Source organism: Syngnathus acus, chromosome 16 (genome assembly GCF_901709675.1).
Source record: "Syngnathus acus chromosome 16, fSynAcu1.2, whole genome shotgun sequence".
Taxonomy (NCBI): domain Eukaryota; kingdom Metazoa; phylum Chordata; class Actinopteri; order Syngnathiformes; family Syngnathidae; genus Syngnathus; species Syngnathus acus.
The window spans coordinates 5,592,984-5,736,084 of NC_051101.1; the positions used below are offsets into that span (position 1 = coordinate 5,592,984).

At 40.6% G+C, this 143,101-nt stretch overlaps 9 protein-coding genes across 18 annotated transcripts; 6 read left to right on the forward strand and 3 right to left on the reverse strand.

Annotated features, from left to right (window-relative positions):
- Window positions 1–18,901: 18,901 nt before the first annotated feature.
- On the reverse strand, window positions 18,902–25,222 carry prdm13 (PR domain containing 13). The gene is made up of 4 exons (XM_037274697.1): window positions 24,882–25,222; window positions 23,630–23,761; window positions 23,413–23,533; window positions 18,902–21,278 (listed from the first exon to the last, which is right to left on the reverse strand). Exons 1-4 carry the CDS (start codon window positions 25,047–25,049, stop codon window positions 19,798–19,800), a joined length of 1,902 nt encoding a protein of 633 aa, XP_037130592.1. The 5' UTR covers window positions 25,050–25,222; the 3' UTR covers window positions 18,902–19,797.
- A 7,005-nt stretch (window positions 25,223–32,227) lies between these two features.
- Window positions 32,228–35,109, reverse strand: tstd3 (thiosulfate sulfurtransferase like domain containing 3). Its single transcript, XM_037274104.1, has 4 exons — window positions 34,852–35,109; window positions 34,547–34,720; window positions 33,731–33,890; window positions 32,228–32,932 (listed from the first exon to the last, which is right to left on the reverse strand). The coding sequence occupies exons 1-4, from the start codon at window positions 34,985–34,987 to the stop codon at window positions 32,875–32,877; spliced, it is 528 nt and encodes a 175-aa protein (XP_037129999.1). The 5' UTR covers window positions 34,988–35,109; the 3' UTR covers window positions 32,228–32,874.
- Window positions 35,110–35,494: 385 nt separating this feature from the next.
- Window positions 35,495–53,957, forward strand: usp45 (ubiquitin specific peptidase 45). 4 transcript variants are annotated; one of them, XM_037273903.1, is made up of 18 exons: window positions 35,495–35,766; window positions 36,575–36,685; window positions 36,954–37,123; window positions 37,648–37,748; window positions 37,942–38,042; window positions 44,232–44,383; window positions 45,528–45,623; window positions 45,805–45,935; window positions 49,062–49,149; window positions 51,043–51,124; window positions 51,445–51,536; window positions 51,645–51,701; window positions 51,823–51,942; window positions 52,057–52,724; window positions 52,834–52,933; window positions 53,048–53,134; window positions 53,335–53,479; window positions 53,724–53,957. In XM_037273903.1, exons 2-18 carry the CDS (start codon window positions 36,583–36,585, stop codon window positions 53,852–53,854), a joined length of 2,424 nt encoding a protein of 807 aa, XP_037129798.1. In that variant the 5' UTR covers window positions 35,495–35,766; window positions 36,575–36,582; the 3' UTR covers window positions 53,855–53,957. The 4 variants fall into 4 exon arrangements, with proteins under 4 accessions (XP_037129798.1, XP_037129799.1, XP_037129800.1 ...); XM_037273904.1 differs by having other exon boundaries at window positions 53,338–53,479; XM_037273905.1 differs by having other exon boundaries at window positions 52,057–52,699; window positions 52,836–52,933.
- A 3,535-nt stretch (window positions 53,958–57,492) lies between these two features.
- Window positions 57,493–64,402, forward strand: pnisr (PNN-interacting serine/arginine-rich protein). Of its 4 annotated transcripts, none has more exons than XM_037273530.1 (12): window positions 57,494–57,598; window positions 58,044–58,137; window positions 58,231–58,404; window positions 59,501–59,742; window positions 60,056–60,218; window positions 60,536–60,726; window positions 60,815–60,952; window positions 61,027–61,126; window positions 61,663–61,716; window positions 62,213–62,407; window positions 62,501–63,569; window positions 64,015–64,402. In XM_037273530.1, exons 2-12 carry the CDS (start codon window positions 58,050–58,052, stop codon window positions 64,046–64,048), a joined length of 2,448 nt encoding a protein of 815 aa, XP_037129425.1. In that variant the 5' UTR covers window positions 57,494–57,598; window positions 58,044–58,049; the 3' UTR covers window positions 64,049–64,402. The 4 variants fall into 4 exon arrangements, with proteins under 4 accessions (XP_037129428.1, XP_037129425.1, XP_037129426.1 ...); XM_037273531.1 differs by having other exon boundaries at window positions 57,520–57,598; window positions 58,048–58,137; XM_037273532.1 differs by lacking the exon at window positions 57,494–57,598 and having other exon boundaries at window positions 58,030–58,137.
- An 840-nt stretch (window positions 64,403–65,242) lies between these two features.
- Window positions 65,243–69,744, forward strand: coq3 (coenzyme Q3 methyltransferase). Its single transcript, XM_037273932.1, has 6 exons — window positions 65,243–65,591; window positions 65,802–65,939; window positions 66,629–66,728; window positions 67,690–67,956; window positions 68,222–68,381; window positions 68,938–69,744. The coding sequence occupies exons 1-6, from the start codon at window positions 65,398–65,400 to the stop codon at window positions 69,111–69,113; spliced, it is 1,035 nt and encodes a 344-aa protein (XP_037129827.1). The 5' UTR covers window positions 65,243–65,397; the 3' UTR covers window positions 69,114–69,744.
- Window positions 69,745–69,969: 225 nt separating this feature from the next.
- Window positions 69,970–81,668, forward strand: faxcb (failed axon connections homolog, metaxin like GST domain containing b). 2 transcript variants are annotated; one of them, XM_037273931.1, is made up of 7 exons: window positions 69,970–70,744; window positions 72,248–72,369; window positions 74,443–74,578; window positions 74,756–74,952; window positions 78,193–78,410; window positions 78,973–79,089; window positions 79,212–81,668. In XM_037273931.1, exons 1-7 carry the CDS (start codon window positions 70,703–70,705, stop codon window positions 79,532–79,534), a joined length of 1,155 nt encoding a protein of 384 aa, XP_037129826.1. In that variant the 5' UTR covers window positions 69,970–70,702; the 3' UTR covers window positions 79,535–81,668. The 2 variants fall into 2 exon arrangements, with proteins under 2 accessions (XP_037129826.1, XP_037129825.1); XM_037273930.1 differs by lacking the exon at window positions 69,970–70,744 and having other exon boundaries at window positions 71,868–72,369.
- A 7,942-nt stretch (window positions 81,669–89,610) lies between these two features.
- LOC119135836 lies at window positions 89,611–92,445 on the forward strand. The gene is made up of 5 exons (XM_037273788.1): window positions 89,611–90,599; window positions 90,699–90,817; window positions 90,921–90,969; window positions 91,427–91,521; window positions 91,602–92,445. Exons 1-5 carry the CDS (start codon window positions 90,561–90,563, stop codon window positions 92,281–92,283), a joined length of 984 nt encoding a protein of 327 aa, XP_037129683.1. The 5' UTR covers window positions 89,611–90,560; the 3' UTR covers window positions 92,284–92,445.
- Window positions 92,446–93,139: 694 nt separating this feature from the next.
- fbxl4 (F-box and leucine-rich repeat protein 4) lies at window positions 93,140–103,234 on the forward strand. 3 transcript variants are annotated; one of them, XM_037273611.1, is made up of 9 exons: window positions 93,140–93,472; window positions 94,395–95,042; window positions 95,308–95,635; window positions 95,912–96,156; window positions 96,375–96,588; window positions 97,948–98,019; window positions 99,553–99,677; window positions 99,801–99,988; window positions 100,198–103,234. In XM_037273611.1, the coding sequence occupies exons 2-9, from the start codon at window positions 94,546–94,548 to the stop codon at window positions 100,359–100,361; spliced, it is 1,833 nt and encodes a 610-aa protein (XP_037129506.1). In that variant the 5' UTR covers window positions 93,140–93,472; window positions 94,395–94,545; the 3' UTR covers window positions 100,362–103,234. The 3 variants fall into 3 exon arrangements, with proteins under 3 accessions (XP_037129506.1, XP_037129508.1, XP_037129507.1); XM_037273613.1 differs by having other exon boundaries at window positions 94,599–95,042; XM_037273612.1 differs by lacking the exon at window positions 93,140–93,472 and adding an exon at window positions 93,479–93,640.
- A 3,862-nt stretch (window positions 103,235–107,096) lies between these two features.
- Window positions 107,097–110,873, reverse strand: pou3f2b (POU class 3 homeobox 2b). Its single transcript, XM_037273614.1, is given in 2 exon segments — window positions 107,097–110,425; window positions 110,427–110,873. Coding segments are annotated over 2 exon segments (1,551 nt in total). The 5' UTR covers window positions 110,736–110,873; the 3' UTR covers window positions 107,097–109,183.
- Between the last annotated feature and the right edge of the window lie 32,228 nt (window positions 110,874–143,101).

A 143,101-nucleotide genomic window follows, 5' to 3' on the forward strand; every position in this document is an offset into this window, starting at 1 on the left:
TTCAGATTTGGTGTTATTTTGTGTTTTTTTATTTCTATTTTACGAATGTCACAATACAATACTAGTGCAAACTTTTGAATTGGCTAATCTATTAATTGTTTATGACACTTTACATATTTTATCTTTGATAACGGAATATCTAATCTTATCTAATGTAATGTAGTTTGCAAGAATGTTTCCACTTCAGCAAGTAGCTCGCAGATTTGTCACTGATAAGATGAACGATGATCAATTCGCATTGATCCAGATAAGCATGCAAACAATTTAATTAGAGCCTTATCCAAGCAGAGGCTGGATATGATGCACACTATGCAAGCACTAGAAAAGACAAGCCGTTGTCCCTGCGCCCTGTCGGCATTCATCCCATCAACGTCAACGGATCGCAGCATCCTCACTGAGAAAACGAGTTAGCAGAGAGGAAACGAGGAAAAAACATGCACCACTAAGCCCACCAAACCCCAGGCTCTGCTTTTTTTAACCCACGCCTCCGCCTCTGCCCCGTCTGCTCGCTACACCCCCCCCTCCGCGCCACACACACGCACACTCACCGCCGCCACCCTTGCAACCCAAGGCCATGCACCCTGCCCGTGCATGACAGCTCGCAACATCCCCTGCCACAAATGTTTTCCCCGAGCATCCACTTCCGTGACCCTATCAGCAGATCGAAGCTCCCCACAACCCCTGATGGAGGGCTCCTCTCACTTTTTTGAACGTGTCAACAGTTTCTGGCTCGTTGGCCAGACACTTCATCCTGGCTATGTACAGTATACGCCTGTGTGTGCGTACACGTGCAGGCGTGGCTTTTTTATCCTTGAACATATTTGTCTTGGTGGTTTTGTCATCTTTTTCTACATAAATCATGAAAAGAAACGACCATGTCATTCTTCCATAACTTAATCAGGAGTTACACACAAGAGAGCGCTGCTGCAGCAAAGACCTCCCTGATCATGTTAATGAGGTCCCCTGGCGATATAGTCATTGAAGTATAATTGACTTGTTCGTCTCTTATCTTCCTAATAGACACTCTGACCCAGAACACGTTTATTTTGCTATGAGAAATGTCAAAAAGGATTGGAAGTTTCTTCCGTGTGCCCATTAAAACTGAAGGCATGCCACCCTGTCTCCAGCCAGCCGGGGCAGCCATTGGCTCCCTGTCTCATTATGCAGATGCCAAATGTAAATAAATGATTTGCAGATCACTGCTGCCCCCACCATGTGCCTTTTTCCCAAACTGTGGTCTTTTCTCCAAAAATGGGAAAGGAGGACAAACAGGAGGGAAGTGGGGGAGGCAAAGGGGAAAGCACGAAAGTCCATAAAGCACTATGAGGATGCGTCTCTTTGGAACAAATAAGTGACACAAAGGTAGTAATTTAAGTAAGACATATCCCTAACTTGAAAACCTGGTGAAGCGCATTGATGTTGTTACTGTTGCGTATGTCTCCTGGCTTTCAGGACCCATCACAGTCAAAGAGAGCTGTGCGTAATGCGGCGGGACCATGAGGCAAGCTGCATAAGTGGGTGCCGGGCAAGGACAAACCAGCGACTGTGGTCACATGCTTGTGGATATGAGAGGAAACATCTGGGCAAATCAGTGGGCCTACCATCGTTTCATGTCCACCACGTCTTTTTGGCTGCTTTGAATAGTCTACAAAAGCGCCTTTTATTCTATAAGGAGAAACAAACTCATTGCTTTTTCCCTCTTCTTTGACAGGGTACAATGTCTTACCTTCTCAATGCCATGTTCATATAAACTCTAGTAGAATGTTGAGATAGTTTTTTTTCTTTGTTGAATGGTTATCTCTAAATGACATTCTGTAGAGCGCTTTGTAAAGAGCAAAATAACCCGAGTTATGTAATTCAAAGATCCATCTCCAAACATTTTCATCATCTTCCTCAATAGAAGCAATGTGTTCAATTTAAACAATACAATACAATGCATCTTTATTTACACTACCGCTCTAAAGCATGCGGTCGCTTAGAAATGTTCTTATTTTTACAGTAAAATCGCAATTCTTTTCAATGAGGAGCACATTAAAATAATCAGGAATACACTCTATACATTGTTAATGTGGTAAATGACTATTCTAGCTGCAAACGTCTGGTCTTTAATGAAAAAGGCCCATTTCCAGCAAACCGTCCCTCCAGATTGTGTTTCCTCAAATTTGCTTCATAAGAACGGAGATACAGTCCTAATCTTTTTAACAGTGTAAGAAATAAGACAAAAATGATCAATATTTGTCAGTAATACCTCTTGCACGATTCTCATTCACACAATGAAAACTCCCCCGGTGCACTTGCCAATTTGGTGGGAAAAAGAAGAGACTACTTAAAACCATGTCTAACCATGGCGCAGGTGGGGTACCATAGTTTTGATGGTTTTGATCAAGGCAAAAGCAGACCGATTCGGTGCTTTGCACATGTGTGGAGGAAGTGAAAATAGGGTGGGACGATCCCTCTGAATTATTGTAGGAGTCAATAAATTGATAGAATTATCATCATCATCCTCTTAAAAATATTTTAATAGCACCCCTGCCCTCCACTCACTACACAGCATGTGTGGTCCACTAGATCATCCACAAAGCAATATCTCGCAGTTTTAAATAAGATTAGATAAGCGAGTCAATTTCTGGTTACACAATGTGTTTCCACAATGATTTTAATGGGAATGAGGGGAGCCACTTTGATTGGCTGGGAGTTGACTTCTTCCATCCCGCAATGACACGATTGCCCCCATACGCCCATTTCAACTTTCAGTCTAAAAGAGAAAAAACTCCACGACTGCTCACAGTTAGACTTGAGCTGGGCACAAAAATAAGGCCCGTGCTTCCATCCTTCTACCATTTTGTGAGTTTCCTGATATCCACTGATCCACTTTTTCGAAGAGATTTTCAAAATAACTGTTCGGTGCTTAACAAGAAAAGCATATCCACCCATAATAAACACAGTTTTAGTCACGCACTAAAAACTGCATTCTTCTGGAGTGGACTTGAGTGTCTTGTGTACAACATTTTTAAGTACCTATGTCGCTGCCTACTTGTTGTGCACGATGATAATGCTCCATTTCGAAGATGAACAATTAAAAGTGTTGCAATTAATGGAAAAAAGATAAGAGAGACCTGGTGAAAAGCAAGATGAAGAAAACTGGAACAATAGTGAAGTGTTATTGGGAAAAAAACACATTACATCGCCCTGAATATCCACTTCAGAAGCATGGTCACAGGATTCAAATGTTTTATATCATCAACATATAATATGCAAATGTATATTCTGTCTATACTAATCGAGTTTGAGAGGTCTGTTTTAATCTCTCTGTAAATGTGGATGGATTTTACCATGCTTTAATGAGGTATTCATGCCAAGGCCACAATGGTCATTATGTACATCTTCTTTTTAAATAACTCAAAATGAAACATTTAGCTTCTTTTTTTGGAATAACAAATCATCCCTATAATCAAATTTACACCCAATGACAGAAGGTAGGGAGGACTTTCAATATCGTCTACAAGCGCATTGCATGCTTAATGCATGGTTCGATTCCTTTGCATTGGCACTTTGTCCCATATATTGATACTCGTAGTTTATTAGCACAACTGTTTGGACCTTCTGCAAGTGTAAAGTTTTTTTTTGTGCGTGGTGTTAGTGTGTTTTCATTTGTGTATGAAAAGATAACTACGACATGACTATGGGGCAGCACGTGTCCTTGAGCGTGTGCGTGTGTGTTTGTGTGTGAGCGACAGCACGTGTTGAACATGTGCTGACGTTCTCAGAGGAACAGCAGGGCTCTAATAAGGACTAGTCCTGGATGGCAGCTGGTAAAATCTGTCCTCCGAATAGGTGTCCATTATTCATGCACAAAGGAATGCAAATTAGTCCCTGTGCCGAGTGGACACTGAGAACAAATTCACATGGCACACATTCACTCTGAAACATACATTGAGAGTTGCACCACAATGCAACTTCCTTCAATCAAAAGAAAAAACAATGCGCACTAATGATGTGACCCACCCGCACAGCTGTTTATTGCGTGAGTGCAAATGTGAGCAAGAGTGTTTGTGCGCGTGCGTGTGCACTTAGTTTTGTGATTCGCATGCTCCTTCACCAAGGCTAATTTTCGGATTTGTTACATTATGTTCTGTTCCCGACTGTACATAATGGAAGGTTAAAGCAGTTGTTCTTGCTTACTTGAGCATCTTTTTTTTTACTCCTCTGTCAGCATGTTACAGGTTACAGCTCGGTGACCTTTTTTCCAACTGCACTGTGGTCCCCTTGGAACAATCCTATTGTGACATCTTTCTTTTTCTTTTTATAAGTTAAGGCCTTTTCTTTGAATGTAGTGCATTATGTGCAGCATCAAGTCTAAAAGAACACATCTATAAAAACACAAGTAGTTCTAGGCTCAAAGTTCAAAACACATTACATTTCAGGAGTGTAAACACATATATTTCTCTTTTTTCTTTTTTTCCTTTTCATTCTGTATAGTCTTTCAGGTAGTGGGGTCTGATAACTTATCTGGTGTGTGTCCCTTGTTCCCCTGCTGGGGTATCTGAGGATGTGGCCTCCTCCGTGGGTGTTTGTTTGGCTCTTGTGTTGGAGTACATTCTGTAAGACTGCGTCTGAGGTGGCGACGATTCCTTCTCAGGACCCCGCCTGAGTCTAACTCCACCTCATACGATCTGTGGCTCACTTGCTGAACCACCTTCCCTGCTCTCCAGTTCTTGTCTGTGAGGATTGACAATGCAACAAAAGAAAAAAAAGATTCATTCAGAAGAATCGACTCTTTAGGAGTGTCGTATTTTATAGCAAGTCAATGTGTCATTGTTTAGGACTGCATCCAAAATGTTGTGGTATTCCTATTGTAAATCGCATGCTGTATCTCACTGCAATAGTTGAATAGTTACCTTCTTGAATGGAATGGAGTGATTGGGTCAAGAGTATGCAAACGTTTCGTCAGTCTACAAATGAGAGAAAATAAGCTCTTGAGAGCATTCACTACAGTATGTGTATGTGCAAATTTAGGAGGCGAACTAGGAACTCATCCATACAAAATAGCTGCATGTAACTAAGAGGATTTTTTATTGTATGGGGCCACTTATTGCATATTCATCACGCAATAACTATAAAATAATAATGGTTGAAGAGCCCCTCCAAAGCATTCACATCCTACAAGGTCAATTCTAGATGAAGTAATTCTATTCTATGCACCTGTACAGTTGGAACCAATATTTGGTATGTGACACATTTTACACAATCTTTTTTAGTAAAAATAAATCAATACTTAGATGCTTAATAAATATGCAATGAATATGTCATTGAAATACAACTTCTTAGTTTGAATTTATTTCTCAGCAAAGTGCAGGGACCTCTTTCGTATGAAAACAATATTTTGCAAAGCTATGATAACTGGGCAGATTTCCATCTCAACAAATGTTTGTTCTTCGTTGCTGAAATGTACCCAGTGCTGTAAGAACACGTTTTGTTTTCATACAAGAGAGGTCCTTGCATTTTGCTGTTGCCATTCTGAATATCTGAATGCCCATCTCCACTGGAGATGAATGTGTCATTGTGGCCCATAAGAGTGACCTTCCAAGACTATGGCCTTTACATCAGGATTTGGTTTTCTTTTGGCAAGTCTCATAGACAAAACCAAAGACTTGTTTGTTCTTCGTTGCTGAAATGTACCCAGTGCTATAAGAACACGTAATGTTTTCATACAAGAGAGGTCCCTGCATTTTGCTGTTGCCCTTCTGAATATCTGAATGCCCATCTCCATGGGAGATGGATGTGTCATTGTGGCCCATAAGAGTGACCTTCCAAGACTATGGCCTTTACATTAGGATTTGGGTTTCTTTTGGCAAGTCTCATAGACAAAACCAAAGACTTGGAAAGATCGTAAAGGGCGAATACGAGAAATCCACTCATTTTCAAGAATTAATCAAGAGTTCCTGATAGTGACATGGAATGACGTGATTCCTGGGCAAACCTGGTTGTGAAATTTATGTATTTCGTTTCAAGTATCATTCTGCTACAGTTGAAGCCATCAGCATTCTTGGCAGACATACAGTTGTGCTCAGTTTATGTACCCGTACGGTATGTAAATTTGTGAGCACCACTGAGAAGAATTTAGTGCTGAATTGCTAAGATTCTAACATTGAACCATTTGCACCTTCGAAGTGGTCCAGGTAGTTTTGGCATGGCTAAAAACTCGCCCAATGGCTCAGTGGCATGAGTCGACCGTCCCCCACTACTGAGCGCCACCGTTTCATCTGTGGCTACATCGTTTATTAATAAAACACTGGCCCATTTATACCATCAACGTGCTGATAACCCGAAAAACTGTATTATCCCTAATGTGTGGAGAGAGCGGATGGTGAATTGAATGGCTCAACTGTGAATTGCCCGGACACTAGCAGCTGTAAGCAAATAGCTCCTTGCGGCCTTGTGACAGGCATGAGCACATCCGGTATGTATTGTTTTCTTTGACAGGTGAAGGTTGAGCACGGCGTTTTTCCAGGACACACTCACGCCATCCTACAACTGGAAACTGGGCTCTATTTTTTATGATTATAGAGCCATATTTTATATAAGATGTTTAATTGATTCAAATTTGGAACGCCTGTTAACAATGCATGTATCTGTGATGTGTCAAATTTACAAGATATTTTAAGTACTGTAATTTCTGGACTAAAAGCCGCTATGTTTTGCACAAGCTCTGAACCCTGCATCCTATAGTCCAGTGCGGGTTTATCTATGAATTTTTCATGATTTGTATCATATTGTAAGAGGATTTGTTTTGGTAATACAGGTTAATAGAAATGAGGACATTCCATTTAAAACACCTGCGGCTTCTAGTCCAGTGTGTCTTATATATGAACAAAACAAGATGTTCTCCTAATTTTAGCTGGTGAGGCTTATATTCAGATGCGGCTTATAGTCTGAAATCACGGTATATTCTGTATGTCACCGATCTGAAGGATGGCACTTTCATTTCTATGTGTCAGTAGACCATTTTTTATTGTTGTATTTTGGAGCATGGTGCCATATAGAAAAATTCTACTCTGAGGGAATAGCATGAATAGATACCCTGTCAGATGCAGTAGAGGTGACCCGATGCAGATCAAAGAGTGCCAGCTGTTTTCTCAATCGGAGGAAATAAGAGGCTTGTGAGGGGGTTGGACTGAAGAGGAAGATTGAGATGACACGTTGGATATCTAGGAGTGTCACTTTGTGTAATAGGTGAGTGGCGGGTATTCATCTGCCCTGAGAGAGCAAGGCAGAATACTCTACATGGACTTCAATGAGACTTCAGTAATTACTTATTACTGCACATATGGATGAGATTGCCGACGAGAGGACTTGAAATGTGCGTGGCTCTTCCTCCATCTGAAATCCACCTCCAGCGTGACTTCAAGAACATCCTCACAATGCTCCAAGACAAAAGTCTCATTACATGTAATTATGGACTACCGACATGACCCCACCTTCCCATTTCTGCTGCAGCTCGCTATCTACTTTTATCCCTTCATTCAACAGGAGTATCAGCCTGTGAGAGGGAAGTAGGGATAAAATTGGGTATGGGGATGAGGAAGGGGCTATTACCTGAGGGCTGACACTGAACATGGCCGCTGACGCTTTACTGCACTTCCATTCATGTGGAGTGGCTCACTTGTGGGCACCAATTATAGACCAAATGATCCAAACTGGGCCTTATGATGAGGTACTATAGCTCCCCCATTCTTCTTTCATTGTCTTCTCAATATTCTATTATATGATAGCTGACAGAGCAAGGCTCCCAGCTAATAATACTGTAGTATGTGTTTGTGCATAAAGATTTGTGAAATAAGCCCCTAAATTAAAATTTGTATTTTACATTGAGATTTGGACATGAATGAAATGGTGCCATTTCCAGAAGACGAAATGCTTTATTTGCTCTATATCTATTGCAGATCTATTGCAGAAAATTGTGGCTTCTTCATTTGTAAACGTTGACGGCACTGACACAGTATAGTCTTGCTTTAGGTTGCGTCAAAACAAAGATGTTTCATTTTGAGAAGAATCCAGTTCATGTGTGATATTTCTTGTTGTAATTAAATTGCTAAGCGCAGTCTTGAGTCATGAATACAAATGCACAATTAGGGTTACACTGGCATACACAGTTACAGGTATAGGAGAGATGTATAGAAGAGACGTGAATGGCTGTAAAGTGACCCAGATCAATGTATTTTTAAGAACACATCAATTTTCACACTACTGGTAATTAATGTTTACCAATTGGTGGCTCAAATTCAATTGAAGTGGTTGTTGTACCTCCAAGTCTTTGCGTACTTGGCTATTTGAAACCTTGCAGCACCCAGCCACAGGACATGTAGTTTATGTTTTCTTGCAATTACTCTTACTATGAAATGAGGCACGTCACATCTCCCCCAAACATGTGAATCCCACAGTTGTGAAGGCATCTTCCTTTCTTCAAAATTTGTTCTTAACCTTTGCCCTAGCCTTAACCTTAACTCTAACAACTTTACAACATTTGAGATTTTAGTTATGCAATCCATAGCACCACTGGCATTTTATCTTCGTTATCTATCCCTTGGCCCTTACTTATTGTTTCAGAAAGAGAATACATGAACTGTCTCACAATAATGGTAAAACTTTAGATTTGATAATATTCCAGAGGATCACAATCTCAAATGTATTATCCCATATGTCACTGCTATAGCAAACCATTACATCATGAAATGTGAAGTCTTGGCCATTGCCGTCTTTCTGAACAGACAACATGATTCCCCACCATGTTCCGTCAGAGTAAGCGGGGGTAACCCATGCAGGCACGGGGAGAACATGCAAACTCCACACAGGAAGGCCAGAGCCTAACCCTGCATCTTAAAACTGTGAGGCGGGTATGTTAACCAGTGCCCTACCATGCCATGCCACCTATCACTATTATTATTATTAGTAGTAGTAGTAGTAGTAGCAGTAGTAGTAGTAGTGGTGGTAGTAGTAGTAGTAGTGGTAGTAGTAGTATTTCATTTACAGGGGGCTACCAACAATTATGATCACGCGTGTGAAGATTATGTATCTGTGCACGCTTGCCCTTCTCTCTTCTCAACAGGAGCTCGCCAGCGTGGAGCTGGTGCAACAGGCAGGGCTGACATCCACAGACTGAAAGGACAAAGGCGCCTTCCTTGGCCCCTTTTCAATATGTCACAGTGGGAACAGCATAATCAAGCCCATGTCACTACCAGCTGCTCCATCAGGACCACATTAAAATAAACAACATGCTAGGTAGGATCTGGGATAATAATAGGGGAGACAAGTGGCTTCAGAAGAAAGCAATAGACCTCTCGTGTCTGCTGCCAAAGTGCACGAGAACTGCTTGAGCCAGTAAGTGAGTCTGGAAAGGTTATGATGAACTCTTTGTGGAGTGAGAGTACTTGGACGCATTCAAGAAAATAAAAATAAAAAGTCCAAGAGCATGGCTGTTAGTAAAAACAGGCACTTTACACTTTTCACACTCACACATGCCTTTGGAGGAAACAGTGTTCTAACCAGTAGGTTGAATATAAGGGTCACTGTACTAACTCTAACACACTAAGCACCATGAATACAAGCACTTTGGTGGTATGGCTCAGGTGGTAGAGTGACTGTTATTTGTTATAATAATATGTGCTAAACAATAAACTAAACTAAACTAAACTAAACTGTCTCTAACCTAAGGGTTGAGGGTCGGATCAGGAGCCCTTGTGACCATGACAAGTGTCCTTGAGCAAGGTACTGAACCCCCAGGTCTCCCGAATGCCAAATCAACAGAAGGTGAACAAGGAGACGATCTATGAAGGTGGAAAAGTGCTCTGCAAGTAAAAGCCCATTTAATAATTTTTCCCTAAATCTCTGTAGTCCTCTAAAAAAATGTTTAGGTTTAAGGATTCATCTCTGACAACGAACCAGTGCTACCTCCACTGGGAAGACAGTTCTTCCATTTTTTGTAAGGTCAGTAATACATCTCATGTCATGCCAATATGTCATGTTACTCTCTCTATACATTTTCAATATGACCGAAAAGGAATAACTAATCCGCAATAATGCAGGGGGCTTCCCCACCATGTTCCATATACTATAATGAATTACATTAAATGTAGGGTGTGTAATGAGTATATGACTCGCTATTCATTCAGTTTGAAGTGTCCTCTCACTAGCTACGAATTCTTCTCATCTCCAGTACCTGTGAATTACACAAAATGATGCATTCACCATTTATTTTATCAGTCCACTGTAGTCGCCAGTAATCCCATTATAACATGTCTTTTAGTACAATAGCCAGATATGTTCTGAATAAAGGCAGCCTTTCTTTGCCTTGTCAAAGGTAGGCTGTCTTTCAAATTACTTCTTCAGAAGTTAAAAGGCCTTCTGCCTAATCAGTCTATTATACCAGGCTAATAGATGACCAGTAATTGCAACTAATAACTTATTACTCATCTGCACAAATATTCTAATGGCTTGTATTTAGAAGCCAATTTTTTTCAATGGACAAAGTGGAAAAGGGGGTAGACGATTCTATTCACTCGGAGGGTAGACTGCAACACAAAGAAATACTCCCACAAAAGAAGCTTGGAAAGCAACCTGTAGAATGTTTTTTCTTCTCTTTGCTGGATTAATATCTAACCGTATTCACAAGGATGTGAAATCTCAGTCTTCATCGAGAAAGATGCTGCAGGCTTTGGCTTTGTTTGGTCCTGGGACCCCTTTCTGAGAGTGAGACAGCTCACAGAATGACACTTAATGTCCTTCTGACAGCCTGCAAGGGCCCAGACACAGATCACAGTCGAGGCCACAAAGTTGGACACATCGATTTTGATTTTCAGCTGCAACACCAACATATTGTCATGACAAGTTAGTCGGGTATAAAATGCACATTTAAGTATTTTGTTATGTTTTTTTCATCCAATGTTGTTGCATTGAGCTTCATTATCCCATGATGATTCTAAAATCTAAACTGTGTAAGAATCCAAATATTTCCTGTCGTTACAGATCAGACCAGCACAATGGTCAGAATTTTTTGGGGGGATATTTCTCTACAAAATTCAATAAAAATCTAACGTTTGTGGTCATGCTTTGCTATCTCACTCAGGTTGCGGCCAGGACTCATCTTCTGCTGAAGCCATTTAGTTGTTGATTAACTTCTGCCTTATGGGATGTCGTCCTGCTTGCTTTTTTTTTTTGCATGATTTTTTTCAAACTTCAGTTGTCAGACAGATGGTAAGATTTCTTTTTTTCATCTATATGGCGAAACGTACAGCAACCTGAAGTCAGGAAGCAGCAAAAGCCACGATATCCTTTTTTCCAGAATTCACAGCAAGGGATGAGGTTTTGATAGTGATGTGCTCCGTCTTGCTTTGCTCCACGGCTGTGTAGCATTTCTTTCAAACAACTCAACTTGGGTTCGATCTGTGCACACGAGTGCCACTGTAGAACATCCTGGTTCTCAACTTTGTAGCAATATTATTTTCTATGGTGTTCTCCAATAGTTTCCTTTCTTGTTTAATGTTGTACCTGATTGTAAATTCGCTGACAGAGATGTTATTGTGTAGGATTTTTCTTTGCCTCATTGAGCATCCTGAGCTGTGCTTTTGCAGTCATTTTTGCAAGATGGCTACTCCTAAAGAGACTAGCTAGTGCAAGTGAAGGAAATAACTCCAAGAATAGACTAACGTGAACAGTGTGACTTGCTGATCCAGAGAGAGTTGGTAGGGAAAGATAATAATCTGATAATCCACAGTTTTATTGTTCAAATTTGAGTCAAAAGCACAAAAGAAATTGTACTCTATAATCTGGTAATCTGTTGTGCAGTTAACATTTGACTCTATATTCTTCTGTAGCCCAAAACCTGTGCACCATTTATTTGAAGTTGCAGGTTTACCGCATATCATAGTGCACAGTGCAACAATATGCTTTGAACTAAATCGACTCTTGGGAGGATACATCATTAACAAATATGTTTATTGACCAGAGTGCATTGAAGACTCAATGGACAGAATACAAAAGGGGTAGTTAAAGGGGCAGGACTCACAAAAACCCACTGGGAGTATACAGCCCCTGCTGATCAATGACCTCATCAAGAGTCAGTCTCGCTTTAGAAGGCGGCAAGACCAAAGCGCAATGGGGCCTTTGCAGCCCCACAGATAACAAACCAACACCAGACACCCAATAAAGAGACTTCCACTTCATTTAAAAGCAATTAATATTCTTGGCTGGCTGGCATGATCGCTTTGGTGTGGCAGGTCTGTACACGCCCCCTGCACTGTAATGGAGTTGACTGGTTAACTTTTGAGTCTGTGGCCAATGTTGGCTGCCTGGGTGAGAGCGCCGATGCGCAGTGGGACGCAGTGTTTAGATCATAGTGAATGGGCCTGTCTCACAGCCCACTGCACCCCAAAAGAACCTCCTCTTCTCCATCTTTCTCAATGCATGTCTTGTTCTTTCTGTCTCCCTCTTTCTGGGTATCCGTCCTCTTATTCTTCTCCACGTTTTCTCCCAGCGTCTATCGTGGCTTTTGTTTCCTTTTTTTCTTTTTTCTCCTGCCTTTCTTGAGTTTTGTTTTTTTAACTTCTCATCTTCAGTCAATATCAATCAGTCTTCAATAAGAGCAAGGGTTTAAATAGTCGGCCTTTGTAGTGTTTGGTAATGATTGTCACCTCAAGATTAAAAAATAGGTTGCGTTTGTAAGCACATTCACTCTGCCAAACATCAACGAGGCTACTAAGAGATATGACTAGATGGATGATCTTATATCGATTTATATGTTTCAGTAATAAAAAGTCTACACACCCCTGCTCACTATTTTATTTTCACCTTTTACATCAACCATTATGTTAACAAAATCAATTGAAACACAAACTGGAAATATTTTATTGAAATAAAATCTGATGCCTTTTCTTATCACTGACCATTCATAAATAGTAGAAAGTGTAAAGATGTTGATTAATTTTGATAAATGATCAATTTTAAGATGTTACAGCAGAATTTCTTGGCATCAGTCGGGTGTTGTCAGAAAGGCACAAACTAATTTTCAAGGCATTGGAACAACATAGAATGCAGTGAAGATAATCAGCATCATGTAGACAAAATTACTGAAAAGTTCCAATCCTAAACTGACACAACAGACTAGGCTAAAAAAATTAATGGTTAAATGGGTTGATTTTTATTTGATTATTAGCTTGATCATGGGCGGCTGGATGGATGGATGGATGGATGGATGGATGGATGGATGGATGGATGGATGGATGGATGGATGGATGGATGGATGGATGGATGGATGGATGGATGGATGAGACTGGAGAGACTGATAAATGGGAAAAAGACGTGGCAACTTGTTTGTGCAATTACAATCGAGAGTGCGGTGAGCAGTGTGTGTGACACCTATTAGGTCAGTCTGCGAACAGAAAGCTAGCATCGTATGAATTAAAAGCAAGGAATAGCCTACTTAATACATTCAAAAAATAAAGACTCCTATTGATATACATTGAGGAACTACTGAATAGTGTTCCCCATAGAAAAAAGCCCTCATCATTCTAAAAGCTTCTTTAACTTGCAATAAATGTCACGTTAAGTGGTTTATTAACCTTAGGAGTCTAAGTGAAATGAGGCATATGATTTAGACAGCTGTTATATTTTCTATCATGGAGTAGCAAAATAATAAAATGATTACGTGTCTGTTGTGTTTTTTTTATGAATATACCTTTATGTGTCTATTTAAACAAGGTAACCTGTATACAAACGTGAATAATTGTTAGTCCTTCTGGATAGTTAAGAGAGGATGGCCGTCAGAGACCTTGTTCAGCAAGCTGAATGATAATGGCAAGTGCATTAGCAGTCACTCGCTTTGTTTAGTAGGCTGAAGGTAATAGAAAAATCAATAGACCACAGCATGTATAACTTTTACAATTGACACAGCTCAATGATAAAAATCTTGGCAGAGGAATGTGTTTATTCAGCTCAAGTATTAATAGAAATCTTCGCAGCAACCTAACATATGCAGAATAATGAATCTAAATGTCTCAGAAAGAGACATTCTTTCGAAATGTCAACAAGTTGACAAGCTAAATGTTTTTTTCATTAAGGTTCAATAATAGCTTGTAGCTGCCCGTGGGTCTCAATACAATCCAACTTCTCGAATGCCAATTAGTCAATGGCAGCTACTAGACCTCCCACTTTCACAGTCCTGGAGCATAAAGACCAGACCATCTTCCATCAAATGGTGGAAAATTGGAAAATAACTTCTTTGCACGCGTACATGCATCAGCCACATTAGTACAAAGATACTACAATGCAACTGTATTGAGCTATTATTCTTGTGGTTGTACTTTACAGTGGTTTAGAATTGGATCATGTTGACAGGCTACATATGTTTAGCCACTCTAATAGTAGGAGAACAAAAGTAGTGGTAATTGTAGTTGTTGTTTCTGTTGCTGATGTTGTGTTACTGTCATATAGTTAATCCCCTCCTCCACAAAAAAAAACTCTGTTTAATGCCTATTCTTAAATTAGTAGTTTACCCAGCGTCGTGTCGGATTTTCTTTCCTAATTGTCCCCATTTTTATGGGCAATGACTCTGTGCTGAACATACACTAAGGTACAATACAGTACAATATGGCATATTACAGTACAGTACAGTACAGTATTCAGAGGTTGCCACACATTACAAAGGTTATTGTAAACATTGCAAACTGGCTGGCTGACTGTCATTTACACCTTAACTTCTCCAAAATTGTTCATATGTTTTCTCTGAAACAAATAAATCACAAATAGATTAAGAGTCATCTCATGAAGCTCAATTAAACATAATTTAAAGAAATAATTAATTGACAACCAAATTTGTCAACAATAATACCTGTTGGGGTTTTAGTCATATATATTATTGTTTTTAACAATCGTGTTTGCATCGTGTCTGTATTAGTCATTGTCTTTTGCTTTCCTGTCAAATTATTATAGTTTTTGTTGACTTATATTTGGCATGCTCCTTATGACAGAGGGACAACCAATGGAAATTAGCAGAAGTGGGGATCGTCCTCTGTCACTGAATTTTTCATCCCTATTTCAATCTCACCCAGTTGGTCCGAGTCAGCCAATCGCTGTCGAGAATAGACTTACCAGGATGTCACACCCAGGTGCCACACGTGACATGTTGCCAAATAAAAATAATAATAATACAATTAAAACAGAGGTGTATACATTTTGGTCCCACAGACCACAATGACATGTATTGTTTTTCTATCACCAATCACATCGATGTGCTTGTGTGTGTCTGTTGTTTTGATTTAAAAAGATGTAATTCATTTTTGGCTGTGTGCAGTGTTGTGCAGCGCCTGTGTGTGATGTCGAAATTATATTTTCAACACCGATTGACTCTCAGTGATGAGGGGCAGGCTAGCCCCATGTGGGTTAGAAACTCAGGGATGGACGGACAATGCCCACCTCAGGAAATTGGTCTTTTGACTATAACTGGGTGCAGTTACGCTCTATTTTGAAATGTTCATTAATGTCCCTAAACAACAAAAAAAGAGAAAGAAAGAAGACACTTGAGTCACAATGAAATGGATGAGCCTATGTTTCATGTTGAGCATATGAGCTTCTTCTTAGAATGACAGTATGGCCACTGTTTGGTTTTTCGATGTTCATGGGGAGTCTAATGTAGCCGCACTGTTAAAGTTGCTGATTTTAACAAATCAGTCTGCTAATGTTGAGATTTGAATTGTAGATGTTTGTAAGTTGGACATGAATGGACTCCTGAGCACTCAGACCTGACTGCTTTGTATGAGGGATCCGAACAATAGATATTATAGTTTTCACAAACCTGGGCAGATGAAAATTCATCCCTCATTATTCATGACATCAAACAGACAGGGCTGGGGCCCAGAGCGGCCTCATTTGCAGTTGAATGTGGGAAGGCTGCAGAGACAGTGGCCTGTTTAGCATGTGTATGTGTTGCAGAGGTGGTGGAGGGATGGAGGAGGAGTGAGTACCAGTGGGCCACAGCTGGTGTGTCACAGTCCCAACCTTCTACCTGCTGCTATCACAACTGACACACTGAGGCCAAATCGGGGACTTATCCCGCTGAAGTTGTGGTCCATCCATCAACTGCTTCTGCTCGCTTATCAATCTAAGCCTAACTTGTCATCTCGTTTTCTCCTTCCGCGGCCTGATTCCTGCTCCTGTGCTTAATAATCTTCCTTGCAAAAAAGAAAAAGAACTTTCAGGCCAACTAAAAAAAAAAAAAAAAAAGAATTCTCTGACCTTTTGAAGCAGAGCAGGCACAATTCCAAAGGCAGCAAATGTTAGTTGATGCACTGATTCAAATGCACAGCTGTCAATTTTCCTGTCTACTGATGTCCTTCTCTTTGCCTCCCTCCAGTTAGTTGTGCATGCATGTCAACTTCCATCACTTTGCCCTCATGGTGCCTTCTCTGTTTTTCCACATCCGCAAGTATTTCTTCCCCCCTGTGCAACTTTTGGAAACCAGCAGTGTGTTTACCCTACCTGGTTTACCTGCTCCAGGAGAACAGGCTGCCAGCAGCGGCAAAATCAGTCCTCGTTACTCTGTCAGGCACTTTTGATGTTGTGTGGATGTCATGTCGTTTGTTCCATATCTTTCAAGAATTGTCTGACCAGTTGTGCGTGATGACTCTACCTGTGTTTATGTCCAAAAATACCTGCAGCATAGCCAGTCACTCAGTATCATTGGCCTGGTGAAGAGATAGGCATCCACTGTCTCGATGTCAGAGATGCTTCATCACACAGTGGAATAGCCAGTTGTGGGCAGTGTGCAAACTTGAAATGCACTCTGAAGGTTTTTATTTTTTTGTACATTTACTTTAATCACTCTTGCCAATCACTACTCTTGGTTTTGTTTAGAACAATTTGTTCGTTTTGAAACTTAAAATTGCAAACATTTGGCCCAAGACCAAATTGAACATTACTGCTTTCATGTATAATTGCTGACAACATTTATCTACGAAAACAGCATATGTATGTTAAATGTTAGTGTAAGTGTCCGCAGGTATGGCATACCCAAAACAACATTGTCTGACCATGATAGTGAGTCTGTTGTTCAGGAAAAATGTACAGTGGTTAGCACATTTCATCATCAAGTAATGGTTGAAGAGACATTTTATTGTTAATTCCAAAACTAAATGTGGCAATACCAAAACTTTGTTTTCTGTCAAAACATGTGTCACTGCAGTCAGAATTAGCCGCCAAAAAAAAACCTGAAGCCAGTATTTATTTGAAGGATGACTGACATTACTGGAGATACGATTGCTACATCAAAGGATACAAATTTGTTCTCCAGTGCTGGAGATGGAAATTTTAAATTGTCATGTTCTGCCATATTTTAGGGGGAAAAAAAAAAGTTTCTTTCCACTGAGGCACCAAAAAAAAAAAATTCTCCCATACGGATTAAACCCTGGATCTCCTTCAGCCTTAAAGTACGTTATAGTTGAAATGCATTGGAGAAAAATAAATTCAAGCCAAGAAAAAATTGCTGACAACATATTCAACACATAAAACAACGTAAAATATTTATATTTAGGTTCCTGGTTTAGGTTCAGCTACAATGACAAAAAATCTTCATTCACTTCTCTGAAATGGGCAGTGCTAGCTGGTTGTGCTACCTGCTATGCAAGCATCGTGGTGTTTTTTGTTTTGTGTTTTGTTTTTTCCACATTTTGAATCATACTCAAGCTCAGGCAGCCAATGATGCCTGTGTCACACATCCTTTATCATAACATCATCTTCGTAACTCTGTATCCTTGTCAGACTCACATCACTTTACATTACATCATGCAGGCCTGCATGGTGAAGTCAGACAAGAGTCACAAAGAGCAATCACTGCATATAGCCGTAGCAGAGTCAAAAGATGCAGAGTGTTTTGCAAAAGCACCCGTATTGCCGGCATCTTTGATTGGTCAAGCAGAAAAATATTATTCATGTTAAACTCAAATATTACATTGATCTGATGTTTGCGTTTTAATTAGAGTTTAGGTTTCTGCTAGACCAAAATGTATAGAATTCCTCAACCTAAAATTATGTTTTGCTATTGTATTTAGGCCTAATGAATAGAGTGAAATGTGTACATCAGTCATTATTGATCGAATTTGGCTCAAATCTCCACAAGAATGGAATAAAACAATGAACTATTTTATGTTCCTAATCAGTTCTATCAAGACTTAAATTAAAAATAAATTACCCCCCGCCCCCATCCATCTGTTGTTTTGACTTGTCTCCTGCCATTATTACCATGGCAATGCTGGAACGACGACTACCTGTCTATTGCCTCGAAATTGAAGACAAATGGTTCCAGAATATACACCAAGGTCACACTTTTGTGGCATGTAGGAATGCTGTGCACCTGCATTGGCAAGTGCATTCACAGCATCATTGCAAGATGTTTTCTTTATTTGTGAGGGGAAACAAAGAAGGCTGATGGCTAATCATAAACAAGTGAAATGAAAGCAGCGCTAAACATTAAATGGCTTCACTTGCATCTTGTATTTTTATTATGTGAAAATGAAAGCACCAAATAAAATGCATAAAAATATAAAAGCGACAATGTCAGTCACTCTATTTGATCAATTAACCAACTGAATGATAGTAATAATTGGGTTGAGTAGTGTAGTAGTAGTAGTAGAGTAATGGTAGTAGGAGTATTGACCAATTAATATAATTTATTAACACTACGTATTATTATTATTATTATTATTAATATTATTATTGATTTAGGAAGGTTTAAACTGTCTAAAAATCATATTCACATTTGGGGGAATTTTATATGCATGGATGAGTTCAGTCATTATGAACTATTTTTGCAACTATACAAGGTCTTAATTGCTCATATGAAGTCGTATGATTGAAATACACAATTTTTTGTATGATTTATTTAAGAAAGACAGCCACATTTAAGACAAGGATATAATATTGTCCTCATTGACAAAATGAGGTATTAACACGCTTGTACAACACTGTAATGTGAAATATCATAGTTTACATAGATCTATACATTTTTTTTCTGAAATAATTCCATAAATAAAAACAGCTGTTTGCTTCTTTAAGAACAGCGTGCCTCGAGAAAGTGCAAATTTAAGTATGTGTATTCATTAGAGAGGTGCAAGGAGCTGGATATCGAATGAAGTAAAGGAAATAGGTTTAATTGTCATAATAATCACCAGGCAGCGGTTTGGTTGCAATTAAATGTTTTCCTTAAAGTGCAGTTGAGGTCGCTGTAAAGGAAATGTTATTGGGAATAGTAGGCCAATATGCCCGTTTTACCATTCACTTGTAAAAGAATTCTAACAAATTTGGCATTTTTCCAGTTTTGTTGAAATGCAGTGGCTCTTGTTTAAAAGCAGGCCTTTTTTGAAGCAAGATGTATTTAAAAAAAGACCCTCTTTTATCAAAAAAGATTACAAAAAAAGACAAGCTAAAGTCATGACATATTTAAAACAGTTTGTTGAATTTAGAAAGCCGAACACTGGAACAACCTTGACTGCATTTTGCATTTCAAAACACCAAGTTTCATTTGTAGAGTCTATGACATGACTTGATTATTTATGGTGTTGTATTATTACGAGAAACGTCCCTTTGACAATAAAAATATCAATAAATTGGAATCAAACTGGCTGTCAGTCCAAAGTGTGAAGGATTGGGATATAAATAAAATGTTGGAGGAGTGGAGGGCAGGATTCAAAGCCAGATTTACTAATGTTCATATTTTTTCTTTCATTGTCTTTTATTGTTGTTTTGAGTTGAGTCTCAGTCGTTATTCTTGCTGGATTCAGGCTCACTTTGGTCGTCAGTAAAGCAGACGTCCACGTCGCTGTCATTGTCGCTCTTCAGCTCGGCGTCGTCGAACAGGCCCGCCTTGTCTTCCAGCTTCTTGGCGCTCTGACCGGGATGTCTGGACTTGACGTGTCTCTCCAAATCTCTCCTCCGGACTAGAACTTTGCCACAGAAGTCGCACCTGTAGGGGGTGTTGCCCTCCGCATGGAGCCGAATATGCTTGTTCAGGTTGCTGGGGTCACCGAAGGGCCTGAAGCACACTTTGCACTTGAGCGGCTTGTAGCCGGTGTGAGTCCTCATATGGATTTTCAGGCCATATTTCCTGGAGTACAGTTTGCCACAGTACAGACATAAGTGTCCCTTTTTTGGTTTGCCGGAGTTGGAGTTGCTGGTGCTGCCTGCGGGCAAGGGGTCCAGTCTGGTCCGGTTCTTCTCATTGGCAATTTCAGACAGCTGTTGCGTGTGCATAGCTATCTCCCGATCAATGTTGGTGATTGTGCCCTGCATGTCTTGACTGAGAGAAGGTGCGCCAAAGTAGGGCATGGACTCTGGGTACTTGAGGAGATTGCTGAAGTGGAATTTAAGAGGGTAATATGGCGAACTGTACAGAAACTCTCCGTTGTAAACAGTGAAGGGCATCAGGGGGATATTACAGTCTCCACCGTAAGTCTTGACGCCGTCGAAGTTGGGCAGAGAGAACCTTTCGAAGTGGAGTCCCGGGTGCATATGCGGGTACCGGGAGGGGGACAGCCCGGCATGCACTCGGCTTTCAACGTGTTTGAAAGCCGACGTTTCCTCTATATGAGGGAGCAACGGGAAGCCTCTGATGGCGTTGGAACATGGCACCATACTTGGAGCGTCACCTATACCTGGGGCACACTTTGCTGCGGGATTCCCGCTTCCATTTAACGTCTCGCCAACCATGTTTCGCATCGGTTTCATGTTCCCGATGACTTTGCCGAAGGCACCCATCTTGGAGCTGGCATCCTCTCGATGCGCGTCAACCACTGGGACCTTCGCGACGCCTGTTGGCTTGAATGCGGAGCGGACACCCGGGTGGAAGCCCATAGAACTCAGCATCGAAGATGCTACGCCAAGGCCGAGCATGTGTCCTTGGTTCCGCGATGAAGTGACGCTCATGTCCAGGGCTCTGTCCTGCTCCTCTGAGCTACTCTTTTTCACCAGTCCGGCCTTGCCCAAGAAAGGCGAGGTCAGTGACCTCCTGCTGGAGTCGGAGATGGAGGAGATGCTCTGAGAGCTCCTGGGTGAGCAAGAGGTGTTGGGGATGTCTCCAGACTTTGGAGATCTGCTGAAGTTCTCCGTGCCTCTGGCTTGCTCGCTGTTCACGAACCCGCGCCCATTGCTCAGCGCGCAGTGGAAGTGCACATGGGCTTTGAGTGTGTTGGGGTATTTAAAGATTCTCCAGCAGTACCAACAGATGTAGCGCTCTTCACCTGCACAAAAGAACAAAAAAGACTAATAAACATCAATTGTGATGAAAATGGTAAAATAATAATCATAGTAATAGCAATAATAATAATAATAATAATAATAAAAACGTCTGGTGACGCTCGTGTCATTGATTGCAGTCATTACACATAAGACACTGGTAAATGTTTCCAAGTCTGAGAACCTGTGTGTATGCATCATTCCAAATGTCCAAATAATTGATTTGAAACAAATAAGAATTATGATTGTTTTATGAGCTATGATGAGTCAAATTATTAGTGTATTATGAGATATGATAATAATCTACGATAACACAATTTACAAATTTAATCTACATGACTACAGCAACATACTACTACTACTACTATTAGTAGTAATAATGATAATAATAATAATAATAATAATAATAATAATACACAATCAGCATATAAAAGGGATTAATTTATTCTTAATGTTTAGTGTGGTTGTTGCTCATTCAGAACTGAATTGCATCAAAAAAATCTAAAAGTTGTGTTATCTTATTTAGCTGAACTGGAAAGTTCAAAATAGTCAAAACAGCTCCCAATGTACTGCAGTGAAGTTTTACAATACATTCAAAATAATAAACATAATTATTGAATGTCACTCCCAATCTCCAGTACATGCCAGAACAAAAAAAATATAACGGGACTCAAGAAATAATTAATTTCATTAGTATAGCATTATTACTCTAATATATATTTCCCTTGAAAGGAATTTTTAACAAGTCAGATCCGATCGGGTTTTGGGTGATGCAAAGGGTGACAGCCAGGGCGAGTCATCTTTTTAATGACTCCCAGGCGAGTATTCAGAAGTTGATATAGATGTAATGATTTTGTAATCCTCACCCGGGCCATTGTTAACGGACCCCATCAAAAGAGCAAACGCCCAGCCCAATCTGGCGATGCATTGAAGGTTCTACTTTTCCTTTCTGGGCTCTTTCCCGTGGAAGTGACAGCAGCTGTGGCTTGAAATCGCAAGTCTGTAGAAACAATGACGCTGGCCCATCTGTTGACGCCTAATAATGGGAGCCAGCGTATGTCCACGAGCGAATACACGCGGTGTGCTGGGCCCGAGAATCAGGGCAATATACACCCCACATAAAAGTTAGCATTCATTAGCTCACAATACCTTAACGCACCCACCTAATTTACCGTGAAGCACTTGTTTTTTGAATTTATTTGCTTTTGAATAAATGAATATTAATGGCACCGTGACATTCGTTAACCCCCAACTGAATAACCAGCCTCTTCTTTTTTGAAGCTGCAGAGACATGGACAGTTTTTTTTGTTTTGTTTTTTGTATGTGATGAAGGTTTTCATTTTTTAATTTCCGAAATTCAAACACGGCAATCATGGTGTTATTTTTTTGTAATTGTACTCGCTTGCGGTGTTGATCGGATTTATTTGATCGGCTACAAAAATATATATAACCCATTGTCTGTTAATGCAATTTGTTTGCAGTGGGTTCTTGATAATCTTTTGATTTATTTTTGAACGGATTAACTCCAAATGAGCTGGTGTTTTGTTGAGATCACAGGGATTTAGAATAATCCCTTAATACAAAGCACCATACAAAAATGTGAATGCAAGAAAGAAGGTGCCTTTTAGTAGACAAATTGGCACGCATACATTTGAAATGCTAAACTATATATCGTTCCATTTCATTTTAGAATTGATTTTTACAGGAGGGTGCTCACATATTTGGTTTATTTAAAGGTTATTTATTTTTTCTAACAAGGGTATCTTGTTTTTTAATAAAGCGGTGGTTGTATAATTACAAAATTTGTCAAGTAAATGTAATGCAAATACGCAAATGTGATGGATTTCAAACGAAATAACTTCACCAAAATAGACATTTAAATCAATATTTTAAAAAGACTGCCTCGGGAAAATTACGATATTTAATTGATTACCATCCCAGATTAAAGCGCTGGAAAGATTGATATTGGCTGCCTTTAACAGTGCAGTGACGGGCCCTCTACTGTCGATAGACATTACTGAACTTTAATTTGCCCGATATTTTGACAATTGTGAGACGGATTTTCTTCTTCCTGTTATGAATTGTCCTTTATGTATACAATCCAAACTTGTGAGGAAATTTAAAACGAGTTTTGCCTACCTTTCTCGTCGTGCGTAGGGGTGGCCGTCGTGGGCATGTCGTACCATTGGGCCAAAGCGTTTGAATACCAAACACTGAGCTCTTCTCCTGCAGGAATTTCTCTCATCACGCGGTAAAATATCTTAGAATATTAGGAAAACAAACGGGAGTGTCAAAAGTTTTATGAAAAATAAATAAATAACGGAAGTGATAAAGAACACGTGGATTTAATATTTACCTGTCCACCAGGTAGGTCAGACACAGCCTCTAGATTTTGTTCTTGCGTGTTTCTGGCGGCTCGGATGTATCCGATCCAGTCTGACACGGGACAGCCGGACTCATCCAAACACTCTTCACGCACCAAACGGATCTGCTCAAAACAAGAAATTAGCCGATTACATTTAAATATCAATTAGCCTACATTTATCCCATGCGTTTTGTATACTTTTAAACTGATATCCATTTCGATTCCTCCCACTAAGTGTGAATATGGCAACCAAGAGGTGCTGCGCTCACGCATGACCAAAACACGGTTAATGCGTCTTTATCCGCTCCGCTGATAATTTACTAAAGTGAATGACATACAGGCCTAATTGAGTTGATATGGGGAACAAATTTGAGGAGTGTCAGAGCGTTTTTAAACTGTTCAAGGACATTAAAGATTCAAGCGTAACATTTGACACGGAGATTGCACCTGATGAACGCCCTCAGCCCGGGGCCACGCATTTAGATGCATCAATCACCACCACTGACAGCCTCAACAATAACTGGCTCAGCCTCTAGATGCATGTATAGTGGCAAATTGGTAACTATTGTTTCTCAATAAATAAGACTGACAATTTAACTTTTTTGTTCAAATATAATATAAAATAAAGTCCGAGAATGATTTCACAATTGGACCCCTCTAGAAAACGTATTTTTTAATCTTTTTTTTTTTTTTTTCATCCAAGCTCTGATGACATTTTGGCTGTGGCCATATTTCATTAAAATTAAGCAACTCATCGAGATAACAGGCCCGCCAGGCAGAGAAATGTGAGGCTGCTGAGGGCATGAAAGCCGCACACAGCAGGCCAGCTCGCCCATTAGAACGGTTAAGTAGACGCCCAGACTGACAAGTTGGCCACTGATTGGGCTCAATTATTTCCTGGCTGACAGGCCGAACCGATTAATAAGAGAAATCGATCTTGACAGTGTTCTTTTAAAAATTTCCAAATCCAGTTCTTTTATTTCAACAGTAAAATAAATCAAGTATTTGCAGATATTTCTCCTATAATTTAAAAATTGACTTGACAAACAAATCTAAAAGGTTATTATTTTCTTTCTGAAGGAATTCCGATGTGTAATATAGACTAATTTCTAAAAAAGAATGACCACGGGTTTCATGAGCGAGTCAAAGCTGCACGTGGATATTTTTTTTCAAAAGTTACAAATAAGATATATCGTACTATAAATGAAATTAAATGAAAAAGTTCATCCAGTTTTGAAGTTACCTTTTTCTTTGGCCCAACTTCTTTGCGGTCCGACAGGTACTTCCCCAATTTAAAGATGCCAGGGACCGGACCTATTCGGAGCCCGGCCGGGATTCCACAGTCTGAAACCACACTGACGGTGGTGGACGCCCGGGTGGCTTGCATGGCGTGGGGTGAGATCAGAACCATGAAGGCTGATGGAAGCCGATTGAGAGAGTGCAGGGAAGAAGGTTGAAGGAGGAAGAGGAGAGAAAGAGAACCGGCCAATATCCGCTCTCAAAGTGAAGGGGTGGCGTTACGCACCCCGCTTTTCTAGTGATGGGTGTAGGAAAGGTAACCCCCTCCGCCTCCAACCCTCTGACCACCCCCTCCCCAGCCCGGGATGCTAGTGTGGCTCAGATGGGAAGAGAGTGGTCCTGAGTTTGCGGGGCCGTGTGCGCGGGCGCGCGCGCGTGCGTGTGAGTGTGAGAGCGCCGGGCAAATCCAGCAGCTGTGAGGACAGTGCAACGCACCGGCCTGCATGGTCACATGGAGACTTTCCCTCGCCTCGCCGAATAATGAATTGCTCCAAACTGGTCAGGAGACACAAAGGGCCAGGCGACCTTCCCATCCCCAAAATCCAATTTGTCAAGGGCAGAGAAAAGAGGATGCATAATCAAAGGTCCAGAGCAACCATTAATCCTCAGCATGTGGTTTTGTCTTCCAGACAGTTCCGATATTTTAACTGACAAATCCACTGTATAATTTGACCATAAATCCTCATCCCTTCCCATTCTCTCCATTCAAGGCAGGTTTTAGGAATCAATGGCTACTTTAAATCTACTCTGCCAGCATTCTTTAGGCTTTTTATAAACTTCAAAGCGGGGTATTCTTCTCCTCCTTTGTGTCCTCATTTAGACAAAAGGATCGGGGAAGTTTAGAGGACTTGTTAACTTCTATTGACTCTCGGCGTGTGCCGGCTTGAGATCAGGCAGGTATACTGAAAGGGAAGCACCAGCAGCAGGAGAAGTTGGGGGAATAAAAAGGTCAAACTCAGACAACATCTTTCTAATTCTCGCCTACACAAATTATCATATTGTATTTTCTGTTTGAGACGCACTCTATATTTTGCGGCACGTGTCTCCCTTGTAATGAGCTTCAGAAAACGTTATGTATGACGAATATATTTTTGGGTGACATTATTCCGGTAAAAATCATATTCATGTTAGTTCCTTAGTCACTGATACAATGTAAATAAAATAAAACGCAAAGCACGTGTTGCGTTATTTTCATGCATTGCGTTTTGCGCAAAGAGGAGAAAATACATTTTGTAAAGGAAAAAAACAAGAGTGCATCAATGTTTTCCTGCTGACAAATATTATTTATTCAACGTAAGATACTTACCCATAATAACATAATAATAAAAGCCATAAAGGAAGCGCGTGGAAAAATGAGGCGCCAACATGTGGTTCGGCAGTAGTTTTTTTTTTTTTTTTTACTGACATGGGTCCTTTGATAATGCAGTGATGAGTCCAAACAAATGAAGAGAACAAGGACCTGTGGGCGAGCCATTCAGGTCTTGGACATGTTAACATTTGACCTGTCCACTCCGACAAGTGTCGTCAATTCTGGCGCACGGCCAGCAAGATTTTAATACAAAATTAAGTGTCATACAACGCCTAGCAATAATTACATTTTTAATCAAATGCGTTTAATTGAAATGGTAATCACTGGAATGTTATCACTTTGGAGATGATAGGAGATCAAACAAACAATGCACATCAATTTCGGTGCATGCGTGGGTGAAAGTGAAGGCCTCCTGTTAGGTATTGCGCCTCCCTCCTGCGCGCACCGTCAACTCAAAGACACGCGAACAATTTCATCAATATACGGAATGTTAGTGCCTGACTGTGTAGGGGAGGGGCGGGGGGGGGGGGGGTATTTATTAACGCATCGCTTTTTTTTTTTTTTTCTCCCGCCGGTTCCCATCCGCGCCGTGTGCTGTTGTAAAGCATGTTACATCCCCATCTCTAAATTCAGCCCTGCATTGTTCAAGGGAGGACTTTTCTGACTAAAAGTCACTCTGTTGTGCACAGAAGCCAACAAGAAAAGTCACAGGCTAACTGCATGTGTCAAGCATGAAAGCAGGCTTGGAAGCAATTGAGATGGAAAATTAAATTAATTTAAATGGTTTGACTAGCGGTATTGTCTCTTCCCTTTTTTCCACAAGAAAAAGAAACATTAATTACATGGTCGGATCTTTATTCTACGACAGTATTGTGGAGTCAATCAAGAGTGGCAACTTTGTAAAGCTATTTAATTACGACCTGGGAAGAACTGAATTATTTGAAGTGGAGAGGAAGGTTTTATGGGCGCCTAAGCTTGACTCTTGCCAGTCTTTTTTGGATGTTTTACTATAAGCGGTGGGGCTCTGATTTAACTGGTTGGCCATTATGAGCCATGAATATAGAGGAACAACCTGTCTGCAAAGCAAGGCTAGAGCAATACCCCACCAGGGATCTCCATTCATGCTCGCTGACTATACTTGAGCGGTGCCAAGGGTTCACCACCACCTCTCCTGGACTGGTTTCAATGGCCCACTATTTAAGACCCCTGTGAGCTCACAAGAAAACACATTTTTTATGTCGACCCATAAAACTTTGTTTGGCTCTATTCAACACGGCCCAATCATTGTCTCACTTTGCAGTGTGGCCTATTTCTGAAAGATTCCCACGTTTTAGAAGTGGCTTTGAGGGGGGGAAAAATGAAAGAAATTAATTATTTCTCTTCATGGAAGTGGACATCTCCGCATACATCAGTCACACCTCTTTCAGCAGACAGCATCTTAACTGATTTGAGCCACGCGGGGACAAAGACAAAAAAAAACTTGTAATTTTTTTTGTGCACCGGTTGTGTTTCCTTGCTGAGAGTACAAGGGAAAAAAGCAAGCTGCACCAAGGACCGGCCATCTCGTTAATGCGGGTGGGATATTAGCGACCCCCGTGAATAGTAATTGAGCTTGTATGGGACTCCCACCAGGTGACATCATTGCGATTCTAATCCAGATTCATATTGCAAAGCATATTAGAGTCATATCACAGGCTGTTCGTGTGTGGGTTATATTCAAAAGTTTTGGCAATCCAGTCTCTAAAAACTTTCCGCGCTGGGACTTTTTCAGTCCCATTTTCCGGGTTCAAACTCACTTTGTCTCGCATGAGGAGATTCGGACAAAGGCGTGTGAAGTCTTGTGAATTGATGTGTTTCGCTGTACCTTATAAATTCATACCTTTTCTCACTCGAGTGCCTCAGAAAGAAAGTGTCACTCAGGCCGATTCTCTCTGGTGTCCGACGCATTTAGCGGCACATCCATTTAAGCCGTTCATTCCCCAGCAAATGTATGCAGGCAGGGCCGCGCATGAATAGAGCAGCGTGTCAGCCGACTCTAATTGGGATTTAGCCACCAAAGCATATGCACAAAAGTGACTGAAGATCACCAGTTTCTAAGAGAGTCACAACTTTTGCCTCCTTGATGAATACACAGTTCCTTCCCGCTTCTCAGGGTAAAAACTGCATTTTTGCCGCGGGATGAAGGTTAGTGACCCAGTTGAATGTGCGGCGTGTTTCTGCAAAGCAAAAGTCTATGCAAAACAACTAATGGCAAAGAGCATGTTTCTAACATGCAACCCACTGGCCTATATAGTCTTGAAAAGGACCCGATGTTTTATGGCTTTTATCTCACAAATTTCATAGTTGTTTGTTAAATGTCCTCATGGTGGACTACGGATTGCCCGTTACTTAACGCGGAAATGGCCACAATTAAAAAAAGTCACATCAACTTGCATTTTAAAAAATAAAATAAATTAATAGAATAAGATAAACATATAATAGAAATTCTAGGATTTTAATTTGCCAACAAAAAATAATTGCAAGTTTATTTTGTAATTTGTATGTTACTTCATTGCTATATCTTCATTATTTTTTAAATGTCACAATTAAATTGAACCGAAATGTAACAGCAATCCTCTTGCCAATAAGGAACATTACATAATTTTTGAAAAAAAAAAAAAAGTCTGTATCGTGTTTTTTTTTTAAATTAGCAAAATTTTAAACTGTAATTTGAGGTGACCCAAACACAATGATTCAAGAGGGATTTCGTTTTCGCTTTGATGGAAATATATGATTTATTCAATGTTCTATTTTAACCCTGATCTATTGCAGCGCCGGCATTTTGTGAGGCACCATGGAGAGCTCCGCTGTCAGCGCTCACGCACACGAACGATAAACAGTGCCCGCCCGCTCGCTCACGCACACACTGACGCTGTTAATTAAATACATGATGAATTTCATCCTTTCCACCATTTAATGCTATTGTATCTGATTTCCTTAAGTCAAGTCTACGTATAAGAATATATACAGTCACTTCAGATTGGATCCACATTAGTAAATCGTTTTAACAAAATGTGATCTAATGACATGACCATCGTACTGCACGTCATTATGAGGGCGATTGACATTTCTACAGTCGAACTAATTGTCCCCTCCAAGCATGAGTATATATGCAAACACTTACATTTTTCTAATTAAAAGGGCCATCCATTTGCTTTAACCTTTCATTTGTTTCTTAAATGTCTACATGGTAACTCTCGCATCTGTGTTAAATGTGTTAGGTTTGTCCCATATGGAATAATGCGTACTTTAAATGCAGTTTTCTTCACTCTCCTTCAATGTGGATGGACCCATTAAAACCAAAAACAATACTGAGACTCCATGTGCCAGACAGAAACAATTCACAATGACACCCTGATTTCATTAATTTAAACTCATGCATTTGTGTAGCATTTTTAAAATTGGAAATGACGATCATGTGTTGCCTTCCTTCAGCTTCTCTGGGATTGGTATGCTTCATTTCTCTGCTACAAGCCCCTGAAGTAGGACACTGAGCATGTTTGGCATCTGCTGGCCAAATTCGATCGCTCTCAATCAGTAGCAGGAAGAAAAGGTGTGGAAGTGGATGGAATGAGGACAGGAAACGGCTGTATGCTGTCATTCAGTTGTAAGGACAAAATTTGACCGATGGAATCTTTGGCCCTACAGAAAGTGTCAGGTTAACTGCCATACTCTTTCTCAGTTGTACTATTTTCTTTATACTTGCTTTAGCTCAGTAGATTATGAGCAAAATAAAAATGTATTTAAGATTTGAGGATGGATCGAGCTATCCGTCTGTCCATCCATCTGTCCATATGTACATCGGAAAATGGGCTTAACATGACTCCTGATAAGTTTATTTCTACCAAAATGGTGGTGCACGTCACTTAAATGCTCTAAAAATTAGGTCATCATTGCAAGGCAGAGGTATATTTAACTCTCAAGGGTCAACGCCATAGCAAAGGCCATTCATGGTCATCTGCTCAAGGGCAAAGGTCATTACCCAGACATGGGGTTTGGTCACCATGGAGGTGTCAAGGTTTAAGGGTGAGAGACCAAGTGACCCTCTTGGGATTTCTTGCTGTCTGTCATCGAAGGCATCGTTGTTTTTCCAATGGTCACCCTCTACCGTGTAATCCTTGCCTTTTCATAATGAAGAGAAAACGGTTTTCATAAAAGAAGCATGTTATAATTGTTAAACAGCCTGGCCTCGAAAGGAGATATGTAGATGTATGCCAGCACATTTAATAAGTGTCTATTCTTGCATATGTTTTCCAAGAATTATTCTGGTCAGGGTCATGGCTGAGATGGAGCTCATCCAAGTTAATTTTGGATGAAAGGCATACGACCTCCTGTATTGGTTGACAATTAATCACAGAGCATTCAGAGATTAGCGACAACTTACATTCATTTTGTCACCCATGGAAAGAGCAAGAAATGAACATCCACTTGTGAAGGTCAGCTTTGTGAACTATGACCCAATTAGTCCTTTCTAATTGTATGCACTGACTGCATAAAGATAGAAGGGAGCACAGAGAGCTACTTTGGTGCTGATTGACGTGGTTTGCTACCATTTTGATTCACACTTCTGAAATGACAAATTTGCTCAAATTGCCTTTAATGATGTTATTATTCATATTTAGTATTCTATCAATGTCAAGAAACAGACTTGTTTATGATTTTTTTACAGTAATTATTAACCATCATTTGACAAGGTAAGAAATAGATAAATATTCACATGCAAGACTTTGTATCTATAAATCTATGCAAATGTTTTACGTCATACAGGCCTACAAATAAGAACGACATGGCAACGTTATACAGTCACCCTTCAAGCAATTGATCTTGGAACACAAACAGTGGAGCTCCACATGTAGACAGAAATGAAATTGTACCTATAGGCACGCATCCCTGATCCTTGTGAAGATTGACTAATATTTCTGCTGAGGAGTTGTGATATTTTCTGTTTCTGTGTATGTATGTGGGTTGAATAATTATAATCCATCCCTTCATCCATCAACAATGAGGGTTCACCTGCAGGTTCACGCTACCTTTGAGGATGCACAACGGCAGTCGACAGACATGAAGACCAAGCGCTGGCCAGTCAGAGGAGGGAGTGTAGATGCAGAACTGACATGATCTGCTCTGATGGGACGAGGGACTTTAATTGAATGCCAAGCAGAAGCTGGAGGGTGACCTGATGAGGGCGGTGGAGGGACAAAGAGCCCTGGCAAGATTTGACACAAATGAGTACTTATTAGTCTGGTCTGTTTTTGGCAGATTAAAATCAAGAGTATGCAGAAATGCAGAAAAAATAAAATGGAATTAACTACCACTGAGGGGAAACAAGCCGGCAGAAGATGGGGGTGGGCGTTGTAGTCTGAATTTTACAGTTGACATGGCACGGTGATATAAGGGGAGAAAATAGTGGTCGGGTCTGCTCAGTGGGGCTATCTATTGTTACCTAAAGCATCACTTAATCAGAAATTATACAGCACGCAATCCTCACAGGCATCCTTTGCAGGCAGCAATTAGTCATGGCAGCGTTAGGCCCCCAAGATTGATATCTATGAATTGGACCATTGCCAGTATGTACACTCAATGTCACAAAGCAAAAGCTATGCCATTGTCACACTTGTTTGAGAGCAGGAGAGCTTAATTGCATCAAACCTTTAGCAAAGGTTTATCGCCTTATCGGCTACAGTTAATCAGCAAACAATCTTTGACTTTTTGGGAGGGAAAAAAAACCTGGACATAAAAACAAAAGACAAAAAGTGTGAGTCTATAATGTTGCATGTGGACAATCAGATGTCAGTGTGTGTCACGTGGCATCTTTTTCAACATTTGCTGGGAATTGATTTCTTACATGAAATCAATTATGACATTCAGTGATAGTTTTATCTATTGACTTTGCACTTTCTGTCACATTTAATTCTTCAGAAAACAAGGACCTTGGTCAAACATTTGCTGAGACAGGTCAAACAGGAGGATTTATGGATATTCCATGGAGGCTTGGTGGTAGTGACCATTAAACCTGAAACATAAATAGACTCATTCCGGTTTGCAGAGCGCGTAATCTGGGGTCACACCATTTATTTTTTAATAAACTCAATCAAATATATATACACGACTGAAAAGAAAAAAACTCCTTGGTAAATCAAAACTTTAATAATTTTGAGCAATTCTGAGTTCTACAGCATCTGTTTACAAAATTTGAAGATAAACTTGACCGTAGAATTGTTCACAGTATTTAATATAACATTCATTGCATAGTACATCATTGGGAAATAGCTTGCATTTATTCAAGTCAAGGGTAATGATATTGGCATTGTTTGCATGTCATCTATCAGTACTTAATAATTAACAGTATTAAATATTACCGGTAAGTGTATGGTTAGTCAATAATGATAGATCAAACAAAATTCATAAATATTTCAAGTATAATGTGTTTAGACAATAAATCAAAATCTCAAAAGAGTCAATAATTTACATACTGTATGTAATAAGAGTGTAAAATCTTTTTACACTCTTATTCCCTACAGTATGTAAATTACAGATAAATTGCAGCATTAAGACAACAACAAAAAAAGTGTGAGTCTGTGCAAACCCTTCAGTTTAGATGTTCATTTTTTGCCCAGTCTTGCCATCCACCCGGGTAATGCTGAACTCTGAAAGAATGAGGAAAAAGTGGCGGGTTATAGATGCATGACCTACTAACTTGAGCAGACTGTTGCATTTTTCATTTGAATGCAGCCTCTTTCGGTTTTCATTTGTTTGTGAAGCAGTCTACTCATCTGGAAGTGAAATGCTATAGGGTTAAGATCTGGCGATTGACTTCGCCCATCGAGGATCTTCCACTTTTCCCCCAAGAGGAAGTGAATATTCTCTCAATTAGTTTGGTACATCCTTTTGTCCTGTAAATTGCTAGGTAAAAAAGTGTTTTGTAGATTTCAGAAGTCATGTGACCATCATGTGTTACGCCATCAATAAAGATTTTGAAAGAAGCATACGTGCCCATATCACAAGATGCAAAAAGAATCGGAAGGCCATATTGGATTTTGCAGTGAAGTACAAAGATGACTTTTATGAACTAATGAGACCAATACGAACCTCTACCAAGGTGATGGAGAGACCAAAGTCTGCAGAGAAAAATAATCTGTTTATGATCCAAAACAGACAAGTTCATCTGTGAAGCATGTTGGAGGTACTAATTGCATGCCTTGGGCTTCCAAGGATGCTTTTGAAAAGGACTTATTGGTCCTAATTGATGATGTAACTCATTATGGTAGCAGCAGAATGAATCATGGAGTCTACAAGAACATTTTTTTCTGTCACATTACAGAAACAAAAGCACATATTCTTTCTTTCTCAATAATCACCAAAAACAAAGGAAATGACCTTGTAGTCCTTTTAGAAGGAATTTTAGAAGTTTTGCCAAAACCTATGACCATACGAAGGAGTCTTACTCTTTGTATCCGAGTTCAGAGGCCATTTCTAATGCATTCTTGCTCCTGATGCCTGCCAGGCAGGTGAACACAATGTTGTCCACCTTCTGGGGCATCTCACCGCCGTACTTCTCATTGAACTCCTCTGGATCGAGCTGTAGAGCCGTGCTCACCTGGCCCACTGCAAAGACATCAATCCACAGATGACCCCATCGGTATTTAACAGCTGGAGTATTGAGACCTTCAGTATTGGGTTGTGAACATACTATGGGTAAGTCACGGACAGGAGGCAAAAAAAATACAGTGAGTCAGTTTCCGACGGCCCCGACATATGACATTTTGAGGTTCCGAATGGCACACAATAAACTGGATTGCTGGGTCGGACACAAAGGCACGCTCAGTTAATGCCACATTTATTGTTTTTCTACTGAATATTTTAGATTTATGGCCAAGATGTTTTTTAATACTTGTAATCACTGCAATTATAACCTTATTACTGCATCGCTCTTATGCACTATCCTTTTTCACATTGCATTTACGTAGCAGGGTATAGAAACAGGGGTCAAAATGTGGGTGGTTTTTGTTTATTCGATTAGGTCTTGCAACAAGTCACTCCCATAATTTGACAATAGGATACAGTCATGAAATGAAAATGTTCCATTCACGTTATCTTATAGATTTAAGACTAAAATTTGACTTCTTTTGTAAGCATATGTACAGTAAATTGTCGATGGAAGGGGGCGCCATACTCCTCGACAGAGGCGTCACATGGGCGAAGCTCGGCTCTGGTCCACGCTTCTGTCATAATATTTCCAATTATGGAATATCAACACTTACAGGGAACGTTTAAAGAGCCAGGGATGGAGCCGTATTCTCGAAGCTCCCATGGCTCTCTGACATCGATAACAGCAGCCTCACCGCCGACCAAGAGCTTCTTCAACTGCTCGTAGGTCACATCCGTGATCTGTGGCACCGAACCGAATCTTCGGCAACCGAGCCACAAGGCTGAAGCTGAAGGACAACAAAACAATTTACCATATATTGGTATGCATGAGACAAAATTGTTAGTTTTTGTTACATACTAGTACAGGTACAGGTAAAAACTGAGTGAACTGGTAACAACGCAAAACAGAAAAACTCACTTGTGTAAAGACGTGTGTTGACTGGTTCTGGTAGGAGGGTTCGGCTGCTCGAAACAAAGGCACTATGAAGAAAGTTACTGTCCCCCAATAGTCGGCGGGCGACTATAGAACTTCTTAAACATACTCGGAAAGCCATGTGCAAAAAGTAGCGTCTGGAAGAAGACAAATTCTTCTTAACACAAATTATAAATATACCGCAATCTGTCAAGTGCGCAATACAAACAGCTAACTGAGCATGCGCACTTGCGCAATATGAGGAGTTGACGGGTCCCGCAAAGGACCAAAACAGGGCAAGAGGGTTTTACGCAATGTAAAAAAAAAAAAAAGGTCATTGTTTACTTCTATGACAAATCATACATTTAATTTGGTGCGCACTAAAATGCCACATGGTGTGTTATTGACTTGTCTTAAATCACAGAAATATATATATTTATAATAGTACGAGAGCAGCCACCCTGCAATCTTATAGCTGTTGCTGGTAAATTGGAATTACCTGATTTGTTTTGTCTTTGTATTAAATGCATACCAAATTTATTACTTGTTTGATTCATTTTTCCGCTCAACCCTAGTTTAATGTTAGAACGTCATTGAGCGTTTTGGTAGTAGCCGTTTCCTGATGTACCTGAATGCAACACTACAGATTGCTTCCGACTGCGTCACATGTTTATATTGCTAGTGCATGCTACAAGCTCTAGTTAACCCGAGCAGAGGATGTGTCCTGTGTAATTGTTATTTCATGGGTCCATCTTTAATTCGCTATACACTCGTTTCCAAGCGTATACGCAGTAAAGTAAACAGTTCTGTTCATTGTATTGTTAGTGGTGAAAGCCTGTAGCTAACGTTTGCTAGCCAGTGAGCGTTAGCATCACTGGTTTTAGCCAACACTGTCAATCACTGGATCGAAAAAATAAAGAGGTGAGTTACTTGTTAATTTCGTTTTAATGAGTTCTGAATGTCACGAGGAAGGTGTCACTGAGTACATCTATGGCAAGAAAATTGGTTGTTACAAGTTTAATTCCAATCTGTCTTAATGATCATGCCCTAACAATGTATTATTTCAACGGAGAATACATTAAATGTTATCTTGTTATCAACTGTTATCATGGATTATTTAACCAGAACGATTATTGAATTAGTTTGTCTTGATAATGTTGAATTTTACATTTAATTACATGACAGTTATAGGTTTATGATTTGAAATATATTAACTCCCAAAACGAAGAACACACATTATGACTAAGGAGAGATAACATTCTCATAGGGATGGGCTTGGACGAGTCAGAGTATACCGAATGAGGTGTATACATGCAGCATTTTTAATCCGATCAGGCTTTTATTCCACATAAATATGTCCATGTAAATGTAGCCAATGTGTTACTGTCACATTGAATGCAAATGAGATTATTTGAATGGACACTGAATTGCATTTAATCATATTGGTAAAATCCATTAGAATTGCATTGTTCATGGAGATATTTATAATGTACAGTTGGAGGTGGGATTCAAACCAAGAACCCCATGGTGAATAGGTATGTGCTCCTACCAAGTAAGCTGTAGACAGGTCAAAAGATTACATAAACCAATGTTCAATTGAGGGGGGCACAAATCACCCTGACTTGAAATACTCGATAAATTTAATCACCTAGTCCTAATGACAAGGGGAAAGAACAAGTTAAGGGACATTGGTTGCTTTGTGTCATAACGTCAAAGTCTTAACCTGCAGAGCTCCAAATGCGTCTTAAGGAGCCCCTGTCCTCGACACCCGCCAACATGACGAAGCGGACAAATAAACCACGAAAACCTCGTGATGACGAATCATCAGATGAAGTCAGTGGTAAGTTATTGGAGTCGACCAGTTCAACACAATGTTTTTTTTTTGTGTATATTTGTAATAACTGATCATCACAGATCGCTTATACCGAATAAATTCTGTTTCTATCATACAAATGTACTCATCACATCAAGTCAACTAAAAAATATATCAAAGATAATATTTGATGTCAGATAATTTTATACGATTTTTTGTAGCTGTTTAAACCGATGATGATGATGATGATGATGATTTGCAAAGTTTATTTTAACGTTCTATGTTTCTTAAACAGGGTTGACTTGCCAGCATGTGACAAAGGCTGTGGACTTAAGCTCAGTGAAGAAATCTGTGTTGTGCAGCTTGTGGTTGGTGTGTTCAGAGTGCCTGAAGGAAAGAACCATGATCAACAGTGAACCAGCAGCATTTCAAGACATCTTAGTTTGCCTCAAATGTGGTTTCCAAGTAAGAATTTCTTCAGACACCCATTGGAGAATTTAAGGTTTTGGCTAACGGCAGCCCACCTGGAGTTTGCCGAAAGGAAACAGAATGACTCTAAGATCATGAATTACCAAATGTTCTGGTCGGATGAGACAAAGATTAACTGTAAGACGTTAGTTAATGCTCGATGACATGTTAGGTCATAAGACCAAAACCATGCCTCATAGTGACACATGATTTTCAGCAGCAGGAATTGGGAGACCTGTCAGGAAGGGGGGTAAGGTGAATGTAGCAGTGTACAGAGACATCCTGGATGAAAACTTTTGACCTGAGCCTGGAGTGACCCTCATCACACAGCCAAGATATTAAAGTAGTGGCTTCAGGACACCTCTGGGAATGTTCTTGAGTTCCTCACCCATACTTGAATCCGAATTTGAAAATGGCTTCACGGTGGAGATTGACAGTTGCTGCAAAGAAATAATGAAAGCAAAGCTTCCTATGTGCATGGATGTGTTGTTTCTGTAATATGTTTTTCATATTTCTTGCAGGCCTGTAACCACTCAGGGATTGAACATGCTGTCAAGCACCACCAAGCTTTTTATCCAGAGTCTCATTGTATCACCATAAGCCTGAGCACTTGGAAAGCCTGGTGAGAAAGCTTCCCAATTCAGACAAAATGTACACGCAGGATCGAAATCAACCAGCATGACAAAATATGCAAATTGTGATATTGAAAATATGTGCCAAACTTCATTGTCACGGTCAATGCATGTCATGGTTTTGAGCATTATTGACTTACAGAAGCTCACTGAGAGATGTTCCTGCCTGACTACTCCCTGCAGGTGTTTTGAATGTAATGAGGAGCTCTCCACTCATTGTAACAAAAAAGCCTTGGCACAGACGCTGGATTTTTTGCAGAAGCACTCTGTCAAGGCAACGTCAGGTAGGGTGTTTGTCTCCCAACTCCTAGAACTAATTACCATTTCATCAATGCGAAACTCATCAAAATTAAATGTATTCATGTACACCATGTAAATATGGCACCAATCCAAGAAATTAAGCACAAGGACCTTTTAACAATGACAAACTATATTCATAATCAAGTACAGTTATTATTAATCAACATTGTTTTGACATTGCCATTGGGAAGTATCATGATGCGTAACAGATTCCCGGGGTTGATGAACAACAATAATAAATAATCCTAATACCATTATTGTGTCAAAAATTTTCAACGTTATTTAAAATAGACCGAATTTGGTTTAGAGAGGTTTTAAAACGTTTTAAATGTGTCAGATTCAGGTGGCCTCATGAAAGTGCACTTCAGTATACCTGCTCCCCCTGCTGGTAAAGATTGTTAGCAATCCTCAATTTCACCTACATACTCACTGCTTAGGAGCAACCATTGTCAGTCTCGGTTCAAAACGGTTGTTTATAATAATAATTATAATAATTCAATTCAAGTTTATTTATATAGCCCTAAATCACAATCAAGTCTCAAAGGGCTTCACATGTACCAAACTGACAATTGTTCTCAAACATCCCCTGATCTTAATTCAGATTTATATAGCCCTGGACATTAAAAAAAAAGATGCTGTACAGCGAATACATTATTCACGTGCTCACACTCACTTTGGTGGTGGTAAACTATAAGGACTGCGGCCTTCCCTGTCTACCACCACACTTCACACTCAGGCATACATCAGTGTGAGTGGCACTAGAAGCAAGGTGGGCAAAGTGTCTTTCCCAAGGACATGACATATGACTCGGAGCGGGATTTGAACTGCCGACCCTCTGGTCACTGAATGCCCCCTGCTTTACCACCTGAGCAACGGCCGCTATAAAACGTATGTCGATATAAACCTTTTCAAATTGTAATATCACATTCACTGTACATTCTACTCAAAAAGTCAAACACTGAGGGCATCATTCTTGCTCTTGCATAGGAAATCTTGCTCCTATCATCCTCTCGATGGCTGTGATGGTGGCTATGTGCAACAACCAAGACCAACCGTGATAGTTTCTCTTGATTTTCCCCATTCCTATGTCACTTCACTTGTCAGTCCACATTTTGGACAAATGCTAGTCATGAGCCCATTGTCACAAGTGTGTAAAGACCCGAATAAATCACCTAGTATCTACTATCAATTTTTTTTGTCCTAAAGCAATAATATCACATCAGAATTGTAAAATGTTTTGGACTACAAATAACAGCCATAAAAATAAAATATTTACAGCTGGCCCCTGAATAGAATTTATTTTTTTTATTATTGACACCCATTAAAATGCATTGATGGAGATTTGTATTATTTTGTTTAAACCCAAAGTATTATTTGGTATGATGGCTTGTGGTCTCACTAGTTTCAACTTAAGCCCCCTGAACGTCCATTTGTCCATTTACCAGTGTCCGTAGACTAACCAGCCATGCACATCCAGGCTGGTCTTGAGTCACTCTCTCAGCCACAGCTGAAGAGTTGTAGTATTGAACAGTCCTCCACTCTCTCTGTACATTGTGCATGACTGCACGCATTAACGAAATTAGGCGCTTGAGTGATGCTTCCCGGCTGGGTTCCCTGAAGAACGTGAGCAGCTGTGAAAGGTTGGGCCTCTGCTCCGTTATCCATTGTCTTTCCCACTCGGTCGCTTGTCCCTTGTTCTGTTCTGCCACCTCTGGGCCCGTGTGCAGCACTAGTGGGAGTCACAGTCCGGATCAAGTTCGAGAAATTGTATCACCCTCCACAGCTGGAGTGCACAAACTCTCATCTAGAGACCATGTTGAGAAGAACTTTCATTTAAAGCAAACAGTTGTTTGTAAGCTATGCCTACCGTTTCAAACTGAGTTTGCATTGTGAATCCCAAACTGAATAGCCATGTACTCTTTCCCAAAGGGCGTGCAGGCTCTGAAAATCACAGTGTAATCAAATTTGTTTGTCAAGAACATAATTAACCCAAGGTAAAATGTGTATCTATTTTGTGCTATTCAGTTAAGGCACTAAAGAGCACCATTTTTTTTTTTTTTTTTTTTTTTTTTTAGAATAAACCGCACAGTGGAGACAAGTAGGGCTGCAAGCTCTTTAGATGTTTGGCTAATGGGCAAGTTTAATTTCTTTGACAAAACCTAAAATCTAAAAATAATTTCCTGTATTGGTTTGGATCCTATTATGATCCTCCAGTATGTTGGCAAACTTTTCATCACTAGAGCTTTACGGTTAACTTAGCAAGTTTGGCATATATAGTTAAAGGACGTTTATGGATCTTTGGTAACCCACCTACAGTATATGTTTGAACTACTAACTATTAACTGATTGGATTAGCCTACCGACTGTTTAGACTATAAATTACCAGTCACCTTTCCTACCATCCAATTGTACCACACCCGTTGTCCAAATGGCTATAGAAATAGACAGCCATTATTGTATAAAATAGACTGTTATTTGTTGAGGAGCTTGTAAAATTCCTTTTTAGTCTGAAGGCCAGTTTTTTTTAGAGAGAGATGTTGTGCTTCTGCCATACTCCCCAAATCACAAAGGAGCCCTAGCATGGGTGTTTTCACAACCCACAATAATTTGTTACAACAGCTCATTGAAAACTAAAAGTCGATTAACTATGCTCTCTCACCATCAAGGTCTTTGGCTCAAGTACCAGAATCCCACTAAAAGGACTGTTTACCTCAGGGACTTAGATTCTCTCCCACAATGGAGATGGGTTGCCTTTGTGAAATAATTGAAAGGATTCTAAATCGACACACAATCTTTCCCACCATAATCCCATAATTTATTGTCATGATATCTATGATACTGAATAATTACTCTCCTCATAACTGTGTACATGGTATTTTATTTGTGTGTTTTCTTTTTTTTTTTTTTAATTATTATACTTCGTCAGTCTTTTGTGTGGGTTTTTCCCTATTTGGTCTATTGTACCCTTCAGGACATGTAGACTATTACTCAGTCAGTTATGTGTTTTTTTTACTTTTACAGCCCAGTAGGAAAACATGATCGCCAACATGTATGTGTAAACAGTTTAAATTAGATTTTTGTCAGAAAGATGCCTGACAATGATTCCTTTGAATCTCACAGCTTCGTCGATAGCTGTCCCAAAATTCGGTTGCAATTCTCGTAGTTGAAGAAGAGCAGTTAATCGTTGTTACATAGGTCTCCTCTGCATTTTTCAGCCTGTGACACCGGTTGCTACTTTCCACAAAATGGAGGAACAAATGCTTAACAAATCCAATGATGGCCTATGTGCGCCAGCCCTGGGAAGCCCTTTCAATCTTACCGGTGATCGACAAACTGGTGTCCAGCTAGCTACTCGCTCCATTGACAATAGCTGGGGAATGGATGAATACAAATACCTGAGCAATTTAACTATCACAAAAGAATGTGAGGAGTAATTATTTCTTCCTCAATATGGTGGTAGGTGTCAAGGTTTTCAGGTATTCAAATTCTGTTTTCTGGTGGCAGTTATTTTGACCCATGATGGACTTTTGATAAGTGTGCCATGGACTGATGTATTAGTTTGAGTGACTTTTGGCGAAAGCTTCTACCACTAAAAGGTAGGAAATGAAATGTGCACCAAGCTTTTGTCCTTAACTTGTCGAGACGAGTCAGTGGCCAGCAAAATGCTTGTTCCCTGGTGGGGCTTTCATGGAGGTAATCAAGGGTGATCCTGTCTTAATTCCCACCACTGCGCATGAAAGTAGGCCAGTGTGTGCACTTTTTTTGGTTGTTTTTTGTCTGTCTGTATGATTACTGCCATGCAGTCTCCCAAATGAGCCATACAAATCTAATCTCACTTAGATTATTTCATAAATCCATGGTAATTCTTCTTTTTGTACAATTCAGCGTAAGCAAAATCACATGTCTTAGCATTCATTTGACCAAGCTCTGCACTTAGTATATTGGCATGTGTATGTGTCTGTAAATAAAATGTCACTGAGCTCGCCTGGCCTCAGATGGCAAGGAAGCAAGCTTTTTATGCCCTGTAGTCACAACAAATTAGTGAATTAATAAGACATTTGGTGTTGCTCGTCCTTCCTCATGACTGCTTGCTCTGCATGAAGGGAGCTGCCTTTGCTCTGCTCCACTGAAAGCAAACATGGAAGCCTAAAACTGACTGGCCAAACGTTTAGATGGTCATATTAGGAATCATAGGAATAGCCTCTCAACGTTATTTTTCATTTGCTCTTAGTTTGATGAATTGTTTGCAGTAATTGAGAAATACAGTATGCTGTTATTTTGGATGCTTGATCAGTGTGGGAGGGAGTGAAAATATTGTTGCTCCTCCATTGCAGTGAAAAAAAAAAGGCATTTACTCTCGACAGGAATGTGGAGTATGTCTTTGTGAGATTAAATCATTTTGTCTGGAATAATATTTGCATGGTTACAGGTCATTGTGTTATTTATTTGATCCCCTGTCATAAACAATTTGTTTGTCTTTGTGTGACAGCAAGTAGGGAGTGCAGGAGGTGTTGGTGTACATGCGTGCGTGCATACATACGATGAGTCTGAGTTCCGTGGTGCTTTTCTCCACCCTGGGGAAAGCCTCCACTCGATCTGTTACTGTTGCCCATACTCGTTGGCTGTGCAAGAAGGGCCAGGTGGTGGTGCTTAGTGCAGCACAGTCAAGCGTGGACATAGCGCATGCTGACATTTGCCATCGTTGATTGCTGCAGGGAGAGGAAAAATCTGCTTTTCCATATGCTTGTGCTCATTGCAACCCTTCCCTCCACCCACTACACCCCTCAACTGTCCTCCGCTGCCCCCCACTCCCTCATACACACACCCTCCCCACCCAGTCTCAACCAGATGGCTCCGTGAACATTGTTTACCTTGGGTGATGGTCCCAGATGCAGAGTGTGTCCATAGGCATCCCCATTCCGCCCAGTTAGTTTCCTTGTCCCTCTCCTCCCTCTCAGCTAGTGCCAGTCGGATCTCTCTGACTCAAGCTGCATCAGGGCTGTTGACACTGTGTCCTTCATCCCCACACACACCATAGCAGATGTGTGTAATTCCACATCTGCTTAAGTATGAATTTTGATTTTATTTTATTATTTTTTTAAGTTTAGCTTTTGCTTTTTCACTTATGTCTTATGTTATTTCGTCATTGTGTGACTTGTCACAGTTGTGCTCCAGTTGCAACATTAATTTACCTTTAAGGGACATTAGTTTCTGATTCTGAAAGAGATACAAATATTTTTCCTCTATTGTTCAATTGTCATCTAAATTTCAACTATTCATATATTTTCAGTGTCAAATGCAGTCCGGAAAAGCACTTTATTTTCTCATCCAAGTCTTCAGTTTCCCTACTTCCACATTGTGTGTTCTGACATATGGGCGTTCCCTTATGGCTTCATGGAATAGCTGGAAACCCCAGATGTTGCCAGCACAGGCCAGATGTAATTAGCAATACTCAATGGAGTGCTGCAACAGAGTGCCATCACAACAAGATGGACCTCTATACTCCCAAAAACTATGGGGTGGGCCATGAAAGTCAGTTAACAATTTCCACTTAATTTCAGGCCACGTCATTTGAGCAGCAATAATGTGAGATAATCATGAGATGGCCAAAACTTGAAAACTACAGCACAATGTGATATTCTCTTATACTTATGATCATTGAATGTGAATTGCCCATGGAGTTCCATACTATCGTGAATTATGGCCTTTCCCTTAAACTGATTCCCTGGAAATAGCAAGCTCATCACTAATTTGTTTTGGATTGCTTTTTCAATCAAGTGTTGAATTGGTCAGTGCTTAAAATGTAATATGTTCGAGGATAAGGTCATATATGAGAGTAACGTAAATACTAACGCACACTTTTTTGCTCTAAAAAATAATAATAATCCAAAATCGAAGGGAGGTGTTACCAATATGCTGTTTTTCTTCCATTTATTTTTCTTCCAGAATTGTAGTAGATTTGACCCAAAATCCGGGTAAAATATTTAACTTATCTTCAGGGTTAAATGGATCTTGCTGGAGCAAATGAACTACTGTTTGGATGGTCCAGCGTTTGGGTTGAAAAAAATATGACTCACCTGTTTTTGTCCGTGTGTGCAAGAAAGGAAGAACTTAGTCAAGTTTGAAATTCACATGTTAATCCAGCCAATAAATCATGTCACTTGGTGTTCTAGCGACATCCCCCAAAATCCAGAAACTGAGAGAGGAACGCTCTGATTATAATGAACCCTCAAGAGGTAAAAGCTCTGTCATCAACAGTGCCTTGGTTCCTGTCAAAGGCATCAATAACCTCGGCAACACCTGCTTCTTCAATGCTGTTATGCAGGTTGGTACATTTCTAATCGGCTTAGAGAAAAAAACATCAATGTCCTTCATGTCTACAATCTACTATCTGCTCGGGTTGAGAAAAGATTTACTTGAAGAGGTCAAAATCAAATGTATTCGAGCAACACAAAGCAAAGCTTGAAATGATATGCCGTGTTGCAGCTTTAGTCATCAGGGACTGTCCAATGTTTATATACTATGCTGTACCTATATCTCGCTACAAATCACACAAACCATTTTTTTGCCATAATAATTATCACGAAATCACAAAATCAGCTTGGCTACCGTGTGAGGAAAACAGTGGTAGTTGTTAGTGATATTGAAACACAGCTTGATGCATGTTTGTTTGATCTTGTGTTGTCATGACCTGCTTTCTTCTTATGTTCGCACGATACGTGTAAACACATACTCTTACAATGACTTTTTATATAAGCAGGCCAGCTTTTGAGGTCACTTCGAAATACATTCAATGCAGTGACAACTGCAACGCAAACTTGGACATGTTTACCTGCCCACACATACAATTCAACCATCAACCCTCCCCAGTCTCTCTCTGGTTGTGTCATGGTCACTGCAAACTGACATGCCTCCTGAACAATAAACCTGTTTTTTTTCCACCATTTTGTTAATCACCCCTAGGACCTTCCTCTTTGATTGAAATTCGAGTGAGTGTGAATGCTATTCCCTCTCTCGCACACTCTTTTTCTTTTGTATTGTCTCCTTGAAAACTGCAATCTTTTTGGTGAAAACATGTAATTGTTAAGAGGATGAGCCGTGTCTGCATTCACAATGCCTGCTCCATTGTGCCTTTTCCATAGCAACTGTGTTCTTTGCCAAGATGTGACCAAACAAATCTTTTGAAAGCAAAGATGAGATGCTTCTCTCTTATGGGACTACTCTTAATCAAGACGCATTCTTCATTTTAAAGCAACACATGATAAAATGACCACGAATCCTTCTAAATTGGTCCAACATTCCACATGGATATTTTAAATGACTACAGAATTGCAACAAGCCATGAATGTTTTAACGAATGTCCAGAAGATTTGCAACAAGCCAAGAATGCTTTAACAAATATCCAGTTGGATATTATCCTGTGATTGCAACGTCAATGATAAGAAATGTGAAAATTCTTGTTTTTGCAGAATCTGTCCCAAACGCATATGCTCATTGACCTCATCCAGGAAGTGAAGGAGAAAGGGTACAAACTAAGGATCTGCCCACCAGTTGAGAGCAATCTGGTACTGCTACCATTTTCTCTTCATGACTGAATTTCTTTATTTAAATCATACTTTGCTTCAAATGTTTGTAAATAACAAATATTTATTTATTTTGTTGGTATATTTCATAGCCTATGTGGATATTTCTAACCAGCACTCGCCTGAGACCAATAGATTTTTGTTACTTTGTGACTTTTTGCAGGCTCCATTAGTAGCAATGCTGCCCAGTCCTGAGCCCCTGACTGCAGCCATGCTTCTCTTCCTTCAGTGCATGAAAGAGCCAGGAAAAGGTCCAGTGAATCCCAAGATCCTTTTTAATCAGCTTTGCCAAAAGTAAGGCACAATTATCATTATTATTTTCATTATTATTACTATCATTTATCAGTCTCCTACTTTTCTACGTGCTCTTTCTAAAGCTTAACGATCACAATATAAATCTGTCTTAGGCTTGCATGGCTTACTTATTTTGATGATACTATAGTAGACCTCCACATACTTATAGTTTAGCACCCATGGGTTGGCGTATGAGTTTTTGTCTTTTTCCAATATTTTTATTCCGTCATTTATTGTTTTAGATGTTGTGCTAATGTGGTCTGGGCTTTGTTCTTGTTTAATCATGGTACATTGCAGGAGTTTGGTATTGCACTATTGTGCAGGTGGGTGACCGGGATGTTTGATGCTGGGTGACTAGGTACATCTCTGGTGCGGCTTTGACATTTATTCTGGTACCTAACTTTCATCGAGCAGGCGCTTGTGCATTTGTTCTTTGCGCAAATGCATGCACGCGTGTGTGTGCACGCAACCTCACCTGGTACCATTTCAGCCCACAGCACTCACGCAGCCCGTGTGTATTCAGATTGCAATCAAATGTAACTAATCTTACGTTGGGCTAATCTATTCCACTCCCATGCATTTGAAATGAAAGGTATTGTGTTAAGCCTCAACCCTCATTTCGTAAGCGCCATATTTTTGCGCACAATTAGCAATACTGTAAATTTAAACAAGTATTGAATGAAGTACAACTATAACAAAGGTATGATTATTCTCAATTGTAATTGGGTTTTAAATAAAAGGTTCAACTTTTGTTTGAGGTGTAGTTAATCGCTGTAGATCTTATCAATGGCTTGTCCTGCTCCTTGTATATAATGCACAAGCTATCCAATAAAACGTCACCAAGAACCATTTATTTTCACCAGTTTTTTTTTCTTGGATGATTTCAAATTTTAGGATAACCAATATACTAGTTCTGTTGGAAGAAAAAAAAAAAGGCTTTGTTTTTTTCTCCTTTATGTGTTTATTTTTTGTAAATGTCAACAGACCTGCATCTTTACAAGATATTATTTAGAATCCTTTATGGGCCTTACATCCCTGATGGAAACAGCCAAGAGCAACAATGAATGAATTCTCTCTATTGCTATACACGCACACACACACTTGCTTGCACGCACACAAGATATAAACAACATCAGACTGGATGGGCATGTTTGTCTGCGCAGGAAGCAAGATATCTATCAGTTTTGCTAAGAAAGATATTCACAGTCGCTTGAAATAAATAGCGGCTTGTTTGCTTTTGCTAAATTTAGAGGAATGATATACATTGTCTTGTTGAGTCTTTTTAATTGAGCTCTCGTTTTTGGTAATATAGTCATATTTCTATCTGTGAATGAAAAAAAAACTGTAAAACCTGCAAATACACACAATATACAATAAAATACAATACAGTATAGCTGGATAGAATCTTTTCAGCCTTCAGGTTTAGAGTTTGGGGAATGTGGCAGCGAGCCAGTGTTGGACCTGAGCAGAGATTCAACGCCTCAGCCTTTGGACTGTGAGGCAAACACATGAATAACATGCAACAATCTGCTGCCCACTAAAACCTATTCAATGAAAGCTTTTTTTTTTTTTAGGTCCAGAGGAGAAACAGAATTACTCCTGCAATAAATCTGACATTTTTAACTTATTTAGAAAGTTACTTTATTAATCTTGTAAGGGAAACAAATCATATTATATATTATGCATCCCTGGGTGGCAGATTATACTTGATAACTAAAATTATACTTGGTCATTAGAAGGTTAAATCTCTACAGGCTGACGGCCACTACTTTGAGCAGCTCTTGTAAATTGTAAAGGTAACTTGTATTAATCTCTTTAAGTCTGAATAAAATATTTGCAGGTTTTCCTTTTACTGACGTGTATATACATTATTTTGGCTGATTATGTAGTAGTGCAAAACAAAAAGCTGTTTGTTACTCATGAATAGTACACTATTAAATGTACTATATCTGAAAATCTAGCTTTTTTTTTTTTTTTTTTTTTTTGCATATTTCGGTGACCATATTGTGATGGAGTGTTTATGTCCTCATGTGAGTTAGTGTAGGAATAGTTCTAATTATTTGCCTTGTTTACGGGTGCATGTTGCTCAAACGTGTGTGTTCAGGGTAGGAGCTTGTGTGGCCTTGTGTCTGGTAGTAACTCATCCGGCTATAAATTGTGTTAGCTCCGCAGCTGTTTGTGATGGCCAGATTGAGAGCAACGCTACAGGGCCCTTCTGCTTCCCTCCACTGGGACAAGCTTGCAGACCTTCTCTTTCCCACAAATTCAAACCAATTGTTAACTTTTCTTTTTCAATTTGTCCATTTTCTTTTTCTTTTTTTTTCCCCGTCTCCTTGTGTGATTCTGATATTCTTCTTTTACTCTGGTCTGCCCGCACTCCCAGAAGGACAGATCACACAAGAAGAGGGCATTTCATTAAACGGTGTTCGTATTGAGGTCTTGCAAATAAATGACATGTGTCCTCCACAAATTTCACCCCTCCACCCATCTCTTTTGAATCCATGGATAAAGACCAAATATTGTCGCCGTATTTTACGGTGGGGCCATTTGACTAAGGGCAACGCTAGATCTTCTGCCAGTGACCTATGTGAAGCACTGGTTGTTGGCCTTCAAATAAAGCATCTCACCATAAGGTCTTTTTGTTGTATATGCATTAGGGACTACCATAGTGTACCATAAATATTGAACACATGGACTGTTGCTCTCTTCAACCACAAGTGTTGCTTCTGACTTTGTGCTGTGCATATATGTAATACCAGCTTGTCCTGTGGTTATGTGGCTATTTTGGCCCAACAGGTTGATGTGGCTGTGTTTTTTGCTGCCCATATGCCCCTGACATCTGTCCTCACATCTGTTCAATGTGGACAGCCAGGGGACGGATGCAAAAAGAGCCCTTCCAAATAGGCGTTAATGCTCAGGTTATACGACTGTCCGACAAGGGGGGGGAAAAAGTTAACATGGAGCCAACATGATTTTTGCTAAGAGAACGTGTACATTATGAATAACTGCTGATTAGTCTGTCAATATTACAAAATGTATAAAAATGATTACAGCATCTTATTTTGTTTATTTTATTTTATTTCATGTTTTCTTTTTTCTCTTTTTTTTTTTTCTTTCTTTAACTAGGGCATCACGCTTTAAAGGGTATCAACAACAGGACAGCCAGGAACTCCTTCACTATTTGCTGGACTCCATAAGAGTAGAGGAAACTAAAGTGAGTATGAGCCTTTATACTTTTTCTTCCTTTGATAGAGAAAAAATAAAATATACATATTTGTTTATCAAAGAAAGAAAAGCTGATTTTTGTTATCACACTTTACAGTATTGGTACAATACAGATTTAATCTGATGTTTTGCTTTGTGTACTCCTGTGCTCATGTGCGTGTGTATGCCTGCGAGGCTACGACGCTTTGCCACCTCCAACCCTTCACAGAGCAATTAGCAGACCCAAAGCCGCTTTTTAGAAGACTGAGATGTTCCCTGTTGCCCCACCAGTGGCTACGTGAACCTAGCAGGGGAAGTTAGCGGGTGTGTTTAGTGGTCAGCCCCAGGCCCCACTGTCTCGGCTCCCATTCAATCTTGTGAACATTTGCAGTTGTGCCACTTCAGGGACTTGCAAGTGGCAGAACCAAAATCATTGTGCGAACTTGGGAAACCCACAGCTGCTGAATGAACTCCGGGGCTGCCCCATTGTGCTTGAGGGTCACCCATCACCCCCACCCTACATACACACACACTCATCAGCCATTTTCCAATTTAATCAAGGACGCATAGAGGATGAGGTTCAGCCTTTATTCAATGTAATCAAATGCATTTAATCAACCAGGCGTGTTCACCAATACAGTGGCATAATAGCTACGCTTCTGCGTTTGAAATGAAAAAATAAAGCACATATTTTGGAGTCAAATCTTATGCTCAAAGAACATCAAAAATCAACAAACATTCTTCCACAAATTTGTAATTGGTTTCTGGTCATTTATACAGATACTATTTTTACATTTCAATTATTTGAGTCATACATTGCAATTAAATCTTCATGCATACCACAATTTGTGTACCGTAATTTTCGGACTATAAGTCGCACCGGAGTATAAGTCGCACCAGCCATAAAATGCCCAAAAAAGTGAAAAAAACCATATATATGTATATAAATCGCTCCTGAGTATAAGTCGCACCCCCACCCAAACTATGAAAAAAAAACGCGACTTATAGTCCGAAAATTACGGTAGTTGAGCATGAGAAGGAGATGGGTGTGACCATCCTTTGAATCCTTTCAGAGGCCCTAAGTGTTTGTGTTCATTGGCTATTAGTATCAGGGAGCTAAATATGCTAATCTGGCCCCAGTCAATTATCAGCAATTAACTGAGATGGTAGTTATTACTCTCTCAGGGCATGGACTGTCCTTCTTCACCCCATCTTAATTTTTGTTTCCACTCCTACACCCTTTTGCCAGGAACCCTTCCTACCCCCTCAGAGCCCCCCTTTCCTTACCCACGTGGGAGCATGCATGCTGTTACTTTGGAGGGGAAGGGTGGGGGTTGCTGGTAATTAATTAGGAGAGCTTCAACCTCGTCTCACTTTACTGACTGAGTGGGACGGGGAGACTGGCTGGACTAGGATTAACAAGGTTTTTTGACCTAAATAGCCAGTCCAGTGCGTGGGTCCCGGGACAATGGGGGCGACTGGTCTCAAATATAGACACAGACCATGGCCAATTATGTATTGATTGGTACTTTACTGTGGCTGCGCCTCTTCGCGGCTCTCTTACCAACAACTCACTGACCATGTCATCTTTAATCAGAAGACCCCTCTGAAGAGACCCCCCCCCCCCCCCCCCCCACACACACACACACGTGAAAAGAAAAAAAACATCTTAACAGTTTCAGACAAGGGCAATAATTATTTTACTAATGATGCTTATAATAAATAAAACTGTCAAGGAGAGCTTATGCAGGGAAGTTGAAATTTTTGTAATGGACGTATGTAATTAAAAGAAGGTAAAGATATACAAAAGGACTCTCGCATGGTAGCTAAATTGCAACATATCTAATTCAAATTCTCCAAGGAATCTCATGTGAAATCACATTTGATTTTATTTGTTTTCCAGAGGGTGAAGGAAGGAATCCTCAGGGCTTTCAACAATCCCACTGAGAAAACAGCAAATGAGGAAACCAGGCGCCAAGTCAAAGGTTCATTATACTGACATGGCTAAGAAACATAGTGCCATCTACTGGCCGTTTAAGGAAATGCTATTACTAAATAGAAACAGGATGGCTTCACTGTAAATAGAGGGATTTACAAATCAAAACTTGCAAGCTGCAGTAGCAGATCATGTTGATCACAGCTCTGTAAGGACTACCTCCTGACTGACAAAATGTGAGACAAGTAGCACGGTTAAGTGGGACAATGTGGGAGAGACATTAAAGGGGTGAACTGCATTGTCTTGTTGAATGTGGATTTCATGTTGCAATCATATAGTATTTAAATATTGACTTCCTCTTCCCACCAGCATATGGAAAGGAAGGTGTAAAGATGAACTTTGTTGACCGCATCTTTGTTGGAGAGCTGACCAACACCATTATGTGTGAAGAGTGTGAACATGTAAGTGTGGCTGGGTGAACGTGATGTGTATAAACCAATCAAGAATTGACATAATCAGAAGAGAGTCTTTGCTCCTAGTGTAACTTTACACACTGATTTGTCTTTCAGATTTCAACGGTTAAGGAAGCGTTCATCGACATCTCTTTACCCATCATAGAGGAACGGGTAAGATGCTTAATCTTTTTTAGACGTATTGATTTTATTAATGGAAGATTCTTAATTATGCTTACAAATGAAGATGTTTATTAACATTTTATGGTGATGATGGGTTACACTGTTGCCACAGACATCAAAACCTTCTAACAGTGTCAAGCCAGTGAAAGGAAGTCGGGAACAGGAAACGAACGCTTCTGTCCTTTCCACTACAAACTCAGCCAACAGAAACACCAGGAAACTAAGTGGACAGGTGGGTCACTGCTATTAATATTTTCTTGACACATTGACATCCAAATAGAACGATAGGATTTTGAACTGCATTGTTGTCAATGCAAATGCAAACATTTTTGTTTTTTCCCTCCAGAAATATCATGGTCGGAGGTCTTCCAGTTTTATGGATGGAAAGGGGGCAGGCTGCAGCGTGGAACAACCCGAAGAAGAGGGAATTGCAGGGGGATCGGCCCGCTGGGTCTCTACTCACAAGGTGGCCACTTGTGGAAGCCTCTCAGATGACAGTGAGAGAGGTGCCGGTCCACAGGACAGCAGTAATGATGCCGACAGTGAGGCATCGGAGAGCGAGTGGGCCCCGCATACCTCCTGCTCCAGTCATGTCCAATCTCACCCAACACCCACTGTCAATTCTTTCGCTGTATCTGTTTCTACCTCATCATCATCCCCTTCCAAGCAAGGGGACACTGTAGAGTCGCTTGTAAGCAGTTTGTCAAAAGTCAGCCTCGGCCTTAGTTCAGGGGAGAGCTCGCCCCCTTTGCGATGCTCTCCGGAAGAACCAGAGGAAAAAAAGTCCCGAGAGAAGCTCCACCAACCTTACCACCAGGGGGCATTTCAGGCACTCTCCCAAAGTTACAATCCCGGCTCCAAGGAATGTTCCATCCAGTCATGCCTCCACCAGTTTACCTCAGTGGAGCTGCTAATGGGCAACAACAAGCTGCTTTGTGAGAGCTGCACTGAACGCAGACAAAAGCAGATGCGCAAGAACAGCTCAGCTGGTGAGCAAAAATCACAGCAAGTCACTGTTTACCTGCACAGGATTCTAAAATGGTTTCTTTGCTATCAGGCAAATAGGCCGATTGCATCTGTTAGCTTAAATTCTAACCTTGTTTTGTTTTGTTGTTGCTGTTGTAGATAAAAAGGTGGAAAAGGTCTATACCAGTGCAAGAAAACAAATGCTCATTTCCTCACTCCCTCCTGTCATCACTTTGCATTTGAAACGCTTCCACCAGGTTTGTCATTGTTTTTATAGTTGATTTCTCTCACAAACCTTATTGTACAGTTGTGAATGTTTTAAAATTGTGGTCTGAGAGTCAATCATCCTCACTGCTGTTTTCTTTTCAAAGGCTGGAATGAATCTACGAAAGGTGAACCGCCATGTGGATTTTCCTTTAATCTTAGATCTGGCACCATTTTGCTCAGCATCATGCAAGGTATGTATCTCGACATTAGGTACATCTCTCCTGCACTCATCTCTCATCTCCATTATTTTTGCTTTTTCTCCATGTCTGTATTTTTTAAATAATATTCTTTGGGTGTAACTGTGGTTTAGGGCTATTTGGCTTTTTTGTCTTTTTTTTTCTACTTTTCTTTCTTATTTTTCTCACTGCTAATTGTATTTCCTCAACTTTAGCAGAACCTGGTGCATGGCGACCGTGTCTTGTACAGCCTGTATGGGATTGTAGAGCATAGTGGCTCTATGCGTGGTGGTCACTACACTGCATATGTAAAAGTCCGCGCTCCCCAAAAAAAATCTGAACATCACCGGAAGTTGTCAGGTCAGAGTTCGGCAGTGTCGTTGTCATACGGATTGATTGATTGATTGATTGATTGATTGATTGATTGATTGATTGGTTGAAAACACGACAAGATAAAAATAAACATTTAGAAGAAAGAAAAAGTTCAATGCATGTCATAGTTCAATGCAGTTTACAAATAGGGACAAATTAAGAAACCTATGATTTGAGAGAACCTTTTGACCGTGTCACAGCCTACTGTTTAAAACTCTATCCTGTGTTTCAGGTGCAAAGGACTATAGCAGCAGTTCCCAGGGCCAGTGGTTTTACATCAGTGATACCACGGTCCAAATGGTACCAGAGTCCAGAGTTCTTCTCTCTCAGGCATATCTGCTCTTCTATGAGGAAATGATGTGAACAAATTTCATGCAGGACATAAATTTGACTAGTATAATGTGTTCATCTCTTCTCAAGGATTGGAAAAGGGAAAAGATTATACTCATTTTCCATCTGCTCTAGATGAAAAAACGTGTTTTGCTCACTGATAGTTTGGGTGACTCCAACAGCGTTCATAACACAGGCTGTCAGTTGGTAATTTAGGAAATATTGCTATCAAATATTATCATTTGAAAAAATATAGTCATTTAATCATAATACCTGAGATAATCTAGTCATTTAATCATAATACCTGAGATAATAGTGAAAGTTCACATTATGGTACTGTTTGACTTGCAACACAGAAAATAAAAGGGATTGGTAAAACTGTTGTAGAAAAGTGGTACAATCCATTTCTGCCCTTTGCGTAAGAATATAATGTATCAAAACATCACATTTGCCATTATGTCAGAACCGAAAATAAAAGTACATATATTTAATTAAAATATATGTATACATTTGTCTATTTAAGGCAGTCGTGTTGTTGCACACGTAAAATACTGTATCATTTTAACTCGATTGCATTCATTGCACAGTATTTGATCTCTACTGTAGTAGCAAGTGGTCAGACACTTGAAATGTCTACACCGTTACTATTGGTCAGGTTTAATTGAATCATAGGAATGAGATGCTTTAAGAATTCGAGCCTTACTACCAGTAAAACAAAAAATATTAGTATAATACACATGGAGTCAATACTCCATACTAGGTGCGTGCAACAGGGAGACATAGAAAACGTGCAGGACAACGGCCCTCGAGGACCGTAGTTGCCTACCCACTCTCGAAATAATATATTGCTTATTCTTTGATCATTGAATTTGACGATTTTAAATAAGGTGGTGGTTTTTGGGTGGTTGATTAAACATTTGCCAAAAGGGTGTTAGTTATCATGTACAGTACAGTAAAATAAAGTGGTTCAGAGCTTTTGATTTAAAATGATCACAAATTCAGTGCCTATGCTTATTGTTATGAAATGTGCATGGTGAAAAGGAAGAGATGCAAAACTAAATGCTCTGATGGATATGTGACATTTATGTATATTATAGTTTGTAACAGTCTGATAAATACACTTGTCCCCAGTATATATTTATTTAAATAAAAAAACAATGCAAGGTCATGGTGCTTAAGGCATGCAGGGTTTTACCGTGATCAAATACTTGTTTGTATGACATTTCATCTTGAAATAATGAACATTTGCTATGCATTGATACCGTGACATCCTAAACTACATTAAATGTATGTATCAAATCTTCCAATCATGTCTGTGTTTTAGACACAACATCCTGAGTAAAACGCAGAGCGTAATGGAAATTTTATTTTATCTTGGCACTTGGGATTGTTGTCTTTCTGGGTTTTTTTTTCCTCTGAAATTGTGTCAACAAACGCTCTGTCGGTCTGTGTCCCATGGTGCCACATTTGAGCTTTCTTGCCTGCTGATGTGGCCTGACAGGTGCAAAGCAGAGCTGCTCCGGAACATGTCGAGAGCTGGTGAAGAGGAGGTGGGTGTGGAATCAGGAAAAGGGCAACGTCCACAAACATTGCCATGTGCATCCTCTTGTTACTACAAGCTGTGACACACAAGTCAAGCTGCTGCAACGCTAGAACAGGTTGTCAAGCTGCCACCAATGAAAAAGCAAATATTTTCTGAAATGTTTGGCTATTTTTAAAATACGGGGGTAGCTGGCATGGCCTTTGGCTGAGGGAAATGCTGCTGATGCATTAGACATGAGTTAATCTCAGTTAACAAAAATACACCCCCCTCCCCTTTTTGAGACAGTTGTAAGAAACGAACGGGTTGGTGCTGTAGGGCTCATCACTGTCGACCAGCAGTGCAGGTTAAATTTTGCTGCTCTCACCATACACGCCATCATCTCTGTAAGCCTTGCCCAGTTTGACGCCACATCTCACATATCCAAATTAATAACAACATAAACACATCCCTTCATGTAAAGCTCTGCGCAGTGCCTGAGGCTTTTCTCCTCACAAAGCATATACACACACCCAGATCACAATCTTACTTAAATGTTACATGAAATCTCCGAACTAATAGTATGCAAAATAAATAAATAGATTGGAGTTGTGCCCCCCAAATAATTTCAGTAGAATTTTTACTATATTTGTAAATTACACCACGCCAATTATGAAATATTGACAAAATACTGCAAAATGTTTGTGGTCATGCGTTTTTCTTTAGGCTTTCATGTGAACATAAATTGCATTTACTGTTAAAGTAAAAATATTATTTACCAGACAGATTCTTATAGACTTAATATTCACATCAATTTTAAAACTTTTTTTTTTTTAATATACAGTTAGTATGAATGGAATGTGGCAGACTATTAAGGGATCTAATCATTCTGCATTCATGTGAAAATGACTGGAAAGTCTTGGGTTTCAAAAATTTCCCCAAGATCGAGGGTGACCAGAGGTGACCATGCCACCACGGAGCACCGCACCTGCTTGATATTCATGTTGAAGTCACCCTCAAAGTAAATCTATGTATTGTCATGGTTGAAACAATTAAAAGAGATCATTATTAAACATTTTCCTGCTAAGTTCGTCAAGTTTTTGATTATTATTAATCAAACGTTAAGATCACTTTAATACTTAATTCATTATGGAATCTTGTTATGCATGTATGGTGTCGTCCAATTGTTTAAAAAAAAAAAAAAAGAAGAAGAATCCCATTTCTCAATTGTATTTTAGAGTAGTAAAATAAGCATGTCCAACTCAAATTTTGTGTCAAATAAAAGTAGTGGACAGGAAGCGGCGGAGTGTCACACTTGCGTTAGTGATGTGCATTCCAGTTTTTTAGGTGAACTGAACCTTTAGAATCGGTTCACTCAAAAGATTCGTTCAAACAAATCGTTCAATGAATCCCCCCACACACACGCACAATGATACGGCTTTTTTTTTTTTTTTATATATATTTTTTTTTTATATATGTATATGCAGTGGAAACAACCCATACACATCAAACAATACAACTACCCCCCCCCCCCAAATTATTATATATAATAATAATTGGCTCGTTATAACAAGTTATAACATAAATGTTTATTACAATAATAATAATAATAATAATAAAAGTACATCTCAAATCAGCAATCAAATGTGAAACTGCAGTCGATATATTGAATAACAACATTTAGGCATATATATGTATACACGTTATTTAAAACCTACTATAAGTAAATCGTAAATCTACATTCTGGCTTACATAGTTCACGCCAAGATACGCAACATATTCACTGACTGATCTGTTGTTGCAGGTGAAGGAAGGCAGTTCACTCATTGACTCGTTCGCGAACAGGAAAGCCAGGATTCGTTCCCTCACTGATCCGTTCTCGCGGTGAACTGGAAATGCGAATCACTCAGTGAGTGATTCACTCAGTGAGTGATTCGTTCACTCACAGATTCGTTCGTTGGTGAACGGGAAATGCAAGTCGAAGTGACGTCATTTTCTTCTTCGTTTTGTTTTACGGCGAGGTGGCACCAGCTTCAATGGGCATTACCGACACCTACTGGTTGAAGTCATATGAACTGAAAAAAGAACGAATCACTGTAGGAAGTGATCCGTTCACTCTCGTTCACTGAAAAGAGTCGTCTGTTTGAACTGATCGTTCACTCACGAGCCAACACTAACTTGCGTTCGGTCTCACTGGTTTGCTCTCCCACGGCAGCCATTTTGGATCATCAGCGCCTGAGAGCAATTGTTCGGAAAAGGTAAGTTGACGTGTTTCCCCCCCACAAATTAGCACGATTTACGCTTCTGCCATTGCATCCTTTAGAGACGTTGTTTGAACGCGAGGGAAAAGAAGAAATAGTCAACCGTCTAGCTCTAAGTGCAGCGTCTTAGCCGTCATTCTTAGCTTGGCTAAAGCGAGCTCCAGTTAGCCTGTTTACCCCCCCTTGGCTTCAGAATCTCGACCCAGGTACGTGTATCGGGTTGCTTAGTTTATTTTATCTGTCGTGATTTTAATTGCTTAGCAGTCAGTCATTTCTTTTGTACAATGCGTTTTTCCCTAATGATCCGTTTCATGTAGCCTTACAACCACAACCAATCGATTGTAGCTAATTTTAGCACGACGCTAACGCTCGTCCCATACAACTCTGTAGTCCTGCCAGCAACACTAATGGTATAAATGTAAATCAAGTTTGCCTCTTTTAGAGAGGAATGTGGGATCAGGGAGGCCAGCCCTGGCCGCAGTGGCCTCTGAGCCAGCAGCAGTGGATGCAGTCATTCCAGCACCAGCAAGATCCAGGTTAGTGAGCAGGGCAGTGGGCACCTTCCACTTAAATTAATTTTTCGAATACCACCAAGTGTATGCCTTCATTGCATGCATGTGTCTGCATAGGTCAGGTAGACTGGGCTGCCCTTGCACAAGCTTGGATAGCGCACAAGGAGTCTACTGGATCAGAACCTAATATTCAGCCCAATGGACAGGACATCCCAGGTCTGGAACAACCTGCACAAGGCAACCGTGGGTCCTTCCAGGGTGACTCTGCTTTTGGCAGAGTGTGGCAGCCAGGTACATGTCTATGAACACAATTAGATCAATAATAATTGAGCCCTTTTGGCCAGTGAACCAACCTCCCTGAACTGGCAGTGGCCTTTTGTATTCATGGTATAATACACTAAGCTTATATGAGTATCACTTATTATTTATTACTTTTTGCATGCTTTTCCTTTAATGTAAAATCTAAATTAATATAACATTTGACATTTTATGCACTTTATATCTTGTTCAAATCCTTATGGGAAGATCTTGACTGCAAATAAATGTCTGCAGCGTGGTGTAAAGATCAATGGCCATTATTTTATTTAAGTGGATACAACTCAAAATACTGAATATGAAATCTTCAAAAAGCAAACACGTTATTGTCAATGTATTTATTTATGAGATCTGTCCCGAAGCAGACAACTTAGCATCAGTGAACACAGTTAGGTTGTGGCCCCGGGGTTACTGTTAATGTGGACCCTGCACATATGTTATAATTCGTTGCTGTTGGACAGAACTATCAGATCTTGAAAAATGAGATCCTTTTGTTTTATCTTTTAACATCTTTTAATTGATCTTTTGATTTAAAAGAGAATTTTACGCCTACAAAAATAAAATGTTAGTCTTGAGCCCTGTAAATAAATACAAGGTAAACTGCTGCTTTCATGTTGACATTTACCCCTAAAAATCTTTAGGCTTTAGTGACTTTGTGTCCCGCCAAGGGAACTCTCCACTGCTGCTGCCACTAAGATTTTGTTACACGATAGAAAATTTGGAACATGTTCAAATGTTGTCTGTTTGTAACAGTACTTGTGATCTCAACATGGGCCAAAGAGGTATCCTTTTTGATTCTCATGAAGTGATGACATTTTTCTGTTGGAGTAAATTTGATTCATAAGACACTTTCAGCTTACAGTATCTGAGTTTACCGCATTATTTGAATCTATCTCTTTATGTTCTCTCATAGCAGTATCAGTATAGTGTCATTAAACATATTCAGGATTTCCAATAGCGGTTAAAATTTTAGTTTATTTAATTCTGGAGTGTACACCAAAGACACCTGCCCTTGTGTTTCTGCCTGCCTAGGTTTACCACTTATATTAATAAAGTATTTTATCATGAACAGAATGGGGAATGCATGGCCAACGGCCACCGCGCCCTCCACCACCTCCTGAACAAACCTGGATTCCGCCTGGCTCAGCTCAGATGGATGTTGCGAACCCCAGTGAAGATGGCAACAGCCAGGACAGTGCAGAGTTCAACTCTGAAGCGCACCGTGGGGTTTTCCCCCAGAACAGCCATGGGTATGGGGCACAGCCCGACAGCTACGCCATGGCCCCCATGGCCATAAACCAGTTTGATTATCAGGTATGCAGATGAGGCAGTGAAATTTGTTGAAGCTTTTGGGTTTTCCATAGAAAACGTTGCCAGATCCAATCATCTAAGGTGTATCAGTCATTGCCTCCTTGAGGCGGTTGAAAGGATATTGGCATGTTGAGGAATCCAGCATGGTTTGGTTTTCTTTTCATAGATTTTGAGCCAAACAACATAACCAGCACAGTCGTGAGTCATTTTGGATATTTAGTATTCCAGGAGAAGACGACTCCAACCCGGCATTCAGCATTTTGGACCAGTGATTATTTAATGTAACTTTGATTTCTTTTGTGCCGTCTCTTAACAGCATGGAGCTGCTTCAGCTTTTGCCCCGCCGCCTTCTGGCTTCCACGCCCCATACTGGCAGGGTCCCCCTCAGAACAGACGGGATGCCCGACCACCTGGCTTCAGGGAGCGGCCCAGATCCCCTCTCCAGCTTCCTATTAAACAGGAAGCGCCACCGCCACTTGGTAAACTGCAAATTTGGACACAGCTATTGAAAACGTGCAGGACGCCGACCCTCGATGACCGGAGTTGCTTACCCGTGCTTTATGTGCTACAACTCCAAGATGAAAATGCAAAATAATTTTCCAGAGAGTTACTCTTAGTATTTTGAATATAAATAATTTCCACATTTGTATTTTCTAACGAGTATTCATTGCGGGAACCGAACTACCGAATATGAACAAATGCAATATTGAGTGATTAATACATGTCCATGAGTGCCAATGGCAAGCGTCAAGTGGTAGTATGTTGCACACTTATTTGGACCTGTGACCACTTCCAGATGCGGTGAAACGGCGTACGCTACCTGCCTGGATCCGAGAGGGGCTAGAGAAGAGGGACAGAGAAAATCAGAAAAAACTGGAGCGGGAGCGAATGGAGAAGGAGCGTGCTGAAATGTCCAAAGAGGATGACCAGGATCACGAAGTGGATGAAGGGGGTGACGGACCTCGTGTCCCGCGAAAGAGTAAATTTGTAAGCAGACAGTTTTTTTTAGGTGACATTAACATTTTGTCATAAATGTTCAGGAACTGTTTAAATTATATTCTTCTGTCTTTATCAGGACAGTGATGATGAAGCGAATGAAGACAATGATGAAGAAAAGCCTCCTGTAAAAAAAGAGTTTTTTGCACAGAGCCCGTCACCTCCTGCAGAAGATAGTGAGCATGAAATGACTGAGGAGGAAAAAGAATTCCAAATGGTCTGTCCTGCATTACAGATAATGTCATAGTTGGGAGAGCGCGACTGACTGGATTTTTGTTTTGCTATTTAAAGATGATCATCACAAAAACACTCCTCACGGAGATCCTTCTGGAAGTCACCAATGAAGAGATCCAGCATGTGGCAAAAGAAGTCCACCGCAAAGCAACACGAGGTCTGCGCTTATCTTGCCCGGCTAATGTATTCTTGCTTTTCACGCAAACAGTTATCATTTGGACAGACTCTAAGAAGTGCTCCATAATCATGTCCGGTAAAGTAGCAGCAGCTGGGCATCAAAAAAGTGGAATATGATCTAATTGGCATTGCCAACCATTCTCTGCTAATGCATCAGTGAGAGCTGAGCATTTGAAAGCTGTCATGGTCCATGGCACTAAAGGTCCTGCTGCCCAGCAGCCACCAACGGAGAGGAGCCATGTGATGCAATAGTGCAGAGTGGTTCTTTCCCTCCCCTCACACTGCATTGATGTGGATTGTCTAACGGAAGTTTGTTTGTTAACCCTCTCTCTTTTCTCCCATTTTCTTTCTTTATTTTTTTTCTCCTGTTACCAATGGCAGCTCGTGTGACTAGTGCTTTATCTGTGACCTCGCCTCCCCCCTCCCCACCCCACCCATTCTCTAGCGACTCTTGCCTTTGAGAGAATGGCAATATGTGTTTTAACATGTTGTTCCTGTTGTTGATGTGAATCAAAGCTCCTGCAAAACAGCTGGCACAGTCAAGTGCACTGACTTCTCTGACTGGTCTCAGTGAGTATCCGTTTTATTACGGCGGGCGGGAGGGAAGAAACATAATATATTTTGTTAATTAATTATATAGTTTGGGGGAAGATGGCAGGACAAATCGCCCAAATATTTAACTTAAGATGTTAAACTTCAAATAAATTAGTTTTTCCCCATTTTTATCATCGAAGCATGCAATTACATATTTGTTTAGACTTAAGATCTACAAGTTGCTAGGGATGCACGAAAAAAACGCCTTTCCTGTTACTTTGTACCGGTCCGTGGCCTGGTGGTTGGGGACCACTGGCTTAAAGTGACAGCAATCTGACCGTTTTTGTATTTCAAGCGGCTCTTGGGTCCGGTTTTGTTCAGCGGACCGATGAATGTTGTTTTTTTTGTTCGGTCAGTTCGTGCATCCCTACAAATTATGACTGAGTTAAAATTTATCGTTTCACATATGGAATGCAAGAATTTGATGTTAATTATTGTCCAACACTAAAATACTGGGCTTCTGTTGTGGCAGGTGGGCTGGGTGACTATGGTTCAGAGGAGAGTGCTGAGGAGGACGACCACAGCGCTCGAGGCTCAGAATCCTCCGACACTGATGAGGAGGAGTTGCGCCATCGTATCCGGGAGAAGCTGGATGCCTTCTATCGCAAGGAACGAGAAATGCAACAGCTCCAAGAAAAACAGGCTCAGGATGCTCTTCTTGCTCGTGGTGAGAAGCTATTGTCCCCAAAAGTTTCAGTTATAATTACTTGTTGTCTCCTTACATACTCATAACGAGCGTTTTCACTTTTTGTCTCTACAGAGGAGATGGTGAAGGAACGATTGAGCAGAGAAAGGCTTGAATATGATGAGGGCCAGTCAGAGGAAGGAAAAGAGAGGCAGCCAGAGCCCTTAGTAGAAAAGCGTAGGTCCCGTAGTGAGCTCGAGAGTAGTGAGGGAAGGCATTCGGGCAGGGGGAAGGAGAGATTAGGCAGAAGCGGTAGCGATTCCCCAGCCGACGCTCACAGCAGCAGCTCTCGATCGTCCTCCAGCCGCAGCAGCAGTCGGTCGTCCTCTTCATCTTCGTCATCATCTTCTCGTAGTTCCTCGCAATCCTCTTCCCCTCGAAGGAAGAGGAGACGTAGTCGATCTTCTTCCCATAAGGCCCGCAGGCGTAGTCGCAGCAACAGCTCTCGTAGACGTCGTAGTGAAAAGATTTGCGACAGGAGGAGAAGCAGCACGGAGCAAAGAGCGGGACACCGTAAGAAAGACCGCAGCGACTCCAGAGAACGAAGAAACCGCCGGAGTATTTCCAAATCCAGAGATTGGGACAAGTCCCGGGCCCAGGATAGCCGTAGTCGCAGCAGAGACAAGGGCAGGGCAAAGGAGAAAGATAAGGACAGGGAAGAGAAAGACAGGAGAAGAAGCAGGGATTGCGGGGACAGTAGTCACGGCGGCAAACACAAACAGAAGGCCTCCACCAAAGATGAAGAGAGGAAGCGAGATCGAAGCCGTAGCCATGAGAGAGACAAAAAAAGGAAGGATAAGGAGAGAGAGTCCGAAAGAAAGAAGGAGAAACCAAGGACTAAAGAAAAGACCAATCCTTCAGTTAGTGAGGAAAATGGCAAATTAAAGAAACGAAGAGAGACTGACTCTCACGCCGACTCGCACGGTGACAAGTACAGCAGGCAGGATAGCAAATCCAGCAAAAAGGGCTCAGCGAAAGCTAGCAAGAGACTGTCCAATTCCGATTCAAGCAGATCCCCTACGCCGGAACTTAGTAAGGAAAAGAAATCTAAGAAATCCAAACGTAGTCGCTCACGGTCAGTGGAAAAATCGCACAAGTCTGGTAAGAAGGCAAGCCGCAAACACAAGTCTAAGTCGCGATCAAGGTAGTATTCATTTTTTTCCTCTTCCATTCCTATTCTGTGTTCTCATTGTATGTCTAATTGTGATTTCTCCCAAGTCATCTTAACCGACATCTTTAAATCATGGACAAATGTTTTGGGAAGCTGACTATCAAATGCAGTTGTGTAGATTCAACATTGGCCCGTGTTGCAGTGCGCAGGCCTCTTCTGCAGTGTACCTTGCAAACATGACCAAGCTAGAAAGCTTTGGGGACCATTTTGTAGGTCAAAGGGAATCCACACATAACGTCCGACAGCATGTTTTGCAGGGTAGACTTTCAGAACAGTCATTTGTGAATAAAGTGTTTGTTACTTTAGAATATCTGGTGGGTGAGGCAGTATAGCTGTATACTGCATGTTTTTTTTCTTTGTTTTTTTAATCTGAGTGTAGGAGCGAATTATTAATCTGTTTTTGTGCATCCATTTTCAGGTCGAATTCCCCCAATCGTCGTAGCAGACACTGAGGATGTGCTTCCCCACCGCTAAATTCCACCATTCAAGTGGCTTGTCTCATTACAGAGGCAGTTGTGTAGGTGGTCATCCCTTTACAATTCTTTCTCCATTGTAAATATATTATTTTTAAAGTTTGTCTGAGGAAGCTAGAGGTCCTTTCTTGTATCATTGGCAAAGCATAAGTCTTAGCTGACACTATGAACACAAATAGTTTTAAATCTTAACAGGATGCACAGATTTCTCCACCAAACGTTATTGTACGATGTCCAATAAAACTATTTGTCCTTCTCGCCTCATTGGTCTCTAATGTTGACTATACTTAACATGAAAATTACAGTCATCAATTAAAAAGAAAGATGTGATTGTTGTAGGGTGTGAATTTGTGTTCCGTTATTTGTCCTGGTTGGTAGTATTTTACGTGTAAAGGTTTGAAGTCATGAAACTCCATGGTCGTTGCTAGAGAAAATGACAACAGTGGTTGCTATAGTGACGCTAACCTGTTTCTTGACTACTGCCAAGGTGCTTTTTCAGCAAAGCACTGTCCACCCTCTCCTCTAGCTCAAGAGGTGCAGCACTGTTTGAAAACGTTGAGGGATATCTGGCTTTGGGAGTGATATTTCATTATGCACCTAAAACGCATTGCCTTTTTCAAGTGGCTTATTTCATTGCATATATCTCAAAAGTTGACTGTTTAAGTATGCTTTGCACATCTTGCGTTTCTCTCACAAATTGATAAGTAGGTATTTCATCCATGAACTGACTGAAACATTTTATTGTAAGCATCTAATTGCATGTTTTCAGAGGTAAGAAGTCATCAGCGTGTTTGAGTTTTTTTTTTGCTGCTGCTTGGCTATTGAAAGGTTACAATGTTGATGCACATTTCTGAAAAAGCTCATTGGCTCAAATTACCTGAATAAAATTACCTAATAAATATTCAGCAATTATTTCTCATGGTCCCTGTGACTCCTGGTTTACTGTTATCAGCCTGTTGCTACAGTGAGACCGAAGAGATATCTTTTTGGGGATTGGGAAAGGGGAACCTTAAAACTGACAATAGTACTTTAAAAATCAAAACTAGAATTGATTTTTAATGCAGTATGATCAATTAATATGTGGCGTAGACGTTAATACTTAATGCGTACTTTTCTTTTTATCAACTCTTTTTTTAAACCTGAAGTAATTATTCGCAAGGAAACGAACTTTTTAGAGCAACTCAGTCATCAGAAAAACTAAAAAATACACGTGTCAGCACAAATAATGCAAGTCGGGAACCTTTGTGTACCGTTTGCTGTTTCTGTCCGAACAGTTATCATTAAAGTACCTGTCAGCCTCGAATGTCAAGTACTGTTTGTCATTTAACATGCTTGCAAACAAGTTTGGCCGTACCGTGGTTAGGTTGCGTTGCTGCAACGCAGTGCCCTTATGCGGTCTTAGCCAGAGACATATGGGTCGGCACCGATCTGGTTGGGCTGTGGTGTGTCAACAGCGGACGCTGTGGCTCCAGATGAATGTTGCGGAGCGGACAAAACCGAATGCTGTGCACCGTCAACTCAGGTACTGTGCAGGAGTTGTGTAGCATTGCATGCCAAAGAATCTCTTATATTAACAAACATTAAACACGATTGATCCAACTGGCAATGGTAGTTGTTTTATGTTTCTCTTGTTTGAACTTTAAGCTAAATTACAGGTGTATACTGATATATGAGAACTTTATGCTGTCATGATCAACCCTATTTTTGACATCTGTGTTTTTCCCCTGCAAAGTACAAGAACATCCCATCAAACCACAGTGGACCCTGATGAGCTGAAAAGGTTTCGATCACTGGCCAGCAAGTGGTGGGATGAAAATGGCGAGTTCAGAGCCCTTCACTCCATGAATGACCTGAGAGTGCCTTTCATAAGGTGCGTTTGTACAGATTATGTACTATCTATTTTAAATTGCACTGCTTCCAACATCTCAGCCAAGTAGTCTTTTAAATGTCTAAAGTACTCTAAACACAACCGGGGCTCATCTGTTCTTGTGGTATAATAGACACATTGAAGATGACAGGATTCCTCCACACATGTGCACATTTGCAGCCAATAGCATTTCAGCTTCCCTGGCACTGCATACTTGATTTATGATTTGATTGATAAGATCTGCTGCTGGGGCCGAGCATGATAATCGCGACTTGAGCCATCCTGCGCGGATGCCATTGCAGCTCTCCTCCTCTACCCCCACTATGGTCTCTTTGGTGCCGTTGATGTTTCGGCATAGTGACAGTCTGACAGATCCAGTGGCCGTGTTTTGAGTGTGGCTGATTTGCTTGATGCATTTCTGCCCCGAGGACATGTCTGAATGAGATGCAGCATCATTTTTACCATTGCTGCAGGGTTGTCACCTTCTGCCATTCTTACTGTGATGTTGTTAATGCCGCTGTGGTGCTTTCTTCTGTAAGGATCGAATGCACTTTTGGAATCATCCCTTGCACTCCATCGACTGAATGCGTACCAATCAATGGATTATTCTTCCCATTTCAGATTGCAGTCTTCTGTTGTCTTTGCTTATAACATTCATGTTTTAATTATTTTTTCCTCATTTTCCTGATCAGAGATAATCTGCTGAATGTGCACAAAGCACATCATCCTGGAAAACCACTTGCCGGACTAAGAGTTCTGGATGTCGGCTGTGGAGGCGGCCTGCTCACTGAGGTAGTGGCGTTTTATATATGTGTATGCGTGCAGAGCTGGTCCCTTCAACACAATTTTCCGCAATTGTTCAAATGACTTTCTTGTATGTCAGATTGCCTGGTCGGACAAAACAAAGGTCTGTCGCAGTGTGAGAATGTGCTTTCAGTAACCACTGCTCATCCTGACATATAACGCTAAACAATAAACATTGAACCGTCCGTCTAATTTGCGCTTTCTGTTGACATGACTGGTCTCAGTTTGGTGGAGTGGACAGTCGCTCGTTTACATTTGTTTATGTGTTTGTTAGTGTTGATCGCTGTTCAGTCGAGACGCAGCGCCTGTCTCAGCTTTCACTCACGCTGAGGCTGTACTAGCTGCACTGTGTGATCCGCAAAGACAAAATCAGGTCCCGTATTTATGCGGCTCACACTGACTGTCATTTAAATGCCGACACGGAAGCAAGTCACAAAGTCTGTCTGTGGCAAATGCAACTGGGAAAGTGTCTCTGTATATTTTTGTCAATGGAAGCCTTCCCATCACAAAAGATCAAGTTTAGGTCTTAGACACTTGCTTTGGGCTAAGAAGTTCACGCCAGGCTGCATTTTTAGCCTAAGTCCGTTAGGGGGCACTAAATTGCAATCCTAATCACTCCTGACTAATGTTCCCCAGCGTTTTTTGAGCCAAGGCACACATTCCACATAAGAAAAATCTTACAACACATCAAAATGACATCAAAAGTAAGAATACTGAAATAATGATTATCTTGTCTCAATTTACGCCCAAATTTACTTCGTCAATGTGATGTCTGGGCTTGTTTAAATTTAACACAAAGCTGATGTGGTTGTAGATAGCCATGAGTAGTATGTATGATCGAGTGTGTGTCTTTGCAAATTTCTTATTTTATTTTTTTATTTCCATACGCAATGATAATAATAATACATCTCTCCTTTGTACCACTCCACCTCCTCCATTCCTCCCCCAGCCTCTTGGTCGCCTGGGAGCCAGCGTGTTAGGTATCGACCCAGTGGAGGATAGCATTGGCACGGCACAGCTGCATTTGTCGTATGACCCCGATCTTGGCGAGCGGGTCGGCTATCGGGCGTGCACCCTGGAGGAGCTGTCGGCAGATGCGGCGGGAGGAGAGACGGACCGCGGAGACGTCCTGTTCGATGCCATCGTAGCGTCCGAGGTCGTGGAACATCTGGCTGACCTGGAAACATTTGCAATCTGCTGCAGCCACGTGCTGAAGGTGTGCGCTTGCTTCCAGCTGCTCCCTCAAGTCAGTTACTGCTCTGCATCCCTGAGGCACATATGGTGACATTATTAAGGTACCCTCTGCTGTGCCTCAATGGGAATATATTAGTTTGTTTTTCAAATTGCAGTTGGCAAGTCTCAAAAGCAAACTCAAAGTCTCCCTTTTGATTATTCCTTCATTGTTTCTACATGTATGCAGTTATTTGTATGATTATCTGTCTCGATCAGCACTTCCCACTTCTGATCTTGTCCCTATGCAGCCAGGCGGCTCACTCTTCATCACCACCATTAATAAAACCAACCTGTCATATGCCTTGGCTATTGTGGCGGCCGAGCAGCTGATGCGTATCGTTCCCAGGGGGACGCACGACTGGGAAAAGTTCATCAGCCCAGTAGATCTGGAGCGCCGTCTAGAGTCCAGTAAGTTACCAGAGGGAGCATCAGAAATGCGTCGCCATAGCCCCCGCATTTACTTAACAGTGCTGTGAAGTATTTCCTCCATCCTGATTTTATTACGATTTTAATATCCCTAACTGTTATTGTGTTCAAAACAAGTTAACCACAGTGATTATGATGAGTGATGATGTACCTAATGTGAAAATGAGCCTTGCCTCTTTCATCATTTTTTAAAAATATTTAATTGTGCAGGTTAAGGTGGAAGTCAGTCCAAACATTTTTTTTTTAAAAATATTTAATTGTGCAGGTTAAGGTGGAAGTCAGTCCAAACATTTTCTTTTTAAAAATCCTTTCTGCGCAGCCCAACTAGTCAAAACACGGTGTTCTGTTTAATGCTTCGTATGTGGAATATAGCATAATAGATGCCAATTTTAATTTCTCCAAACTCTTGGTTGATTTGAACATTTGTATAACATTAAGTGTGCACAACTTTTTCATAATTTAGCCGTAAATATTTACAGCATGTCGCTGTCTTCTCTTTTGCCTTCTTTGACCCTCATTTTACTTCCTCCTCCATCAGATGGTTTCTCAGTGCAGTCGGTCCAAGGTATGATGTACAATCCAGCATCAGGAGGCTGGAGCTGGATCAACAGCACTGCCATCAATTATGCCCTGCACGCTGTCAAATTGGCTGAGGAGCCTAACTCAGACCCCAAAATGGGCAAACCGGAGAACTCCACAGCATCACACAGCTGAGCCACTGGATCTAGACATTGGTCAAGTTATTTTGAGCCAGGTGCTGGTTTGCACATCTAAGCAGCAGACAGGTATGCAAATGAGTTCATCAGAAGCAAAGCTGCAGCTCCACATTGCATGTGTTTGAATGCTCATAGCTCCTTGAGTCACTGAATATTCTGAACATGAGCCAAATATGTTATTTGTGTTGAGAATGCAAACACTAAATAGGGTTTTCTGCCACAAGCGTGAGTATTTTTAGCGTGGAAGCAGGAAGAGGGGGAAGTCACATGCTTGTGAGGCTTGATATCATTTCACGTGCCACTATTATGTAATACGACTAAAGGCAATGGTATAGAATAAGTCACGTTTTGTCCGATGTCTGAATAGATGTGATGTGATAGCTGTTTTCAATTGCTCTAAATGTATTTTGTTGGAATCCAACCTCATACAATGGGGAAATTATTATTTCATCCCTTCCTGAATTGGTTTGCTCACTTTAAAATAAGCTGTTCTGAATCTCCAAATTTTGTAGTTAGTTATAGATTATGGTAGTTGACAGACTATCAGTCAAAAATGCAGAAAGAAAATCAAATTCAAGGCATGGATGCATCTTTCAACATGACAACCACCCAAAACCTACATCCAGGGGGGGAAAAAAGAAAAGTAGTGGCGCACAAAAAAAGCATATTGAGGTTATGGCACAAGCATCTCTCTTTTGATGTCGGAATAAAGGAAAATCTGTGAAGTGAGCAGAAACTTGGGATTTCCAAACTGCAGCCAAGAAACTTGAAGGATTTAAAGACTTTCTGTAATGAGGATCAAAATCCCTTGCAAGGTCTCATCGATGTGCTTGCCAACAACAGTTTCTCTACTCAGCACAGTTTTGACTGAAATTTAACTAGGTCTTCGCCTATTTTTTTTCAACTCTAGCTACCCACGCCATGCAACCTTGCATTTAATAAATACTGAAGTAGTTAAGGCTTTTTATTTACACAAAAGTCATATTCGACTCCAATATTATTCACAGGAGCACTTCTCCTTTGCCAAAATAATCCATCCACCTCACATATCTGCTCAAAATAAAAGGCTCACTCTAAAATGTGCGCTTCAAATACAGAGCACAACTGTTTTCACCATACATGAGTGTTTGGAATTTGTGTTTGTTCATGATGAAGATAAATCAATTTAAGAAGAACATTTGAAATCACACTAATAATCATGACATTTTAAACACTAACAGTTGGCAATTTGCCACACCTCGCTCTTCTTTTCTGGTGTGTTCAGTCAATAAAAGATGAATTTCGAAGTAGCCTTTATCGCCCTAAATTATTTCTGTCAACAAAAAAAAAGTTTGGACACCTCATACTATTATTTTCCCCTGCGCGCGCGCTCAAGCCGCGGGTGCGCGCCTGTAAGTTGTGGCACTCATGGGACACCGACGCAGATCACCCCGCTGCTCTCCCAAAAGGTGATCTTATTGACTTAGACAGGTCACCACCTGTTGACCGCCTCCACGATGTTGGAAGGATCTAAATGAAATCTTATTTGAGCAAGTTGTTCGCAGCCATCTGTAGGCATGCCCGGCCAACGTTCTCCCTCAACGCGCGATGGTCGGCGGCTTCAACATGAATTACCTCTTCTACTTCCGAGTGAGTGCAATACTACATTTTTTGACAAGACTTTTTACTGCTTAAAATATGTCACCCAGCAGAAGTTAAAATATTGCATTCTGCAATGAAGTTTCTTTGTCTCACCGATTACATAAGATAGAGCTTTAAGGGAATTTGTAGCAACATCCACGTCTACCGTAGTTAGTAAATAAAAGTATAGCCAGTGGTTAAAATATAAAGTAATCACATGTAATGTACACATTTAAAGTATAGCAAACTATAGATTATAATAATTTTAATCAAAAGTAAACAATTATGAAAGATGAATTTTAGATGTACAGTTTCTCAAATATTTGTCTTGAGTTAGAATTACAATTTTATTTAGCACTGGTAAAATGTACTACTTTTAACAGCCCATATAACACAATAAGGCCCAACCATCCGCGCTGCCGGTTTGAGTTAATCTAGTGGGCTACTGGTCTCACTGGGATGAACGGGCTCGTTAGGGTGGGGTGGCTCCTCCACGTTACCAAACAATAGACCGGTGGTGTTAAGTTGACGCTATTTGCTACACTGCGACCGGATCTCAACCGTACTCTGCCAAAATAAAAGCAATGAAGACCAGGGACAATTGTTAAGAGGGGGCAATTGTAAGACTTGCAGGAGCAAGTTATAAATGACCTGATTCACCCTGCACATGCTATTGTGGATAAAGTACTGTTATAAAGTAGACATTTATTTGAGGAAAGTCTATACTTTGTATGAATTGCCGGACAAACATAGTACCTGAATAATACCTGAATAATGTCAAAGTGTGAGTGAGTTAATTTTTTGTGAGAAAGAAATTGCATACATTGAGCTCTTGCACCTCATGCCCATATTTAAAATGACATTTTTTTTGGTCATACGTCTTGACATTCACCATAGTTTAATCTAAAATGTAGGGTGGTGTCCATCTCAAATATGTTCATTTGAGCTCCTTAGGCCATTACAAATCTGTAAGAGATTCTCAAGTATGCAATAGAAAATTACATGACTGATTTGGATTTGATCGTTTTATTCTTGTTCGTGCGTGGATTAGAAGATAACCAGCGTTAGACTTTCTCCCAATAAGTGAACACATGAACTTCAATTAAAAATTATTTTGGAAAAACGGGACCGGAAGTCAATCTCTCAAGCTTCTCCTTAACCTGACGATGACAGACGCTTCAATGGAAAGTGAACTCAGGGGGCGATGAGAATCAAGAAGAAGGGAAATCGAAGTATTTACTCCTGGTAGTTTTGCGGAACTATATGAGCCCTCCAACACATACTCGCTATCATGCCGTAGACCGGCTTGTACATGAAGCCTAGCGGGGAGCGAGGCGCCGAGGAAGAGGGCCGGTTGTGACCGACGGAGGGAGGATGTACTGGGCTGCTGGCTTCGCCTCTTCCCGGCCGTGTGTGGTGGATCTCGGGCGGAATCACAGCCTCCCCCTCGGGCTGTGTGTGTCCGAGCAGCCGCAGTCGTTGTATGGATATATCATCGCCTTCCCTTTGCAGGACTACGGTGGCATTATGACAGCTCTGGGCTCCGACTCCTGGTGGAAGAAGACCCTTTACATCACCGGGGGGGCCCTCCTGGCTGCTGCAGCCTACCTCCTGCACGAGCTGCTCGCCATCAGGTATTCTCGATCGCTTTGCTTTCCTGACCCCCAGGACATCAGTGCTCTTGTGAAACTTATTCAATCTGACCATTTAGTGTTTCCGTATCACAAGCGTTGCTTTCTGTTTGTTATTCACTGGGGATTCCCTGTCTGCTTCCTCTTTCCAAGGGCACGAGTTAGGGAAATATATATATTTAAATAACATATAAATCACGCGTCCGCTCATGTGCCATCTCCCGTGCCCGCCCATTCGCCACCTGAGCGTGACTAAAACGAAGCCCTCATCGGTCCGACCTTTAATGAACCCCCCCGCCCCCCCCGCTGTTGCGACTCCTCACATACACTGTTCAGTATCTTCTATCCCTTTAGATGTGTAATGAGATGTGATCAGTCCTTGGGATACCACAGATTAATGGAGAGTGCTAGGCTGGCAATTATGGGATTATTTTGGGCTAGACTGGTCCAGAGGAGTAGATGCATCCGGTGTAAACAGTGTCTCGGGTCCTACTTCCACCGTAATAATCTTAACCTTGCATTCCGTGCACAAGAACTGCCGCAGAATCACGTGCAGCCCACTGAGGCTGAAGCCAACCTACCAGCATCATCTGTTTGGGACATGTGATGTCATGTTGGCGTAATGCAGTTGTTGTTATTGCTGTTTTTCTTGTTGTTTTTAATGTAATGTAGCCGATGTGGAGGGCCCGGAAGATGACACGTCGTAGATCTCTTAACATAAACCCTGCAATGTTCGAGGTTTGTGTGACTGGTAGAGGAGCTGTTTCAGCACCACTGGGCAGTGGACAGAGACACAAAGGCAGCCGACTCAGCGCGAGAAGTGAATTTACGTTCATTTTCTTGTCATCAACCAACCAATAGTAGAGCCAGCCAATCCTCTTTCGGTTTTAAGCAGTTTGATTTTTGGGCCAGAATTAGAATGAATTTCCGAGGTTTATTTTTTTGTATACTTGCCTTCATTCAGTCAATTTTTCTTTGCTTTGCACTTTGACTATGAGCAAATATTTGAAATATGCCAATGAACTCATCTCACTTTACAACAAGCTGTTTAAAACAAAACAAAACAAAACAAACATACAACATCGCTCACAATTAGTATAATATGATAACACATTGTTATAAACCTTTAAGGAACTCATGTTGGAACACAAACTGTGGAGCAATACGTAGACAGTCAATATTTCTAGCTATGCAATATTAATGACTCATCAACAAACCATTTTATGGTTCAGTGAAAAGTGATCCTTCTGGAGATTCCACCCTATGTCAGCAATATGTATGACTACTGTAGGTACTCTTGAAGCACGTTATGAGTCTTTTCTGAGAAAAATGCCATATAAATGAAACCTACTTAATTACATTTGTCAGGTCCCTTTTGATTGACAATGTGTTTATGATTGTTTTCTGGGGCTGCATTGTGTCACACTTTGTGATATTTTAGGTACTTGATTTTAGTACAGGAATCTTTAGTGCACTTATAGACACAAAAATACGAAATCAGTTGTATTGCAATTGAGTCACTAGAAGAGTCACCTAACTTCCTTCAATACCCCAAATATAATAGTGTGAGTGTGAGTGCTTGTCTGTCTCTATCTGTGCCCAACTGAAGACAAGTCCAGGGTGTCGTCCCGCCAACCCCAAGTCATCTTGGATAGGCCCTGCATCCCTAATCAGAATAAACTGTATCTATTAGTGGATGAATCTAAATTGTTTAAAATTGTCTAGATTTTGTTGGTTGGCATTTGATTCCATGATAATTATCATCAAAGGTGACCGTAAAGTGATTAAAAAAATCACCAATGCTAATGAACCCCCAAATTATGCCTGAACAGCCTCCAAACACTCTCAAAAGTGAGTACATTATTTGCGCTCAGTGTATGACTGCATTACTTGAGTGATACGGGAAATGTCCAGCCATTCTTGAAAACTGTGCGATGACTCAGTCAGTCAAGTATTGATCGGTTTACAGATTAAACTGATTTGGTTTGATTTTACTCACTGACGGACAATATTACGGAACGACAAAGAGAATTAGACGAGCTTCATTTGACTACCAAATTCTCACTGTGTGTGCAGGAAGGAGCAGGAGTTGGACTCTAAAGATGCCATCATCCTCCATCAGTTCTCCAGACCAAAGAATGGTGTTCCCAGCCTCTCACCTTTCTGCCTCAAAATAGAGACTTATCTGAGAATGGTGGACCTGCCCTATCAGGTAACCGTCTGTGCTTTTTGCTCCTAAAACTATTAGACTGTAAAACAGAATGACTCTTTCCTGTTTGTAAACAATTCTATTGACCGTATGTGTGTTGAATTGGATTGTTGAGGATAAGCGCTAAAAAAAAAAAGAAACGATGGATGGCCTCTGACACGCTGTTGTGTGTCTCCCTAGAACTATTTTGATGGGAAACTGTCAGCACAGGGCAAGATGCCTTGGCTGGAGTACAACTACGAGCAGGTCTCAGGGTCCGAGTTTATCGTTGACTTCTTGGAAGAGAAACTGGGGGTCAACCTCAACCACAACCTCACGCCGGAGGAGAGAGCCGTGTCTCGAGCGGTCACCAAAATGGTTGAAGAACATCTATACTGGTAAGGCTATCCATGTAGTTTTGCAGCTTTGAGGATGACTGTGTTGTCACATTAATCACCAATCATAAATTCATAACATGAAAGAACATTTGAAGAGAAGTTACACCTACAGTTCCATGCACATACACATTGATTTATTAAACAGGGAAAATCCAGCTGTATTTATTCATCTCAAAAGGCAGCCATCTTGCCACTTGTTGTCGACTGACAATGACATCACAGTTGCCAGGTCTTAGGTCACAACCAGTCACGGCTCACCAGTTTTTTGAAGCTGAGCCGTGATCGGTCGTGATCTGAGATGTACAACTGTGATGTCATTGTCAGTCAACATCAAGTGGCTAAATGGCCACTCCCTGATATGGATATAAATGGGTGAATTTTGCCACTTAACTCATATTCCACACACACTATAATAATCAGAATGCCATGTTTAGACCATGGGGGCACATACAACATATTGTAAAGATTTTTTCAGGGTTGACTTCCTCTTTAAAGTATGGAAACCTTGGCCCTGTTTTGGAATCTCTTACATTGTGTGGATATACCTAATGCTGTAGCTGATTTCTGTCAAGCACTCATTATTGTTTTTTTGGGGCAGCAGTTTTGCATCATGGTTACTTTCAAACTGTTTACATCTACCTTTACGTAAATATATGAATGACAAAACAGTAATAAGATGAAGGAAACACAATAATAGCATTCCAATGGTGAGTCACTCCACCTTGACTGAGCGAGAAGGACTCCATTTATCAGAACTCACTTTCCACACTGAAGCCTTGAGTGTTTTTCCATTACTTAGATGCTCCACTGACACACACACACGGGCACACATACCTCTCAGTATTTTGCCTCACGACATCCTGACATAATCTCTGGACTGTACCTAGTGCATGTTGTGTACAGTAATGTTCAAAAAGTGACCACCCATCCACAGAGGTCATTGCTTGATGCCTCTCACTCATTTTATGATTCCTTGCTTCTTCTGTCCACCCTGTTCCGTGTTTAGACTTCCATGCTCACCTCCTGAATGAATTATTGATGTCAGGGAAGGGCAGTGCTGTGCCATGCTGCTGCTTTTGTAACAAGATACAGGCTAAGAAGTACGGCTGAAATATTTTGAAAAATAATTTAATTGCACCCCTGTTGCGTTCTGTTTTTATATTTCTGGTCAAGGACACATTTTATGTTCCTAAATATCATTGAATTGCCATATTTGCTGCTCATAATGGGACTATTAACTATTGTTTTATAATTTGAGGCTACGTCTTAGTTGGGTTTGCTGAGTTTCTGAGCTCTAAAGGCTCTGGGAAATTTTGGACAGACTTAATTAAATTTGTGTTTGATAAAGGATCATCTTTAATGTCTATAACATGTCAGTGGTACTTAAAGAAGTTCTTTTATCATCATTAACAAAAGATCGTAAATATCCATATTCAATGTAGTCCTCTCCTAATGTTTGATTTATTTCCTGATTATTTAAACAAATTAAAATCCCTGACAATAGATATACTATTGTATTTTTAGCCGAGTATTGACTGAATGTGGCCCGATGGATAAAATGCTGTAGCATGCTTAATTTTGGAAACGACAGTGATGATGTAATGGGTCACTTGCCTGGCTGCCACACTTGGTTCAGTTCTCACTCCGTGACAAACCAGGCTGTACATGACTGGGATCGTTGTACTGATGTGCTACAGAAAACGGATGAATAGTGCATGCTGGGCAGGGATGTGTTCTGCATAGTCCTTAAATAAAACTCAGTGTGCACTATGCATGGGATACAGCATTTGAAAAGTGCAGGATATAACACCAACTGAATATTTATTCATTTTGGTCATTGTGACCAAGGTCCTTCTGCAAAAAGTTTTTTCTAAAAGAAACACGCAATTTCCAAGTTTTCTATTTATTTTAATTCCCCCCAGATTCGCAAATATTTCTATCAGTCTTAATGGGACTCTGAACATTGCTGCAAATTTATGTGTGTTTTGGAAATAGGATTATACAAACGTTATTTAACCTCTTAGGCTGAGTCTTACTTCTCCAAAACACTCACTCATCTCTTTGAAGCGGAACAGTTGGGTGCACATTCAACTCAGACTGATTCAGCCTTTGTAGCGGACTAATGAATTACATAAGCGAGTAGAAAAACAACCCTCACTGCCCCTTTAGCTAAATCCTTTTTTCTATGTATATATATTTTCGTCACTTAACTTGCACTCATTGGCTCTTTCAAATCAGCAAAGAAAGAGCAGCATATACGCTCAGGGACGAAGATGATAAACAGGAAGTGGTGTGTGGCCCCTCTAGTCATCAGGCCTAACTGTAAAACAAGCCAGATGCTTTTATCCAATTTCCATCAAGCAAGCAGAAGACCAGACGTTTCGTTATAGTCTTATCATGACTACCCTGACTACCTATAGAATGATGCCATTGTACTAAACGTCTCTCCTCCCAGTTGGACTGAACTAAAAGGTCAGTCTCTAATCTCTTTATCCAAAGACTGTGTGAGGAAGTATAGGTGTGTATGTTTATAGAGACTTAATCTTGTTAGTGTCTGCACGCAGGAGCACTGACAGGGATTTTGAGTCCCTTTGAAAAATAATAAAACTCTCCCTGCATTGAAAATAGTATTTTCAATTGCTTCTGTCAGTCTAGAAGTCTCCCCTTCAACTTAGAGCATCCCTGTCAGGATGCAAAGCAGCAAGTTGGATAGATGATAAAATTGACCAGCGCTTCTCTGTTCTCGGATTGATGAGGTTGAGCTAATGCTATGGTATTGTATAGCACTGTTGATTATTGTAGTTGTACTGCAGTTTTTCATCATGACCGATATTTTCCATTATTAATATGCTACGAAGCTGAACAAGGTAACCAAACTCGGAGCTGATGGGCTGAGGAAGCAGTGCTATTTTGTTGATTAGGTCAAGGGTGGTTCCCAGATACAAAGCTGTGTTGTTAACAGGATGCAAAGATTGAATCTTTGAAAACAATGCAGCACATAGCCCCATGCTGTATTAATAAAGGGCTCATCTCCTCTCTGAGGAAGGAAATGGGGTGTTTTGATGCATCTCCACCAGAGGGCGCTAGTGAGGCACCTGAGATTCTCAGTATATGAAAGAGTGAATCCAGTTAATTTCAGAAATGATTTGACTTATGGCACCAACGTGAACAGGTCAAAAATCAGTTTATCTATAAAACTTGGCATGGATTTGTTTCACTGTGTATGTTATGTTTTTTCAGGACGATCGCCTACTGTCAGTGGGTGGACAACTTGGAGGAAACCCAGAAGCTTCTGGCAATGAGTGGGCCTCTTAGCGACACACTAAAATGGCTGCTGAGCCGCCTGAACGGCAGCATGGTACGCAGGGAGATGTACGGCCACGGCATCGGTCGCTTCTCCAAGGAGGAAGTCTACGCCTTGATGGAGAAGGACATGAGGACACTGGCCACCCTGCTGGGTAGGAGATGATAAGTTTAAACATTCTGGGCCAAATCTAGTGGAAAGTGCAGTGAAGGTTTCTTTCTTTCTGTATTTTTGTAGAGGAGCACATGTAGAAAGGGGTGTATGTGTCGTTGTGGGAGTGAACACAAGCTGCTTCCCGGACAATTTAAGCGGCTCCTCTGATTCCTTTTAAAATTAGAGGCATACAGAGGTCCTATTTTTATTCAGGGTTCCATTCTGACACACACCACAGTGCAAATTTTCAAGGGCGGGGCCAGACAAGCGTTTTGCCAACAAACTCAATGTTCTTCACATAATTAAAATGATACTAGCGCATAAGTTTTGAATTTGGATTTTAAAACGTGTACACTTTTTTAGTGTGCTTTGAAACTTTATTCATTCATAGTATTCACTCTGATAATAAAAGATACAAACAAATCTGATTACCGTATTATTCACAAATGGGAATAAAATGCTTTTCAAGGGTAATGGGGTTGGGGCGGGGGGGTTATACAAGGGGTCGTATTAATCACATGAAGACACAGTAAATGGGGTTGTCTCTTCCGTACAAAATATAGGTGATAAGAAATACTTCATGGGCTCCAAGATATCCACATTAGATGCCACAGTGTTTGGACATCTTGCTCAGGCCATGTGGACACTGCCTGGTACGCGACCAGAGCAACTCATTAAAGGTTTGTGCAATGTAATATTAAATTAGAAAAAAAAGAAAATTAAAGAAAAATCTGAACTTTTGTTCTTCTGTGTTTTGAACTAGTACTACTTAAGATCAAACTGAACTCTTGTGTTGTCATAGGGGAACTGATCAACCTAGCCATGTTCTGTGAACGGATGCGAAGGAAGTTCTGGCCTGAATGGTTTGTGGAGGTAGAAGATCTTTATTACGATGGAGACAGCGAGAGCAGCCGCTGCACGCCGTCGCCGACTGGTCTGCTTGACTTCGGGCTCTTCTCCAGAACTGACACTTTGGACGACAGCGACGGCAGCAGCCACTCGGCCGGACACACGCACGCACACACGCCCGGCTCTGACCACTCGCTATTTGACTCGGATGTGGGCACGGGGTCGGACAATGAAACCCAGCTCAAGGATGAAACGATGCCCGACTTGGAGGTTTGACGTGGCGATGGCTGACAGAAGGAGGCTGATTGGAGAGTGGAACAGCTGTCACCACAGCCTGCTGAGCGCAGAACAACAGAATCGCTGTTCAGACTCTCTTGAATACCCAACATGTTCCAGCTTCCATTTTGGACAGTGTGGGTATTGAGATGCACAGTAACAAAACTGAACCACTAATTTCGCATTTTACCGTCCAGTTTGTTCTTTCCCAAAATGTCACAACTGTCACGGTGGCATTTTGTCTCTGCCTTATTTGTGTGGTCTTGTGATACAGAAGAAGGTGTTGGAGATAAGCAACAAGTAAACAGCTCGGGTTTGTGCAAGTTCAGCGTCCATTTTACCAGTTGTCTTAATCTCATTCCAACATTTTATCATTCTAGTCCATGTGGGCTTTTATATATGGAAAGACTACATATCACATGTATTTGCATGTCTACGTCAAATTACAAACAGGACCGAACTTCTTTGCTGACTGGTTGAATGGAAATGAATTGATCAGCATCTCTGTGCCTGTTCCATGCATTTTATTTTTGTTTGTTTGTTTTATGTGTTACATTGGAGCTTTTGGTCATTTGCAAAGCGGTTGAGCAGGGTGGTTGTAGTTAATAAATATGACCACTAGATGGCAATAGCACCTAGCCATTAATTAAGTTAAGAAGGCAAAATAGCATTGTTGCTACCATTTAGAAAGTCATATTCAATTTTCCTACTCAAAACAGTACTTTCATACTAGTACTAAATGCAGCTATAGTCCTGCCACCGTGCTTGAATCAAACATGGTTGAAAGTTTGCGCTTTAGTTCACCAGTGCCGCTTTATTTTTCTTCATAGAAGATCTTATGTGTCAAATACATATATATTTTTGTTAGTCTTTTATTTATTAACCTTGAAAGAGAAATTATTTTTTTGCACTATTTTATTTTTTATGTATATGAAAGCTTGGAGAATAGGACATTTGAGTTGAATTGGACCGAACAAACAGATTATAATGCATTTAAGTCCTAAAACAGTTCGTGCAGAGAGCTTTTTGTTACTAAAACCTGCTCTGTGTGGATGTGAATGTTACTGGATGTGTGAATGTCATCAACTGACCAGTTGTTGGAAAGTCTTCATTGGATGCACTAATCAGGATACCAAACTAACTTGCAAAACTGAGGTAATAACTGTAAGAGGACTGTCACTTTTAGGCTACTTTCAAATATTTGTGACAAACGCAAAGGGTCAGCGTACCACTTTGTTCATGTTTTCTCCCTTTAGTTTTTCTCCTCAGTTTGGGGCACTTTAAACTCAAAATGATTGGATGTAAACCCTGCAATCACTGATGTACATTGCAAGATTTTCCTATAAGTCATAATATATTTGATTGTCATTCTTTATCATATCTCAATATTATCATTAATGTGTTATTCTCCCCTGACTGGCTGGGAGAAATCACATGGTTCCAGTTCCTGATTGTGAGGTGTGCTGACAAAGATGCTCATTGCCCGATAATCGTTTTTTTTTTTTTTCAGCCCTCTTCCATTTGTGAAGAATCATCCCAAGCATATTCGTAACTCATTGTGCTTCTTTTATAATGCACTGCTTTCATATCTAACTCCCATTAGAACTGCGTTCACCCTCCAAAAGGAACTAAAACAATCTTGTTAGGTTAAAATGGTGAAAACATTTTTACAGTGGTGCATGTTGATGCCAATGACTGCGACAGTATGCACCTCAGAAGTTCATCTACATTGTATGCAGCTGTAGGATTAATTTAATGTTAACCCTGGCTTGTAGCCTAACTGAATTTGGACTGAGTGTAACTCAAAACCAGGGTGTAACGCTTTTGCGCATGGTGACAAGCCACCTTCGATACTAACCAGTTCAAGAGCTGGACAGAGGAAAAAAGGCCAACAACTTCCATCATGTTGTCCTGTGGTTTGTCCCCTTCAAACTCTTTCTTCCATTTGGACTGCTTTCTACCAAGCCATATAAACGTCTCAAACCGTGTCATCTCTGTTGGTTTAATGTAAATATTGTATGTGTGCAAAAGTGTATCATGTATGTAGAGCAGACTGATCGATCACACTGTGGCTGTGTAGTCAGAAAATGGGTCGACTGACTTATTTCAATAAAAGGCGTTGACAATTTTAAAAGTCCTCTCTTTTGTAAGGCAACATACGGAAAGAACTTTAAAGAAGAATTTTAAAAAGTCAATACCTTATCTGCCTATCTCTGAAAATGTGCATTACCGACTAACTGTTATAAAAAAGTGGGGCTATAACAATCACCACCAGAATGAAAAAGCCACTTTGTGAAGAAACACAATGATGTCCAAGCCAAAATCGAGTCTATAAAGTTAGGCGAAGTTGTCAAGATGGGTTGGAGGGCACCTGGCATAAATATGTCAAGCGGTTAAACAATTAGCCATCATTAAAAAAAAATGAGAAAATGTGATATAACTCTAAAATAAAATGTCGGCGGGCGTCAGTGAGGATAAAGTTGGTTGAAAACAAAAGGAAGGTGTGAAAAGGGTGAGAAGTAGCAGGTGGTGGGAACAAGAAGAGGCCAGAGGAGTGGCAAGAAGTTTCAGAGGAGGAGGACAGGAACTTAAGGAGTCGTGGGTGCAGCGAGAAGAGGGCTCGCTCGGACTGACAGAGAAGGATGTGAGAAGGAGGCAAAAAAGGAAAGGAAAAGGAGGAGGCGCTCGGGCAGGCAGCCCGCAAGGAGAAAGCGAGGGCCACGGATCAGGTAGCGAGCTCCTCGGGGACGGAGCAGGTGCGAGCTGCGAGCGAGGCCTTTGGGCATGAAGGGGCTGCCAGAGCTTAAAACAATCTGCACGGCTCCTTTTTTTTTAATTTGGCTTTTTTGAAGAGCCCACCCTCCTCTCTGTCTCTGTCTCTGAACAGATCAGCGAACCACAAAAAGAGGTAAACAAAGCTAAATTAAACCAGGGAACTCCCTCGGTAGAGCAAAACAAATTAGTGCAAACAAATTACACAGAGTCAACACACAAACAGTCGAGCATCTGTGACTCTTTGAACTACTGGAGCTGGTGGAGAACATCTACAGTGCTACTACTATACAGTACATATTTACCAATACAGCTTAAAATTATTTATTTTTCTGACTTTTGTGCCGTTGTATTCCCACTTTGTGGGGACGGTTTGGGCATGACCTTTTACTGTTACTGCCAGACTTTATGACGAGGAATAAAAGAAGGGAAAAAATTAAATGACCACTGAAGCGTGAATGAGAGGGCCTGGCTCACCTTCGAGAGAGAGAGAGAGAGAGAGAGAGAGAGAGAGAGAGAGAGAGAGAGAGAGAGAGAGAGAGAGAGAGAGAGAGATTAAACATGGGGTCAAAATGTCAGCCATATATTATTATTCTGTTGTATTTTTCTTTTTTTTCCCAGTGTTTGTCTTTCAGCTCAGTCAGACACCTCCCTTGGCCCCTTGGGTCCTTTTGGCCCTCTGGCTGTGGCTTTGGCCTGTCCATCTGCCTCCCACTATGCAAGTCTGGTGGGAAGGGGTCCGTGGAAGACCCCTGCACCCTTTTCAAACCTCATCCCCATGCAACGCCCTCACCAGCCCGGGGGCCAGCTGCTTGCTTGCCAGAATGTGCACATCGCTGCCAGGTGCGCCCCGGGACTCGCAGGAGGAACACCACAACACACACTCACAATACCAACACATATGCTCAATAAGCCTCTTTACAAATGGAGGCCCTACAACACACATGGTTGTACGATTTGGGCCAAATACAAGACGCACACACACACATAGACACACAGACACCCACACACACGCATGCACGCACACACACACACACGGAGCTGAGACATTGGCCAATGATTTAATTTACAGGCTCAGGTGTTTCTCCACAGTCCTTCATAATGGCCTGAGCTTAGAGGGGTGAGGCACCAACAGGTGGCGCTGTTTTCTTAACTAATTGCAGCTTTAAGCTTCCAGATTACTTTGGCTGGCCTATTCAATTTTGAAAAGAGTTTGTGTGTATGTTTGCCTGCATGCATGCGTGTTGGGCCAAGGCAAAAGCAAACGAAGCACCTGCTTGAGGCCATCTGACCACTAGGGGGACCAAAAGCAATTAACACTCAACAGAGCTTGTTGAGTTTCGAGCAGTGTTGTATTATTTTTTATATTATCTTTGAAGTAGTATTGAAGCGGAACTGTGCAACTAAATGTTAAATATTGTCATTAAGGTAGTTAATTTGGAATTATTTTCACCAAACGTTTTGCACATTTTCATTCTGTTGTTTATGAATGAACAATATCAGAAAAAGAGGTTTTTCGGCAAAATGGAAGTGCGAGTCAGCTGTGTGTGTGTGTGTGTGTGTGTCCAACAATTCTAATGTTGGCATGTTTTGTGCATTTATATCATATTTACAGTAACCAGGTACAATTACGACCACTTGCACATTATTATAATATCCATTATCCATTCAGCCATCCATTTTATCCATCTATAGACCAGACATGAAAATTACCAAGTCGCAAATAGTGTATTAAAGCACAAGGTCTCAAAAGTGTCTGAATATTGTGATGAGGTTATATCTAATCGGAAAAAGATGACCTCACTATAGATCTGCCATTTTGTCTTGACCCCCTTTCTCTTACACTGCAGCTCATATCCAGCCACACTTTTCATCCTCACCTTTGTCATGATCTTATCTAGTAGTTGCTTATGCCCAAATACCCCAATTGTTATGCTCTAAAAAACAATAATTATATATTCCAAACAAGACTGTGGGAGCAATATAGCAGCTTTCTTCTGATTTGCCCCATTCTTTTTTTCCTCCCTTAATCTCCCCCTCCTCTGTTTCATAAGAGCCAAGGGAGGTGGAAAAAGGAGTTTGGGGCGGTGGTGTGCTGGCAAAGCCTTTTTAAACTCTCCGGCATTATGGGGGATTATTTTGTGCAGAGATCCTGGCTTATGTGTCTGGTTTTTTTCACTCCCTCTTTCTCCTCTTGCTTGTGGCAGACATGCTCGGTAAACAGGTTGTGTCACACTTGATTGCATTTGAGAAATTAAAAAGCAGCAGTGACAATAGGCCAGTGCTGGTGGATGAGGGCCCTGGCGGGGTGGGGGTAGCAGTGGGGGGACACTGACACCATAAGACCCAAGTCTTTGGGGACCCCTGCTACGCTGTGTGACAGAAGCAGCCCTTGCTGCCACAACAATACGAGGGCTCGTCCTTCAGCGAGCACTCCTCCCGTGCACTTACCAAGTCTATCTGCAGCAGGCCATCTGCTCGCCTTCTCTCTTTCTTCTCATTCCTCTTCTGTTTGAATTGGGCTCAAACATTCAAGTGTTTACCAGCACAAACACTAGTTGTAGGTCTTTGAGTGTTTTCAAGACATATTCCCCCTTGTGATTCACAAATAGTGTGTATACATAAGGAGCAATATTACTGCGCTTCTACATATTCAGTGCAAAAGTCATCTGCAGGTAGTCAGTTACAGTTAACAATTCAAATGAAGAACATTTTGGTTTTTGAATGCTGTGATAACTTTTGCTTCATGTTCTACGGGTAAAGCTCCTGCAGTTAGGGGTTTGTCCTATAGGAGACAGTGTTATACTATAAAACATGGACAACACCTGGTTCTTAATAGACAAAGTTGTGTAAATGTTTTGAACGGGGTCATGACTTTGCCTTTAAAAGACTAGGTTAGAATCAAGCTTTAAGTGTCTTATAATATTATTACAGAAAATGGGATTAAGGGCACAATTGGCAGAGGACATGAAAAGCAGTATAGTGTATATACAACAATGAATGGCCGACATCTGACCTGATGTCACGGCTGTTCGAAATCTGAAGTTATTTTTCCCTTAAAACTATACAACCTCAGACACCTTTAACATTAGCACTCTCACTGTATAAATCTTATCAAGCACGTTTGTGTAATCTTGTTAGTTTGATTTTCATTATATGTGTTGTCATGAGAGTGACAGCCAGTTGCAACACTTCACAGGAACAAGCCAATTGTCAACACACTCTGTGCTCTCCCTGCAATAGTCAGCCATGTTTAATTTGATACGTCTCACTCGGCTAAATTTAATCTGGAGTTTTGCAGCATATTTGCTTGCAGTTATTTGATTTTGACAGGAGTGAAGCTGACACAAGTTCCGTGGCGTCCCATCCGAACGCTGCGCCTCCGTCGGGGGAGCAACTTACACTGGCCTGTCTCCAGCGTGGAGGCCTCCCTAATATATAATCTGTTGATTTACTGTCACCTCAAGGAGCACAGTCAACCCGAGGAGACGCCGCCGAAATTCATTAATCTAATTAGATGTGTCATATTGGCCGAATGAGAAGGTGTTATAGCTTTGCTGCAGGATAAGTGCAAAGTAAGACTGGGTCCCACAAGGATAGCATGCAGCCGCCGTGTGCTAACACTACTGTGCTTCATTACACTCTTAATTACCTATTGTTTCTAACCAGTTGGTGGCTTTTTAATGAGAATCTACAGGCAGTTAAATGTAATCTAAATTTTCTAATCTAGTGGTCCATTACCAAAGAGTCAAAATGTTATTGGTTTTGTGAGTAATCAGACTTTTAAATGGTGCTGATATCATTCCCGGAGGGCAGGACTGGGCTTCCACTGTGTAATTGAATTCAGATTTCTTCTCCTTCTTCCCTTTTCTTCTTTCTTCTCTTTGCAGAAGGCTCAGAGGAAGATTTTTCCGTTGCGGATGATCACTCGGGTCGAGGAGCATGTCTTTGGTTCTGGTTGGATCACACGTTTTTTTTCCCTACAGGCATAGGTCACAATGGTAACCCCTTCAAGAAAGAGTGTGGAATATGCACATACAGACAGCGTGCGTGTATGTGCGTGTGTGTGTGTGTCCGTGTGTGCATGTGTGTGTTTGTGGCCTCGCCTGTCCGGTGTTCTGCTGTGCTGTCACCTGCAGCCAGATAAGCCAAAGGATTTATCACCGAGTGAATTGCCTTTGAGTGCTGGATAAAATGGTTCCAATGCATCCTCAGACGAAAATGTTGCGAGGTTAATGAGAGCCAAATTCGCAGAGGGCTAAATCTATTAGGTTTTCATGGATCGAATCAATCAACATGCACTGCACAGGGGGGGATTTGTCGTTTTGAAGCATTGCCCGTTTGAATTCCAAAACACAATCTTCTACACGAAATGATTCACTTTGATTTTGATGGCTTCTTCATCAAGAAGATGACAGCTATGAACTAATTTCCGTTACGATTATGTTCCATACACTTATTAGCCCCAGCTTTCTTTGGTAGTTGAAGAACGTTCTCCTTCTACAGCTAGAGAAAGCAGATTTTGGGGGATTTGATGCTTGTTTGAAAAGAAAAAAACGTTGCTTTCCATTTTTAATCACAGCAGCATTTGCAATTTTTATGCACGTTTTTACACTGCAGTTTAATGAAATTGTTTCATTATGTTATTGTGGTTTACAGCTAGCAGTGGAGTGGGCTAGCAATGCCTCATAATGTTCATCATATTTGTGTTGGTGAAATAAAAGTATCATTTAGGGCCCCACCCTGTCAATGCTGCACTAATTTCTTTTCACCTCTTCCTGATAAGACTCATGCCGTTAACTAACTGAGACGTGAGATTAGTTTAATTTTCTTCTGTAACCAAACAAGAAGACATAAATGTGTATCATCCAAGTTATCCCCCACCCCGCCCCCATTAAAAAAAATTAAAGACATTTCTTTACTTTCCAAGATTTAGCTGGAACTCGCTTGAAACATTCTGTTTGGATGTCACACAAAAGTATTTTGTTTCTTGGGTAGGCTTATGACTGAAGAGTGGGCTTGTTATGTTCTAAATTTCTGGAACTTGATGTCTTTCTTCCATAGTTTTTTTATTTGGCACAGCGTACAGTACACTACCAGTGAATTGGCATAACTTTTATCTCAGTCAGGATCGGGAGCAAAGCAAGCTAAGAAAACAGATACATCTTTCTTGATGCTTTTTGTCCAGTGTAGTGAAATCTATGTCCCCCAACTGATGAACAGCATTATTCAAACAGTCTTTGCACTGTGCAAGTCATCACATAACTGGAGTAGCCAAAGAAAAACAAATGCACTTCCTCATGCCCATTTACTATTATTCATCAGCGCTGAAAAGCGAATACAGGACAATTCAAACCTTCATCAGAAGATCGAGGCCTGATGAGACATATTTGTTCAAAATCGGAATGTACTATGTTCTCTATCAGACAGTGTGCAGTTATTCTCTTTGTTCACATGATCCCCAGGGTGCCTCAGAAGTCGTGGGGTCGATGTCTCCTCTGTTTGCTTCTGAACTTGGGAGCATTCTATTTAATTAGGCAGATAATCAGCCACTAAACACACAAGAAAATGAGACAATCTGAATCTGTTTACTTCCCTCACCACACACTTTCAAACACATTATATATATTTGCATGTATAGCAGGTTGGGGGGAAAAAAATCATTTATCCGGGAGAAAGATCAAGGTCATGGCTCTTCCTCATACCTGATTCTGTGAAAGCAATTAATGTGTTGGCTGGTGAAGTTCAGTTGGAGGACACGGGCAGCAAAACAATAGCACATGACAGCTGCTCTCTGCTATCTCTGGCTGTGCTTTCTTCCAGCATTAATTATATTTGCAGATTCTGTCATTAACACTGAAATGGTGGAGAAGTTTGCAATTGTTCATATTTGTTATCACAAGTCAGATGCCATGTGAGTGAGCCCACATGATGAATGTAATCAGTCAACATGACCATCATTTATATTTCAGTGAAGCCTCTAGTTTGCCTTTCATAACCCATGAAAATGAACTTTTTAGTGATATTGATCATAAACCATATGGTTTACAAATCTTGTTAGTCACAGAGTAATAATAATAATAATAATAATAAAGATAAAAATAATATAATAAAAATAGAAATAATAATAATAATAATAATAATAATGATTATGGGGAAAAATGGGCAATGTATGGTTAGTGCTTTTACAGTTAATGGGCAATGTATGGTTAGTGCTTTTACAGTTAATGGGCAATGTATGGTTAGTGCTTTTACAGTTAATCAACAACTGCACTTCTCAAATCCAAATCAGTACCAAGATTGACTTGTGAGAGGGGGCATGTGGTGCCACAGAGCAGCCACCCTACAAGGGGTAAGAAATAGCACTCGTGGTAATAGTTGTCAGCTATAGTACCTTAGTGTAAACAAATACAGAACTGTATTCTCCTAACTCCTCATGTGCTGGAAGAGATGCACGTCCTCAGACATACTCGCAATAACCAGCCTCCCATCGCCATCCACTAAAAAACAAAGTTGAGCAGAGACTTTTGATTGCTGGGACACAGCAGAAGGACATCCAACACATTGATTCATTGCCGCCTGACTGAAATAGAAAGAAAAAAGAAAAGAGAGCATGTGTGTGTCTGAATGTGAATGTGCATTATCTCCATGCGTGTGTCCGTAGGCCAACAATTTGCATTAGAGTGTGCTCGACCATGTGCATATATATGTGTAGCACAGTGGACCAGAACAGTGTTGTCAGAGGTGGAACTGCTGCTGCTCGCTGATGCCTGCATTGAGAAGCTGCCAGACGCCCTGCCTGTCAATCAGCATATAGGCCCACTAGTTCCAATCTCACTTTGTTCGTGCCAATTGATCATTGAAATACACGATTAGAGGCAGAATATCAAGGATCTAAGAATACTGCATCCATATGAAAATCACAGGAAAGTCACAGGTGTCAACATTTTCCCCAAGTTGCATGGTGTGTATTGTACAATTGATCAATGGAGGGGAAAAAAATGAAAAAGCATCTGAATAATAATCAAATGTTGTTACTGATTGTCACGTCCCTTTTTACATATGAATTATATGAATGCAGGATTTTGGTCATTAACAACAAATATGCTACATCAAACTCTGTTTATTAATTATGTCACGATGAGAAAGTAGAAAGAATAATATTTGGACGATAAGACATTCATGTTCTTCATCAATTTCAGTTTGATGTTTCCCAAAATAAAATACTTTTTTCCTCATCATACTAATTCATTTTTGGGAGCTTATTAAATAATTATTGGTTATGTATGATATACGGAAACGTCGAAACACAGCTGAGTCGGTCAATTTCCTTTACAGGTTATCCAATCAGGCGCAGTCCTAAAAGGAGCACCTTTCTGCACGGTCGCTGTTTCCATCCAATCCCCAATCGAAAAAGAGAAGAAAAAAAACTAGCATGGACACAAATGACATGTTTGGTGAGATTTATTATTCACTTATTTTATTGAAAGGGAATACTCACACTAGCAAAATCCTTCTAACCTTGTCTGCAAGCTGAATTATCGCGGTATTTGTGAGTAAACAAAAAATACTGTGACAAACTCATGTCGGTTTATTATCCTTCACGGACTTTATTATATATATTTTTTCTATGTAATCAACCGTGAAAATAACGATCGCCATATAGAATTTGTGCAATTGTTATTTTTGTTTGTAGCTGTTTCTAACGGCAGTTGTGTGTTGTTATTTTAATTGTAGCAGCTACTTGCTAGCTAATCCAAGAAACGAGACAGCAGCTAATTCTTAAGCGACGCATTTCTTGTTGCTGATTAGCAGAAACAGAAAATATGATCTGGTCAACAATATAGTCATCTTGTTAGTAGTTTCTCATCAGACAATCACGAACCAACCCATGTTATTTAATTAACACGTTCACATTGATAAGGAAGGAACTCCGCCCCTGCCAAATGACAGCGTAACGGGTTGCCTAGCAACAATCAAAGAGAAAAGAACGTCACCTATGACGAATAGCATCTCTGCCATGTGGGCTTTTCCGTACATTTCTCGGCGCACGTTAGTGAAAGAAAAGTTTAGTCAGTGCCTGATTGAGATACAACGCCAACATGGATTTTGTTGAAGGTAGCATTGGCATCTACAGACCCCTTATGGTATGTATATTCAGGTGTATATTTGAAACTGTGAGTAAAGTGCTAATATGAGTATTTTCTTGTTTCCTTTATAGAAGTTTTTTGACACTCCTGCATACAAACAATCAATGCAGACTTGCTGGAATGCTGTCTCCTATAAACTACAAGTAAGACCCAGCTATCAAGTTTGCACTAAAATACAAAAGCAAGAGCATGAGCAGAAAAATAATGTCTTTTTTTTTTTTTTTTTTTTTTTTTTTTATTAGATCGGAGTCTTGGCAGAACTTTTTAGGCTCCAGCAGAATAACCTGATCCCATCTGAGGTAACTGCTGATGCAATGGCTGACCTGCTGGTGGAGGAGACAAATAATTCGCTTCGAGTAAAGTTAGTATAAACTCCTCCGCTACATGGCACTCATGCTAGCATGATTATGTTGTAGAAGAGGGAATATGCATGATTCTGATATGCTGTCACTGTGTATTTGCAGGCTTTGGGAGTTTGATGTGGAAGAGTGCCATGAGGCTCAGTCCAAACTGGTAAGAAAAGTCTCCCAACATTTTGCATTCAGTTGTCTGCTGCACATGCTTTAGTTTATTTGTCAGTAAACATGTACAGAAACCATCAAGAGAATAACGTAAAGATGCTTTGTCCAAGAGTCACAGTTAAGTCAAAAGAGATTTAGCACATCATGAATACAAAATAAATGATGACCTGTCCAAGAACAAAGTGCAGTTTTCAAAAATATATCCCCCATTAATTGCATTACTTATGTATATCTTGTGCACGAAAATTATAGTGAGAAGTTGATGTTGACACATTTTGTCTTATGATCAGGTTTCTTTGGAAGGTTCTATAATTTCTGATGTTCTTCAATGCAGTGGGGGGGATAGAGTCTGTTCTGTTTGGCTTGATTTAAGAATGCTGATTTTCCAAACTTGCACAAATCCTAAAAATTTTGTCGGAGCCTCTCATTGCATCTTGTTCGTGTGTCAGGTTTTTGAGGTGAACAGCAGCATGAAGATGAGAGACATTGATTTTGAAGCCAGGAGGCTCCTTGATGCTCCTGAGATGATCCCTCCCTACTTAAAGTGAGTCTCCCTTGATCAGCTCAAGTACATGCAGTATTCATCAAACATGTGTATTAATGTTTGCTTTTATGATTCTCCAGACATAATAGGATCCTCCGCAAAGCTCAACAGTTTGCTGAGAGCTTGAAGCAGCAGAAGACCACTTGTGTTCATCTACTCAGTTCACGTGAGATGGTGATAAAGGTTCTTCCAAAAGTCCTGCAGAGCTTTTGGTTGCCTCCTCCAACCACCCCCTTTACCATGCCATCCAGATATCTTAGCAAAATGGCCGTCGGAGTGACGCAGGCTGTGTTGGACCGTGTCTCCCTGACATTGTCCTCTGTCCAAATCCAATTCTCCTACTCCATAAGAGACAATTTGGTCCTGTCAATCCAGGAAAAAGTGAGACAGGCTTTCAGTGTGCACGAACTGGTGGAGAGCATTCACAGCTTTCAACCAGAGTTCTTAAAGACCCTTATAGATGTTACAGTTGAAGAAATCAGTGCACGCTCTGATCTTTTAGTGTCCCTCACATCGTCACCATCTCCAGATCTGTCCTCAGAGACAGCTTCTCTCCCAGATGATGACAACCCGAGTGAGGAGCCAACCACAGAAAATGACTCAATCGTCAGCGAAGAAGCTGTTGATTTACAATTGGCTCAATTACTTCCTTCAAGCAAAGAAGAGGAGGAAATCAGTCAGTATGTGAAAATGAGCATACTCAGTAACATTTCAAACTGGGTGAAAACAATATTTGTCAGAGAGCACAGACTAAGATCGTAGACTTCTTACATTTACATTTATAATCGGTGCATTTGCCTTTGGAACCCAACTCCCGAAGCAGGTTATTGCGAGTCATTCAAATAATTTGATGCATGGCGATGTCAGTGCAACAGTTCCCGCGTTGGCAGTGTTCTTGGGTGTTAATCTTCACACTCCAGTTACGGCCGGACAAATTCTCAGGTCCACGGCAAACTCTCATCCTTCAATCTTGCACCTTACACAAAAGACAGTGAGCTGGGGAAAAATGTGAAAAGTCTTAAATGGTCTTAAAAAGTCTTCCGTCTTAAATGGTGGAAGTGTAAATGGAGCGTTTTACTCCAGCACAATCGTAGTGGTTGGCTTTCGGCTCCCCCCATCCAAATTGCCAAAGATAGTCACTTGCAGTGATCGATTTGATACCATATGCCCTTTCTGCTTCAAATATGCAATCTACAGTATAATACAAAACTCATTGCAATTTACAGTGATTTTTTAAGTGTATTTTTAGACTACAGTGTTTGTACACTATTTGATGTTGATAACCCTTTTATTGCAATGTAGCGTGTGATTTTTTTTAAAATGTTTTTTTAGACTACAGTATTTGTACACTCTGATGTTGATAAACTTTTTTTTTTTACTTTTTCAAATCTACTTGCTGTTCATTTCACTTGCTTTAAGACACATTTTTTCTTTTTTGTAACCATTCCTAACGATAACGAAGTGGCTCTTACCTATCACATAACTTAGCGATTTATATATAGCTATCTTGTTTGAATATGGATTTTAATGTCTGCAAGGAATTAAACTAATGCACAAGAAAAACTACTACTCCCATAATGCTTTTCTTTAACCGACCGGATGTTGATCTTTCATTTTTCGAACTCAGCTGTCATCGATATTATGTTGCTTCTTGCCGTTGTGGGTGATACTTTCGTATCGTTTCTTATTTTAAACAATGTGAATATAACGAAACATGTTTGATTCCCCATTATAATATTTCTTTCGAATAGCTAACTGTTTTGTAGTGCAATACGAATATTTTCTCCCGTATCCTTATGCGATATATTTTAATATGTGGATCTGCGTATCAAATATGTAATTTATCGACTATCAGTGAATTCTACACATTTTCCATGGCACCGTGAAGGTTGCTGTTATAACGAGTGCTTGGTGTGTTTGCAGTGTCCTACGTTATGGAAGGCATCACAAGGTAATGTCCCCGGAATGCAGCACTAACGTTTGATGTATTTTGATTTGAGAAAGGAAATATAATTACCCTCACCCCAATGAATGTATACATCCCTCTAAATTCAACAGTACTTTTCTCATGTGTGTTCCGTTCTCTCTGATTGTTGATTAACTGCCCATGTTTTGAAAGGTGAGCTAATAACAATGTAGGCTAGCTAGCTAACACAAAAACTAACATCAGCTGTTTTAACACAACTTGGCACTGAGAAGCGAACACTCCCAATGCTTGTTGCTTCGCATACAATAAACATGTGGTGCCAAAACACTTTTATAATGTCTGTGTGATAACTGTTATACATTCCAGTTTATTTTACATTGTATATGGTGATCAACGACTTTGCATTGTGGTTACGTTGCATGCCAAAAATTATACCAAACTACAGCAAGCATTACTACCATTATTGCATTTTTATTGCCTGTAAGATCGTCTACGTTTGGTATTTGGTAACAAACTTAAAAAAAAAAAACTGTTTCGTAATGTAACCCAATCATCAGAATTCGATTTTAGGGAGACTTGTGATCAAATTGTACTTTACGGTATTTAACAAGTTACGGTTTTACTATATTTGCCAACTATTGATTGTACCACTATGTGTCACCAAGTGCACTGTATTGTGCACTTGTTTCCCCATCTGTGCTGCTACAACCTATAACCAGTTATTAATGCAATATTAAATAAGAGCTAAAACCTTTGTACATATTGATATTGCTACAACACAAAAGAGCTGCTTAGTGACTATACACAGAGGATCCATTCCTATTCAAAACGTGATTAAGTAAAATAAAATGAAAACAGGATTTAGAAATGTGCATTACGTTGATCCAGGCAGGAAATATTCTGTATCAGAACTTCTCACTCATGAATGTTTGTCTCTAACCTACAGGTCATGCATGCAGCCAGGCCCTAACCTGCACAATTTTTTATTTTTATTTTTTACAAATCACCTTAGAGCAATTGTGCTTCTACTAGGTGCAGACTCTTCCTTCGTCTAGTCCTCATTCTTCCCCACTGCCTCCAACAGCCTAGAGTTCCCTATGTTAACTCTGTTGAGCATGTTTTACTATATTTGTCTGCGGCGACGCTCCAGGAGTGGGACTCGTGGTGAGGCTCTGACCAGTCGACGAGCAGTGGAGTCTGGCCAACGGGCGATATTGCCTGTCAGTGTGGAGGTGGAGCAGTACACCAAGGAGGTTTTGGACTTCAGCTCTCATTACGGCAGTGAGAATAGCATGTCCTACACTATGTGGAACCTGGCCGGTGTGCCTAATGTCTACCCCAGCTCTGGGGACTTTACACAGACTGCGGTGTTCAGAACTTATGGAACTTGGTGGGAACAATGTGCCAGCGCTCCACCACGTTTCCGACGCATCCCCAAAGGTTTCTACAGCCAGGATTATATTGAGCTGGGCTTTGAAGAGCCTGTTTACCCTACGGCTGTTGAGGTTCTTGAGACTTATTACCCTGGGGCTATTGTCCAGATTCTGGCCTGCTCACATAACCCCTTTTCCCAAAATCAACCTACGGATGTCAGGTGAGGCAACCATCTGGTTTTGGAAAATATGAGCGGACGCAATTAGAATTTGTAATTGTGTTATAAATATTACCTGTTGACACGATTACATACTGTATGCTCTGTTTACGAGAATTACTGAAATGAAGAATTGCCATGGCCCGAATGTTGATTTTTTTATTTATTTTTTGTCAGGGTTGTAAACGGTCGCAAAGACAGTCATCTCCAGATATCTGGCAGCCGTTTTAACGTTGATCATTTCTCCCGTCTAATGTCTCTCATGCAGGTGGGAGGTGTTGTGGGCGGGGGAGCCCACCAAGGTGCTGGCACCCCAGGCTCGCCAGTTTTCACCTACAATCAAGCACATCAGTTTCCCCACCAACCTGCTTCGCCTGGAGGTCAACAGCTCTCTTCTGGATTACTATACTGAGCTGGATGCCGTAATCCTACGTGGCGTGAAAGAAAGGCCTATGCTCGCGCTCTACAAAATGCCTGTCATCGACATGATTGACCTGAGTGACAGTGAGGAGGATCTTTCTGATCTGGGAGGTCCATTCAGACAGGGTCCGGATTGCAGGACAGGCAACGGCTACTTTGACAAACTACCCTATGAGGTGAATGATGATGAACTGATGAAGGAAGGGTTGGTATTCTATTCCTGTTCCCAAAGACTTTGAGAATACCTCCCGTATAAATCATTGAGAAATGCCCAATTATAGTCAATCAGCACTTTTTGTTGTGGCATTTTTTTCCTTTTGACATTAATCCAAAATTACCATTGTGCGCTCATCTCTGCTCGATATTTGTTGTTTGTGTTTTGTTTGCTTCTCAATATTTTTCCAATTTTTTTTCCTCTTCTCTGCCCCCCCTCCCCTCCACCCCCTCCATAGCTCATTCAACTGATACTCAGCCACCTGACCTTGCCAGACCTGTGCCGTCTGGCCCAAAGTTGTAAGATGCTGCACCAGCACTGTTGTGACCCGCTGCAGTACACCCAGCTGAGTTTGCAGCCCTACTGGGCCAGGCTGAGTGACACCTCCTTGGGATACCTGCAGAGCCGCTGCACACGCCTCCAGAGGCTCAACCTTTCTTGGACTGGCAACCGCGGCGCTCTCACCCTTAATAGCTTCAGCAGGTCAGACTGTCAGCATGAGTTCTCAAGAAAATGGCCTTGAACAGCAAAAGTTTAGAAAGAAAGCATACAAGTTGAGCTTCCTTTTAAATTGGATGATACTTTCAATACAGTATGTGTGTTACTTCTTAAACTTGATTCGAGTCAAGCAGTTGGCAAAATCGCAGCTATGCTTTGTTTCATCTCTTGTTTTTTTCCCCCTGCCTCCCCCACCCACACAGTTTCATGAAGGTCTGTGGGCTCAGTCTGGTGCGTCTGGAACTGTCTTGCTGCCACTTCCTGAATGAGGCCTGTTTGGAGGTTCTTGCCCAGACTTGTCCAGGGCTGCAAGAGCTAAACCTGGCCTCCTGTGACCGGCTTCACCCACAGGCCTTCACACACATTTCTAAACTTACACGCCTCCGCAGACTGGTGCTTTATCGTACCAAGATTGAGGTAAGCGAGGTCGGAACGTATACACACAAACACTACACAATATATAAGAGCCCTTGTTCGTATGCAATTACTTCACGACCAGGCAAGACAGCTTTTTGTTACACAGTACATATTTTGTTTTTTCAACATGGAACCCTGAATTTGATCTGCCACATTCTATCAAGAAAACTACGATCTTTAATTTGACACTTTTTTTCAATCTTACACAAAAATGGAAAATGCACAATTTTTCTTTATTCTCTTTAGACTCCGATCAAAAATACTTAACGGAAAAGCGAGCAATGGGAGTGAATTTTATTTCAATATGTAATTGGTTCGGTTAATGTGACTCCGAAGTTTGGTGATGAGCATCAATACAAGTTCTTAGTTTACTAGGCATTAAAATCCGTTTGGGACATGATCACCATCCATTACCCTTATTATAATATGGACAAAATGGATTGTTTAGTGCACAGGTCTGCAACCTCTTGTTTCTGAGTTCCATGTGTCGCTTCCATCAGTCGGTGTTGAACTTCTAAACACAACCAATTAGCTGTTTGTATACAACTCAGGCATGTTTTTTTTTTTTTTTTTTACACACAATGACACCACACATACACAGTCTTAATGTTTTTAAATGTGTGTTTATTCAATGTGGGCACGTGTTACAGAGTAGGTTGATTGATTTTAAGCAGTCGGTTAACACTGATCACAGGCAGACTCGATGATATACTACAGTGTTCGTGTTTGGATTATCTGAAAGATAAAAGTTGTGACTCTGGTGTCAGATTTGAGTGGTTTTATTTCTTTGTCATGTTTTTATACCGAAGCCTTGTATACACGAGTGGAGTTTCTGCAATGGATGGATGGAGCCGCGCATGCAGTTTCCTGCTGGTTGTTTACAGCGAGACAGACAGAATGAGCAGTGTGTTTGTTGTCAGGCTGTCATGATCTTGTCACTCAATACATAAACGTCTCGCTCACCGAAGAGAAGATGCCAGAGGCTACGTTGAGCTTGTCTACGTAGTACACTGACACTATTTCACTGTTCATAAATGTGCCAGCATAAGAACGCTAAGAAAGCTATCCTCACATACAGTTGCTGCACTATTGCCTGACAGTATTCAACCATATTTTATCATCCGTGTGCATTTTCATCTCAAGTATCTCTGTGTTTATTTTTAATCTTTTGAATGTCCATTAACAAGTTCATGTGCAAGAAATTTGTGGGAGCATAATGAGTTTCAAACCAGGATTGTAAATTATTCTATTTGTATATTATGTTGTCTGGAGGGGTTCTTGAAATAGAACTATGTTCTGGTTGTGCACAGTTTATATATATATATTTTACATTTCTCTCCCTCCTTGTTGTCTCTGTAGCAAACAGCTATTCTTAGCATCCTGACTTTCTGCATCGAGTTGAAACACCTGAACCTCGGGAGCTGTATCAGGGTGAGAATAGACACAACAAGCACCAATATAGATTAGAATAAGCCTTTATTAGTTGTGAAATGGGAAACTTCTCTAATATTGTGACAGGAAGCACCACTTCCATAACATGATACATTAACAGATGTTTGATTGAAGGGCCGGTTATCGCAATGCTCCATTTAGATGGACAGACAGACAGACAATTTGATAGCCAAAACAGATGGACAGACAGACTAGAATACATTTTTGTTAAATTATATTAACCCTGTGGCCTGTTGACCAATCCCAGGTGCACCTTTATTCTTGGCCAAACTCCACAGGGAGGGCCTCCAACCTCGCGGTGACCCTGGATAGGAGAAATGGGATTGTGAGGAGATGGATAGCTGAAAGGATTTTGTTGTGGAGGGGGAAACAAAATTGTTGATCTCATTTATACTTTTCAGTAAACACATGCAAAATATTTAACTTTAGATACACAAGGTGGACTGGACCTTACACTTTTCCAAAAGCAGGTAAAAATATGACCTGTATCAGAATCAATGTATTTTATTCCATTTTGGTAAAGAATAATGCTTAATGTGTATATGTTAGTGTAAGTATGCATTGCATTGTGGTCCGCAGTAGTCTGGTTTTAATTATGAAACTTTATATTTTTTAACTTTTTCCATCGGTTGTGCACAGCAAATTCTTGCTCTAAATTTTTTTAACATTTTCAAAAAGAAAATTAGACAACAGAAAAAAAATGACAAGATATCAAATGTTTATTTATTTGAAATATCTGGCATGTTAAATATTGTGTTTTGTTACAATGATATTGTGAGGGGAAAAAAAAGCTCTCTGGGTCATTTTTGACCCACATATGCATCTAAAAGGTTAAAAACAAACATGTGGATGAAATTTAAATATTTTGATCAAGAAACAAAAACTAAAATACCATCATTTAATTTAATTATTTAAATGAAAATGGCACTCAAGTTTTAATGGCCCACAGATTGTGACTATTTTTTTTTTAAATAATTCATTTGGATTCATTGAAATTCATTTGGATTCAATTGTGGGTTCTGGCTGGACCAGTCTAATGTTCTTCTGGAGAAGTGAGAGCCCTCTCCATGTTCAGTTTGCTCTCTGGTGTTTTGCTGCCACCAGCATGCTTTGTGGTATATGTTGTACTTTTGGTGGGTCGAGTGTTCTCTTTGTGGGAAATAAGCTTTTTGGAATTATGACAAATAGGTTTAGCATTTCTCTCATTAACATATGAGGCATAATTTTAGGTCTTCTTTATAAAAATAAAAAAAATCCTCTCTCTTGAAGATGATTCTTTTGTCTCAAGTCCCGAGTCGCTGTCCAGACGTATGACTTTGTCATCACATTTAGTGCCCAAATTTACTTGCCAAATATTCCTGTAGTTCTTTTATTGATGCTGCTGGCATATTGGCAGCCTCACTCACCAGTTTTGTTTTCATTTCAGTTTGTCTGTCAGTTTTAAAGTTATGCCTAGTTCTTATTATTTTGTTAAGAGTTGAATGTACCCTGATTCAAAGTGTTTCTGTACAGATTGAAGACTATGATGTTGTGGCCAGTATGCTGGCTGCTCGCTGCCACTCACTTTGTTCCTTGGACCTGTGGCGCTGCAGAAACCTGACAGATCGTGGCCTAAATGAGCTTGTCTCTGGCTGCAGGTAAGTGAAATTCATCGCTGACTGCTAGCAACACTTCAAAGCTGACCTGGCTTGTGGTGGGCTGTGATATTTGGAGTGCAATCAGTTGCACCACTGTTTCTTGTTTGATCTGTGACTTCTCAGAATGTTAGAGGAACTGGACTTGGGCTGGAGTCCCACACTGCAGAGCAGCACTGGATGTTTCCAGCACCTTGCCCGCAGCTTACCACGTTTACGCAAACTCTTCCTCACCGCCAATCGTACAGTCCGTGACTCGGACGTCGAGGAGTTGGCCTCCTGCTGCCCATTGCTACAACATCTAGACATACTGGGTAAAATGATTTTCTTCATATATTACCGAAGAAGCATTGCGCATGACATGGCACGCAACACGGTCACACAAATCATTCATTAAACATGAGCGTAGCTGTGATGACTCAACAGCAGCAGGTTATGTCCTGCCCCTCGAGCATGTCTGTTCTATCAAGATAATCTAAGATCACAACTTTATTGACTAGGTATCCACATTGTGACTTGTCAGGTACACGGCTTGTGAGTGCTGCCTCATTGAAGAAACTCCTCCAGTCGTGTCCACAGCTGCGTCTCCTGGATGTTTCCTTCTGCTCCCAGATAGACACAAGGCTAGCCCAAGAGCTAACCAGCCTCTTTCCCAGTGTAGCAATCAAGAGAAGTTTCACACATTGACCGCAGCGTAGTCTCATTTCTCATTGTATTGAGGATGCCGGAGGAGGCAAAGTGATGCACTGCAGAAGATGGAGAGATGCTTCAGTATCACAAAATCTTCTATTAGCGGTCACTAAATAAGGCAGTCCAACTGGGGCTGACGGTCTTTGGATTGGTATGGAACAGAAACAACCACAAACTCCTCTCCAGAGGGCTATAAAATGTGAAACTCAATTATCTTTGGACACAGTGAAGCAACTGCATTTCTTGATTGTAGAACACCACTTGTGAAAAGGCCAACAACAAATGGCTATATGCCTTTGAGTTAGAAAATGATGGTCACTCGAACATCACTCGAGACAAATAAGAAAAAAAAATCTTTGTTACAAAATGCTTTGAAGCAGCAGCAGAACTTCATGGTGACCTCCAGCTTGTTCTATGAAGAATGATCAGGGCTATGGTCAGTGCCTTCTCAAATTGACCATTATTATCTTGTGCAAACATCGTTGACACCTCAGTTCTGATGGTACCATCTAGCCACTTTGTTTTAGTTATCAGGAATCATGTATGCTATTGCAGTGGATATAAAAAGACTCAGGGACGTCCAAATTCCAGCTTTTGGTGATGTGAATAAATGTGATGTTCTCCACGTTTAATGAGTCATATAACCTGTACAACTCAATCGAAAATCAAACTCAAAACCTTTAGGACATATAGTTGCACCTGGAATCTATCAGCGTAGCACAACTTGATGTGGAAATATTTGCCCACTCTCCCAAAAAACACTCCAAACCCGTCAGATTGCAAGGGCATCTCATACTCAGCCCTCTTCAGATCACCCCTGCAGATGTCCAATCAGTTTAAGGTCTGGACACTTGCTGGGCCACTCCTGAATCTTAATCTCTCTCTAGTGAAGCCATTCTTTAGTTGATTTGGATGTGTGGAAGATCAAGTTCCTCTTCATCTTTAGCTTCATAACATAAGATGGAAAGTTTTGTGCTAAAACTGACCTCTCTTTGGAACTGTTCATAATTCCTGTCCATAATTCTTGACTAAATCTCGAGTTCCAGATGAAGATAAACAGCCCAAAGATTATGTTGCTAACACCACACAGTCTTTGGTGATGAGCAGTTTTTTTATTTTTTATTTATTTTGCCAAACATACCTTTTGCAATTCTCGTCAACCATCGATTCACTGACCTAAATGAGAAACCGTTTTCAATTGCCTCACTGGGTTAAACAAGTACATACGTTGTTTTTTTTTAAAATATGAATTTGACCAAATTTGGAGACATCAGGTTTTGGCCGACGCCAGCAATGAGATTGCATTAATAAGTAATCAAGAATTATTTTTGATGTATTACTTGTTTAGAGACCTTGTTTAATCTAAAATTGACCAAATGTTTGTAAATTCAGTCACTGATCAGTAAGTACTTGTATTTCTATAGTCCTCCATGAACACAGATTGAATAGCGCTGTGTTGAATCAAAATGAAAATTTTCAAAAATCTACTTTGACTTTGCATAACAATAATCAACAAGTTTGAATGTGATTGAGCAATTCTGAACAAAACCACATGCCACAAAAGTGAAAGTAAACTTGTGCAACCACATTATTTTAGTAGTTAATTTTCACTTCCCCTCTGTCAAATATTTTTGGTTTGAATTGAGTTTAAAGGTTAGGTCACATTAATGGTGGAGGGAATTTTGGAATGATAGATCCTTTTAACATCACAAAACAACACTTTTTATATCCATTGTATATATGTACTCATCAATTTTAAATGTGAATACTGTGGAAAGAATGCCATATTTGAAAAAGGACTTCATTCAGTTGAAATGCAACGTCAGGCATCATTATCCAGTAGTGTTGCTGTGAATGTGGTCATTTAAACGTTTCAGTTTAAAAATACTGAAAAGTGGTACAATGATATCCAATCAACACCAACTCAATTTATATTTTTCTTTTTTTTTTTCTTTCTTCAAATCACAGACTTGCATGAAGGAAAACAATTCGGTTATGTTAAGAAATTTTACATCTTCATACAATTTTATTTTTAATGAAACAAGTTTAACAATTGTTATCTGTTCCAAATCTAAATATTTTTACCCACACACGTTATTGTAGGTTTACTTAAGCTAGTCTCATTTCCACCCACACATGGATAATTGATTTCTGGTCAGAATAACTGATCCATTCACTTTGTTTGAGTTTCATCACCAAAGACACCTTCGTTCAAACAACATTAGTCATGACATGCTAATTAATAAAGTAACTAGGACAGCTATTTCTCTTAAGATTACGCACTTGTTGTCTTGTTGTACTTTGTTCTGATCTGCCACTTACTGCTGTCTGACATTTAGTTGCCTAGCTGCCAAAGAGAAGTTTGTCTTAACTAAAGACATTTCTGTCATACAGTTTTGACCACTAGTAGTTGTCAATTTTGGGGGTTGATGTTGTTTTTGTACCACGTTTGCTACCAATCAGCACAGCAAATATAACTCAAGCATACTACCAATGACTATATTGATAAATTAGCTTTACTCAAAGCTGTGATGTATCAGGTTGCTTTTTTATTTTTTTGAAAATGGTGCGATTCCATTCCTATTAACCCAATGTGACATATTGATTATACTCATAATGTATATAATTTCCAGCAACTCAACTTTGGGGGATTGTTGTTCTACCTCATAAGAACCACCCACAGCCACATCATATGTAATCTCACACATTTTGTTGGCAACCTCTCATTATTTAGTTTGAGCACTGACTGATTTAAATGTGTTCAGTATTTGAACCCAGTTTTTGTTCGTGTGAAAATTGTACCGCTGTAGTGATGACACTGGGGACTTTCCAATAATCAAGAGTCAAATAAAAGCCACATGGATGACTGATGTATGTCCACTTCTTATCAAGATCCAAACATGAATAGTGGAACAGTGGAAGTCATCATATCCAAATGTAATGTAAATGATCAATTTGCCATTCTCTGGCTTTATGAGCAAGCAGATGCTGTCATTTCTGTATCCACCGCAAAAACTACGACATGTGCAGCCATTAGCAAGGGTGACTGACTGGAAGCAAATAGCGGAATGATCTTTTTTCACTTTGTCCTCTGCTGTTTTGCAGTCCATTAAAACCGCAGGGAGAAGTGACACGAGCTTGTCTCCTTAACTGCCTTTTAATTAATTGTTTGTGCCTGGATTAATGATGTATATTGTGGCCCTGTAATGTGCCCTAATGACAGAGAATGAGGCGGCCTCAACTGGAGTATTAATTTAAGCTGCCTCCCCAATGATTATTCCTCAGTCAGTGCTCAGTGTGAGGATGGAGACAGGATTCATGGAGGCTTTCCTGATTCCCTGCTCACTTTTGGTTATGAGGCTCTTTTATCCAAGGGAAGAAGCACAGTCTATTTGTTTAGCTTTTAACTTGTTAAAGCTGTGAGAGATGACTATGGATCTACTGTTTGAGGCATACTTCCTACCCTAAAATGTAAGTCAAGGAAAAGATTAAGTGATGGGGAGAAATTGAATCTCGTTTTAACTTTGTGAAAGTCAAGACTTAGACTCAACTTTATTTATCCCTTGGGATTACTTACTCAGGAAATTCTGGTTCGAGTAGCAAACAGAAAAACAGAACAAGAGAGAACAGTGCATATGAGTAATAAAGAGTTGAGCAATATATAAATGGAGCACTGCTAAAATGAACTCCAAAGCTCATATGTGATACAAATATAAAGCATGAAAGACAGAACTAAAGAACATTCTCACTATGATTATAGTTAGTTGTAATATTATTTTTTTTTAATTGTTTTTAGTCTTAAGTTAATCAATTTTTTTTTACACTGTTAGTTTTAGTTATTTCATCACGAAAGGGGAAATTCAACAATTTTCCATTTCAGTTGTATAGGTTGTAGGTCACAGTAAAATTACTGTATGTCCTGGTCTCATTTTCTGTATCCCACAAAAACCTGGAATTTGAACTGGGGTGTGTAGACTTTTATTATCCACCACGTTATGACTGTTCTGATTGGTTTAACTTGACCACCAGTGTCTCAAGAGGTTTTGGAAGTATCGGAGCTCAGATGAGCATGTCGCGCAATTATAGCCGGAATAATAACTCGCTGATGGGGTGACACGATTCGCTCCACTGATCAGAAAAGTTCATGTGAAGTTCTAATTAAACGCTAACTCGTTTACAAATGAACGCACGCACGTATTTGTGTGCTTAAGTGTGCCGGGTGTAATTAGCTGCAGTGTCTGAGCTAGATGGAACAACAACAATGTCAAATATCTAGTAGAGTTCCACAACGTATGTGTGTGTGTGTGTCTGTGTGATATCAAGAAAAGGGATGATTTTACCAACTTTTGTGCATCTTCCCACTTGTCAAAAAACAAATACCAAGCTAGAATGAAAACTAAAGATACTGTAGATACTCTACTAAACATGCATTGTAGTTCTCTTAACATCAGCTATTTCTTGGCAGCTGCTTCAGAGATTTGTATGCTTGAATAAATAATCAACTCATTAGATTAGATTTAGTAATCAAATAGCAATCGTGCAGCACCATAGGAGACTTTATGTTTTGCTCATGTTTGGACTCTTTTTCCTTAAACTGTGCTTGTCAGCATTCGTATACTTCGCAACCGTGTATTCCTGATAAATTGAAAAAAAATTAATCTGCTTGTTCAAGTCTAGCATGCCAGCAACTCCTAAATCCAGAGTTAATTTCATTTCATCCTTGTACTTGTCTTACCTTGACTTGTCAAAATGTCTTTGGCGAGAGATGAGTATTCCCTGCTTGATCCAAGCCACTGCCAAAACATAATCAATTTACGATGAGCTGGGGCTGAAAGAAGTATGCTGCAATGTGTCAGAGTTGAGAAGCTGGAACCTAAAAGTGTCATACACGTGTCTCCAATGATCTTCTGAGACTTTTGGAGGAGAATATTCAATTGTGTTGTCTTTTGTGGACAACTTTGTGGACTAGTAGGCAATTGGTTGATGATATATAACATTCATACTATCAAAGTTTTCAGGACTAAAGCATTTGGCTATCATGCAGTTAATACAGAATCAGTCACATTCACCATGAAATTCCATATATGTATATACATATTTATATAGAAATTATAAATAACTGATAGTTTTTGACTTTTATGAATTTGCTCTGATCGTGTCACAGTTACTTCCCTTATAAAGACAGATGTATAGTGTATTGTTTAAGTAATATTGCTAAAGTTAGCGTACATGTAAAATTAAATTGGTATTATAAAGTACAATAAATATTATTGTTATTCATTCATCAATTATTTTATATATAGTTTGGGCTTGGATGTAGTTGTTTTGCATCGTTTGTATGTTTGCTTGTTTGTTTGTTTTAAATTCATTTAGTTTGTCATTGTTGTCCCCTCAGAATAAACTCAAAATTCAAACGACAGGATTTTCTTTTCATATGTTTAGGATGATATTGTTTGCTTTATGTAAACACTCAGTAACTATACTCTTTCCAATGCGCGCATCATCAGCGCCAGCTAGAGGGCCACATAGAATCAGTAGGTGGCGCTACAGCACCAACTACTCCTTCACAATGTTTTGAAACCATCTCAGCAAGACAAACACTGCACTTTTCCTTCCCTGGAAGTCTAATGGGAGATTTCACCTAAATAAAGAGGAAGGTGTAATTAACGTGACGCACTATTAATTGCGTTTGCTACAGCGAGCATGTAAAGGGCGCACGGGTATACTCTTTGGATAACAGGGGTGCACATAGCGGACTTGTAACAAAATCAGTAGCCTCTATAGACACGCTAGTTCAAAAAGCGTGTTTAATCGGTGATGCGAACAGAAACTCTTAATTTTCAAAGAAAATGACTTGCTGTTGGAATTGCCTTAAATTAGAAAAATGCCATAAAAACAATTGAGGTGGAAAATGAGACTAAATAAGAAACCACAACACATAACTTTTTACAGACAGTCATATTTAAGGTCATATTGTTTTATGAGTTCATTAAATACTATTTAAGACATAATTATTTCTGACTCTGTATAAAATGATGGCATTTACGCACCTGGGGCATCCTTGTGTCAATTCGTTTAACTATTGCAATTTTAATAACCGTGTTTGTTAATTTGTTTCTGATCAGATTAACTCCAGTCAACGTTGTTACTCTTAGTAATTCAATGTATGTTGGGTGCGATCTGAAAGTAAACTTGCAAAATAACCAGCTTTCCTGACAGTTTGTCTAGACCAGTGGAAAAAAAAAACATTATTCCATCCATCTATTTTCAACACCGTTTATCCTTTTAAGGGTCGCGGGGGGTGCTGGAGCCTATCAGCTGACATCGGGCGAAACCCTGAACTGGATATTATTATTATTATTAATATTATTATTTTCTCATGGGAAAGTATTGCCTTGTGGCTGGAATATCATTCCATTGTGCGTTTGGAAGGAATTAAATCATCCAACCTTTTTAAAGAACGGCCATAATACCTCAAAAGCGTTCAAATGATGTTTTAAGGTATGTTTAATGTCTAAAATTTAATTTTAGTGCCTTTTTAGTACTGTTTAATTTCAAGGATAAATGGGTCATTTGGATCTCCATCTACCGGGCCTGATAATGAGAATAATGAGAAAGTCCGTTTTTAAAAAGCAACCTGGTGCACAAACACAAACAATATTCAAGACTTTGGCCTTAAATAAAGGTAGGAATGAGCTAAGTTTTGACCGAAAAACACATTTAGTCCTTACGTTGGAAAAAAAGCTGTTTAATATCAACCCCATATTTAAAAATGTGCAAGTCCGTTTGTTCATATGTCATGAAGCACCCACACATTAACCATCTCTGTAACCCCAGTTTCAGCCAGTGAATATGACGTCATATAACCCCCAATAACCAAACAAACTGACAGACAAACAAACAGAAAAATAGCAAAAAAAAAGGAAAGAGAAAAAACCGTAATCCCCGAAAAACAGGTAAAAAAGCGTTGGATAGGTGCAGAGCAGATCCAAATCTTACAACTTGAACTTGCAGTGAATTTGGACTTGAATCGATTGATTAAAGCTGGTGAAGAAACATTTCATCGTAACGAGGGGTTTTCCTGCTTTCTCGCGGGTTAAAAGAAAAACTCCGGGGAGTAAAACACACCCCTCAGAAATGCTCGAAATTTTAGGATAAAATAAGAGTCCATCTACGGAACAAAAAGATGTATATACATATAGATGTGAAAATTGAAATAAAATACTGTTCCCTACGAAACCAAAGACTTCGTTTTTACCTGTATCGTCCTGTTTCCTCCACAAAGTTCATTCGAGAATAAATTACAAAAACAGACAAATACAAATATAAAACAGAAGGCTGATGAAAAACATCAGTGAAGATGAAACAAACTTGAAAACAAATAGCGCAATAATAATAATAATAATAATAATATAATAATAATAATAATAACAATAATAATAATAATAATAATTTGATCAAATGCTCATTTTGGGGTCATATTAATAGCCTATGTTTTTTGTGTGAGTGGGGGGGGGGGGGGGACGAATTACTTGCTCTTTTTAACTTATTTTCAGTCGCTCCCACTTGTGATTTGTGATGAATTTTTAAAAACACTAATGGTTTTTATTTTAAAATTCATTCCATAAAGCATACGTGTGAATCTGTAACTGAATTTACATTTTTCTGCAGAAGTATAGAACTCCTAAAACGATTTGAACGGAATTTACATGACGTAAAAAAATATCTCAAATGCACCGGCGAATGCGCAGTCATAAATAATACACAAACACAAGGCAGCAGGTAGATTACGAAGGAAACTGGATTTGAAAAAGTCTGTTTCTTGAATAATTGAAAAAGTGCCCCAGTGTAAAAAAAAAAAAAAAAAAAAAGAAAGAAAGATGGAACGATGACATTTAAAGTACAGTATTTACAAAAGTGAATGCAAATGTTATAGAAATCAAGAGTCCGTCCTGACCTGCGGATGACGCAACAAATCTTTTTGGAAGCTGGGCATCTAAAGGAGAATATAGGCGAGGGTTGGGGTGTTTTTTTTTTTTATTCATAATAAGCTAGACATTATCCTCTTGATAGCTGATCACAGCCACGGCCATGAGTTTTAGTCTGTGAGCCACACAGATATAATCATCAATATCTTAATGGTAACATTGATCCGTGTTTGTTTTGGATGATGAAATACAGACTGACCTCAGTTATTGTAGAATAAATAGGAGCTGGATGGCCTGCTGTCTCCGCGCAAGAAAATGAATGCAAAGCTGACAGATGCTCACCCTGAGCTAGACTCTTTAGTGGCCCCCAGCATCCAATCAAGCAGCAAGCATCCCTGCTGCATGGAGCTACACATCTAAAACGCCTTTGCTTTTTTTCCTCTCTCAAATTATTATCTTTTTTTTTCTCCACACACGGAAATAATGTGTTGTTGATAAAGTGGCCAAGCTATTCTGCTGTTTAAGAACGGGTGCGCACGTTTGGCGTCGAAAACAACAGCATCCTTTTGCCCTCCCCTCCCCTCTGTTGTTCTAATTCCATGACACAATGGGGGGGCTACACCTTGAAACTGCGTCGAATGGACTCACAGTGCTCGGCTGGTATCCTCAGAACAGAAGAGAACACAGGTTGATGTTCCTTGAGCTCTGTAGAGAGATGAGACGGGGGTCGTCCCGTCCCCCCTCTTCTGCTCTCCTTCTGTGTATACGTACGTACTCACTGCTATTCATTATACATAAAACACCCACTATCGTTTCATAGTCCAGTGATTTATATATAACTCAAAATTTCGGCCAAGTCCTGTCGGAGCGCTCCAAGATGCGAGGCGGAGCTCACTGAACCGGGGTTTGGACCCCGTGGTGGGGCGGCGTGTCCCCGTACACGTCCTCGCTCCCCGGCAGAGCTCCTCCGGGAGGCGTCATCCGTTTCTCCTTCTGTCTCCTGTTACAAAACCAAACCCTCACCACTTCTTTCTCCAAATGCAGACTGTCCGCCAGGGAGATTATTTCCGACGCTGCGGGTTTTGGGCACTTCAAAAAATGGCTCTCCAAAGCCCCCTTGACGCTGACCTCGATCGAGGTCCGTTTTTTCCTTTTCCTGCCCTGTGCGGCGATTTTGTCCAGGCTGGTCGGGCTGCCTGAAGTGGAGTCCGCCTCCTCCAGCCACTTGTTCAACAGAGGCTTCAGCTTGCACATGTTTTTGAAGCTGAGTTGCAGGGCCTCAAACCTGCAAATGGTGGTCTGGGAGAACACATTCCCGTACAAGGTCCCTAGAGCGAGCCCCACGTCCGCCTGCGTGAAGCCCAGCTTGATCCTGCGCTGCTTGAATTGTTTGGCGAACTGCTCCAAGTCGTCCGAGGTCGGCGTGTCCTCGTCCGAGTGGTCGTGGTGGTGGTTCGGCCCGTGCTGGTGCTGATGCTGCTGGGACGGCGGTTGGCTGTGCTCGCTAAGGTGCGGACTGTGGTGGTCCTCGTGAGGGTCTCGTAGGTTGTGGTGGTGCAGCCCCTGGCCGCCGCCCGGCCCCGGGATCAGACCGTTGACGCCGAAGCTCGGCTGCGAGTAGATCAAGCTTTGGCCGTTGGTGGTCGCCATGCTGGGAATGTGCGCCGCCGTGGTGGTCCTCCATGCCCGGGCGTCGTGGTGGTTCCCGCCGTGCGCCGCCTGGTGCACCTGCAGGTGGGACGGCGCTCGCGCCTGGTGCTGCAGGTTGCTGCTGGAGTTGTGCATGTCGTCTCGGGCGCTCTGCACCGCCGGTTTAATGTCCTGCTCCGATGACCACGGGGCCGCCTCCCCGTGGGACAGCGCGGCGATCCACTGGTGAGCGTGGCTCAGCGCGTGGCCGTTGCCCTGCAGCTGGTAGTCGCTCTGCAACAGGCTCTGCGCGTCCCGGTACGCCGCGGCTTGCTGCATGCTGCCAGGCTCCGAGTGCACGATGGATGCGCTGGAGGTGAGGATGCTGTAGTGGTTAGACGCTGCGGTCGCCATGACGCTCGGAGCCGGACTGGTAGCTCGCATTAGAACCAGCTCGCATTTGACGCACGCATCCTCTAGTCTGCTGCCTACAGGCGGCTCCCTCCCCGGCGCTCTGCCGAGTGGACGCCGAGGCTCACCTGCATCTCCGCGCCGCTCCGCCCCGCCCGCTCATTGGTCGTGCCAAGCTGATGGACGTCGTTGCTAGGGGCGACGGCGTGCCGATTGGCCGCGGGGAACGCGTTTCTCTCTTTGGTGATTGGGGTGTGAGAGGAGGCTGAGTGGAGGAAAGCGTTGGAGTGCAGCATGGAGGAGCGGAGCGCAGCGCAGCGCAGCGCAGCGCAGCGGCGGCTTCGGCAGAAGCAGTGCAACTGTAAGAGAGAGTTGATTTACTTGGATTATCACGCACTGTCATGACTGACGTCGCAGGTGTAGCTGTTAGTTCCAGAAAAGCGCTGATGATGGATATCGATCGCTGTCACTATATTGTCGTGTTGAGCATGTAGTAAATGGTGCGTGTCTAACATCCCCATCTATTTGCGTATAGATCTTTAATTTGGATCTGCATCGTGTCGATAAACAGTAGATTGTCACGTTAAATGTTTGTAGAAGCAGTCAGTTTTGTTAATATATTGCATTCAAGGAAATATTGCTGTACGGCAGCTTTTGACACTTAATACTTTTTCAAGTTGCCTTGCATTTAAGTTTGGAATGTTTAACTTATGATGCAATTCAGTCCCAAACTGACAAAGGAGTTAAAAATGGTTCAAAACAGCACGTATGCGACATTAAAACTTTAAATATTTGCAATTCCAAAAGGATCATTTAAAGATGCGCCATTGTTGTACATGTTTTCTAAATGGCAGTCGGCTCAATAAATAAAACCGGCTGTCATTTGAAAAAGCAATAAAAAGTTACATGTATGTTTTATAATTAGTAAATAGCTTAAAGGAAACTCCAGATTATAACATTTCTAAAACAAAACAACAACAACAACAACAATATAATACGTGATTGAAAATATAGCTTTGTGGGGATTTACGTATAAGTGTAATGGCCAGACAACAATTTGTTGTCTTATTATTAAAACGTTTTGAATTAGGACCTCAGGGTGAATTGTTTTCATTGTATTTGTGTTTGATTAATTGTATTTGATTTGAAAAAGAACTACCCAAACATATCAAATGCTGGTCATTGGCATTTAAGCAAACATATAAAATGTATTTATTTATTTATTTATTTATTTAACTTTCAAAATCTTCAAAAACATTTAAGTGGATGTTTTGTATTCAATTTGAAAAAGTATAAGATAACTGTTGTTATTGTCTAATAAGAAAAAACACACTTTCCCTGTGATGATGAGACTGATAATGTATTTACATGACCTCAAATTTGTCGTACACCATTCTGCAAGTTTACCATTATAAAAACAAACTTGTGAGAGCCCCCTTACGTCACCAAAAGAGATCTTTAAAATAATCTCAGCACTTCTATCATTCAAAACACTCAAGTTTAATGGCGTGTGGGAAAACTGGCTGCTCATCACCCAGTGAAGCACAAACAGACCGAAATAAATTAAGAGACAGTTTAATGTCCAAACCGAGGCCTCCGGTCCAGAGCAGAGGGAACAGAAGGAGCAGGCTTCCATCCCGCCCCAGGAGCAGGACTTTGTCCGGAGAGGCCGACATTCCTGGCTCGCCACTGCAGGTTGCCATAGGGAGACGTAAATGAAACAACAGCAGTGGCGTTGCTCCCTTCCCCCTCCCTGAATGCTCCTGTTCTATCTAAAAGCCTCTATTTAGAGAGGCTCTCTGCTGTGGGGACAAAGCCTGGCCTGGGATAAAGGAGGGAGGAGGAAAGCGCATGGAGCCCTGAGAGGTAGAAAAGTAGAAGGAAATCAAAAAGATGAGAGATTATGTCCCTCCTCAGAGCTGCTCCTCACACTGCAGTGAGATAAAGCAAAAAAAAATAAAAATAATAATCCAACACCTCCCAAGGTAAACAACAATTTCATTGTAAAACACTTCAATAATTCACTATATACATGTATGCAAAAAAGCGGCATGTCCCAAATGAAATCAATAAATCAATCGACAAGGTTCTTCATTTGTACAAAAATGTAAATTAAAAACTACTCAAATGGACAAAACTACAATTCAATATTTAATTAGGTAAACTAGATCATGTAGAAAAAAATTGTAATAAAATTATGAGACAAACTAACTTTGAGGAAAATAAATTAGCCAATTGAAACATTTAAGTTCTCAAATAGGCACTCCAGGGGGTGTTACGTAATATTTGAAAATATCTTTAAAAAGTAGCAATCTTTTCAAAATAAGCATTAAATGATCTCAATATTTCAGGAAAATCCAAGTTGATACTATGATTTATATTCAGTACAGGCTATTATATCCAAAAAATGTCCTCCCCATACCAGAATGGTCATATTCCACCTATAGGATGACCTGCCAAACATTTGAAAAAATGTAAATATAAGTGAATAATTTCTTTTTAAGAACAGATATTGACTATGATCCCATGTTGATAATATTTTTGTTTTTATGTGAACAAATCCTTATTTTTAATGAAGTTATTTCTCTTTCTTTTTTTGTTGTATCTTTTTATTTCCAAATATAAGGGAGTCTGCCATACAAATTGAGTTTCATAGTTTAATAAATCTGATAATGATGGCATAACACTGTTTTAAGTCCTTTTTTTCCCATCCAAAAATGCTTTGCTCTAGTTTGGGGGTATGAGGTTGAAAAGAATATTTCACAGGGGACACACCACTGAAAGTTTGAGAACCACAGATCTCACTAACATTTAAATGTATTTGTCACAAAGTTCTTAGTCTAATAAACAACAACAACCTAGGCCTACAAAACGTTTGACAGAAAAGAATACATTTTTGCAGTTGTGTAATTATACTGAGCCATGTTTCTAAAAGTTTCTTTCTCGCTCTCTATTGTGACTAGCCAAAATGTTAGAAACACCGTTTCAGTGCAGTAATACATTACTGTCAACTACAACTACAATAATCTTCTGAAATTAAACTTTTCAAAATCAAGCATTGCTTGAAAAAGCATTTTGGATTAGATGTACCTAATGTCGTGGTCAGTGAGTGGAGAATAAAGTGCTACCAAAAAAAAAAAAGGAATCCCACAAAAAGATTCTATGACCATAAACCAGGAATACAACAGTATCAGTGATCCAAGTGAATACCACTATGCTGCTTTTGCCAACTACGTTTTCCGCTTTTCCAAGTGTTAAGTCCTGGGAATCCCTTTCACTTATTGAACAAACCACCCCTTTAAGAATAAACAGATGGCGGCACTTTGATGGAAAACTCACCAAGTGCTTGTACTAGTTTCCGCTTATAAGTGGAACTCTTTGACAAGTGCACCTAATTGGGCCATTAATGTCGATCATTTCATAGGCTAATAATCCTTTGAATGAATTCAAGTGATACAAGATAAAGTTTCTGGGCACGGCTCCGTAATTCCTTCTGGTAATATTGAACATTATTGTGGCGTAACTTAGAAATGGGCCAAATCAAAAGAACATTGTGGTAATTAGGCTGTAATTCAAGGAATTACCACATCGCCACATAGGCTTAAATAGTCGTGTTGGGAGAAACGCAAAGCACATTATTCTAATGGTCTAATATGCAAAATATGTCTTGTTTCAATTACATGGTTTAACAATGCATAAATGATGCGAGCCTTGTTATTTGGACTGCAGGGTCGGCCGTATTTCAATCACTTAAGGGGGCCAGTGTTAGGGGCCGAGCTACCATCACTTATATACCATATACACGTATATAAATATTAAAAAAAAAATTAACAGACCACCAAGGGCCACTGCCAACCAACATTTAAGGGAATAAAGATGAACAGCAGAGAATGTAAGCGTTAAATTAACAGTGGGATGGATAATTATATGACCCGTGTGTTGTAAAGATTCAATTTCTAACGCTCTAATTAGGCAACCGTCTCCCCATACATCAGTTCACATCCCTCTGCCATTTTCTCTCTAGAAAGCGTCCTGTGAGCGGAAATAATTGCATTTTATTAAGACACCGCTTGCGTAATGAAGAGAGACAAAGGAGGGCTGGTAAAATATACGTTCTCTAAACGGCTTGTTCCACACTTTGTCCACTGTGCCCGTTTGTAATGTGTAAAATGATGCAGCTCCCAGATTCCTTGTCAGACAACGTGCATGTTTCAACTGTGGGAAAGATTATGCACTTACTACACCAAAAGCACAATAATAATATCAGTGATGCTTTCAAAGACTTCATAGGAAGGAGTTGGTCCATCCATCAATCTTTTTTCTACCACTTATCCCGCTCAAGGTCATAGGTGAGCTGGAGCTTATCCCAGTTGACTGAGTCGGGTACAGCTGGACTGATCACCAGTTAGTCAAAGAGCTGAAAAATGGAGGCAAACAAGTCACACTGATGGGAAATTTCCAGTCTTCAATTAACCTTACATGGATTTTTGTGGGAAGGAACAGAGGCCATGGAGTAAACCACCAAATGACGACCGTGAGGCAAATAAACCGACCACCAGCAGTCAAATATGATATTATAAAACGTGATAACATAAAAGTTGACAAATGCAGGAGTGCTTCCATAATGAGCCTTTTTACTCTCTACAACGCATTTGAATAAAACAATCATGACTTCCAGCTTTAATTAAAGAGGTTCCACTTAAACATTTCATTATTTTAGAATCATCGACTTTTTATTCAAAGGACCTCCATTTTATGGTCTCACGAGTAGTGTATGTTCAAAATAATCATAATTTTTTCCGTAGCTGGATCAAAATGATTTGTAGAATGACTGCCTGAAATCTAAGGCTTTCCCCAATAATTTTATCAACACTACAAATATATCATATATAGTAAATTATGATTGGGATTTTGGCCTGTGTGCTATTAAATATTTCTCGATTGAGCACACAGGATCATTCTCATAACAATGATAATTATTGTTTATCTCATTATACAGGAACAAAGAAGGGTTGTCAAGGCCTCCTGCAAGGCTTACATAACAGCAGCTGACCCACGTCTTTCATCCCTGCTCTAATTGTTGTGGGCATCAAAGAAGACGGAGATTGACAGGCTGTAAGGGCGGATTAATGCGTCGGCCGATGACGACGAACTGAGGTGTGAGGGAGGGGAACTGTGGAGAAGACGTGGGGTCTAAAATAGTTGAGGAGGACAAAAAGTGGGGAGCGAGTTAACGAGAGGGAGAGCATTAATTGTCCGCATTGAGCTCTCTTTTGCTGAGTGTGCCTGTCCAAGTTGCGGGCGCTAACCCCTCTAGCAGCCCACCGTGATCTGAGCCAGCTCTCAGACCGCTGTATTCCAATGCAATTAGGCCACTCAAAGGCCTGCTTAAAGCTGTACCACTCTGCACACGCACACACACACACACACGGTTAGCAACAACCCTTGTGGGTCCCTCCCATTGTCACAGGGAGGTGTATTCCGTCCCTCTTTTTGAAGGCCTGGATGAAGAGACCACCCTGGGGAGTATAAAAAAAGGCAGGATTACCTCTCTTTCTGTCCTCTTTTACCTTTCATCACTCTCTGGCTCTTCACTGCTTTCTCTATTGCTGTTGCTTGCTCCTCTAAAGTCTATCAGCTGGAGCAGGCGTTGAGGGCACAGACAGAACACAGCACACCTTCTGCAAGAGAAAACACAAGAGGATGTCGATATGGGACTGCTTCTGCTATATCATACCCCTCCCTCCTTATTATTCATACAGTCAAATATTTCAACAAGTGTTGCTCCTTGGCTCATCCCTGTTGGCATGAGTCTCGCCTGTGTTGTATTAATGGAAGGCTCTTCACCATAGCGGGTTTCTTGGCTGCGTTTCAGTGTCTCGTTCCCCAGAAAGCATTTAAAACAGATTACCAAGCTAACGCTACACCTCCCCAATAAAGCAGGGGGGAAGCTGGCACATTAACACCTGCAATACTCCTCAATGCCCTCAATAGATTAACGGAATAATCCACACAATGAGGTCTTTGATTCATGTGGTTTGGCAGGCAGGAACGCCAGCACGGGAAACCTGCCACGAGCAGTCCCCTTGTATTTTTTTTCTTATTTTTCTAATCTTTGCATCGGATGAGCTTTTGATGTATTTTAACTCCTGCATCTGCTGTTTTGCATGTTCCCAGTCAGAGGAATAACTTGCTTGTGATGCTCACGTGAAGGCAGAAGGGGAGGAATCACAGGCTTTCTGAAGGGTGTTAAAACAGGAGCTCGCCCTCCTCCTTCCCCCATTTCTCTGTGTAAGGATGCACATAAAGGAGTGTGTGTGCATGCGTGTGTGCGTGTGTCAGAGCTCACAGTCCCATCGCTCATGTGCGGCTCGATTAGCCCCACGTGTGTCGTTCGTCAGACGTGGAGGCAGAGCAGATGGCAGGAGATGCATGGTGTTACCATGCTGCTGCACAATGTAACACCGCTCTAATTGAAACATCAATACGGCCCTGTCAATACACAACTGCTTCTTTACCAAACACCACTACCCACAGTGAAAAAGACTTTCTTTCCCTTCTTTTTTTTTTTAAGTCAGACTATTTTACTTTGAAAAGTTGAAAGTCAACTCTGTAATCACAACACAACTTGTTTCCTCATCAGTTTGTTTCAGGTATGCCGAACATCCAAATCTGAATGACACACATCACTTGATTTGTGTTTGTAGATGCTAAAGGAGGCAGGGAGTTAAATTAAAAAGCGAACTTCCTCTGTAGCGTCTCCTTTGCGGCATATTTTTAATGAATTGATAAAGACTTGAGGGGGTTCACATTCCTGTGATCGGTAATTTGATGTTAGTGTAAATTCAGTGGAGACCAGAGAGAAATTAAGTGGCTAGAAATTAATTTGTTATTTGTCCAACCCAATGAGGAGTGACAAAGGCTCCCTTAATGAAATACTTCTCCATTTCCTACTCTGCAAATCTGAATTTGCACTTCAACTAAGTGGAAAAAGAGAAACATACTATTCCTGTGTGAGATGTGGAACTTGGAGCAGAGGCGAGACTTGCTCCTGAGACCATTTGTTTTTTGAGGATTGATTTATGTTTGTATGTGTTTGCGGGGTGACAGAGTGATGGAGTTCCCAAACCAAGTCGGTAATTCACCTAAAGAATCTTCGCTGGCAGTAAGACGGCACACACAAGGCCATGGAGTTGATTCATGATTATCAGACTTGCTGCACTGTTGACTGAATTCATTCTTTTTTTAAAGCCCTTGTTCATTTTTCTTACCCCCTTTCTCCCGCTTCTTGCGCTACCTTTTTACTTCACAGTTTGTCTACCCCTCCATGGCATTTCTTCTGCTAAGGCCAAATAGTCACAACATTGAGATTGTGGACAAATGCCATACTGGTGTGCCGTGAGAGATGTTCAGCTGTGCTGTGGGAAATTGTCCAACATTAAATACCGAGCGCATTGTAAACAGGATCGCCAAACCACAGATCAGTTAGCGCAAGGCCTGGGCAGCCACTTGCTAATCGTGCATGCCTGGCAAATCGGAGAATCTTGGGATTTCATGTTGTGGCATCGGCACAGTTTATGTGTGTGTTGCTGTTAGTGTTGGCTCGTGAGTGAACGATTCGTTCAAAAGAACGATTTGTATTTCAGTGAACGAGAGTGAACGAATCACTTCCTAAAGTGATTCGTTCTTTTTTCAGTTCATATAACTTCAACAAGTAGGTGCCGGTAATGCGCATTGAAGCTGGTGCCACCTCGCCGTAAATCAAAACGAAGAAGAAAATGACAAAACTTCCCGTTCACGAACGAGTCGTGAATTGCATTTACCGTTCACCAACTGAACGGATCTGTGAGTGAACGAGTCAGTGAGTGAGTGATTTGCATTTCCAGTTCATCGCGAGAACGGATCAGTGAGAGAACGAATCCTGACTTTCCCGTCCGCGAACGAGTCAGTGGGTGAACTGCCTTCCTTCCCGTGCATCAACGGATCAGTCAGTGAACGTGTTGCGTCTCCTGGCGTGAACTATGTAAGCCAGAATGTAGATTTGCCAAGGAAAGAAAGAACCACTCACTGAAACACCACTTCTTTTATGCACGTTTTCTCCAAGCTAACGGCTAACTTTATTGCATGAAGGGATGCGCCGTTATGCAACAACGGGGAGATTATGCTTCTCTTTGGCTAATCTTGATTTTATAACACTTGTAGTAGTTTTTAAATAACGTGTATGCATATATACACCTAAATATTGTCATCCAATATATCTACTGCAATTTCACATTAGATTGCTGGTTTGAAATTTACTTTTAACATTATTATTATTATTTTCAAATAAACATTTATGTTAAAACTTGTCTGGTGTTTTATTCCTTGTTTTTTTATTCGCCAATTAAAACAGAAAAATCAGACATTTGGTTAACTGCTTTATATGACAATATGTGTAGGTACACCTCATGGACACTTCAATAGGTACACTACACGAGGTAAAAATAAATAAATAAATAAATAAATAAATAAATAAATAAATAAATAAAGACATTTCTTTATTTAATTGCACAATAAAAGGACATTTATGTACATTCTCACACCTGGGATCAAACCAAGTTCTTACCGAGCAAGAGCCCGTGGCATTATCCAGTCGGCTATTTTGACCTGGAAGCCAGTGGTTGTCTGCACTGTTTTGTACTAGTGATGTGCATTCCAGTTAAGTGAACTGAATCTTTAGAATCGGTTCACTCAAAATATTTGTTCAAAAGAATTGTTCACCGAATCGTTCACTACACTTTCTTATTTATTTATTCTTTTTTCTTTTTTTTACCTCGTGTAGTGTACCTATTGTAGTGTCCATGAGGTGTACCTAATCACAGGCCTAATGGAGTGTCAGAATGACGTCACAGATCAAACAGCCAATCAGAAAGTGGGGGTGAGGGCGGGTGTGGCACTTTTCACTTAAACCAGGGGTGTCCTCCAGTCGTTGAGGGGCCGCGTTCCAATATGTTTTCCAAGTTACCCTCGTTAAACACACCTGCGTGAAAAGATTTTGGTCATTTTCACGTTCTGCAGGAGCTAAAAGTTTTCACGCAGGTGCACTTAACGAGGGAATCACACGGACACTCCATTAGGTACACCGCCATTTTCAAGTGTACCTAATAACAGGCCACTTTATTAGGGAAATATCATGGTCAAAGGTCACAGGTGTCAAGCTCTAGTCCTCGGGGCCACGTTCCAATATGTTTTCCAAGTGACCCTCGTTAAGCGCACCTGCGTGAAAAGTTTTAGCTCATTTCACGTTCTGCAGGAGCTAAAACTTTTCACGCAGGTGCACTTAACGAGGGAATCACACGGACACTCCATTAGGTACACCGCCATTTTCAAGTGTACCTAATAACAGGCCACTTTATTAGGGAAATATCATGGTCAAAGGTCACAGGTGTCAAGCGCTAGTCCTCGGGGCCGCGTTCCAACATGTTTTCCAAGTGACCCTCGTTAAGCGCACCTGCGTGAAAAGTTTTAGCTCATTTCACGTTCTGCAGGAGCTAAAACTTTTCACGCAGGTGCACTTAACGAGGGAATCACACGGACACTCCATTAGGTACACCGCCATTTTCAAGTGTACCTAATAACAGGCCACTTTATTAGGGAAATATCATGGTCAAAGGTCACAGGTGTCAAGCTCTAGTCCTCGGGGCCACGTTCCAATATGTTTTCCAAGTGACCCTCGTTAAGCGCACCTGCGTGAAAAGTTTTAGCTCATTTCACGTTCTGCAGGAGCTAAAACTTTTCACGCAGGTGCACTTAACGAGGGAATCACACGGACACTCCATTAGGTACATTGCCATTTTCAAGTGTACCTAATAACAGGCCACTTGATTAGGGAAATATCATGGTCAAAGGTCACAGGTGTCAAGCTCTAGTCCTCAGGGCCGCATTCCAACATGTTTTCCAAGATTCCCTCGTTAAGTGCACCTACGTGAAAAGTTTTTGGTCATTTTCACGTTCTGCAGGAGCTAAAACTTTTCACGCAGGTGCACTTAACGAGGGAATCACACGGACACTCCATTAGGTACACCGCCATTTTCAAGTGTACCTAATAACAGGCCACTTTATTCGGGAAATATCATGGTCAAAGGTCACAGGTGTCAAGCTCTAGTCTAACCCTAGCTCTAACCCTAACCCTAGTCCTAGCTCTAACCCTAACCCTAGCTCTAACCCTAACCCTAGCTCTAACCCTAACCCTAGTCCTAGCTCTAACCCTAACCCTAGCCATAACCCTAACCCTAACCCTAACCCTAACCCTAACCCTAACCGTAACCGTAACCCTAGCCCTAACCCTAACTCTAACTCCAGCCTTAGCCCTAACCCTAAGCTTTAGGGAGGTGTATGGTTATATGGGGCAGCACATGAGCAACTGTGTTGCAAATTTTCTATGATAAAATATTTTAGGTCCCAATGGGATTCGAACCCGGGTCACTGGGGGTAGAGCACTAACCACTGCACTATGGAACCCTCGCGTACATTGCATGGAATATATATGGTTTTATGGAGCAGCTCACAAGCAAATAGTTAGTTATATGGGGGAGCACACAAGCAACTGTGTTGCAAATTTTTCTATGATAAAAGATTTTAGGTCTCACCGGGATTTGAACCATGGTCGCTGGGGTGAGAGTCCAAAGCACTAACCACTACACTATGGAACCCTTGCTTAAGTTACATGGAATCTATATGGTTTTATGGAGCAGCTCACAAGCAAATAGTTATATAGGGGAGCACACAAGCAACTGTGTTGCAAATTTTTCTATGATAAAAGATTTTAGGTCTCACTGGGATTTGAACCAGGGTCGCTGGGGTGAGAGTCCAACGCAGTAACCACTACACTATGGAACCCTTGCTTATGTTACATGGAATCTATATGGTTTTATGGAGCAGCTCACAAGCAAATAAGGTTATATGGGGCAGCACACAACAATTGTGTTGCAAATATTTCTGTGATAAAATATTGTAGGTCTCACTGGGATTTGAACCAGGCTCACTGGGGTGAGCGCCTAGAGCACTAACCACTACACTATGGAACCCTCGCTCACGTTGCATGGAATATATATGGTTTTATGGAGCAGCTCACAAGCAAATAGTTACAATGGTTGTATGGGGCAGCACACGAGCAACTGTGTTTCAAATTTTTCTATGATAAAATGAGTTAAGTATCACTGGGATTAGAACCCGGGTCACTGGGGTGAGCGTCTAGAGCACTAACCACTACACTACGGAACCCTCGCTCACATTGCATGGAATATATATGGTTTTATGGAACAGCTCACAAGCAAATAGTAATAGATTAGTGGTCCCCAACCTTTTTTGCACCACGGACCAGTTACGTGTCAGAAATATTTTTGCGGGCCGGCCTTTATATGAATAAATAATACATTTATATAAATAAATAATACATTTATAATAAATATATAATTACGATGAAATAAAATAATACGACTATTTCATTCTTTTAGTAGGATTTTTTTGTTTTTTTCCTTAAGATCAGGGTTGATTTTTTATATTATGTATTTTATGTGCTCTCTCTGCGTCCATTGCACCCTGGTGATCCTGACAGCAGGACATGTATCACCTTTTCTCATTTTGTGTCCCCACAGACGTGTGTTCAAATGAGATTTAAGATGATGATGAGCATAAAATGCTACTTCAGAAGTAATTAATGGGATTGCCTTGAGCTTTTTCTTTGGCGCTGGTCTGTGCAGCTGTGAGCTTAAAGTTGAAACGATTCCTCGTGTCATAAATAACAGATGTCAAAGTACTCCTTGCAGAATTCTTGGAAGGCTTTTCTAAGCAGAGGCAACGTACACAACTGCATTTCCCTGAGCTCTACACAAACACGCTTGTGTATAAATACGCACCTTTAACCTGGAAATGCAAAGTCACAAATAAACTTTCAACATCTCAATTAACGAGGGAATCTTGGAAAAGATGTTGGAATGTGGCCCCAAGGACTAGAGCTTGACACCTGTGACCTTTGACCATGATATTTCCCTAATAAAGTGTGTACTTAATGGAGAGTCCGTGTGATTCCCTCGTTAAGTGCACAAGCGTGAAAAGTTTTAGCTCCTGCAGAACGTGAAAATGACCAAAAACTTTTCACGCAGGTGGACTTAACCAGGGAATCTTGGAAAACATGTTGGAATGCGGCCCCGAGGACTAGAGCTTGACACCTGTGACCTTTGACCATGACATTTCCCTAATAAAGTGGACTGTTATTAGGTACACTTGAAAATGGCGGTGTACCTAATGGAGTGTCCAAGTGACGTCACAGATCAAACAGCCAATCAGGAGGTGGGGGTGAGGGCGGGTGTGGCACTTTTCACATTCACTTCAGCTTTTTCCCTATTGAAGTGGCCTGTGATTAGGTACACCTCATGGACACTACAATAGGTACACTACACGAGGTAACAAAAATATAAAGAATAATCGATCCCAGGTGTGAGAATGTACAAAAATGTGCTTTTATTGTGCAATTAACCCTTTATTTATTTATTCTTTTTTACCTCGTGTAGTGTACCTATTGAAGTGTCCATGAGGTGTACCTACACATATTGTCATATAAAGCAGTTAACCAAATGTCTGATTTTTCTGTTTTAATTGGCGAATAAAAAAACAAGGAATAAAACACCAGACACGTGATCTGCAACATACAAGCTCGTCAATCTCTCTGGACGGAATGTCATGGCTTCTTCTAGGACCGACTCAATGATGTAACATAGATAGCAATATTTTATTTATCTATTTATTTATTTTCTAGCCAAAGTGAGAGCGGGATCCATCATTATGTAGCAAGATAATGACACAAAACTTGCAGGCAAAACAACATAAAAGTTCAGCATGTTGACATGACCTCCACTGACCAGAGGGGTGTACTGTATTTGTTGACAGAGTGGCAATGTGATTAGAATATGAGCCATTTTTTTCCTGTTCCTTGCCTTATATTTTTTGTGTAAAATTCAGTTCACTACTGCACTATATACAAAATCCTCAGAATATGAATACATGTGTGCTGAATGATTGACAGACAGACAGACAGACAGACGGACGGACGGACGGACGGTTGGACAGACAGACGGACAGACAGACACAAGCAACAAAACAAGCACAAACAGTTGAATTTTAAATCAATCAACCACTGTCTCAGTTTCTGGTGAAGATTTGATCTTGGCTCAAATTTCCAGCAAGTGTTTACCATCTCACGGGAACGAAGAATCCGCAGCCAGCAGGGATTTTACCGATACAGTTTATTACAAGGCACGTGAAAATGTGAGCGCTGTAAAAGATAAGACTGCACACAACACTTTCAATTATTTCTCACAGCATTCACGAAAATAGAAGCACAGTAGGGAGTACAGTAAGACAAACCTATAAAAAGGCACAGAGTGAAGAGTAGTCCCAGGCTGGTAAAGACTGAGCATACAATGTCTTGCTGCTGGGAGGAGAGAGAAGTCAACACGGATGCTGTAATGGAGCAAAAAATCAGGTCTAATCTATGTTTAGAATCAGAATTGACAAGTGTGAAAAAAGTTGTAACATTCTTGGGAAGTACAAATGTATGTGATGACAAATTCACCTAAGCCCAAAATTAATGCTGTGACTGTTGGTAAAGTAAGTTTCTATTTGCTTATTTAGTAGATCTTCAGGTTGGAATAATCAAGTTGTTTTATTAAGAAAGATAGTTTCCATATTCATTGTGTTTTACATTCTTAAAATTATTCTCACAGCCCCTCCCAAATCCATTCAAATCAGAATAAATATAGAGAATTATGCCAATATTCACATAGGCTATAAAGACATTTGTTCAAAGTCAACCATCTCTTATTTTAGTATTTTTGAGCTCATCTATACACATTCAACAAATAAAAATTCAGTTTGTGTGACCACAGTTAGTATGAATAATTTTGATCTCAACCATGAAATATTGAATTTGATGAATGAACACATAAACAGTGTCCAACCAAGGCCTTGAGGTGATGAATTGCTAATGTCTGCATCTGCAAGGCTGAGAGTCAAACAAGCTGTTTGACTTTGACCTTGGTGTCAAACATTTTATGGCACTGACCTGACATCTGTACCTGACATATAGGAAGCTTCTGGATATGCAGCCAAAAATTACAGTCAGGCTCCATCTGTAACTGTGATCTAGTCAAATAAGGATTATCGCTATATCAAACTGAAGTCACACTTATCGACATTACGCTTTCTGTCTGTGGTTTTGCTTATGTTACAGATATCTTGAATAAATATAGCATTTAACATAATGTTGAATAATTCATTTACATTTTAAATGGTTAATAAGCTTGCCCTCTTGTTAATAGCACAGTCACTAAATCACTGCATCATTTAAAAGAGCACAGTGTAATGATTGTATTGTTGCACACATGAATTAAAATTCAATTCACAAAAGTAAGCCTGAGAAAAGATAAACCACAATGATCCTTTTCATATGAAATGCTTCACATTGACAGATTGGCCGCTCATTCAAGCAATGCAATCTTTTCTGCCCTCTAGCTCGTCAACACAAACAGATGACAGCCATTTTTTTCCTGGAGCGGATCTTTCTCTTCTACTTTAGATGGGAAGCCTTTGGTGAAAGTGAAAGGAAGAGGGAGGCTCACAGAGAGAAAAAGACATGTTTATTTCGCTTGTCTCTAAGGGACAAAGCCCCCCCCCCCTCATTTTCAACCCTAATAGATCAAACAAAGGACATCATTTGTAGGCCAAGTATTTTTCGGAGCTTCCTTCTCCTCAGCTATGCAGTTCCCTAGTCGGACAGAGCCCAAGGAAACGTGCAAAACCCAAGCTACGTGTGTTTATGTGTGTGGTCGAGAGATTGCACGGTCTGTTTGTTGTGTCACCTAACATCGATTTGTCCTTTTTTCAATTTATTCCTCCTCTTTGCTTCTACAATCTATTCGAATCTACCACTTGGGTGAGAATTGGGGGTAAAGATGTTGTCAGGGCTACAGGACTGCACACTCCTGCAAACACATGCTGCTGCACATTCAAACACAGTGCGGAAAAATAGTAAAATAGATCGACAATAATATTCCAACTGAATATCCTAGTTCTTGTTTTTCAAACAGGGATATTTAATTGTCTTCAAACCTGGTTGGAGTGTTGTATGCGGATAGGATCAGAATAACAATATCTCAGTCCTGATTCACCTGTCTGATCCCTATCTCAGTGGCTATGATTCTGACATTTTCGGATGTTATTACTCCGAGACAAGGATTTGTATCTGAAAGCCTTGACAGTGAGCGTGGCATTGAAAGGAATTGCTGCATGTGCACAAATTCTATCCTTGTACCCTGACAATGCAAGCCATTCCCTCAGTGTCACCCGTCACATCCCAACATGTGAAGTTGATCAATGCAGATATGTTCAGGGGAAACTGGAATCCGTAGAAAATTAGGACACTATTGGAATAGTAAAATACAGCTTTTGTCTGTTGCGCGCCTCTCTACAGCACTGTCTCGTGACTGGATGAAACGGTGACATCAGCAACCAGCTCATTCCTGTCTGCCATATGTGGTGAGCCCCTTCGGTCACTTCTACAGGGGCTCAGTCACAGCACTGCCCAAGAAGGCAAGCACATGTACAAGATGTGATGTGAAGAAAATAATTACATTTTGTTCAGTAATCTGGTTTGCTTCCTATGACTGAAATCATTATATGTGTGGCTGTCTATTCTGGCCTGCACATCACATATAATTTTGAAAAATTCTGTGATAAAACAAACATAAAGACAATAAAGGGGAAATATTACAATGCATAGAATGAATGTGGAAATGCAAAGTGAAAATTATTTGTGTGTGTATATATATATATATATATATATATATATATATATATATATATATATATAATTCTGTGAGCACCTCAAGACGAATGTATTTGTTCAAGAGACTGCCCTTAAGGCAAATGTGTTTGTTCAAGAGACTGCCTGGTACATATGCAGAGACACATGCACACATACAACTATTTTCAACTAAGTGTTTTTCCTAGGTACTCTGTATGTGTCCACGCTTGTTTTTGTCCTCCTTTAATTGCATCTTTTAGCATGGAAGAAGCACAGACTACAACAAGGCAGTGAGGGCTGCAACTAATGGAGAGGCTATAATTGTGAATAGAGGCATTCATCGAGGGACATCATCCAGGAATTGCACCACACAATACCCAGCGCCAAGCTGCTCAGATCACCAACGAGTCAGCAAACACGTACACACAAACCGGGAAGGATCGTAATCACACCTCTAGAACAGAAGGAGGCGAGGAAGAGAGGAGCTGCAGGGGAGGAGAGCAAGTGGAGAAAAGAAATTAGACAAGGAGAGAGGAGGGAGGGGAGCAGGAGATAAGATAGTGAAATTGATGTTTCCTACCATTTGATTTGGGTCATAGAGCCCAGGAGGCAGATCAGACAGACGCACGCACACACACACACACACACGCACAACACAGATTTTGCCATCAGCATAGGCATGGCGACACATAAATACATATAGGATGCAAGAACAATGAAAGCCTTCAAATACAAATTTTGAAAGATGGACACGGACAAAGACATGCCTCACATTCTGTCAGGTAACTCTCCCACAGTCTCTATACTATCCCCCAGTCAAACAAACCATTAGGCCAAACACAGAAGAAGCAAGCTAAAAGAGATACAACAAAGCCTTACGTGGCAGCATGAAAAAAAAAAAACTCCCAAGCACCTGTCAGAGAGACATCAGGAAGAACTCAATTAAACACACCATCACTGCTCAATTACTGCCAGATGATCACAGCAATTTATGTTCCTTTGCCACACAACCACCAAACAAACACACACGGGGGTCAAGCATATAATACAGAAGCTGAAATAGTATACACAACTAACACTATAGCTTCATTCTTTTTGGTTTGGTATGGTGGGAAAACTGCTGTTATCAAGTGATGCATCAGTCGGGAGGTAACGCACCAACAGATACCAATTTATTACTACTTCAATGCCTTATATGAAAGCAAAACTGTGCACAATAAAACAGACCACTACAATAAAGTGGAGATTGAGCAGTATAATATTGCAGCATCAAGAGCTCAGCTGCAGTTGGACACCTACTAACATTAGCACGAGTTTTAGTTATTTCTAGCTGTGTTTACAAAAATGTAATAAGGATTTGCTTTTTCAATGAGCTGTGACCAGAAGTCATTAATATTGTGCGGGCTTGGCATCAGTGATGTAGACGCTTACTGTAGGTAATTAGTAACATTTCCTATGAACGACTAAGCAAATACATAATTTTCCAAATCAAATAACCAGACTGCACAAAAGCAATGGTAAAAAATGCCTCTTGTTAAAATATATTCGGAAGATGACGCCATGTCACGGCTGCCTGTCAGCTGTTAGTTGCATGTTTACTTTCTGTTTACTGCTTCTTGCGTCATTTCTTATAAACCGAGGAAGCCCTGTACCTTCTTTGGCTAATGGAAAAGCCATCAATTGCGAGCACACATGCAGGTTCGCTGCAGAGTTGGTATATGATGTAGTGGAAAAGTGGCATAATTGTAGAGGCAGAGGTTCTTCAAATAAAATGCTTTTAGAAAAAAAAATGCATCTAGTATGCTTACTGTTGAAGATATTCAAAAACACATGCATCGGGTGAAAAGTGCTAACAACTTTCTCATCTCGCTATCACCATGTAAGCAAATATGTGTAACTTCCCAAAATGTGTTGTGTATGGATACCAGATTGACTAACAGCTTGATCTTGGGTCAGATCCAGCAGCACAGAGAGGGGATACATGGATGGATGGAGAGAAAGGAGGGGTTGAGGGGGCACCATTGATTTCTTTCTAAACAGAGAGATCAGCATCATGACAAAAGGAGAAAAAGAAACAGCACACACACAAACGCACACACAAACAATTTTGAGCATTTTCCCGAGTTATTCTCCTATGGCAAGGTTAAGTCGAATTTAGACTTAAGGGGTGAAAAGGTTACCAAATAAATGACGCGCCAATTCTTGACTTTCCCATTCTATTCTAAACTCCCTGATAACACAGGACCTCAATGACCGGTGAGAGTCCATGTTGACAAAGATCAGCAGGAAAGTCAGCTTACATGTCTCTCTCCCAGCATGCCTCAGTGATTTTTAACAGGCCTAATCCCCTTGACAGCAACAGGGATGAAGGTGGTGTGGCTTTAGTCTCAGTCTAGCTAATAAGGTGTTTTTGGAGGTCACGGGCATCGAGGGAGCTGACTCGCGTGGAGGAGGAGGGGTTGGGGCTTTCAAGGGGGCCTGGGGTCAGAATGTAATTACACTTCAGAGTCCCACTGGTCTGACTGACCACTGTTTACACTGGTCGAGTTACCGGTAACCGAGTTTGATTGCATAGGTGTTGTGGGGAAGATTAGTCGGGTAAAATGAGTCAGTGAATAGAATACACGATTCGGAAAAGTTGCTGTAGTTGTGTTGTTTTGTTTATCATCCAGACTTGATTTGTCCAGCCTCTGCAGTTCTATACTCACCTCTGCTTGCAAGTGTTCAGAGTGATGCGAGCAGCAACATGTGCACGGTCCTGTGTGGGTGGGAAGTGTTGCAGAGTGCACAGTGTTACACTTCGCGAGGCTACAACTGCCTCCTCTTCATTTGGTCACGAGGCGTTCTTTGCTGATCATTTACGGTCATTTGGAGAAACAGACAATACAAAGTAATGTTTGTGAGGAGAAAATCTGTAATGCTGTACTTTGGTTTTCTTGCATTGCCTGGCACAAAAAAATCACCCAAATGCACAAAAAAAGCATGTAGGGAATGTAGTGGAAGAAAATAAGGATTTGGTCCTGTTGGTCAGACCTTTTCACATCAAATAAGTCAAGCCATATATTTATGAATCCTATTTTGTGTATCCACAATCAATCAAGTACTACTGGGAAATAAGCGATCAATCCCAACCTCATACAAATTGATTGATCAGAAGATCTGTACCGAACATGGGTCTGGCTGAAACAATTTGGATGTTGATGAATGCTTGGCAAAATGAAAGCACATTTATATCCATAAATATTTTGTGTAATTTTGTAAAATGTCACCAACCTACGTAATTGTTTATTATTTCAGAAATGTTGAAATTAAAAAAGGCAGCCGTGGTTGAGTTAAGTAATTTGCCTGTCATAGTGGAGGCCTGCCATGGTGCCTTTGAGCAAACCACTAAAATCTCAACTCTGTATGTACTATGACTCCGCAGTGCTTGCAGTGCTCACGAGTGCGGTGGCCTAAATGCAATGAATATATTTCATGAATATGCATGGCAAAAAGACAAGAACAAATCTTGTCTGACCAGCAAAAATACAGAGTATATTAGAATCAGAATGAATGTGACGGCAGTCATCTAAAATGTATTATTGGTTTCTTCTCATACATATAGTGTAAAATTCCTCGCTTCTACAGATGGGCTGTACTTGTCGAGTCACGGTGGCGACTGCCACGCAAAATGTGATTTTTGTACTAAAAGATTCACATTAACTTGGCTGAACCTTGGAATGCATTTCCTGCACAGAATGAGAAGTGTGTAATTTTGTTCCTGATCACTCGTAGTAGAGCAGTTTTTCACAAGATATCTATTCACAGCCAGCATAGACAGCAAGAACTATTTAGGAAACCCATCATTCGTTCATTTGCTCAGGGGCATGTGAGCAGTGCTGTAAGACCGAGTTGAAGAAAAAAAAAAACCCAACTAAACTGTGTGCAATTTTACTGTCGCCTAGATATCTACTTCTAATACTATATCATGTTACGATGATGATTACTATTGCCTTCTGATCCAGACTTTTAGTAAATAGTGTTATTACTTTGATGAATCTGAGCCATTGTTCATTATATGAGAAAAAAAACCCACATTATATGAAATCAAGCATTTTAGGTATAGAGGAATCTAAATCCTGAGCTCATATCGCTACGGTGTGACAATACACACGATCTCCCTTCCTGCATGCTAAGAGTGGATTCCAAGTGTGTGAGTGCTCTGAGCTGACCGAGGCTAGGCACGGCAGCACCCCGGTTGAGCCTTCATTGATTTGTTGTTGGTAAACAAACAGCTGGATGTTATGGTTGAATCAATATGCCTTGCCTTCCGCCCAGCATGCCTTCTTACCAGACTGACATGCTCCTACTTCAAGTTGTGATCTGCATCAAAACATTGTAAATTGAATATTTTGTTATTGTTTTACCATAAGTAATTGCAGTCAAATTAATCTCGCTCTCTTGACACCTGGATCTATGGAACACATAATACCATTTTGCAAATTGAATGCAGCAGTAAAATATGACATGAGGCTTATATGTATGACATACACATAGACCTGCAGCATAAAAGCGTATTTAATGATTCATCTTTCTGCCACATTACAAGAAATGAAGGCTGTAAGCCTAAAAAGCGAGAGTGCTGTGGATGGATGAGATTAACAATTAATCACATGCAATTTATGTAATGTTCAATTATGCTGATTTGCATGGTTTTGCCGTGTAGGAGGGACTCTAGAGCACATAGAGCGAACTCTGAAGGCTTGAGGAGAACATGTGAATCCACATTGGTATTCTGAGTAGAATGGCCGAGTCCAGCATGCTGTTTGATTTCAGAAAATTCTGAATTTCATATGAGAATAAATAATGTCTGCAATATTGTAAGCAATGAAATCCAGAGGTTTGTTCTAAAGGGAAGAGAAGAATGACCCTTGAATTGAGTCAGCGTTTGAGCATGAAACTGGATCTTATTTCCAGAGAACTAGTTGTATACATCTGCCATTGATTGACAAAACCTTCAAAAAGGCAGGAGCCTGGCAGAAAATCATTCATGAATCAAGCAGATTTCAAACAACTCTGACTGAACTCATCAGAAGCGTCCTAGTGGTATTATAAAATGAGCAAACCATAATATAAAGGCAGAAGAAATTAAACTGACTTTTGGACAAAAGAGAGACAAAGACAGGAGAGGATTAGCAACGGAAGGATTTCAAAAGCAGAGGGAGAAAATACAGAGGGAAAAAGATAAGTGAGGGGATTAGTGATGAGCCAGAGATGTCAGGATATCGAAATGGGTGAGCATCGAATGAGAGAAAGAAGGAGAGAGGCAGAGTTCTGATACAAAATGAAGCAGGCCATGGTAATCGGAAGTGATCTCTCTTGTGAGAAAACACTGCCTTATAATTCTCAACAAATACAGGTTGGCACCGGAAGAAGCAATGATGGCCGGTGGATTTTGGGAAGGAGGCAGTGGTAAATGGGAATGAGGGTGGAGTCTTGCTGTGGCTACATATGTAAAACAGCGGGGAAGCAGCAGTGTGTCTTTGGCCCAACCTGAGCTCCCCTCTGCTCCCTCCAGCACATCAATCATACAAAACAGGGCCATCACAGCCACATTGCACGCTGGGAGACACACACGTGCCACTGTGCGCACGCACACACACACACGTCACAATTTTTATGCCTTCCAGTGCATGTCAAACAGTGTGCCCTCACTCAGTACCATCTGTGACGGGTGCCAACGCACAGTGGGTGATATTTACTGGGAGACCCTCACCAACAAAAGAGAGGCAGAAAATACACAAAGGGACCCTCGGATCACTTGATCTCCCAAAACTCATTAAGAATGCATATATATGTAAATATATGCACCTCTGCGAATGCACCTTGGGCCGAAATGTTAGTGTGTGCGCTTGTGGGTGAAAGTACACAGCTGGAAGAGTGTGTGTGTTTCCACTGAACAAGTGATGATGCTTTGACAGTGTTTGGACCAAACCGTGATGCAGTGTGTGCTTGCTATGCTGTGAGGTGAAAATTTGGACATATTTTTGCAGTGTTATTATTCTCCCCCTATGTAATAGGAAATGCTTAAGAAAAAAATACAGAAAAGCTAGGAAATTCTAATTGAGCATTTTCTCACCAAAGAGGCAAATATAATGTAAGTACTGCATGACTTATGCACTTAACATATACGTGTGTGTGTGTGTGTGTGTGTGTGTGTGTCAGACAAACATATTGATGTTTGAGTGAAAAATAAGACAATGTCCATAAAAAAATTAAATGTTTAAATTAAATTAAATAATTATCAATGAAGTTCTGTTTTTTGGAAAATCAATACATATGAGTTAGGCGCCACTCAGGATATGCCCAAAATGTCTGAAACCATTGCTCTCGATAGCCAAGTTTGATCATCTGCTCAGTTGCAGAGTCAGTGTTGGAAAAGGTAGAGCAGAGGAGAGTTACTGAGTCACTGTGTATTTCCAGCCTTGTGGTCCTGTCTCCTTCACAAGTGTGGAAGGTCAGGAGAGCCTCAAAAGGGCCCACAGTAATTCTGTTCTCACTTCAGCTCCACTTTTCGTTCAGCAGCACCACATCTCTCTTTAACAAACGTCTTCATGACAAATCAATATAAACTCTCCACAGACCCCCCTCTGAAGCTCTCTGTGCTGCCCTTGAGCTTTCAAACATGAATCGAAAAGATAGCTCAGTTAAAGGCGAAGTCAAGTCAAAACCTGTCTTTCCAATATGTTTTATGCGACCCCACTAGTCTAAACACTAGACTCTGATTAATATTACATTTTTGGAATATGAATTAAGCAGCAAAACCAGTATACATTCAGTACTGCAGCAAGGTAGTTTCTTTTGTTTTCAGGACATTACAAATTGTTGTATTGGCTATGCTCAATGTTTGTACAAGAGCTCTGATTAATTTCTTCCTCATCTCTCAGCTTCAAAATGGTTTACTTTTCTCCCATAGGCAGCTCTCTCATTTTATGTTTGCTGAACAGCAAGTACAGCTGTCACAAGTGAAACCCAAAGCCCAAAACAAGCACTATCTATTTTATTTTAATCAATTTAAAAACCAGAGTAACGAGAAAATCTCAACTCGTCATTTGTGCTGACTTTATCGATTGAGTGCTGGATCAGATTGAATCTTTATTTATTTATGTATTTATTTAGTTGTTTATTTATTTATTGAGTTAGTTAATAATTTATTGATTGAGTTATTTATTGATTTACATAGAAACATATCGTGTTGGTAGACCAAGTAACGAAATTCTATTGTGATTATTTAAAAGTCTAAATGAATTACAGATGTTGCAAAAGCTATGAAATGTTTTCAAACTATTGCCTCTGCACATAAATGACTGTCTGCTTTTACGCCGAGTGCAGATTATGTTCTGTCACCAAATTATCGAGTGTATTGAGGGTGTGGCTGCTTCATAGATGAGTGCAACACGGCCCCAAATGGCACGAAAAAGTTACGCCCGTTTTTACACTGAGTGCACGGGTGCCAGTCTGCCAAAATAGGGCTCCTTGAGTTTTATTAGAAGAAAAAATGTGGGGCACCAGCTACCTTAGTAAAGCTGACTGAAGTGTTCAACCATTCTCTCTTATATTGGATGTCTTACCTTTCCAATTTCTCTTCTAACTACACAACAACACAACACAAACAACAAACGGGTGAAAATGAACACCATCTATTTTTAAAAAAATGGAACATCTACTTGCAGAAAAATGGAATGAAATAATACAAGAATGTTTTTCTTCGCTCGGGTGCTACTTGCAGTGACTGATAAATGTAACCTTGTCCTTTTCCTCCTACTGCTGTTTCTCCGTGACCTCCTGCATTCTGACAACTTGTGTGAAACCACTGTGAGTGTGTACACTGATTAGCGGTGTGTTAAGGCATGCGGCACATCAGATGTGAGTGTTAATTTGTGTTGCGAGCATCCCAGTGACATGTCTCAGCCCCCATATAATGAGCAGCAGCACTGTTGTGTGGCTCGGCTTCTCAGTGTTTTCTCCCCGTCTCTGCGACACACTGCGCCTTGGTAATTGGTCACAGAGGGGACAGTAAATCTGCACGAGGACGTGGGAGAGGCACAGAGAAAGAGAGCAAGGGAAGAGTATGTTTGTGTGAGTTTACAGGGAGAGCTAGGTGAGAGAGGACAGGGGGTGGGAGTCTGGTGAGAGAGGACAGGGGGTGGGAGTCTTTCATCTTCACAACTTTTTCTCACAACTGTTTACAAGGACTGCTGCCTATCTCCACATGCACGCACGCACACACACACATGCACAAACACACACACACAAACACACACACACACACACACACACACACACACACACACACACACACACACACACACACACACACACACACACACACACACACACACACACACACGCGCGCACAAAGTGATGCAGCCCCCACTTCCACTGCTACCACCCACACGCATATACAGTAAATGACCTTAGCGCGCTAACGTCTGCGAGTATGGATTCTAATCAGATGCCGGCAGTATTGTGTCTGTCAAACCTGGCCAAGGTTACTTAACCTTCCAGTCTTAATTTCCCTTCCATTTTAGTGCCTTCCTTCGTATCAAACATCAGCAAATCTACAGGGGGGAAAAAAAGGAAAAGAAGAGTGTCTGGAGGAAAGATGAAGATTGCCATGCTTGGCTGAAGCTCGGAGATGAAAGTAAAGGATGATTCACATTGCTGTGGCAAAATGAACTGAACCAAGTAGAGCTGAGCTGTGCTATTTTTAAACTTATATATGCCACAGCTAATGGAGGAGGACAACGTGAACTGGTGAACATGTCATTGCAATATCACAAGAAATGGTATTGGAAATACTGCATTGAGTATTGAGTACTATGTAAGAGTAGAGATGCCAAATTCTAGACATTTTCAAAGTTGGAATTTAATATTGGAAATATATAGGAATTCATATAAAATACATTGTACTTAGGGCATGGGAATTTACAGGAATGGAAGAAATAATGTCTATAAAGAGGTTATTATGTTGAAAAAAATATCTTGCTGATTGATCATAGCAACTGGAGTACAGTATATTGTATAGTATATTATTTATTTATCTTTATACTAACAAGCATCTTAATATTTTCCGAAAAATAAAGCGGGGTTGTCCCAGAACTATAGGATGGTAATGCACTCAAAAATATGAACTTGCAAACGCAATATGGTATTTTCTGACATTTATGGACATCAGTTAAGCACTACCCTTATATAAACCTGTTCTGCTGTTAATAAAAGTTTAAGCGTGTTATACAAGTGACTTAAATGTTCACTGAGTTTAATGTATTCTATAATGCAACCATTTGCTAATAAATATAAGTTACTTACTCACATAAAAAGTATGTGCTTCATCACTCAGGGGCCTCTTTAGTGACAGTATTCGGCAGTTAGGGCTGGCCACAAAATTACATTGGAAATGTCATTCAAAACAAAACAAAGCTGTGAGTAAACCAAAGTCAAGAGAAACTGTGTGCAGGTATAGGTAGGTAAAAGAGTCAATCATCTACTCATTACAAAATAGGAAGACAGATGAATTTAGCAGGCAAAAGCAGACCAAAGAGGCCCCTGTGAGGATAAGCGCTTTAGATAATGGATGAATAGATAAAAAGAGAGATCCAATACATGACTTGGATAAGTGTGCACCCTCCAACACCCAGTTCACTCCTAGTAAACACTCTCGTTGTCCTCGTTCATCACAAGCAACACATCTGGAGTGACAATGGCACATCGAGGAAAAAAAAAAGAGCCACTAGGCTGCAAAAAGCCCGACAGCCTGTGCCTGTTTACAGTGTGTTACCACGGGAACGCATCCATCAATCACACTTTGTAGCGATGGTCACAAAGATGAAGCCTTTTTCAATTTACATGCTTTACAGACAGGTACGCACACACACAAAGCAATCGCTAATTTACAAGTACACACTTTCATCCTGATTACTCAAATCCGCATGACAGTGTCTATGCTATTTCACACACTCAGATATTAACGCATACTCCAAACATCCTTTCGCTAGTTTTTTCTAAATGACACAGTGACAAAGTCATCATATAACAATTGGATTAGCCTTTTTTACCTCTGATCTCAGCCAATAATCTTACCTCCGTGCATAAATAAAACTCAACAGCTCTATGCATTACGCTCGCAAAAATTTATTCAAATGACAGTTCCTTAGGTCAGGTCAGAGCTACTCCCTGTAAATGGAACAAGCTACAAAAGAATATAAATTTGTCAGAACTCATTACTCACCAGCACGTCTTTGCGGGAAGTCTTGAATGAAACATTGACTGTTTATTAGAGGGCTACTGGTTTCCCATGACATTCATACATAACCTGTCACACATCTGCAGGAGGCCAGATATTCCTGCCTGCACCTCGATCAAACACAAAAATCACATTACATCACCTGCACTACAATTTAAACCTGCTTTTAGGTAGTCTAAACTCATAAGGAGAGAGTAAAGAAAATCCTCTGGGTCTACTGGAATGCTGAGCGACGAGCAGCATGATCTACCAAATTCACAACTATGCTAAACTGAATTTACCCAATGTGAAAATCGAGCTGCACCCAGCTTTACGCCATACAAAGTCTATTTTCTGTGCCCAAATCCTGATATCATAAAGCAGTAAAAGCCACATTTTAATTGTGATAGTTACAGGGAAAAAAAATCCTTTTATCTTATAAGTAACAGATTTTTTTAAGTGTAAAACTTCCTATCTGTGTCTGAAACAAGTCTGCAGCGTCTTATGTGTCTGAGATTCCCAGAATTGATGCAACGTTTCTCAAATATCTTTGGATAAGGGGCTTTATGAGGTCAACTGAATGCGGTTCAGTAGCAGTTAGAGCTAATGGATCCAATTTGAGGAGGCAACAAGTTATTGAGGAAGATGTTGTGCTCTGACACTATCTGTCTTTACTGAGGCTGTTTGTGTCGCCTGTAATTGCTTGGTGGATTGATGCTGGACAGCGCGCCATCTCACAGACTATAATCAAGCCTCATTATTCATTTGTTAGCGTCCTAATATGGGTGTTGGAGACACGTTGACCGACTATGAAGCGTCGACTACGTGATGACAATGTGACCAGTTGTGCTTTCTCTCTTCCGCTTCACTGCTCCAGCTTCACCTTCTCTTTGTTTCCTTTGAATGCTCGGCTCTTCTCGTTGCCCTTTCCCTTTCACATCACAGCCTGCCACACATTGCTCTCCCTTTCTTTTGCACCCCTCCACTCACATCAAACACATCTCTTCCATCAAAATGCTCCTCCACTGCTTCAGTGGGACTGAAATCGCAGGAGGTGTCTTGATTCTCGTGCAAATGTCTCGCTTAGCTCACTTTTATAAAAATCACAGTCCTCAGTGACTAATAGGCATGTGCATTGACATCCATTCATGTGCTGCCCAGTTTCAGCAAACTCTCTTGGCAATCTAAAGGGGGTGACAAAGACCTAATTCCTGCCATTATTACCATACAGACATTACGTCGTTAATGTGCAATAAGTGAAATTCATTATCCTGATGAAGGGGTCTTTCGGAGCACCTCCGAGAGAGACAGGGAGAAGAGAAAGAAGAGAGCTAATCAATAACTCAATCTTGTGCCCTGCATGGGGCTCCATCTCCTCGCTCTCAGACTGTCAGAGTGTCTTAGGAGTAGAGGCACGAGCTGCAGCCCACACCGTCCACGTTCTAATGGCACATTGCTCGATCAATGAACACAATCTAATCAGCCTCTATCACCACCACTGACTTTTAGCATGTTGGGCCAGGCCTAATAGCATTAGCACAAGTGTGTGACTGGGGACTGAGGTGCGACGCCAAAGTACAAGGTCATTTGGGGAAGGGTTAGAACAAAACAGTAGGCAACAGTTCAATACAGAAACCGAGAAGTACTATTTTTGAGTTTAAGCACAAACCTATATACGGTAAATCAGGGGTGTCAAACTCTTTTTTTTCACGAGCCGCATTGTAGTCATATTTTCTTTCGGAGGGCCATTATGACTGTCAACCCAAATAAATGTATGAGCACCTCATATTATATACAGTATAAGCTACGAAACAAACTGACAAATAATTCGTTTTCAAATCAGACGAGTAAAAACTGGTCAAATATTAAAAGAAATATATATACGTATTATTAAAAGTGAAGACAACTTGCAATTCTAGTAATGACACACGAATTTGATGCACAATTTGTCTTCGTGGGCCACATAAAATGATGTGTCGGGCTGTATCTGGCCCCCGGGCCTTGAGTTTCACACCTGTGCTGTAAATGATAACTAAAACTTGTGACGTTATTCCCTTCCATATATGTCATTGACCACCTTTTGGAAAGAAACTGTGGAAGAGCTCCACCCTGTCATTTATTCTCCTCTTGAGACTTGTAATAAATATCTACCACATTTCAGAAGTAAGATTAACATTTTATGATAAATATTCATCTTGTGACCTTAACCGTGATCTTAGGGGGTCTCAGCCCCCAGCTAGGGAGTCACTCCACTGCATTGACTGAAGACTGACTGTTTATCGAGTAATCAGTGGGTGCTTGTTGAAAATGCATCAATAGCATTTTTTATTTCTGGACCGAAATGTCTCACCTTTTATAATTTCATAGTTCAAAAATAAATGTATATTAAAAAACAAAGTATAAACAAAGAGGCCTATTTCCAAACAAAGACACTCACAACTTTTATTAAATTCATTATTTGTCTCTGCAATTTTAGTTCCAGCATCAAGACAACGCACTCATTAAAATTCACAGTGATTTAAGTGTTTTTATAGGGTTGTTGCGCCACAGTTTGCATGAGTCTTTGCTGGACTTTGCTAATTTCAAATTGTTGTCTTATGCAAGCTAGTGTATATGTGTATTGGCTGACAATTTGATCTGCGCAATTGATAGCTATCCGACACATCACCCCAGAAAAATTGATGGATGGATGGATGGATGGATGGATGGATGGATGGATGGATGGATGGATGGATGGATGGATGGATGGATGGATGGATGGGATTTGTATTGGGTCAAAATATAATCATATATCTAATGAGGTTCTCAATGCATATTATTATGCTGGAGCAATTATCTTTTTTTTTTTTTTTACCAAAACAAAGCAAACCAAAATATCAAGCTGAACATATGGGTAAACAGACCTTGTCACACTATTCCTATTTAGTGATTAAATATATCCACCCGGGAGCTGTGCACCTATTAAATCCTATTGCCTGAAAGATCGATCGAGCCTGCTCCTGCTTGGTGGCCATAAAGCTGTGTAGACATTTATCTGATGGCGAGAGCTGCAGGAAAAAGGTTTACCCATGAAGGAACATGATGAAAATGACACATTTTATGTTCCCTGCCATGTCAGTGAAAGACTACTGAGCTGTGTGCCACTTTCCAGGAAGACTCTGGGGTCTTTTTAGGAGCCATGAGCCCATACACAGCTGTATTCACCAAACAGATACATGAGCAAGAATATTCCACGAAGACACTGTTTAATAGTCGAATCAATCCAAATATTCTTATTCGAAACCTTCAGGGAACCACGTTAAAATGACATGTTGAAACCCACGCCATCTTACGCATCTCAAGAAATTAGTCAGAGAGAAGTCATCCATCTCTCAACTTCCTGCGTGGTTGGAAAGAGGTTGAGCCAAGTCTCTTAAGAGTGACAGCTGATCTCCTGTCCGCACAGCACCGAGCATGTTAAAGCACCGATCCCCCGCCCCCGTACATATCAAATCCGCGTCCTCACATTTTCACCATCCACTTTCACTCCTCGATGGCTAACGCCCATGCAAGATCTACTCCCCCCTTTTTATCCATTAGGCAGAAGGCCACTCCCCCCACCTCTCCATGGGGCCTCTTTGTAACTGTCAAGGAACTCTTTTCACTTTTTGTTCTGCCTGCCCTCTTAGGTCCTTTCTCTGCTGATATTCACACCATCTGCCAGCAGCATGAGGAAGGTGCACAAGACTCTCCTCGCATTGGCTTGTCAAAAAAATCCCACTGTCTTTCACATTTGTATTAAACCACAGCTATGACTGCAATGCTGCAACCTAACAAAATTTTTCATCACGCGGCGGGAATCGAGCTTCGGCAGTTTGGCCATTGTTTGCAGTGGTATACGTCCCCTTCAGAAGTGGCTGTAAAGAATCATTCAAGCCGCACTAAGCAGCTGCCTGCGAGTTAGGTCATTTTCCCAGGAGCCACAGAGTGGGCATTGGCAGGACCTCAAAAAGAAGGGACACCATCTGTTCAGCCCCTGAAAAGGTTAGTGACACCTTCTGTGGTACCAACAACTTCTAATTAAGTGGCCGAGAATGCAGTAGCAGATGCTTTTGCACAGGATTGGTGGGCTGCCTCGCTTATTCTGATGTCAGCCACACCATCACATCTCTTAAAGAGTGAAATATATAATGTATGCATATATGTATGATCAGCATAACACACAAGTGGTGGCCTTTGTTTTATGTGATTTTTGTCCCTCCTTTGTAACACCTAATTAAGTGTCCAGCATCAGGAAAATCTGGCTGAGCCCCTTGGTCAAAACCCAGCGTGGTATGTTTCCATTATATCATGCTGCACTAATTTGATTAACATTCGGAATTAAACACAATGACAAATAGACTTAACATCCTTCTGATTCTTATCATTCTTAGAGCTAAATCTGCTGCTAATTGAGCTTATTAAGTAATTAAGAAGAGGTCTTAATTATATCGGTGCCACTGGGACCTGCACGGATGTACCCGTGAAATGTTGCACTGCATGCCCAGCCCTGTTTTGTTAGTTTTGGTACTTCGAAATTTCATCCTTTTCTTTTTTTCTTTTTAATACTATTTAGCAACGCGCAGTTTTAGGTTGTCGGTCAACATCTGTCTGACGTATTTTGCAGACAAAGAAAGAAATGAAATCCAGAATCCACAAAGTCAAGCCAATTACCTTGCAAAGAGTTAAAAGCTTAATAAAACATTGTGTGGCAAGGAAATGAGAATTTTGGCACAGACATGGATTTAGTCTCAGGAGAATGGGCACCAAATGGCCCCCTCCATCTCGCTCTCTCTCTCTTGCTGCCATCAGTCAAAGTAGCAGCCACCCGTCCCCTTCTTTCTCCCAAGGAGACGTCTCTGGAAGCCACAATGATCTATACCCCATGACTTAACTCTTCATGTCCGACATCCTTAGATTTGTGGCTTGAGGGTTATTCAAACACAAATTTAAAAGAGGATGAAATTCAGGAGAGAGCTTTTGTTGGACGTACACCAAGGTAAAGTCATTTCAGATGGCATTGCCTCAGTGGAGGAGCAAGAGGTAGCGAGTGTAGCAAATGATTTCCTCTGTGGTACTGAATGCTTTTCTTTCATTCCACACAAAGGGAGGTTATCAGCACTCAATGTTATCATTTAGATTAAAAACAAAGAGTTAGATTTTTTGGGCAAAATATGACATTGGCTATGTGACTTATTTCTTACATGCATTTTAATACTTTTGCTCTTGGATGTCATATAATTAAAGTGTGGTTTGTTATTATTTTGTTTATTAATTAATAAGATGGAAAGGGTAACATGAATAATTAAAATTTGAAGCCCCTGAAGTCGTAACATTTTAAATTTGATCCAAAATGATGTGAGAAATATATAGTCAGTCAAAACCTTGGAACTGCTGCAATGCTTGCGTTTAAACATTTCTGTCAGACATTTCTAGAACTTAAACTGCAATTCAGGAAGAGTAACACGAATGACAATTCAAAAGTGAAACTGTGAATGAGGTTCCACATGATCAGCCACCACATGATCAAATTTATAAAAGCAGAATAATATTTAGCTCCACATGATGCACTCAGCATGCACGGGTCTCTTACTGAAAGTTCACGTGTTTAGGAAAATCAATGAGATGTATTTTTATTTTTTATTCATTGGAATGGGGAAAGCTGGACACTTTAGTCTCTATTTGTTAAGTGCGGATTATCGAATAGTTGCAGGACTGACTTAAGCGTTCATTGCAAAAAAATAACGTGACAGTTGTGTGAGTGTGTGTGAATATTTGTGCATGAATAAAAAGTTAAATATAAATGTAAACATAAATCAGGTTTACTACAATTTTCTGTAAAACAATAATGTTATTAAATCTGGATAATAATAAAGAGTAGAGGTTCTTGCTGCGTTCTATTTTGAATTTTCTTCAGTTTTCTCTCCATCTCCCCCCCAGCAAAATATGAAAATTGCTATTTGCAGATGAATAATGCATGAGTGGTGGTTTGGAGTAGCGCAGGGTCCCGGCAACAGACTCGCCCTCTTGTAACACAGTAGGGTGGAGTGTGGTGATGGTGGTGTTGATGGTGCGTGCGCCGGGGTTTGGGTAGCGGCATGTACAGGCACCCCTCTGTTTGCTTGCTGCACCCCCCTGCTGGGAGACACGGCACCCTCTGCAGGAGCTGCAGAGCTCCGTTTCCCCTGTCCCTTAGGCAAGATGGTGTGTGTCATACACAAAAACACACACTACCAATATTCATCTTGGCTCTTACGCTGACCCATCAATCAAATGTGCATTTACCCACACACTCATACACACATGACATGCACACACTCCAAAAGACAAATTCTCTCTTTGGTAAAACCTGAGACTGATCCAAGGATCAGTCATGCTGTAGTAGGCCCAAAAAAAAAAGAGGTTGCTATAATGAATTAATTTATAAGGCAGCGACACAAGGCTGGTCTCCACCAGGAGAAAGGAAGAGCAAGTCCAACAGACAGAGGCCGGATGTAAGGAAATGGACCTGGCATATCTGTATGCGCACGTCACACACTGACACACACACACAAATACACACACACACACACACACACCGCATACAATTTGTCTGTTGTTGTTGTTAAGATTACATTGTTTTGCTCCTGTTTCCCATTTTTGGTTT

Excerpts from the sequence above, each read along its gene's own strand:
- prdm13 (XM_037274697.1), bottom strand. The coding sequence starts at position 25,049 with ATGGTTCTGATCTCACCCCACGCCATGCAAGCCACCCGGGCGTCCACC. Across the intron at positions 23,762-24,881 it reads AAGTTGGGCCAAAGAAAAAG|ATCCGTTTGGTGCGTGAAGA; the intron begins GTAACTTCAAAA and ends TGTTTTGAGCAG. Across the intron at positions 23,534-23,629 it reads CTGACCTACCTGGTGGACAG|ATATTTTACCGCGTGATGAG; the intron begins GTAAATATTAAA and ends TAATATTCTAAG.
- tstd3 (XM_037274104.1), bottom strand. The coding sequence starts at position 34,987 with ATGGCTTTCCGAGTATGTTTAAGAAGTTCTATAGTCGCCCGCCGACTA. Across the intron at positions 34,721-34,851 it reads CAACACACGTCTTTACACAA|CTTCAGCCTTGTGGCTCGGT; the intron begins GTGAGTTTTTCT and ends GTTGTCCTTCAG. Across the intron at positions 33,891-34,546 it reads TGGCTCTTTAAACGTTCCCT|TGGGCCAGGTGAGCACGGCT; the intron begins GTAAGTGTTGAT and ends ATGTCTTTGCAG.
- faxcb (XM_037273930.1), top strand. The coding sequence starts at position 72,110 with ATGTACTGGGCTGCTGGCTTCGCCTCTTCCCGGCCGTGTGTGGTGGAT. Across the intron at positions 74,579-74,755 it reads TGGTGGACCTGCCCTATCAG|AACTATTTTGATGGGAAACT; the intron begins GTAACCGTCTGT and ends GTGTCTCCCTAG. Across the intron at positions 78,411-78,972 it reads GACACTGGCCACCCTGCTGG|GTGATAAGAAATACTTCATG; the intron begins GTAGGAGATGAT and ends TACAAAATATAG.
- coq3 (XM_037273932.1), top strand. The coding sequence starts at position 65,398 with ATGCTTGCAAACAAGTTTGGCCGTACCGTGGTTAGGTTGCGTTGCTGC. Across the intron at positions 67,957-68,221 it reads GCTGCAGCCACGTGCTGAAG|CCAGGCGGCTCACTCTTCAT; the intron begins GTGTGCGCTTGC and ends GTCCCTATGCAG. Across the intron at positions 68,382-68,937 it reads GGAGCGCCGTCTAGAGTCCA|ATGGTTTCTCAGTGCAGTCG; the intron begins GTAAGTTACCAG and ends CTCCTCCATCAG.
- pnisr (XM_037273530.1), top strand. The coding sequence starts at position 58,050 with ATGTGGGATCAGGGAGGCCAGCCCTGGCCGCAGTGGCCTCTGAGCCAG. Across the intron at positions 58,138-58,230 it reads CCAGCACCAGCAAGATCCAG|GTCAGGTAGACTGGGCTGCC; the intron begins GTTAGTGAGCAG and ends GTGTCTGCATAG. Across the intron at positions 59,743-60,055 it reads TAAACCAGTTTGATTATCAG|CATGGAGCTGCTTCAGCTTT; the intron begins GTATGCAGATGA and ends GTCTCTTAACAG.
- LOC119135836 (XM_037273788.1), top strand. The coding sequence starts at position 90,561 with ATGCAGACTTGCTGGAATGCTGTCTCCTATAAACTACAA. Across the intron at positions 90,600-90,698 it reads CTGTCTCCTATAAACTACAA|ATCGGAGTCTTGGCAGAACT; the intron begins GTAAGACCCAGC and ends TTTTTTTATTAG. Across the intron at positions 90,818-90,920 it reads AATAATTCGCTTCGAGTAAA|GCTTTGGGAGTTTGATGTGG; the intron begins GTTAGTATAAAC and ends GTGTATTTGCAG.
- usp45 (XM_037273903.1), top strand. The coding sequence starts at position 36,583 with ATGCGTCTTAAGGAGCCCCTGTCCTCGACACCCGCCAACATGACGAAG. Across the intron at positions 45,936-49,061 it reads TTTAATCAGCTTTGCCAAAA|GGCATCACGCTTTAAAGGGT; the intron begins GTAAGGCACAAT and ends TTCTTTAACTAG. Across the intron at positions 52,934-53,047 it reads ATTTGAAACGCTTCCACCAG|GCTGGAATGAATCTACGAAA; the intron begins GTTTGTCATTGT and ends TTCTTTTCAAAG.
- fbxl4 (XM_037273611.1), top strand. The coding sequence starts at position 94,546 with ATGTTAACTCTGTTGAGCATGTTTTACTATATTTGTCTGCGGCGACGC. Across the intron at positions 95,043-95,307 it reads AATCAACCTACGGATGTCAG|GTGGGAGGTGTTGTGGGCGG; the intron begins GTGAGGCAACCA and ends TCTCTCATGCAG. Across the intron at positions 96,157-96,374 it reads ACCCTTAATAGCTTCAGCAG|TTTCATGAAGGTCTGTGGGC; the intron begins GTCAGACTGTCA and ends CCACCCACACAG.